At 47.8% G+C, this 118327-nt stretch overlaps 1 protein-coding gene across 1 annotated transcript; it reads left to right on the forward strand.

Moving 5' to 3' along the window:
- Positions 1 to 19641: 19641 nt before the first annotated feature.
- LOC137527480 (olfactory receptor 13C7-like) lies at positions 19642 to 91570 on the forward strand. The gene is made up of 3 exons (XM_068247995.1): positions 19642 to 19792; positions 55189 to 55252; positions 90622 to 91570. Exons 1-3 carry the CDS (start codon positions 19642 to 19644, stop codon positions 91568 to 91570), a joined length of 1164 nt encoding a protein of 387 aa, XP_068104096.1.
- Positions 91571 to 118327: the final 26757 nt, after the last annotated feature.

A 118327-nucleotide genomic window follows, 5' to 3' on the forward strand; every position in this document is an offset into this window, starting at 1 on the left:
GGATGTGAACACTAGGGGGACCTGCCAAATGTTTGCTGGGGAAAGGGGGCATAATTTATACAATAGTTACACACCTGGTTGTTGGTGCTTTTGGGAGGAATAGGTGACAAAAGCCTTAGAACCTTTCTTGGGCTATGCCACAGCACACGATGGAAAGGGGGGGGGGGGGGGGAGAGTAAACAGAGAAACTACAGTATTTTTCGGACTATAAGACTCACTTTTTCTCCTGCAAAAGTGGGGAAAAAAGTCACTGCATCTTATAGTCCAAATGCAGGGAGTTCCTGACTTCTGAACGCCTTGCCCGCCAATACAAGCCTCCAACCCGCTGCAATATCGGGGACTCCCTGTACTGTGCGGCTGTGCCCATGCAGAGAAGGACAGGGGGAAACAAGGGGCATAGAGGAGGACACAAAGGGGCATAGAGGAGGACACGGGGACATAAAGGGGCACAGAGGAGGACACAAGGAGGACAGAGGACACATGGGGACACAGGAGGACGCAATGGGGACAGAAGAGGACACAGGGAGACATGAGGTACAAGGGGGCATGAGGTACAAAGGCGGTATAATCTACAAGATGCTGATTCACCATGGATGTATCAGGTTTAGTATATATTTTTTGCCTGGTTTTTGTCCTCTAAACCTAGGTGCGTCTTATGGTCAGGAGCGTCTTCTAGGTTATAAGACGGTATGTGCTTAAAGTTGCCGGATCTCAGGGGGAACACTTGTATGCATGCTGGATTCTCAGCCAAAAGGGCACTGAATGGCAAGGACACTTCTAGAGTGTGGATCAAATGATAGGTATTCAACTGATTAACTGTGTAAACGTCCCCGGCTACACAATGATAGGTGCTATAGTGGTCTGAAGCCACTCTAGATAACTCAAACAATACTCCAACATAAAATGAATCCCTCTATACAACAAGCATGATAACAATACAACTCTCCTTAATAAACAATTAAAAGCAAAGTAAAACAATAAACATGGTTGATTAAAGATTATCCTTTGAATAGGCACAAGGTCTGATGCTGGGAATACACAGCTCGATTGTGAGCCATTTAGATGGCTCAATAGATAATTTCCGAAATGTCAGGTCTCCTGTCGTTTCGCCGCTCAATTCTGCATTGAAAACAATGCAAAAAGATAAGAAAAACGAGTGGAAGATAAGAGAATCACCTGCGGAATCGAGCAGGAGAACCGGGCGCCAAAAACAAGCTGTGTATGCCCAGCATGAGATTGGACTTCAAATCTTAAGGTTCGTACACACGCTCTATTTGCAGGAACGACGGGTCCATCAGACCCTCCCGCTGGGTGGGCGTTCAGAAACAGTCTTATCAGTCTGCCGACAGACTGTACACATGCCGGACTGTCTGCTGAAAACCCGCCCAGCGGGAGGGTCTGACGGACGGTCGTTCCTACAAATAGAGCGTGTGTACGAACCTTTAGGTAAACCATGGGTGTAAATCAGGCTTGGATTATAGTAGGCACAAGTGTTGTGTTGCATTTTATTGTCCCACCCATATCTCCATTATAGCGTTCCCTGCTAGTGCAGAGTGAAGAATTTTCTTGATTTTCCATCAAAATGCACAGCAACGAACATAGTGTAAACCCAATCTCAGTACGAGCATATAGAAAATATTGTAGGGCTGGAGGTTTTAAAGGTGCCCATACATCTCTCAACTTGGCGGTCGAATCGGAGGGAAACCAGTCAAACTAAGAGCATGCCCAATCGACGATGCGACCAATTTCAGGCCGATATTGGACGCATGTATCAATCGAAGGTGCTGCAAGATTGTGGGCTGCCATGGTCGATCCCGTGCGCGCTGTAACGGTGAGCAGGACAAGCTACAAATGCAACAAAACCCACATCGCTCTTCCCCCAGTGTATAAATGTAGCCTGTGTGTCCATTTATACATTATCTGTCCTGTGTCGCCGCCCCTGCAGTGCCCTTTCATCTTCTGAATCCCCCGCTCTTCCATTAGTCCAGGTCATGTATAAATATCGGCCTGATGTCACAAATGCGGCGCGGTGCGTATACCACTAATGGAAGAGTGAGGGGTCCCGGAGACGTATGGGCACCGCGACAGAGGACAGGTCATGTATACAGTAGGTTGCAAAAGTATTTGGCCCCCTTGAAGTTTTCCACATTTTGTCATATTACTGCCACAAACATGAATCAATTTTATTGGAATTCCACAAAAAAGACCAACACAAAGTGGTGTACACGTGAGAAGTGGAACGAAAATCATACATGATTCCAAACATTTTTTTACAAATAAATAACTGCAAAGTGTTTTGTGCATAATTATTCGGCCCCCTTTGATCTGAGTGCAGTCAGTTGGCTATAGACATTGCCTGATGAGTGCTAATGACTAAATAGAGTGCACCTGTGTGTAATCTTATGTCAGTACAAATACAGCTGCTCTGTGACGGCCTCAGAGGTTGTCTAAGAGAATATTGGGAGCAACAACACCATGAAGTCCAAAGAACACACCAGACAGGTCAGGGATAAAGTTATTGAGAAATTTAAAGCAGGCTTAGGCTACAAAAAGATTTCCAAAGCCTTGAACATCCCAAGGAGCACTGTTCAAGCAATCATTCACAAATGGAAGGAGTATGGCACAACTGTAAACCTACCAAGACAAGGCCATCCACCTAAACTCACAGGCCGAACAAGGAGAGCGCTGATCAGAAATGCAATCAAGAGGCCCATGGTGACTCTGGACGAGCTGCAGAGATCTACAGCTCAGGTAGGAGACTCTGTCCATAGGACAACTATCAGTCATGCACTGCACAAAGTTGGCCTTTATGGAAGAGTGGCAAGAAGAAAGGCATTGCTAGCAGAAAGCATAAGAAGTCCCGTTTGCAGTTTGCCACAAGCCATGTGGGGGACACAGCAACCATGTGGAAGAAGGTGCTCTGGTCAGATGAGACCAAAATTGAACTTTTTGGCCAAAATGCAAACCGCTCTGTGTGGCGGAAAACTAACACTGCACATCACTCTGAACACACCATCCCCACTGTCAAATATGGTGGTGGCAGCATCATGCTCGGGTGGTGCATCTATTCAGCAGGGACAGGGAAGCTGGTCAGAGTTGATGGGAAGATGGATGGAGCCAAATACAGGGCAAACTTGGAAGAAAACCTCTTGGAAACTGCAAAAGACTTGAGACTGGGGCGAAGGTTCACCTTCCAGCAGGACAATGACCCTAAACATAAAGCCAGGGCAACAATGGAATGGTTTAAAACAAAACATATCTATGTGTTAGAATGGCCCAGTCAAAGTCCAGATCTAAATCCAATCGAGAATCTGTGGCAAGATCTGAAAACTGCTGTTCACAAAAGCTGTCCATCTAATCTGACTGAGCTGGAGTTGTTTTGCAAAGAAGAATGGGCAAGGATTTCAGTCTCTAGATGTGCAAAGCTGGTAGAGACATACCCTAAAAGACTGGCAGCTGTAATTGCAGAAAAAGGTGGTTCTACAAAGTATTGACTCAGAGGGCCGAATAATTACGCACACCCCACTTTGCAGTTATTTATTTGTAAAAAAAATGTTTGTAATGATGTATGGTTTTCGATCCACTTCTCATGTGTACAACGCTTTGTATTGGTCTTTCACGTGGAATTCCAATAAAATTGATTCATGTTTGTGGCAGTAATGTGACAAAATGTGGAAAACTTCAAGGGGGCTGAATACTTTTGCAACCCTCTGTAAATGCACACACGGGGGTACATTTATACACTAGGAGGGCAGCAGCGAAGAGGCAGATAAGGCGGACTCGGATGATTCTCGAAAGATTTCCTGCTGAAATTGATCGGGAATCTACCTGCAGTGTATGGGCACCCGACAGACCTCTCTCTGATCAGATTCGATCATTCAAGATTTGTCTTTTGGTTGAATCTTCCCATCATCACTAGATGTATGGCTACCTTAAGATGGCCATACACTCTCAGACTTTAAACAGATAGGTGTTATGCTGGGTTTACACCATACAATTTTCTGGTATGCTGGGCATACACTATAAGTTCCTGCGGCTCGATTAGCCGCTGGATTGACTCCCGCCGCGTCCCTGCGCACGCCTGGATCGATTCCCGCTCGTCCCCGGGGACGCTTCCTTGCGTTAGTTTAGTTCCATTGTCCTGCCCGCGGGTATCGAGTGCGGAATCGATCTGGCGGGCAATCGGACATGTCGGAACTTATCAATCGGGCCATCAGCGGCTCGATTGATAAGAAAAAACGTATAGTGTATGCCCAGCATTAGATTTACCCGCCAGATAGATAAAGTTCAACATGTTGAATGCGCCGCGCCAAAAAATGGGCGTGGCCATGATATTGTATGGGCGGAGCTAGCATAATGATGTAACAGCGAGGCATAAGAAAGCAGTGTGTACGCCATGGAGGATTCGCATCATGGGTGTGCAGAAACTGTGTGATGCTATTTAATAGTATACCGTAACCCGCAAGCAGCAAACCGCCAACTATGACCATTAAATAATAAATGCAGCAACAGTTACCCCAGACACCAGAAAATAAACGTAATGTGGGCAACATGTCAGCACAAAATAAACGCAATGTGGGCAACATGCCAGCAGAAAATAAACGCAATGGGCAACATGTCAGCACAAAATAAACGCAATGGGCAACATATCAGCACAAAATAAACACAATGTTGTCAACATGTCAGCAGAAAATAAACGCAACGGGCAACATGTCAGCCCAAAATAAACGCAATGTGGGCAACATGTCAGCCCAAAATAAACGCAATGTGTGCAACATGTCAGCACAAAATAAATGCAATGTGAGCAACATTTCAGCACAAAATAAACGTAATGTGAGCAACATGTCAGCACAAAATAAACGCAATTTGAGCAACATGTCAGCACAAAATAAAAGCAATGTGAGCAACATTTCAGCACAAAATAAACGCAATGTGTGCAACATGTCAGCACAAAATAAATGCAATGTGAGCAACATTTCAGCACAAAATAAACGTAATGTGAGCAACATGTCAGCACAAAATAAACGCAATTTGAGCAACATGTCAGCACAAAATAAAAGCAATGTGAGCAACATTTCAGCACAAAATAAACGCAATGTGTGCAACATGTCAGCACAAAATAAACGCAATGTGAGCAACATTTCAGCACAAAATAAACGCAATGTGTGCAACATTTCAGCACAAAATAAACCCAATGGGCAACATGTCAGCACAAAATACACGCAATGTGAGCAACATTTCAGCACAAAATAAACGCAATGTGAGCAACATTTCAGCACAAAATAAACGCAATTTGAGCAACATTTCAGCACAAAATAAACGCAATGTGAGCAACATGTCAGCACAAAATGAACGCAATTTGAGCAACATGTCAGCACAAAATAAATGCAATGTGAGCAACATGTCAGCACAAAATAAACGCAATGTGAGCAACATTTTTAGCACAAAATAAACGCAGTGTGTGCAACATGTCAGCACAAAATAAATGCAATGTGAGCAACATGTCAGCACAAAATAAACGCAATGTTGGCAACATTTCAGCACAAAATAAACGCAATGTGTGCAACATGTCAGCACAAAGTAAATGCATTGTGGGCAACATGTCAGCACAAAATAAATGCAATGTGAGCAACATTTCAGCACAAAATAAATGCAACGTGAGCAACATTTCAGCAAAAAATAAACCCAATGGGCAACATGTCAGCACAAAATACACGCAATGTGAGCAACATTTCAGCACAAAATAAACGCAATGTGAGCAACAATTTAGCACAAAATAAACGCAATGTGAGCAACATTTAATCACAAAATAAAGGCAATTTGAGCAACATTTCAGCACAAAATAAACGCAATGTGAGCAACATGTCAGCACAAAATAAACGCAATGTGAGCAACATTTCAGCACAAAATAAACGCAATGTGAGCAACATGTCAGCACAAAATAAACGCAATGTGAGCAACATTTCAGCACAAAATAAATGCAATGTGAGAAACATGTCAGCACAAAATAAACGCAATGTGAGAAACATGTCAGCACAAAATAAACGCAATTTGGCCAGCATTTCATCTGGGAAAAAAAGCATTTACTAGAGATGGGACGACGAATCCGGCGAATCCACGAATCCCTCGAATATTGGGAAATATTCGAGATTCGTGGATTCGAATCCCGACGCCATTTTCCACTTTACGAATCCGCCGAATCCCGACGCTGCATCGCCGCGCATCCGCCGCTCGCACTCGTCCTCCTCCGACCCGCGCTTCCTCCGCCCGCCCCGCGCCTCCTCCGCCCGGCCGCCCGCATACTTTGTATCAACTCACCCGTCCAGTGGAGCGCAGACAGAGCGGCAGACCTCTCGCTGACTTCCTGGTTCCCTCTAGTGACGGCTTTTACAATGACGTCATCAGTAAAAGCCGGTCCGGCCACTAGAGGGAACCGAGAAGTAAGGACGAGGTCTGCCGCTCTGTCTGCGCTCCACTGGACGGGTGAGTTGATACTTATGCAGGGGTGAGCGAGGAGGCACGGGGGACGGAGGAGGCCATGGGGGTGAGTGGAGGAGGCACGGGGGGGAGCGACACCTACCTACCTACCACTTTACCTACCTACCTGCCACTATACCTACCTAAAGGCCCCCTATACGTACCTACCTACCTACCGGGCACTATACCTACCTACAGGCCCCTATACCTACCTAAAGGCCCCCTATACTACCTACCTACCTACCGGCCACTATACCTACCTACCTACAGGCCCCTATACCTACCTAAAGGCCCCCTATATGTACCTACCTACCTAAAGGCCCCTATACCTACCTACAGGCCTCTATACCTACCTACCTAAAGGCCCCCTATACATGCCTACCTACCTAAAGGCCCCTATACCTACCTACCTACATACCTACCTATACTTAAGGCCTTATACCCTGCTACCTATACTGAAGGTCCCTTTAACTACCTACCTACCTACAGGACACTATACCTACCTACCTACCGGCCACTATGCCTACCTACCTACCTACAGGCCACTATACCTACCTAAAGGCCCCCTATACGTACCTACCTACCTACCTACCTAAAGGCCCCTATACCTACCTACCTACATACCTACCTATACTTAAGGCCTTATACCCTGCTACCTATACTGAAGGTCCCTTTAACTACCTACCTACCTACAGGACACTATACCTACCTACCTACCGGCCACTATGCCTACCTACCTACCTACAGGCCACTATACCTACCTAAAGGCCCCCTATACGTACCTACCTACCTACCTACCTACCTAAAGGCCCCTATACCTACCTACAGGCCTCTATACCTACCTACCTACTTAAAGGCCCCCTATACGTGCCTACCTACCTAAAGGCCCCTATACCTACCTACCTAAAGGCCCCTATACCTACCTACCTACATACCTACCTATACTTAAGGCCCTATACCCTGCTACATATACTGAAGGTCCCTTTAACTACCTACCTACCTACAGGACACTATACCTACCTACCTACCGGCCACTATACTTACCTACCTACCTACAGGCCACTATACCTACCTAAAGGCCCCCTATACGTACCTACCTACCTACCTAAAGGCCCCTATACCTACCTACATACCTACCTATACTTAAGGCCCTATACCCTGCTACCTATACTGAAGGTCCCTTTACCTACCTAAAGGCCCCTATACCTACCTACATACCTACCTATACTTAAGGCCTCTATATACCCTGTTACCTATACTGCAGGCCCCTATACCTTGCTACCTATACTGAAAGCTACCAATATTGAAGGCACCCATACCTAGCTAGCTATACTGAAGGCACCTTTACCTCGCTACCTATACTGCGGGCAACTATACCACGGATCGCACAATTCGTATGTGCAGGATTCGTTAGATTCGGGATTCGAAAGGTTCGAGATATTCGAGAACCTTTTTAGATTCGGATTTGGATTCGAAGAAATTGTGGATTCGTCCCATCCCTAGCATTTACTCACCTGACAGAAGTCTCCTCTCGCTCCTGGCCGGCCTCTGGAGCGCTGCTCCCGGGACCATCTTGCTCCTCCTGCAGTCACCCGTGCTGACAGGCAGAGCAGGGCTACGGCAAGATGGCACCCGAAGCCCTGTACTGGAGACACAAATTGTCTCCAGTACAGGGCTTCAGCAGCCATCTTCCCGTAGCCCTGCTCTGCCTGCCGGAGACTATGCAGGATGGAGTGGGGCTGCGGGCAATGAACTGGCACGGTGTCTATAGACGCCGCAGCCAGTTCATACAGATACGGTGGCCAGAGTCCCGAAGCCGGGACGTCCCGCTGCTAAAAGCGGGATGTTTCCCGGGACCTCATGCAGCCTGGGACAGCGCCCCCGAAGGCGAGACCTGTCCCGGGTAAAGCGGGACGTATGGTCACCGTAGTTAAAAGGAAAAGAATATGGCAGCCTCCATATCGCTCTCACTTCAGGCATCCTTTAATATGTTGTTTTGGGTGCTTCCATAGCATATCTGAGATGGAATATGCATTAAACAGATCACCCAGTGGATTTGGGTACTGCAATGCATAAGTGGGAATCTAACAATGGGCAAATGCTAGCGTTCGTGATTTGTAATTTGTAGTGGGTCCCAGCCCAGAGGCCTCTTTTCCACGGACTGATGAGCTGCGTGCTGAGCAAGCAGTTATCAGGCAGCAGTGAGCAGTTACTAGGCAGCCAGGGGCGTAACTAGGAATCTCCGGGCCCCCTTACAGAAATTCTGACACCCCCCATGGGGCCCGCTTAGGGTCGTTTTGGGGCAGTATATTAGATAAGTAGGTGCCTGCAGTTTATTAGATAGGTAGGTGTCCGCTGTATAGGTTAGATAGGTAGGTGCCCGCTGTATATTTAATGGGTAGGTGTCCGCTGTATAGGTTAGATAGGTAGGTGCCTCGCAGTGGCGGTGGGTGCGGGCATAGTAATTATAACTCACCTTCCTCCCGCCAATCCCCCGCAGCCTCTATCTCCTTCATTTCCCGGTATCTGTTGCATCGGTAACAGCGCTCCATGTGATGAAATGCGGTCACGTCATCACAAGGGGGCGCTGTTACCAAGTGATGGACGTCAGACTGGGACAGGAAGAAGAAAGAGGCTGCGAGGGATCGGCGGCAGAAGGTCACTTATAACTACTGTGCCTGCTCCCCCTGCTGCTGCGCCACCCCCCCCTCCTGCCGCTCAATCCAGCGACCCGGGCGATTGCACACTCTGCACGCCCATAGAAACGGGGCTGACTTGGCACTCCACTCTACTGAAAGGCACAGGTCCTTTTGTTTTTAGGATTTTATTGCTGTCTTTGTACTAACTCTGTTATTACTGAAAAAAGGATATTTTTTAACCACTATTCTATTGCATTTTCTCCTACAGGAACCGATCCTGGAAATCGTTACAGTTTGTCGTTGATCCTATACGGTTGCAGGAAGCTTAATGATGCCAATACATTAGATGATAAGAGACAAATCTTTCTCTGATTGAATCTGATCAGAGAGAGATCTGTCTGCTGCCCATACACCGCAGGCCGATTCCTGATCGATTTCAGCATGAGATCTCTCGGGAATCGTCCGAGTCCGCTGCCTCGCTGCTGCCCCAGTGTATAAATGTGCCCAATGTGTGTGCATTTATATATTACCTGTCCTGTGTTGCCCACCGCACGGTGCACATCCATCTTTCGAATTCAAGTTGTAACCCCCCAAAAGAGGGTTACAAAGTGCTAATGTATTTTTATCTGTGTGGCGCCTTTAAGCCTCAGATGCCAGGTTTGTGGAACTAAAACGGCGCATGAGAAGGGAGTGTAAGAGTCCACATGGTCGCCTAGACAGTTGCTAGGCAACCGCAGTATGCAAAGTAGGGGAATTTGCTGGAACTTTCCAGAGCCCTGCAAGGCCTGTCAGAGAGACACAGCGCAGGCGCAGGGGGCAGAGCTTAGAGAGTGTAACCGGAGTGAACTGGTAGGAGCCAGAGCAGAGCGGGGGAGAGCGTGGAGGAGAGAAGACTAGCAGCCAGGAGCGAGCGGTGCGGAGCGGGGCAGGAGGCCCAAAGCAGCAAAGAGAAAGGCCGTAGAAGTCACCCGGAAGCTAGAGGGGGACCCGGCGGCCCTACAGAGAGAGACACAGTCGAGCAGTAAGGACAGCGGCAGAGGGTCAGACACTAACCTGAGGCCGGGGGCGGCAGACCCGGATCAACCCTGAGCCAAAGTCAGACGCAGTCAGAGTATAGGCCTGAGAGCCATCTACAAGCCACAAAGTGTGTACAGTTAGTAGCCAGTGTCCAGCGTAAGCTTGCTGATGATAGCAACTCAGAATCTGGAGAGGCCCAGACTCTGTTCATAAGTGATGTTACTAGAGACTGCTTGAGTGAGAAGGTTGTATAGACACAGAGACATTGGCCCATATGCAATTCCCTTTTTCACCTGAGTTTTCTCCTAGGAGATAATTTTTCATCTTCAATTTAAAATAACTTTCCAGCACTTTTCAACTTAAAAAGTACCAAAAAGTAGGTGAGAAAGTACTATTAAAATTATTTTGAGTATTTTCTTGCTTGCTGGTGGCTTAAAAGAAATTTTATTGGCAAGTTTAAAATTATCACCTAGGAGAAAACTCAGGTGAAAAAGTGAATTGCATATGGGTTAATATGTTAAGAATACAGTTGCTTATGCAGAAGAAAGCTGCTGATATAAAGTGAGAAAAGTTGCTGTTGATTAAAAGAAGCATATTGCAAAGTCAGGCCTTGCTGTTACTGAGAGACATTAATAGCCTCCATAAAGTACCCTGGTGAGCTGACACAGCCCCTGCTTGCATAAAGTCCTGCTAGATATTAAGAGACATTGTTCCTGTCAAGTCCATTTCAAGTCAGGAGCTAAAGTTATAAGTTACAAGTTGTTCAGTTGGTGTTTTTCTGCAGAATTACAGAGAGTTTAAGATTTAAAGAGAACTTAACAGTCTTGAAGAAGATAAGTGGAGTAGGAGTTACATTGCGTCTTGTGATACTAAAGTGTGCTGCAGAAACCAGGTAATACCTGATCGAAATACAAAGTCAACTAAGTTGGAGTACAAGTTTTGCATCAACTCTAAATTAGAGCTTATTCAGCCTTGACATCAAAGTGCACTTAAACAAAATTCTATTGTAAGAGGCGGATATTGGTGGTATAGAGGGGTGCATCAGTCACTTTATATTTTATTTTGTTTGCTTTTATTTTGCTTTAACCCTTTCTGATTGTTTGATTTATATTTTATTTTGTTTTTGTTATTTTGGGAGGCCCTATCCCAAGGGGAGGTGTTTGGAGTTAAAGTAAATTGAGTGTGACCATAAAAAGAGTAAAGAGCCTATCAGATCTGAGAACAAGTTAAACGTTCTATTCAGGACCAACCAGCATTGTGAGTTGTTTCAGTACCATCTCAAGAACTGTCACGAGTTCCCCCAAGGTTTTGCTGAGCAATATACTGTAGCTTGGACTTGGTTGAAAGGGACTGAGAACTGATTAGGTACTGGACTGAATTGCTCAGTAGACCAACCCCTTTCCCCAGCCCACGCCCAACAACGGTACTGTGTATTGTATATGTTGTAAAGTGGATTGTTGTACGAGAAGACCTTTGTAGCTCAAATACTTTGTGTGTAACTAACCTTTTTATTCCACAGCTTTTACCAGTGCACCGGCTGTGAAGACCAGAAGATTGTATTATTTGACCTTTGATGTGCAAGGAAAGGGTATTGTGACATTAAAGTGTATTTGGTGGATTCATTTCTACCGTGACCATCGTTAGGTCATGACTAAATCTTTTATCATTTCATCAGTGTCTGGTGGATTCCACTCAGCCGAGTGCCTGGTGCTAACGGATAAATTGGGTTACACCGGCTCTCCAATTAGTGCTATACATGCCGTCAGCTTATAGCGTATGAGGTCACACGCGAGTATATTGCTAATGGAAGAGCAGGGGTTTCCGAAGAAGGATAGGCACTGTGTGCTGGGTGACACAGGACAGGTAATGTGTAAATGCACACCGGGGGCACATTTATACACTGGGGGGAACAGCTCTGGGGGTTTTGACACATTTGTCGCTTGTCCCGATATCACTCGCTGTTACCGTCACGCACCCAATGGATCACGGCAACCTGACACCTTGCAGCATGTCTGACCAATACATGTTACCAATTTCACCCTGAAATTGATAGCATTGTCGATCGGGCAATGATTTTCAATCAATTCGATAATGATGATCTATTGGATGGTCGATTGGCCACCAAGTGTAGAGATGTATGGCCACATAACGTTCACTAGATTGTGTATAAATAATGCTGGGAATACACGTTACGTTTTTTGCGTTCGATTCACCGCACGATCTATTAGCCATTCGATTCTCTGCTCAATTCTCTTATCTTCCGCTCGTTTTTCTTATCTTTTTTCCATGCACTTCTATGAGAAATCGAGCGGAAAATCGGACATGTCGGAATTTTATTATCGAAGGCATCTTTCGGAACGATTCTTCGCAAAAAACGTAACGTGTATTCCCAGCATAAAATGTTATCAAGGTTTCTGCAGCCAGGAATAAGGCCATTGTCTTGGTCTCTGCAGGAGAGAGGTGAGATTTCCCTTCTTTCATTCAGGTCAAGGATGTCCCACATTCCTGCATGTTCTAGAACAACAGAGGCTTTTCTGATAACTGTGAATGCAACAGGCTTGTGTAGGAATTCTGAATATTCCACATCCTCTCAGAGCTTCATTTAAATATTACTGGATAAACTCAAGCAATTAAGTCACTTGCTGGGGCAGAACAATGAAGGGGGTAGAGTCCACTCCCACAGGGACGGTCACCTCTTTGTTATTTATATCAGTAGGTGTTGGAACAACAGGACAAACAAGGTTGGGTGTTGGGGACAACAGGCCAAACATGGCTTTATTTAGGCCTTGAAATGATGTACCAGTATACTCTACAGAGTTTATCCATATATTAGAAAATGATTATGGTCATGTCTAGGAGACCTCATGGAGAATATATCAGCTGATCAAACAGATCACATGTATCTCCATCAGACATTCTAGACATGACCATCACTACAAATTATGTTGTTACTGCAAGCTTGAGGTGAATCAGAACTAGTAGGTGTGTGTAAAGGGCTAAAAAAGGACCAAAACGCCCTCTTGTTGAAATACTATGCAAAACAGAAGTTTGCCTTTATTAAACAATTGCTCACTCGACCCTAAACGCAAATACCTTCTGTTTTCTAACTACTGAGGCACCTACCTATGCCTACCTACCTATACTGGGACTCCTACCTATGCCTACCTACCTATACTGGGACTCCTACCTATGCCTAGCTAACTACTGGGACACCTACCTATGCCTACCTACCTATACTGGGACTCCTACCTATGCCTACCTACCTATACTGGGACTCCTACCTATGCCTAGCTAACTACTGGGACACCTACCTATGCCTACCTACCTATACTGGGACTCCTACCTATGCCTACCTACCTATACTGGGACTCCTACCTATGCCTAGCTAACTACTGGGACACCTACCTATGCCTACCTACCTATACTGGGACTCCTACCTATGCCTACCTACCTATACTGGGACTCCTACCTATGCCTAGCTAACTACTGGGACACCTACCTATGCCTACCTACTACAAGAAGATAATAAGGTCGTTGCTTCATTGTGGACAGACCAAATTTGATCAGCTGGACAGTCACTGTTGTTCTATCATTGAGCTACCACCGCCCGGCGACCATATGGGCTTGAAAACCGCCACGGCCTACACTCTCGCCATGGTGCGCACCAGTCCAGCACGGCCGTCACTATGCAAACAGCTGTTTGCGGTGCGTTACACAGTGAGTTTGGTGCGTCAGTGTGAAGCAGAACTCTAATTACACTCCCTGATTGATGGGCAGCACGGTGGCGTAGTGGTTAGCTCTCTCGCCTTGCAACGCTGGGTCCCTGGTTCGAATTCCAGCCAGGGCACTATCTGCAAAGAGTTTGTATGTTCTCTCCGTGTCTGCGTGGGTTTCCTCCGGGCACTCCGGTTTCCTCCCATGTTCCAAAAACATACGGATAAGTTAATTGGCTCCCCCTAAAATTGTCCCTAGACTACAGTACTTACACTACATAATATAGACATACGGCAATGGTAGGGATTAGATTGTGAGCTCCTTTGAGGGACAGTTAGTGACAAGATATATATATACATTGTACAGCGCTGCGTAATATGTTGGCGCTATATAAATACTAAATAATAATAATAATACCCATGCAAGATGTTTGAAAGCACTTTAGGCCTGCAATTTAGCATTCAATGTGATTTCTGCCCTTAAAACGCTGCTTTGCGTCACATCCAGATTTTTTCCCCGGGACTTTTGGCATGTATCCCACTCCGCCATGCCCCCCTCCAGGTGTTAGACCCCTTGAAACAAGTTTTCCATCACTTTTGTGGCCTGCATAATTTTTTCTATTTTTCAAAGTTCGCATCCCCATTGAATTCTATTGCGGTTCGCGAACGTTTCCGTGAACCGAACCTTCCGCGAAGGTTCGCGAACCGAAAATCGGAGGTTCATGATATCTCTAAACATCACCCCGCGAGCGCTGTACATCTGGCCCGCTGATAGGCAGCTGGATTCCTCTCCTTCCCCCTTCCCTGCCTGCAGAGTCATGAGCGGGCGATATGCGGGGGTTAAAACTCATCTGCTCACCCATTTCAGCATCGCGTCTCCATGGCTACAGGGCATCACATGGCACAACGTCAGGATGTGTCATCGTATTACACGCCAGGTGAGTTTTAACCATGGCATATCGGCCGCTTGCAACTCTGCAGGGAGGGGGGAGGGAAAGAATTTTAGAAATGCGGCCCACAATCTGCAGCATGCGGCCAGGGCCACGTAACGTTTGCCCAGGTCTGGTCTAGATCGTTCCAGTATGTGTAAAAGCAGGACAATATTTATTAATGAAGGACAAAGTGAATACAGATACAGTAAAGTCCCCTATATCCGGCACAGTTGATGATTGCCTGATGCCGGAATACTTACCAAGCCCCCAAGCATGGTCTTTTAGCCTTCCTGTAGCTCCTAGCAGCTTTCTGGTGTGCTCTGTGTACGGCTCCCAGTGTGTCACCTGTCCTGCATCAGGTCACATGACACGCCGGGAGCCGTACTTGGAAGCTGTAGAGATGCGAAGTTCGGATCTTTTCAATGATTCGGATGATTCGAATCGGATCATTGAAAAGATCCGGATCTTTGATCCGAATCTCGGATCATTTTACTAGGGAAGCATTGGGGGGGGGGTTGAAATGACTAGCAGGACAGGACTTTCCCTGCAGTGGACAGACAGAGAAGGGGAGGGTGGACAGACGGACAGAGAAGGGGAGGGGGGTGGACAGATAGAGAAGGGGGGATGGTGGACAGAGACGGGCAGGGAGTGAATAGAAGGGAGGAGGTGAACGAAGAGGGGTTTGCAGAGAGCAGAAATTTTTTTTGCACACAATACCCACATGCTGCAATCATATGCTTTACATATATTTCACCTATATGTTCATCTATATACTCTGAATGCAAACGTCTCCCAGTGAAAGAAAGCATTCCCCTTTTCTCACCTCGAACACATCATAAATTTAGGGAGAAGATAAGTGCAGCTGTTTAGAGCAGTGCAGGAGGATCATATTGCACAGCAATCACAGTGCCTGTGTTCCAAGTAGTGTTGGGCGAACACCTGGATGTTCGGGTTCGGGCCGAACAGGCCGAACATGGGCCAGATGTTCGGCATGTTCGGCCCGAACGCCGAACTCAATGGGAGTCAATGGGACCCCCGAACATGCCCATTTTGGGGGCCCCATGGGGTCGCAGGCATAAGGGGGGAGCATGCCCCGGTCGCGGGGGGGGTCGGAAATTCCCCCCACCCCCTCCGCTAGCGCTCCCCCCTCTGCCCGCTTCCCCATACAAAAAGTTTGAAACAAGTTCAATAGTACCTGGGCTGGTGGCACTGGCTGGCAGTGGAGTGAGGAGGAGGAGGAGTCCGAGTAGCAGAGTGACGTTGAGGCCGGGCAGCGAGCGGTTCAGCGCTAGTACCCTTGTGGTACTTCCGCCCTTTCTCTGACCTCACGTCCTCTGCGTGATGACGCATACGAGGGTACGCGTGATGCGTACCCTCGTATGCAGAGGACGTGAGGTCAGAGAAAGGGCGGAAGTACCACAAGGGTACTAGCGCTGAACCGCCCGCTGCCCGGCCTCAACGTCACTCTGCTACTCGGACTCCTCCTCCTCCTCACTCCACTGCCAGCCAGTGCCACCAGCCCAGGTACTATTGAACTTGTTTCAAACTTTTTGTATGGGGAAGCGGGCAGAGGGGGGAGCGCTAGCGGAGGGGGGTGGGGGGAATTTCCGACCCCCCCCGCGATCGGGGCATGCTCCCCCCTTATGCCTGCGACCCCATGGGGGGCAGTATTCGGCCGAACAGGGCCCTGTTCGGCCGAACAGGGGCCCTGTTCGGCCATGCATTCAGTAGTTCGGCGAACCCCGAACAGTTTGGCCGAACACCACCAGGTGTTCGGCCGAACTCGAACATCACCCGAACAGGGTGATGTTCTGCAGAACCCGAACAGTGGCGAACACTGTTCGCCCAACACTAGTTCCAAGCTGTCTGCAGAGTTACTGAGCTGTGCTTCTCAGCCAAAAGTTTCCCATTTGTTCACAACTACAACAGCCAGCCTATAATCAGCAGCACATTGCAGCCAGTAGTGTGCTCCACACATATCTGGCAGTGGCACCCATGTCCCCTCTCCCAACTACCTGTCCCTGCAAGGCTGGCTCCCCTCCAACTGAGAGATCCATCTCCGCTCTGCTTCCAGGACCCCGGTGCCCGCTGAGAGAGGGGGGCGTGCCGCTCCTGGCTCCACCCCTTTTGATCCGAATCTGTTCATTTTGATGATCCGGATGATTCGACTCACAAAAGAGATTCGGATCAAGGATCCGAATCGTTCATGATCCGGACAACACTAGGAAGCTGGAGGCTGAAGGGCGCTGCAGGAAGGGTAGGAGACTGGTCCGTGCCCTATAATTCCCTGCAAACCCTTCAAAGCACTGTCCTAATTATCCTCCTCAGGCATGCCGGTTTGTTGAGACATCCAGTTGCCTCAGTTCTGGATAACTGGGACTTTACTGTATTCACATTGCAGGCCCTGTGCAACAGGGACCCAGCATAAGTGAAACACTTATCATGCACATAGAAGCGTTCAATACATTGTCATGGTGCACAGATATGATGTGCACTCTCCAGTTTCCGACTGGTTTTGGCTTTGCACTATTGTCTGTGTGTGGGAATCAGGGCCGGATTTGTACTTTTCACCGCCCAAGGCCAACTATACCGTCTGTTTGGTTGTTATCTCTGTGTGCCCCAATGAGAATTCTACCTACTTTCCCTCATTGGATGTCAGTTGTCACAGTTGACTATTTTAGTAATATGCGTATAGATTCTAAGTTATGTTTTCCTTAAGAACTTTTATGTTATGTTTGTTATCTCATTAATGATGGAACCATTGTGTCACCATGAGAGCTAGGCTGAAGTGTACCTGCAGGATAGAGCTTACATGTCTTGCAGGGACGACACAAGTACATGACAGGGAGTTTGAAGGCTAAATCTGTTGTTGTAGATATGGATGGCTGCATAGAATAGCTTTACTGCCCCTCACTGAGCCGCCCCTAAATTTCTGGTGCCCTAGGCCATGGCCTATGTGGCCTTGCCAGAAATCCGGCCCTGGTGGGAATACACTTATATAGATCTGTCCTTCAGACTGAAGACCCTCAGATGACCCCAATAAACCTGAGGTCATCAGGGCCAAGTGCTTAGAGCAGCCTGATGGATGAAGTTTATAGCTGAATAGCTGTCAGTCCAGCTTCCTGTGTCCTCCCTCCAGTTTCCTGTCACATGTGCCTTGGAGCTGTTTGCGCTACACACAGGATCTGGCCTGATACTCTTTCTTTCAAGCTTGTGGGGGTGTTAAAAGTCATTGTCAAATGCACCATCCCCCCATTCTATCCATGCTGGGCTTGTGTTAGCCACATACTAAACCTACAGAGAGTATGGATACACAACTATAGATCGGTGGCATCCCTCAGCCAAATCAACACAGGGGACTCATATATGTTGCAATTTAGTGTCCCGATCGACCATCCAATTCAAAAAGTTAGTAAATCAGATGCAAATTGGTGGTGAAACAAGCATGCCCAATCATTGATTCGATTGATTTTTTTGCCAGAATTGGTCTAATGTATAAATTGAGCATGCTGGAGAATCTTGGTCCAACATGGTCGATTGGATGCTTGGTGGTTACGGCGTTTAATGTCGTGATGAAGGACATACGCGACGGATCCCTGGCTGCCGATCCCCAAGTGAAAAATGTTCCCCCACCCAAGGACACCCGTGCAGTGTCAATTCTCACCTGTCTGCTGGCGTGAGTTCTGACCTCCTTCACCTTCACCCCTGTGTGGCACCAGGCATGTGTGTGTGACGTCACATATGTACCACATGGTGCATGCCCCACGTTATACACACACCACATAGTGGCGCTCGCGGTAAAGGCAGGTACTGGGGTAACAGTGGAGGAGGCTGGGAAACACGCCCGAGGGACAGATGAGATTGTACATGATATGGGCACCGGGGAGATATTTTATATTTGGGAAATGGCCAGGCAGGTGGTGTAGGCAACATCGATAGGCTGATTCCAGATAGATTTCGCCGGGCGGATCGCTCAAAACCAGTCTTATCACCCGAACGATAGTCTGTACACACGCCCGATTTGGCGTGCGAACGACTGAACGGTGGGACGTTCAAACGACCCGTCGTTCGCAAAAATCAGACGTGTGTATGGGCCTTTACACAGCAAATCTAGCTGCAAACAGCTTTAATAGAATATGATTATTTATTTCTGTGATACAATGACAGCAGCCATGTTGTTTGTAAACATTACATAGAGGCAGGCTTATCTGTATCTTGAGCCATCAGCCTAATCCCCTCTCCTCCTCCCTTTTGCCTCTGCCTCTGAAATCAATGGCTAGTAACACATCCCCCTCCTCCTGCCCAGACTGAACTCCCATGAGCCCTTGCTACTGCCAAGGCTCTCTGAAAACCTGTGGGTGTGGCTTGTTTAGTTTATAGGGAATTAGAGTATTAAAACAAAAACAAAGCAGTATTTGGCTTGAGGAATGCCCTATAAACAATAGGAAAGGAACACAATTATGCAATGGGTAAAAGTTCACCTCGGATCCACTTTAATTTTCTTAACTTTTTTGCTCTGGGTTTTTAATGATCTTCACTTCTTATCTTAGGGCCAATCTCCACCAGCCTGCGTACATCTTGCAGGACCGACACTCAGTGGCATAGCTAGAGATCAAGGGGCCCTCAGATGTAGGCGCTCTTCAAGGTATCATCAGCCAAATTACCTGAAACCCCATTTACTTACCTGGTGCTTCCTCCAGCCCTTTGCAGCTGACATGTCCCATGCTGCAGCTCCGCTCTCCACCGCCGGCCCGGGGTCCCCGCACGGTGTCTTGCCAGACGTCTTGTACTGCGCCTGCGCGAGCGCCGCTTTCAATCAAGGCCACGTTGTCCATGGCTTACTGTGCCTGCGCCGTGCACAACATGGGCTTGATTAACAGCAGCGCTTCACGCAGGCGCAGTAAGGACGACCTCGAGGTTGTCCTGTGCACCGTTAGGGGACCCCGGGCCGGCGGCTGCGAACAGAGTTTTCAGTGTGGGAAAGTCGGCTGCAAGGGGCTGGAGAAAGCCCCAGGTAAGTACATGGCTTTTCAGGTAATTTGGCTGATAATTCCTTTAAGCAATGCCTCCGGCCCTACCCTATGGTTATGAGTTAATTGGGCAATTTACATTCTCGTGCAATCTACACTGCCCTGCACATAGTTCATGGGCAATGAGACAAAGTCAGAGGGTGGAGAAACTGAAGAAAGTTAATGGTGATATGAATACATCAAGTACCACCTGGACCCCTATCCATACCTCCCAACTTTTTAAAATGAGAAAGAGGGACACTTAAGCCACACCCCTGCCACACCCCTGATCACGCCCCATCACACCCCTAGTCACGCATACCATAAGGATTTCATAAGAAAAATATGTTGTTTTATAATTCAAACCACACTAGTCCTTTCTATCCTGGTTCATTTTCCTTCATATTTACATTTTAAAATTAGTAATATATCAATTCAAAGGATGGGAATAAAGTAAATCAAACACATTTTTAGTAGAGGAATAGAAATATTTACATAGAAAGAGGGACAAAGTCCTGAAAGAGGGACAGAGGGACAGGGCTTCCAAAGAGGAGACTGTTCCTCCAAAAAAGGAACAATTGTGAGCTATGCCTATGCTCTAGGGTCCCATAGCAGCTGCTATGGCTATTTCTACGCCCTGTGGCACACTGTCACTTGTATGGATGCAAGTAACTAGAAATGGCCTTGAACACCCTTTTCCCCCTCCCCCTTGGTGACCTTACAGCCCGGGGCCCATCTGCCAGAGATCACATGACAAGCGTGGACATCATGATTTCCCCCACCCCTAACAAGGGGTGCGCTGGAGGTGTGGCCATATATTTAGGGTAAGTTGTTTGGCGTTCCCCACAGCCCTACTTTCCGCTTAGTAGTTTGGAATTGGTTTATCTTATGTATCCAAATAAAAATGTATAAACAGCTGAAATAAAGTCATATTGTTGTGTCTTTTTTTTTTGTATCAACAATTTATTTTACAGTTATTGCTGCGTGTGTAAACATAAAAAAATATTCCTCCTTATGTTCAACCACTATCTATCAAAGCAGAGCCAGATCAACAGAGGCAATGTATGTGGCTGCCTAGGGCCTGGTAGGTGTGTAGGGGCACCATATAAAAAATGTACAGTTGGAGGCCACCTTGCCTAGCGCCCCATTTCACGTTAACCCAACTCTGCTTAAAGAGGCCCTGTAGCGACATATAGTAGAATGCTGTAAATTATTCAGGATACCCACTTTTATGGTCACTTTCCTGGTTTCAGCAACTCAAACACTTACTATAGCAATACATTGTTGTATATTGGTATGTAACCCAGAGGGAGTCCTAGTGATGTTTAACCTAGGCTGATTAGATATGCTGAATTCTCCCCCAAAGCATTCTGGGACACCAGGTATATTTTCTACTGGCTTTAGAACTCTCAGTAAACAAACATTCCCCAGAGCTGCACCTGACAGGACTAAAGATGTTGTTGCCAGTGATAAATTTCAGAATGTAAATCAGGATAGGGAAAGATTTCACAATGGACAAACACTGACTGAATCCTTTATAAATTAATATTAAAAAAAAAAACAATTTTATTCATGAAGTTATTTTCACCAGAGGCGGCCTTAGAGTAGGCGGGGCCTTGGACAAGAGTCATATGCGGGCCTAGAGCCATAAGTGTAGGCCATATACCGTACCACCAAGCTTGTCTACTTCTAATGCAGTACACCTTATTGTTTGAAAACAATTAAGTTTTTTAAAGGCCACTAAGCCAACCAATAAACTGGAGACGGGTACTAAACTGGCTCGGGAACTACGGATGGGTACCAGGCTGGCTGGATTGGTAGAGGCTGGCTGGGGAGCTTGGGATAGATAAAGGCTGGCGGGGGACTTAAGGGTGTGAACCAGACTGGCTGGGAATAGGTGCTAGGCTGAATGGGAAGCTGGGGAGCTCCACATGCCTTTTTTGCACCACCACTAGGGGGGAAGGTTGATATGTGTTGTAGTTGTTGGCCGACCAGGAAGAACAAGGCTCTCAGTGCGAGTGCAGTGGGCATGACTGCGGGGCCCCCTTCAGGTGCGGGGCCTAGGGCGATCGCCCCACTTGCCACCCCCTAAGGCCGCCTCTGATTTTCATGACAGTTCCTCTTTAACCTCCCTGGCGGTACGCAGTTTCTGAGGCTGCGTCCGCAATAGGGATTTTTTGAATTAAACTTTTTGTAAAGCTTGTAGCTAGGCTAGCCACCATTGTGCCCCAAGTCCCCCCGCACCCTTCTGATCCCCCCCCCCCCCCCGATCGCCGCCGCTATACGTTACCTAGCCTCGATCCCGTGAGAGCCGCTGCTGCCTCCCCAATGAGCTTCAGTCGTCGCTATGGCGACGATCGGACATGACATCTGACGTCATTGACGTCATGCGCAATCCCAATACTCCCCATAGCGAAGCCTGGAGCTGATTGGAGAGGCTGCGCCATTGTGGGATCCCTGGGGGTACGTATAACGGTGGGGATCGGAGGAACTTGGGTGACAATGGTAGCTAGCGAAGTGCTTGCTACAAGCTTTACAACAAGTTTTAACCAGAAAATCCCTCCCGGGGCAGAGAAATCCTCTGCGGGGGCTACCCCGAGTGTAGGTCGGGGTTACCGCCAGGAGGGATAAGACCCTTACACACCAAATGCATCATGTTACAGCAGAGGTAAAAAAAAGTCGCATCACTATGGCAAAAAATTCTCATTTAATTAGTGAGGTCGTTTTCAAATTCCAATGCGATTTAACACTATTTGACGCATTCGGTGGGTAAGGGCCCTTAAAGAAACCCACCATCTAAGGGCTGGTTCAGACGGACGCTTGCGGAGCGTTTACCGCAAGCGTTCGGAACATCGCGGTATGGGAGCGTTTACACCGAGCTTTTGCGCGCGTTTACACGAACGCGCCGTTCACTAGCGTTCGAGCTGCCCCTGGAAGCGACATGTAGCTTCCAGGGGGCGGCCAACCGCGACGGCTAATGTTCCCCTAGGGGAAGAAAAAACGTGACCGCATCGGAACCCGACGCAAACGCTACTGAAAGCCTCACCGTGCAGCCGCCGCAATGCCCCCAAACGCGACACCACGCAGGCGTCCGTCTGAACCAGCCCTTATGTCCTCATCCTAGGGGCAGTTTGGAGGTTCCATTTATTTTGCCTTTGGTAAGGTAAAAACTGGGAAGTGTAAAAAAAAACAACCCCAAACGAACAGTCATTTGCAAAACATATTAATAAAAACGAATCAAAAATTCACTCATTTTTATTTGTTTTTTACTAATACTTTTTGCACATGGGATTATTTTTTGAATCCTATGTGGATCCACTTATTCATTTATTTAACATTGCACCTAATATTTTACTACCTCAAATTGAATATATTAGGATGATGAATTATTCCTATGTTTTAAATGTTTGATATATTGCACCAATCATAGGGCCTAGTTCACAGTGCTCAGTTTCATTGCAGAATAATTCTGCTTGCTGCCCATACAATTCTATGGGCCTGTTCACAGTATTGTGTTGTACCTGATCACATTATTCTAACTCACCGCATGCAGGCTTTGTATTAAACTCTATGTCCAGTCTCCATTGCAGTTCACACTCATGGCTCAGTTCCATTTTCAGCAGTGCGCCTGCGAGGCTCTGGCCGCACACTTCCTCGATTACGTTCCCGTCCATGTGGCTGTCTTGCACCTGCGCAGTACGCGTACTACGTACGTACGTGTAGCACTATATACATACATGTACTGCGCAAGCGCAAGACGGCCACAGGGACAGGAGCGTGATCGCGGAAGTGCGCGGACAGAGCCTTGCAGGCGCACTGCTGAAAATAAAACTGAGCCATGGCGAGAGACCAGATGATCGGCAAGTGACGGCGCGGGCCCAGGACGCCTGCAGGGGGCTGGGGGAAGCCCTAGGTAAGTGAAACTTTTTTTTCAGGCTCAGTTGAAGTTCCCTTGTAGGGCTGGTGCACACCAGAGCAGTTCTGGAGCGTTTTTAAAAACGCTAGCTGTTTGAAAACCGATTGGCTAATGTATTTCAATGGGCTGGTGCAAACCAGAGCGGTTCATTTTTTCCACAAACGCAAACTCGGGGGCAGCAGCATTTTTGCTGATTTCTGAGGCATTTCTGCCTCAATGTTAAAGTATAGGAAAGTGGAAAAACGCTCTGAAAAACGCCAGATCAGAGAGGTTTACTGGAACAATATATGAAATCTGCTACACAAAAACGCTCCAAAAACTAGAGGCATGTTTAGAAAACCTCTCTAAACATGCCTAGAATCACTCTGAAATCTGCTTCAAAAACCTCTTGCTTTTTGCGGATCTGCTAGAGGTTTTTGGTGTGCACTGGCCCCAGGGCCGCCACCAGAAATTTTGGGGGCCCTCACACATCCTCATGCCTGGGGCCCCACCCTCTTAGGGCCCACCCACTGGTTGCTGTGCCCACCCACTAGCTACCTCACCCCCATGTCAAGTGCGCTGCGGTGAAAAATGTGCATGGCTCCGACACTGAAGAAAGTGGCATGCACAGCGTGATGCGGCATAAAGTGGCATGTTGTGGGTAGAGCCAAAATACAGGTAGTCCCTGGTTAACAAATGAGATAGGAACTTTTAGGTCCATTTTTATCCTTTCTCCGCTTTCTTTTGTCCCCCTCTTTTCTTCCTGTGCCTCTTTTGTCCCCCTCTGTCTCACCTCAGTTTGTGCCTCTTTTGTGTCCCTCTGTGTGACCCCATGTTCCCGTCTCATCTCTTTTCTCCCTGTGCCACTTTTGTCTGCCTCTGTTCCCCCTGTGTCTCTTTTATCCCCCTGTGTTACCTCTTGTCCCCTTCTGTCTCAGCTCGTCCCTCTGCCCTAGCCAGGTATAGGTGCCCCCAGTATAGGTATCCTGGCATAAGTGCCCCCAGTATCAGTAGCCAGGTATAGGTTCCCCCAGTATAAGTAGCCAGCTATAGGTTGTGCCCCAGTATAGGTAGCCTGGTGTAGATGCCCCCAGTATAGGTAGCCTGGTTATAGCTGGTGCCCCAGTATAGGCTAGCAAGATACAGGTGCTCCAGTAGAGGTATTCAACTATAGGTGGTGCCCCGGTATAGGTAGCCTGGTATAGTTGCCCCCAGTATAGGTAGCCAGGTATGGGTGGTGCACCAGTATAGGTTAGCCAGGTACAGGTGCCCCCAGTATAGGTAGCAAGCTTTAGCCGCCCCAATATAAGTAGCCAAGTATAGGTGGTGTCCCAGTATAGGTAGCCAGGTATAGGTGGTGCCCTCAGTAAAGGTAACCAAGTATAGGTGGTGCCCCAGTACAGGTAGCCAGGTATAGGTGGTTTCCGCACCAATATAGGTAGCCAGGTATAAGTGGTGCCCTCAGTAAAGGTAACCAAGTATAGGTGGTGCCCCAGTACAGGTAGCCAGGTATAGGTGGTTCCCGCACCAGTATAGGTAGCCAGGTATAGGTTATGGCCCAGTATAGGCATCCTGTAGCCAGATATAGGTGGTGCCCCAGTATAGAAAGTCCGCTGTAGCTGGCTCACTCATCTGCTCCCCACGTGCTGGAACGCGGTGTGCTGGTTAGTGAACCACAGGCCCGCAGCCTGCACATGTGGTCCTTCCAGCGCTTTGTGGAGAGCCCAGGGCCCCCAGAAGCCCTGGGGCCCTCACTGCAGTGTCAGTGCCCCCCCCCCCCCCCCGATAGCTGCCCTGACTGGCCCTAAGAGTGGTGCTTTCAGCCTCTAGATCAGGCATGGGCAAACTTGGCCCTCCAGCTGTTAAAGAACTACAAGTCCCACAATGCATTGCAGGAGTCTGACAGCCACAGTCATGACTCATAAAGGCAAATGCATTAATGGACTTGTAGTTCCTCAACAGCTGGAGGGCCACGTTTGCCCATGCCTGCTCTAGCTGATGGTTGATAAAGCAGCTGGCACACAAACATTTTCATAGTTAAAAAATTTCCAACATGTCCGATCTGCTTCCGATCGACAAAGGGATCAATTTTGTGCAGTACTGGTATCAAAATGGATCCCTTTCTCGACCAGAAGCAGAATGGACATGCTGGAAGTTATCGAATGACGGGCAATTTCCAGTTGTAAATTGCATGATGTGTGCCAGGCGTAAACTGAACAGAAGCTGCTGGCTCTGATGAGACAAAGTAGAGGGTGAACGGTCACCCTGGAATGAAAAAACACAGAGACACCGGGAGCGCAAATGGTGTCGTACGTCACAAATGATAGAAGAAACAAAAAAATTAACAGAGGGTATTCAAAAAGGGAGGTTGCAAAGGGGCAACCAACCACTGAAGGCAGGTGGAGATCAACAAACCCGACTCCATGTAGACTACAATACATACACTACACAATATAGACATATGACTATGGTAGGAACTAGATTGTGAGCCCCTCTGAGGGACAGTTAGTGACAAGATTATATATGTTCTGTACTGCGCTGTGGCAGATGTTGGCGCTATATAAATACTAAATAATAATAATAATAAAATCGATTTAGAAAATTATGTGAAATTACGTTTGTGTAATGCACAAACTCTTTTTTTATTTTACATAAATAGCATAAAATGTCTACTAAGCATGTTTGGGGGAGCCTGACAGTGAAAATTCTAAGTGAAATGGTAACCCATTGTGAACATATTTTTTTCGTTAAATTCGCACAAACCATAAGATTTGTAGGTAGTGTGAAATCCTATTTGCAATAAATTACGATTCCACAATTTGGCAATATGAATTTATTCAGACTTCCATGCAAAATTTTCAAATTTCAGCAGATTTTTAATTTGGATTAATCTGGTTCAGATTTAGAATTCTGAGCATCCCTAGACAGAATATGCAAATTCATCTGGATTTTTCATGAATACCCCCCCAGTGCACCAAGCCAGTACTAAATCAGCACCGGCTGAAAAAGGATAGGCAAGCACCAGCCCAGGAAGGTTAGGCAAGCAACAGGGCCACAGCCCAGAAAAAGCAGGCCAGACATTTAAATGGAGCAGTATCAGCGGGTTCAGCAGTTCCATTGAAATTGTTTTTCAAACAACGGTACCGGCTTTTCCCGTTGTTCACATAAACACCATGGTAGATCCCGCTGTCAGGATCAGCTATGTTCAGTTGTTGTTCCATTTACCTCTAAGGGGGTCAAAACAGGAGGATGAAGCACCAGGAACCACTGCCAAAGGGTGCCAAATGCTTTTTCTGCTTGGTAGCACAAAAGCATTTGACAAAGCCACCAATGGCTTCATTTCTGGAAAGACCACATAGGCTCGGGCCTTGGGCACCAGCTGGCCAGGGGGCGGCTGGACATGGAAGAGGGATTGCTGCATATGGAAGAAGAGGCTGCAAATGGAATACTAAGGTAGCAAATAAAATAAGGAGCAACACAGGGAAATAGGGAGTAGCTGCCTAAGCTTTAAAAAAAAAAAAAAAAAAAAAAAAAAAGCTTTTGGCTACACCACGCACCCTTTGTAGCCGAATTTTGCACATGGGCTACACCAAGTACCCTTTGTAACTGAATTTGGCATATGGGCAACACCAGACGCCCTTTGTAGCCGAATTTGGAATATAGGCTATACCGGGCGCCCTTTGTAGCTGATTTTTACATTTCGCCTACACCAGGCGCCCTTTGTAGCCGTATTTGGCATATGGGCTACACCAGGTGCCCTTTGTAGCCGTATTTGGCATATGGGCTACACCAGGTGCACTTTGTAGCCGAATTTGGCATATGGGCTACACCAGGCACCCTTTGTACCCGAATTTTGCATATGGGCTAAACCAGGTGCCCTTTGTAGCCAAATTTTGTATATGGGCTACACCAGGCGCCCTTTGTAGTCGAATTTTGCATATGGGCTACACCAGGCGCCCTTTGTAGCTGAATCTGGCTTTTTTCATCTATATCAGGAGCCCCTTTTTTCCAGGAGCCCTTTTCAAATGTATGCGGACTGTATACCCATGCATGGGAAAAAGCAGCGATGCATAAACACTACCACAAAACCGTGCATGGGCGACCTCGGAGCCCTCAAAAGAAGGACCCTTTCATTTTCCCAATCCCACCGAGCTAAGCTCAAGGGTTGGCAGGGAATGTTCCCCAGGGGTGCGAGGGGTCCTCCGACACCTGAAGAATTGGAGGCCCCCAGCATGTCATGTGGTTGCCCGCATGCCAGGCGAGCCTCCCCTGACCCCGAACTTGTGGCTGGAGTGATAGAAAATGATACAGCCAGAAGGCTGTGGAGGTGCAGAAGTGAGGCTAAGCACCCTACTCATCCACAGGGTTCCCCAGTCCCCATGTCTTTTGGTCACTACTCCAGGGGCAGCAGGGCCGGGCCGAGGCAGAGGCGAAAGAGGCCCCAGCCTCAGGGCACAGTGCAGGAGGGGGCGCACAACTCACTCGGCTATCATTTCCCTATTGTGTTTGAAGCAGAGAGAAATAAGAGAGGGTGGATACATGGCAGTGACTGTAAGCCAGATAACTAGAGATTAAGGTGTTGGGGGGGGGGGGGGGGGGTTGGGAGGACAGTGCCTCCTAGCCTAATAGCAATCAGTGTGTCTCAGCCTTGGGTGCTGAAGGACTTCGTCCCAGTTCTGAGGGGCAGTACACCTGAGCAAAGTCAACCAGCCCTTCCGCTGCAATCATGGTAGATCCATTTGTGCAGTCACAGTCTAGGGAATGTATAAATGAATGAATGAATGAATGAATGAATGAATGAATGAATGAATGAATGAATGAATGAATGAATGAATGAATGAATGAATGAATGAATGAATTGAATGAATGAATGAATGAATGAATGAATGAATGGATGAATCAATGTCTTTTCCCCAACAGTTCCCTTTTTTGGGATGCCACCCCAGCTATTCGCACTGGTGCTGTCAGAGCATACTAGGCCGAGAAAGGAAAATTGAACATTGTATATTTTTGACCTCTTCTTCAGTAACATGTGCCCTGTGCAGAGGAATAGAACTTGAGATGTTCTCACAGCAGGAGATATTCTCAGGCACTTGGTAGCATCCCTGGGGCCCTTCTGCTGCTCAAGTCTAATCCACTTTTTCCATTAACACCTTTTCTACTAAAGTCTTTTAAGTTGTAAATCACCCCTGGGGAAAATATTGTATGTGTGAATGAGATCTCACCCCCAACATCCCTCCCCAGATTCATCTCCTGATTAAGTGGCTCCAAGGGACTGCCATGCGCATACAGTCCACTCATGTAAGTCAATAGTGACTTTGTGCATTCCACTTGAAGCCAATACACACCTGGACTTGAAAGTCACCTGACTGGTTTTTACAGGTCTTATTTATTTAAAAAAAAAAAATCTGTGCACGGATTGCTATTTTATAAATACACAACAACAATAAAAATTTTACATTACTTTTGAAATATTGTTTTATCAATTTTTTTTTATGGAATAGAGAATAGGTATTTTTGAGCTGTAACTTGATTAAAAAAAAATCCACTGAGATGATTTTGAAGCGACCAAAAAGATCTGCTAAAAACCAAACATGGCAAGATGAAATATATTATTATTAAGTATTTATAAAGCGCCGACATCTTCCGCAGCGATGTACAGAGTATATTGTCTTGTCACTTAATAAAAATAATAATAATAATTATCCGAACATTTGTATAGCGCTTTTGTTCTGTTGGATTCAAAACGCTCAAGAGCTGGGCACGCTCAGGGAACACCCTGCAGTATAAAGGCCAATCTACACGATATGATTCTTTATACGATTCGAGTACGATTCTATTTACGATCCGATTAAATCCAACATGTCCGATCAGGATTCGATTCGATTCAATTCGATTTGCCATTGCAAAAGAGTTGAATCGAATCCGGATCGGTCATGACGGATTTAATCGGATTGTAAATAGAATCGTAATCGAATCGTATAAAGAATCATATCGTGTAGATTGGGCTTTAGGGAGTATTGCCAGGGACTCACCTCACTCTTGTCAGCATCAGTGCAATGCCTGTCTAATGTCTGGGGCCAGACAGGGTGGTGATTGCAGCTTGTCCAATCAAATTCAAAAGGAAGTGAATTTGATTGCACCAACCAAACTCCAAAGAATTTGTATGCTAACCATAATTATTATCATCTCATTGACCATCTGTACTTATGCACAATATGTAACGATCGGTGTCAGCACACAGAGAGAATCTGATTATTGGTGATCTGCAGTATCACCAATAATACAAGTATGACTAACCTCTGGACACTTAATGAAGTGTAAGTGTTTGGTGCAACTGTAGGCTATCTCCCGTGGGGCGGGAGACACAGATAACATTGGCCAGAGACCACCTGAGGAGCAGGTGGCCCTCGGCTGTGCAGGGACTATCTCCTTAAGAGAGGGGATAGAGATAATCTGGCAGCCAGTGATTCCCTGGTAAACTGGTAATCAGACTGTACTGCAGCCAAGGGACTCCTATGGGATAGAGGCCACTGGCTGCACTGAGGAGGAGGAGCAAGAGGTCCTTGCAGCTAACTGACACTTGGTGGAATAGTGTCACGGGTAGTACAGACAGACTGAACACTCGAGGGATGAGTGACAGCCAGAAGGGTCGGGCAGGCCAGGTCGGCAACACACGAGCAGATAAGGTACAAAGACAGGAGGCTTATTCGGTAACCGGGTACAGGCAAGGTTGGCAACTGGTAGGCAGATAGGCAGAGGTACCGAATCAGAAAGCAAGAGAGGTCAACAGAGCAAATGTCCATAACAGATATAAAGCACAATCCTAGTCTGAGGTGTGAGGTCCTTGGTCTCGAAACCCAGGAACTAGTCTAAGGAATAACACAGTATCCTATGCTTGGGTGTGAGGTCCTTGGTCTCAACACCCCGGAACTGGTCTAAAGTATAACACAGCAATGACACAGTAATCCTAAGCTTGGGTGGGAGGTCCTTGGTCTCAACACCCTGGAACTGGTCTAAAGTATAACACAGTAAATAACAAGAGCGTAAAGTGTGAATTCCCAGGTCCACCTGGTTCTAACACACTGTAGGATCTGACTGAGGTCTGAGTGCTCACACATAAGTATTCGCAAGGGCAGACAACCAGCAACTGACCAGCAAGATCTATATATACTACAGCGCTCCTCAGCGCCGCCCCCAGCCATTCAGCCAATCAGGAGTTCCGCTGGAATCAGCTGATCGTCCTGATCAGCTGATACCTCTCCTGCTGGCATAAAGGTCCTGTCTTCTGGCGCGCGCGTAGCTCTCCATCTGTGTGCACTAGAAGGCCCAGGCAAACCAGATTCATGCTGCTGTGCGGAAACCGCCGGTCTGAACGCGGAGACAGCCGCCCCGCCGCCAGACCGCGCGGCGGCATCTCCGCTATTCATTACACAATACAGTTTAAATCCATAAGGCTCGTACACAAGCTTAATTAAAATTGGCTGAGGTAGCCAATAATGACCACCCCAGCCGATAATCAAGCGTGTGTGCAGTGGCCCCCGACCGCCACTATGCAAGTAATCCGTTCGGTGGATCAACTTGGCTCAGTGATGGATAACTCCTTTGTGTACACCACTCCCACACCTGTCACCTACACGCCGCTCCGCCCCCCCCCCCCCCCCCCTCCTGCATAGCAAGAGAACGCATTGTCAGCTACACGGGTCTGTACAGGCCGACCCAGCGATGTCGCCCAAGAGGGTCGGGTCCTGATCCCTGATGCAGGGGCAAACCCAGGATTTTCAAGAAGGGGATTCCTGAAAGGTCTCCCTCAGCCATGCACAGTATAATAATATGATAGGACATCATGCTGGGTACACATAATGCAATTTCCCCTCAAACTGACAGGATCTGACAATTATTTCCTAAATGTCCGCTATGCTCCCGATCAATAACGGGATCAATCAGGAGCAGATAATAATGAGGACAGCTGACGTTGGTAAGGAAGGGGAAAGTGAAGCATTCACACAGCAGGGCACAGGGCTGTGCTCATACCTGACTCTGTTAGGTTCCCCAGAGCTGCTCCTTGCTCTGTACACACGCTGCTGCTCTATCCAAAGTCAACTGTATCAGAAAAAGAAAGGGAGCAGTGCTGTGAGCTGCAGGATGCCTGCAGATTTTCTGGTGTCTCAACTTTTGCCTGTCCCCAGACACAGTACCCGCCCTGGTCTGAGGGGGGATTCTGGGCAGCTGTAATCCCCCCCCCCCCCCCCCTGCGTTTGCCTATGTGACAGGTGACGTAAGTCAAAGGTGTACCAACCAAACAGATTCAAAACCCTTTTGTTTGAGCCAGATACTGGTGTGATCCCAAAGCCTCATGCAGATATTAGAGTTGAGGGTCATTTTGGTCAATACTCTGCACGTGGTCCTGGTGACTAGAGTTGGTGTCTGATTTGGGGTTATTGAAATTCTGAACCCAAAATTCACCCATTACCACACTTCAGTACCCAGAAATTACTCACGCAACCTTGTCCATATGTTTGTGTGCTGAATTGTGGTGATGGACTTGTCTGGTTTCCAAATTTCAGTAACCTGAATCTGAAAACTAACACCACTGCTGATCCACTGCTGATCCAAGGCCTCAGCCAAGGCAAAGGCAAAAGAGAACCACCAGGCTTGGATTCAGCAGTGGGAAGAAATTAGGAGAGTGCATTTGCAACCATGGCTGCCATTCTGCAGAGATGGATTAAGATGTAATGGAGCCCTAGGCAAGGTAGTAGATTCTGGGCCCCCTTGTCATCCTCTTGGTAAGCTGAAGTGGAGAGAGGTCAAAGAAGGTGGCAGATGGGCCCTTTGACACTGACTAGGCCCCAGGCACTCTGCAAATGCGCAGCAAAGACAAGTGTTCTCACCCCCTGCGGTAAGTGTGCAGACTGAGGCTGGCAGGCGGCATCTGTGCCAGGTCATCTCTATACAAGTGGTACTGTCTAAAGTGCTGGGTTCAGTATCAGTATCATTGAACAAGTGTCTGATCTAAAAGGGGGCACCTCGTATTGCGTACATTTGAGACCAGGGATATCTGAAAGTAGAATGGCGGTAGTTTACCAATGTAAGTGATTCATTCTACCAGGGGCGTACCTAGAAATCCCCGGGCCCCCCTGCAAAAAAAAATCCGGGCCCCCCCTCCCTAGCTCCCGCTCAGGGACTTTTGTGGGGCAGGAGGGGTCACAGCATAAGAGGAGAGCGTGGCCGCAGATCGATGTGGAGGGGGGACATTCCCCCCCCTCCCTTACCTTGGGCTCTCCTCTCAGCGCTCCCCTTGTGTAATCATTGGTGGCAGCATAGCCGGCCTTTGACCTGAGCGACCGGAGCGGTCGCTCAGGGCGCCGGCTTCCAAGGGTGCGCCTATAGCTGGTTACCTATACTGAGGGCACCTACACCTATTTTCCTATACTGGGGGCACCTATAGCTGGCTACCTTTACTGAGAGCACTAACACCTGGCTACCTATACTGGAGGCACCTATGCCTGGCTAACCTATGGGGGCGATGGAGACTTTCAACTGGCTTTTCTATACTGGGGGAACCTATGCTTGGCAACCTTTATTGAGGGCACCTACACATGAGATACCTACCTATAATGAGTCTGAGGGCGTTTTTTTGGGGGGTGCACACTGTGGCTATAACGCGTGGTACAAATTGTCAGTGCTGTGCTATTATTCTAAATGGGAGGGGCGGGGGGCGGCTAACTGTCCCACTGATTGACTTTATTAATATTCCTGAAAGGTTCTAGCCTTCATATTTAATTATATTCAGGATAATGCACTCTTTCCATCCATTCGTGGTTATTAATAGTATTTTTTCCATTATACATACGTGACGTGTCACTGAGATCTGAGCATTTGGCGTGATGTGTCTCGACTTCAAAAAGGTTGGGAACCACTGTCCTAGGAGAAGATATCTCAGGAGAAAAGGTGAATTGCATATGGGCCTGTGGGTGTGTGTGTGTGTATATGCACGCGCGAAGAGGATGAAGAAGTGGGGGGGGGGGGCACAAAAATCAGGTTTCGCTCAGGGCGCTGTGAAACCTAAGGCTGGCCCTGGGTGGCAGCTGGTAGCGGCGGCGGCAGGCTGAACACATACCTCCTTAGCGCCGGAGGTCTCCGATCACTAAGTGCTTCATGTTACTTCCTGTTTACAAAGGAAGTTACATGAAGCTCTTACAGATCGGAAGACCTCCGGCGCTAAGGAGGTATGTGTTCAGCCTGCCGGCGCCGCTGCCCGCTGCCACCAATGATTGCAGGAGGGAAAGCGCTGAGAGGAGAGCCCGAGGTGATGGAGGGGGGGGGGGAATGTCCCCCCTCCACGCCGATCTGCGGCCACGCTCTCCACTTATGCTGCGACCCCTCATGCTTCACAAAAGTCCCTGAGCGGGCCCTAGGGGGGCCCCGGGCCCTCCCCCCACGGCGGCAGGGATTGCATCCCCTTTTATTACGCCAGTGCATTCTACTATGATAGCGAGTAATTCCGATAGTAAAATATCAGTAATCTTTATTGATAATTTACTTTTGCCTAACACCCAACTTTCTCTCACATGGGCCTTCCCTCTCGATACCTAAACCCTAAGGACCTCCCAGTCAATGCCTAGCCCTAAGGACCCCTGATGATGCTTAGCCCTAAAGATAACCCACATACCGATTGTCTAACCTTAACCCTCCCCCCATCGGTGCTTAAAGGTACATACACACATCCAACTTTGTTGACCAACTTGCTGGCAGACTTGTCGTTTGAATGACAAGTTAGACGTGTGTACGCGATGTAGAGCAACTGATAATAGCCGGTTTTCCCAATCCGCCCAGCAGATCCATTGGACCAACTGTCCTTAGGTCCATACATGTGTACAAAAGACTTCTAGTCATTTGTTCAACTAATCCATGTTCAAACACAAGTCAGCCATTTAAGCCAGTCCATTGTTCTATCCAGTCCATTGTCCATTATCAAGTTGGTTAAACAACATGTAAATTAGGTAAATTAGCATATAAGACACTTTGTTGGTCAGTGTGTCCATGAGGTCTGAACGACTTGTTGTTTGCACTTCAAGTTGTTCAAACGACCAGTTTAAACGACAATCTGGAGTACAGTTGGACATGTGTATGCACCTTAACCCTGTCAGCCAGATAATATGGGCATAGCCAACAGATTTTGCATTCTATGAACAGTTAAGGCCCATACACACGTCGGATTTCCGCGAACGACGGGTCGTTTGCACGCCCCGTTGTTCCGTTGTTCGCCCGCTAAATCGGGCGTGTGTACAGACTGTCGTTCGCTTGATAAGGGTGAGTTTGAGCGATCCGCCCGGTTCAGCTGATGTGCAATTTGATTGACATGCTTGATAAAACTTTCTGCCATTAATTAAAAATAAATCAATCTTTAATGATCCACTGCATTTGTCTTGGCTGTATGTTTACCTGATTGTTCCTTTCCTTTTGCTGACCGATATTATAGAAATAGGTAATATGTGGGCTTCTTTTTTATATGAGTTGTAATATTAAAATAAATCGGTCACAGTTTCACACTAGGCAACTTATCACGGTGGCATAGTGGTTAGCGCTCTCGCCTTGCAGCACTGGGTCCCCGGTTTGAATCCCAGCCAGGGCACTATCTGCAAGGAGTTAGTATGTTCTCCCTGTGTCTGTGTGGGTTTCCTCCGGGCACTCCGTTTTCCTCCCACATCCCAAAAACATACAGATAAGTCAATTGGCTTCCCCCTAAATTGGCCCTAGACTTCGATACATACACTACTACATAATACATACTTAGAAATATGACTATGATAGGGATTGGATTGTGAGCCCCTCTGTGGGCCAGATAAGGTACAAGACAATATACTCTGTACAGCGCTGCGGAAGATGTTGGTGCTATAAATACAACCAGAGGAACAGGAGAAAAGCTCATGGAAGCTGTACATCGGTTTCCATGCTTCAAAGTCTAATGCTGGGCATACACGGCTTGATACTTCTTAACAATCGAGCCGCTGATGGCTCGATTGATCATTTCCGACAGGTCCGATTGCTGCCGGATCGATTCCGTGCTCGATACCGGCGAGCAGTACAATAGAAAAAAGAAGCGCTGATTAGGAAGCGCCCACGGGGCCGAGCGGGAATCGATCGAGCAGTGAAGCCGCTGGCTCGATACCGGCGCAAAAACGAGCCGTGTATGCCCAGCATAATTGAACTAGAATCCATGAATAGGTTACATATTTGTACAATCAACAGAGGTTATCCAATATAGGCAACTGAGGTTCTTTTGCTTTTAAACATTATGTTGCTCACTTGTGTCTGGTCAAATGAAACAATTAGTGGTCATTTAGATGAAACGACTGCACTGACTGATCAATCAAATGGAAAAATCATCCTGTGAAGGCCAGCTTAAAGTGGACCTGAACTCTTGCACCGGACAGAAGGAAAACAGAGAGAAATACACCCTGTATGTATTTAGAGAGTTTAGCCTGTCTAATTCACCCCTCATCTGGGACTAGTCACAGGTGTAATTTGACCTCTCAGCTGTGCCAGCTGGCTGCCTCGGCAGAGCAGGTAGTTTGTAAACGCAGGATGTTAACCCTATGTCTGCTTCCACGAAAGCAGGAAGTAGGCACACTGCAGATGTACTGCAGGATTCGTATCGGCTGTAAGAAGGAAATGTTTCTCTTTAAAGGTTATTATGCTGTTGCTTATCTTTGAGAGCAGAGAGGAAGTTTCTGAGTTCAGGTCTGCTTTAACACCGAGCAAAGGTCGGTCTCTGAAAAAGCTCCCACAGGCAATACTTTATTATTATTGATGATGATTTATATCGAACCACCATCTTCTGTGGCGTTGTAAAAAGGAAGAAACAAACAGGGGTACATAATACACAGACACTGGTGTATGAGACGATACAGATATTGGTAAATAACATAGATGTGCTAGACAGTATAATAAGTTATGCTGGGAATACACGTTTCGTTTTTGCCTTCGTTTTAGCCTTCGATTCGTTCGGTAAACGAATGGAGTGTTGAAAACGTATGTGAAAATAGTCATAATCTCATTATAGTTTCGATTAATAGACCCCAAAAACGAACGACTAGTGATCGAACATGTTTGATATTATCTCTCTTTATCCATCTAATCGAGCCATTGGTAGGCTTGACGGCTGTTCAGATCGATTATATATTCTTTTATGCCGTCCGTCCCTGTACTACGTTTCGTTTCTTTGCAGCCTTCGATCATTGGAAAAACGAAACCATCAGAATCGAAAAAAAAAAACGAAACCGTGGGTGGTGATATTAACCATACGATCGATTATTTCGGGATCGAAAAGGACAAAAGGCACAATCGAAACGAAGGTTTAAACGAAGGCAAAAACGAAACGTTTATTTCCAGCATTACAGTGACAATTATATGTTGGTTAACAACAATACAGTCAGACCCCCATTATTTGCCACCAACAGGGATTGGCCGATGATAAGTGTAGTTTCTGGTTGCTTGAGAGTCAATGTGAAAAATAGGCCTAGCTAAAAAACAGCACTATACCCCACACTGTATACTCACCATAAACTTTGTATTCATGTTGAAATACAGTAATTAAAAACAAATTAAAACACAGGGAAGACTTAACTTAAATGGAATGTCCGAGGTAGTTTAAAAAACAAAAATATTCTTACCTGGGGTTTCCTCCAGCCCCAGGCAGCTGTCCTGTGCCCTCGTCCCAGCCGGTGGGGGGGTCCTCTCCGGTGCAAATGTCGACCTCGCCAGGTCAGCATCTACTGCGCAGTACACTCCAGATGACGTCAGCGTGATCGCGAGTGGCCCCTGTTCAGGCGCAACAGATGCCGATCTGGAAAGGTCGACATCTGCACCAGAGAGGACCCCCGAGCCACCAGCTGGGAGCGGTGCTGCGGTGAGGGCACTCGACGGTGGCCAGGGGCTGGAGGAATGACACAGTAATCCTAAGCTTGGGTGGGAGGTCCTTGGTCTCAACACCCCGGAACTGGTCTAAGGTATAACACAGCAATGACTCAGTAATCCTAAGCTTGGGTGTGAGGTCCTTGGTCTCAACACCCTGGAACTGGTCTGAGGAATAACACAGCAATGACACAGTAATCCTAAGCTTGGGTGTGAGGTCCTTGGTCTCAACACCCTGGAACTGGTCTAAAGTATAACACAGTAAATAACAAGAGCGTAATCTGGCTAAGTGTGAATTCCCAGGTCCACCTGGTTCTAACACACTGTAGGATCTGACTGAGGTCTGAGAGCTCACATGTAAGTATTCGCAACGGCAGACAACCAGCAACTGACCAGCAAGATCTATATATACTACAGCGCTCCTCAGCGCCGCCCCCAGCCATTCAGCCAATCAGGAGTTCCGCTGGAATCAGCTGATCGTCCTGATCAGCTGATACCTCTCCTGCTGGCATAAAGGTCCTGTCTTCTAGTGCGCGCACGCGTAGCTCTCCATCTGTGTGCACTAGAAGGCCCAGGCAAACCAGACGCTTGCTGCTGTGCGGAAACCGCCGGTCTGAACGCGGAGACAGCCGCCCCGCCGCCAGACCGTGCGGCAGCATCTCCGCTATTCATTACACAATACAGTTTAAATCCATAAGGCTCGTACACAAGCTTGATTAAAATTGGCTGAGGTAGCCAATAATGACCACCCCAGCTGATAATCAAGCGTGTGTACAGTGGCCCCCGACCGCCACTACGCAAATAATCCGTTCGATGGATCAACTTGGCTGAGTGATGGCCAACTCCTTTGTGTACACCACTCCCGCACCTGTCACCTACACGCCGCTCCGTCGTCCCCTCCCCCCTCCTGCATAGCAAGAGAACGCATTGTCAGCTACACGGGTCTGTACAGGCCGACCCAGCGATGTCGCCCAAGAGGGTCGGGTCCTGATCCCTGACGCAGGGGCAAACCCAGAATTTTCAAGAAGGGGATTCCTGAAAGGTCTCCCTCAGCCATGCACAGTATAATAATATGATAGGACATCATGCTGGGTACACATAATGCGATTTCCCCTCAAACTGACAGGATCTGACAATTATTTCCTAAATGTCCGCTATGCTCCCGATCAATAACGGGATCAATCAGGAGCAGTTTGGATGCAGATAATAATGAGGACAGCTGACGTTGGTAAGGAAGGGGAAAGTGAATCACCCAGCAGGAGAACATGGCTGTGCTCATACCTGACTCTAAGTTCCCCAGAGATGCACCGTGCTCTGTACACACGCTGCTGCTCTATCCAAAGTCAACTGTATCAGAAAAAGAAAGGGAGCAGTGCTGTGAGCTGCAGGATGCCTGCAGATTTTCTGGTGTCTCAACTTTTGCCTGTCCCCAGACACAGTACCCGCCCTGGTCTGAGGGGGGATTCTGGGCAGCTGTAATCCCCCCCCCCCCCCCCTGCGTTTGCCTATGTGACAGGTGACGTAAGTCAAAGGTGTACCAACCAAAAAGATTCAAAACCCTTTTGTTTGAGCCAGATACTGGTGTGATCCCAAAGCCTCATACAGATATTAGAGTTGAGGGTCATTTTGGTCAATACTCTGCACGTGGTCCTGGTGACTAGAGTTGGTGTCTGATTTGGGGTTATTGAAATTCTGAACCCAAAATTCACCCATTACCACACTTCAGTACCCAGAAATTACTCACGTGAAGCGCAAGTGAACTCTCCCGACCTTGTCCATACGTTTGTGTGCTGAATTGTGGTGATGGACTTGTCTGGTTTCCAAATTTCAGTAACCTGAATCTGAACACTAACACCACTGCTGATCCACTGCTGATCCAAGGCCTCAGCCAAGGCAAAGGCAAAAGAGAACCACCAGGCTTGGATTCAGCAGTGGGAAGAGATTAGGAGAGTGCATTTGCAACCATGGCTGCCATTCTGCAGAGATGGATTAAGATGTAATGGGGCCCTAGGCAAGGTAGTAGATTCTGGGCCCCCTTGTCATCCTCTTGGTAAGCTGAAGTGGAGAGAGGTCAAAGAAGGTGGCAGATGGGCCCTTTGACACTGACTAGGCCCCAGGCACTCGGCAAATGCGCAGCAAAGACAAGTGTTCTTACCCCCTGCGGTAAGTGTGCAGACTGAGGCTGGCAGGCGGCATCTGTGCCAGGTCATCTCTATACAAGTGGTACTGTCTAAAGTGCTGGGTTCAGTATCAGTATCATTGAACAAGTGTCTGATCTAAAAGGGGGCACCTCGTATTGCGTACCTTTGAGACCAGGGATATCTGAAAGTAGAATGGCGGTAGTTTACCAATATTCTACTATGAAAGTGATTCATTCTACCAGGGGCGTACCTAGAAATCCCCAGGCCCCCATGCAAACCCCCCCCCCCCCTCCCTAGCTCCCGCTCAGGGACTTTTGTGGGGCAGGAGGGGTCACAGCATAAGAGGAGAGCGTGGCCGCAGATCGGTGTGGAGGGGGGACATTCCCCCCCCCTCCCTCACCTTGGGCTCTCCTCTCAGCGCTCCCCTTGTGTAATCATTGGTGGCGGCATAGTCGGCCTTTGACCTGAGCGACCGGAGCAGTCGCTCAGGGCGCCGGCTTTCAAGGGTGCGCCTATAGCTTTTTACCTATACTGAGGGCACCTACACCTATTTTCCTATACTGGGGGCACCTATAGCTGGCTACCTTTACTGAGAGCACTAACACCTGGCTACCTATACTGGAGGCACCTATGCCTGGCTACCTATGGGGGCGATGGAGACTTTCAACTGGCTTTTCTATACTGGGGGAACCTTTGCTTGGCAACCTTTATTGAGGGCACCTACACATGAGATACCTACCTATAATGAGTCTGAGGGCGTTTTTTTGGGGGGTGCACACTGTGGCTATAACGCGTGGTACAAATTGTCAGTGCTGTGCTATCATTCTAAATGGGTGGGGCGGGGGGCGGCTAACTGTCCCACTGACTGTCTTTATTAATATTCCTGAAAGGTTCTAGCCTTCATATTTAATTATATTCAGGATAATGCACTCTTTCCATCCATTCGTGGTTATTAATAGTATTTTTTCTATTATACATACGTGACGTGTCACGGAGATCTGAGCATTTGGCGTGATGTGTCTCGACTTTAAAAAGGTTGGGAACCACTGTCCTAGGAGAAGATATCTCAGGAGAAAAGGTGAATTGCATATGGGCCTGTGGGTGTGTGTGTGTATATGCACGCGCGAAGAGGATGAAGAAGTGGGGGGGGGGGGGCACAAAAATCAGGTTTCGCTCAGGGCGCTGTGAAACCTACGGCCGGCCCTGGGTGGCAGCGGGTAGCGGCGGCGGCAGGCTGAACACATACCTCCTTAGCGCCGGAGGTCTCCGATCACTAAGTGCTTCATGTTACTTCCTGTTTACAAAGGAAGTTACATGAAGCTCTTACAGATCGGAAGACCTCCGGCGCTAAGGAGGTATGTGTTCAGCCTGCCGCCGCCGCTACCCGCTGCCACCAATGATTGCAGGAGGGAAAGCGCTGAGAGGAGAGCCCGGGGTGATGGAGGGGGGGGGGGAATGTCCCCCCTCCACGCCGATCTGCGGCCACGCTCTCCACTTATGCTGCGACCCCTCATGCTTCACAAAAGTCCCTGAGCGGGCCCCCCCCACGGCGGCAGGTCGCATCCCCTTTTATTACGCCAGTGCATTCTACTATGATAGCGAGTAATTCCGATAGTAAAATATCAGTAATCTTTATTGATAATTTACTTTTGCCTAACACCCAACTTTCTCTCACATGGGCCTTCCCTCTCGATGCCTAAACCCTAAGGACCTCCCAGTCAATGCCTAGCCCTAAGGACCCCTGATGATGCTTAGCCCTAAAGATAACCCACACACCGATTGTCTACCCTTAACCCTCCCCCCATCGGTGCCTAAAGGTACATACACACATCCAACTTTGTTGACCAACTTGCTGGCAGACTTGTCATTTGAATGACAAGTTAGACGTGTGTACGCAATGTAGAGCATCTGATAATAGCCGGTTTTCCCAATCCGCCCAGTAGATCCATTGGACCAACTGTCCTTAGGTCCATACATGTGTACAAAAGACTTCTAGTCATTTGTTCAACTAATCCATGTTCAAACACAAGTCGTTTGATCAGCCATTTAAGCCAGTCCATTGTTCTATCCAGTCCATTGTCCATTATCAAGTTGGTTAAACATCATGTAAATTAGGTAAGTTAGCATATAAGCCACTTTGTTGGTCAGTGTGTACATGAGGTCTGACCGACTTGTTGTTTGCACTTCAAGTTGTTCAAACGACCAGTTTAAACGACAATCTGGAGTACAGTTGGACATGTGTACGCACCTTAACCCTGTCAGCCAGATAATATGGGCATAGCCAACAGATTTTGCATTCTATGAACAGTTAAGGCCCATACACACGTCGGATTTCCGCGAACGACGGGTCGTTTGCACGCCCCGTTGTTCCGTTGTTCGCCCGCTAAATCGGGCGTGTGTACAGACTGTCGTTCGCGTGATAAGAGTGAGTTTGAGCGATCCGCCCGGTTCAGCTGATGTGCAATTTGATTAACATGTTTGATAAAACTTTCTGCCATTAATTAAAAATAAATCAATCTTTAATGATCCACTGCATTTGTCTTGGCTGTATGTTTACCTGATTGTTCCTTTCCTTTTGCTGACCGATATTATAGAAATAGGTAATATGTGGGCTTCTTTTTTATATGAGTTGTAATATTAAAATAAATCGGTCATAGTTTCACACTTGGCAACTTATCACGGTGGCGTAGAGGTTAGCGCTCTCGCCTTGCAGCACTGGGTCCCCGGTTTGAATCCCAGCCAGGGCACTATCTGCAAGGAGTTAGTATGTTCTCCCTGTGTCTGTGTGGGTTTCCTCCGGGCACTCCGTTTTCCTCCCACATACCAAAAACATACAGATAAGTCAATTGGCTTCCCCCTAAATTGGCCCTAGACTACGATACATACACTACTACATAATACATACATACTTAGAAATATGACTATGGTAGGGATTGGATTGTGAGCCCCTCTGTGGGCCAGATAAGGTACAAGACAATATACTCTGTACAGCGCTGCGGAAGATGTTGGTGCTATAAATACAACCAGAGGAACAGGAGAAAAGCTCATGGAAGCTGTACATTGGTTCCCATGCTTCAAAGTCTAATGCTGGGCATACACGGCTTGATACTTCTTAACAATCGAGCCGCTGATGGCTCGATTGATCATTTCCGACAGGTCCGATTGCTGCCGGATCGATTCCGTGCTCGATACCGGCGAGCAGTACAATAGAAAAAAGAAGCGCTGATTAGGAAGCGCCCACGGGGCCGAGCGGGAATCGATCGAGCAGTGAAGCCGCTGGCTCGATACCGGCGCAAAAACGAGCTGTGTATGCCCAGCATAATTGAACTAGAATCCATGAATAGGTTACATATTTGTACAATCAACAGAGGTTATCCAATATAGGCAACTGAGGTTCTTTTGCTTTTAAACATTATGTTGCTCACTTGTGTCTGGTCAAATGAAACAATTAGTGGTCATTTAGATGAAACGACTGCACTGACTGATCAATCAAATGGAAAAATCATCCTGTGAAGGCCAGCTTAAAGTGGACCTGAACTCTTGCACCGGACAGAAGGAAAACAGAGAGAAATACACCCTGTATGTATTTAGAGAGTTTAGCCTGTCTAATTCACCCCTCATCTGGGACTAGTCACAGGTGTAATTTGACCTCTCAGCTGTGCCAGCTGGCTGCCTCGGCAGAGCAGGTAGTTTGTAAACGCAGGATGTTAACCCTATGTCTGCTTCCACGAAAGCAGGAAGTAGGCACACTGCAGATGTACTGCAGGATTCGTATCGGCTGTAAGAAGGAAATGTTTCTCTTTAAAGGTTATTATGCTGTTGCTTATCTTTGAGAGCAGAGAGGAAGTTTCTGAGTTCAGGTCCGCTTTAACACCGAGCAAAGGTCGGTCTCTGAAAAAGCTCCCACAGGCAATACTTTATTATTATTGATGATGATTTATATCGAACAACCATCTTCTGTGGCGTTGTAAAAAGGAAGAAACAAACAGGGGTACATAATACACAGACACTGGTGTATGAGACGATACAGATATTGGTAAATAACATAGATGTGCTAGACAGTATAATAAGTTATGCTGGGAATACACGTTTCGTTTTTGCCTTCGTTTTAGCCTTCGATTCGTTCGGTAAACGAATCGAGTGTTGAAAACGTATGTGAAAATAGTCATAATCTCATTATAGTTTCGATTAATAGACCCCAAAAACGAACGACTAGTGATCGAACATGTTTGATATTATCTCTCTTTATCCATCTAATCGAGCCATTGGTAGGCTTGACGGCTGTTTAGATCGATTATATATTCTTTTATGCCGTCCGTCCCTGTACTACGTTTCGTTTCTTTGCAGCCTTCGATCATTGGAAAAACGAAACCATCAGAATCGAAAAAAAAAAACGAAACCGTGGGTGGTGATATTAACCATACGATCGATTATTTCGGGATCGAAAAGGACAAAAGGCACAATCGAAACGAAGGTTTAAACGAAGGCAAAAACGAAACGTTTATTTCCAGCATTACAGTGACAATTATATGTTGGTTAACAACAATACAGTCAGACCCCCATTATTTGCCACCAACAGGGATTGGCCGATGATAAGTGTAGTTTCTGGTTGCTTGAGAGTCAATGTGAAAAATAGGCCTAGCTAAAAAACAGCACTATACCCCACACTGTATACTCACCATAAACTTTGTATTCATGTTGAAATACAGTAATTAAAAACAAATTAAAACACAGGGAAGACTTAACTTAAATGGAATGTCCGAGGTAGTTTAAAAAACAAAAATATTCTTACCTGGGGTTTCCTCCAGCCCCAGGCAGCTGTCCTGTGCCCTCGTCCCAGCCGGTGGGGGGGGGTCCTCTCCGGTGCAAATGTCGACCTCGCCAGGTCAGCATCTACTGCGCAGTACACTCCAGATGACGTCAGCGTGATCGCGAGTGGCCCCTGTTCAGGCGCAACAGATGCCGATCTGGAAAGGTCGACATCTGCACCAGAGAGGACCCCCGAGCCACCAGCTGGGAGCGGTGCTGCGGTGAGGGCACTCGACGGTGGCCAGGGGCTGGAGGAAGCCCCGGGTAAGTATATTTTTGTTTTTTTAAAATACCTCCGACATTCCCTTAACCTCCTTGCCGGTCTAAAAAATCCGGCAAGGAGGCAGCGCCGCACATTTTTTTTTTTTTTCTTTAAATCATGTAGCGAGCCAAGGGCTCGCTACATGATAGCCGCTAAGCGGCGGCATTCCCCCACCCACTCCGATCGCCTTCGGCGATCAGAGTATGCAGGGAATCCCGTTGAGAACGGGATTTCCTGCAGGGCTTCCTCGGTCGCCATGGCGACGGGGCGGGATGACGTGGGACGTCATAGGGAATCCCGATCCGCCCCTCAACGCTGCCTGGCACTGATTGGCCAGGCAGCGCAGGGCTCTGGGGCGGGGGGGAGCGACTCGGCGCGGCGGATTGCGGCGGATCGGCGGCGAGCGGCGGCGATCGGAAGTTACAAGCAGCTAGCAAAGTGCTAGCTGCTTGTAACAAAAAAAAAATTATGCAAATCGGCCCAGCGGGGCCTGAGATATCCTCCTGCGCAGGTTACCCCGAGCTGAGCTCGGGATAACCGGCAAGGAGGTTAAGGGAAAAAAGAGACATTAAATGTAGCAGCTTTTATACTTACCTGGGGCTTCCTCAACCCCATTCCGGCTGTGGGCTCCATTGCCGTTCTTCTGGGCCCCTCTGTTCCTCTGCTGTGTCCCCGGTATACTTTCCAGCCGTGGCCAGCCATCCTTCACCGGACATGCGTGGCCTGGGTGCATGCCCCCGTCGTGCTCCCGTGGCCCAGGCCGTTCTCTGCCTGTGCAGCACTAAGTGTGCAGGCGCAGTTTAAGCACGACTGGGCCATGCATGTGTGTTGAAGCACCACTTGCCGCGACCGGGAAATATACCAGGGGACACAGAAGAGGAACGGAAAGTCCCAGGAGGACAGCAATGGAGTCCACGGCCGTAATGGTGCTGGAGGAAGCCCCAGCTGAGTATAGAAGCTGCTACATTGAATGTCTCTGGTACACTTTAATGTAACAGAGGTTTATTACTGTATAAAGAAGTGTTAAAGTAGATTTATGCATCCTGCAAGGCCAGGATTTTCCTTCCAGTTGCCTAATAATTCTGGTTAACACAGTACACGATTGGACACTTCGAACATATACATTGTACAATTGTGGCCGGTGAGCAGTGATGAGCGAAATCGTCGCTGGAAGGCTCATGAGAATTTCGTTGAATCCCTGGCAAGATCACGAGAATCTTGCCAATCAGTTTCACGAGACTGGCATTAAAATGGCTCCAATGCGTTTGAATTGCTTCATTGTGAGCACAGTGTGGTATAGCGGGGTAGTGTAATTTTTTTTCTCTCTCCCCCCCCCCCCCCCCAACCACCATCATATATAACATCCAGATTTGATACAAAAAGCATTTAAGGTTCATACACACACTAGATTAAACTCGCCTGAGGTTACATAGTTACATAGTTATTTTGGTTGAAAAAAGACATACGTCCATCGAGTTCAAAGAGTACAAAGTACAACTCCAGCCTGCCCCCTCACATATCCCTGTTGAGGTAACTTTGTGGGGTGAGCATCTAGTGTGTGTACAGCGGCACCGGTTCCGGCTCACATGAGTACAGTCCAATGCGATTGTTCTTCCTCCTTGCCCTGCCCACCCATCATGCACCACTTGTTATCCCTTAGCCCACTCCATAGTAACAGGATGCATTGCTAGCCCGCAAGCTAGGGACACATTTGTACAGCCTCGGCCACAAATTGTTGCCTGAGGGATCGAGTGCCGATTCCTGCTGGGGAAAGTAATCTAAAGTGTGTGAGAGGCTTTATTATGGTATACTATACATGTGTATATTTTCTTTGCATTTACTGGTCATGCTTGTGTTATATTACGTGTAAGACTCGGTTTATACCAGTACGAGGATATATTAAGGAAATATTGAAGAAACTCCAAAAAGTTTGTATGCAAAAAGTACGAAAAGTCTTTATATAAGACAAAAGTGGGCAAAATGTTGATATGAAATATTATTCAGACAGCCTATTCCATAGCAGAGAATGGCGAACAACATGCAGCAGTGATTAACATCAAGATTAGTGCTGTGGTTAAAGGAGAACTGAAGAGAGAGGTATATGGAAGCTGCCATATTTATTTCCTTTTAAGCAATACCAGTTACCTTGCAGGCAGCCCTGCTGAGCTATCTGCCTGCAGAATCACACCAGAAACAAGCATGCAGCTAATCTAGTCAGATCTGACAATAATGCCAGAAACACCTGATCTGCTGCATGCTTGTTCAGGGTCTGTGGCTGAAAGTATTAGAGGCAGAGGCTCAGCAGAGCTGCCAGACAACTGGTATTGCTTATAAGGAAATCAATATGGCAGCCTCTATATACCTCTCACTACAGTTCTCCTTTAACATCGCACCCTCGAGGGTAGTCTCGATATTAACCACTGCGCTAATCTTGATGTTGTTAATCACTGCTGCATGTTCGCCATTTTCTGCTTTGGAATAGGCTGTCTGAAGGATATTTTATATGAACATTTTTCACCCTTTTTGTGCTTTTTGCATACAAAATTTTTGGAGTCTCTTCAATATTTCCGCAATATATCCTTGTACTGGTATAAAGGTTATGTAGGTGTTGTGGCACACCTATAAGGATATTATGTACCCTCTTTTTTCTCCCTGTAAATAAATCACCATAAGACTCGGTTCCCACCATATCAGATTCGTGCCATGTACGTAAACACTGGATGCACCTGAATGTCCACAGCGTGGAACTACCGAAGCCCGAGTTTCCGGTGTGCCCCTTGCATTGGACAAGTCATACACAGCATTGCTATTATTTCATGTACGACTTTCGTCTGGTGTCCAAGAAAGATTGCGCAGTCCCTACCCATGTGTTCAGTTCATTGGAACGTTGGCAGCAGATCATTTATTCCCATAGATAACATAGGATCCTTCAACATGTCCATTTATCATGTGGGAATAGGGCCTTATATGTTTTACATGGTGTTTTACCACGTGGTCACTTTGGCGCAGGGTAAGCGGGTGGCGTTAATTACTATTCCCTCTCCGAGTTGTAGCAGGCCGGTGTGGGGTCTGGCGATCGCCGACCCCAGGATTACACCGCTGTGCAGCCATATCCATAAACAAATGTTATGTCTATGGCGGTGCCCAGGTCAGGCACAGCACGAGGCAGAGGCATGCCGAAATGACCTACCTCGGTTAAGATTGCCACCCAATGTGGCAAACAGATCAATCACTCTATGATTTGAACCTGATTAGAGATTGATGAATGCCCCCCGTACATTGCGCACAGATTTTCAATAGATTTCACCATTAAATCTATTGAAAATCTATCAAGTGATACAGTGCAACAAGTGATACAGTGCAACACTCTGGGACGTCCATCTACCGCCACTCCTGCGCCGTGTCCAATCGATTGAAATTTACTCTTCCATTCTATCATAATTACGATCCATTTTTGCTGTAAATTGATCAAAATTATAATCGATGCAGCTTGTTGCATCATAGATAACTGGCAGATCCAATCCGAGCGTGTTTGGCTACACTGTACCTTGCACTGTATTCATTGTTCAAAAGTTCACATAAAACTTTAGTTCTCTCTAAAATGTAATAAACATTTTAGTGAAAAAAGCTGTATTGATTTTATCTTATTTTAAGGATATTCATATATATATATATATATATATATATATATATATATATATATATATATATATATATATATATATATATATATATATATATATATATATATATATATATATGCCATTTCTGTGAATCTACCCTTGGTCTCATTCATGGGACATGTTCAAGTCCAAAGTCATCTGCATTTCAACCCCAACTATTCATATTTACTTCTATCTCTAGTTTCTGTTTTCCTGGACTGTCCAGCTAAGTTAATTAGAGAGCACAGGACAATAGCTATGGGAGCAGATCAGTCTATTCAGCTTTGAGGAAGTAAACATTCCCTATTGTCTTTGCAAGTCTTCTTTAGTATACATGTGTCCAGTCTCAATAGACTCTAAATTTAAATTTAAATGAAACATTTGACTCAGAAAGGTTCCTTCAATGCCATCTCTCCATTGCTTCTCTGTTCTCAGCCAAACAATAGTCTCACCAATTATATTCAAAGCAGTGAATTATCTCATCTGACTTGAACTTGATTGGACAGTGGCCTTCTAAAGAGGACTATAAAAGGCTGATGGACCAGGTAGAGTGTACAGAAGACTTTACCAGGTAAGCTGAAGACATCTCTTACAACTTCTCTAGCTTTCTCAAGTCTCCTAAATGCTTGTATTGGTAGTAGATATCTCTTGCTAGAGGCCCCTTCTGAGATAAGGAACCACCTTTTCAAATTTGTTTTATGGCTAGGATTCAACAGCTCTGCATGTACACGGAAATATATTTTGTTTTGTTTTTCCATTGGAAATATAGGATTTATTTTTTAGCTAATTATAAAGTCCTATATAGTCCCAAAGCCTTTACTTGAGTCTTAAAAAATCCTCAGTCATTTTTAGACTCAAGGTCACTCTTTTTGGTTGGGTGAAACTTTGCATATAGCTTAGCGCTTACCAATTTCCATTAATTTTACCAAATTCATTAAGCCATTTTTTTTAGGTAAATAATGAATTTAAGTTTACTTTTGTTGCCTTATTGTATCCTTCCTAATAGATTTAAATGTGCTGATTAATTTATATGATTTTTTCCCCCTCTAGGCTTTTGAGCCAGTGGTTTAACTATATTCTGAGATTCTATCCTGACCACCAACATAAATGAGTCTACCCTAAATGGTAAGTTTGTATGCTGTGAAAATTGCATTTTTAATTCAGGTGTATTGGATGTTATTGCGTTAAGTAGAGGTTAGCACAAATGTTCACTATTTTCATAGCAAAATGTGCCGATTTGCACTTTCTCGCAATTTTCACAAAAAAACATTCCAAGATACACATTTTTGTGAAAATAAGATTTTTTTGAAAATGTGCTTTCTCACGCCCATATATGTATCCAAACATGCTTCTTCCGTGTGAAAATTTCCTTTGTGGAACATTTTTGTGGAAATTGTAGCGAAAACAAAAATGGCCATAGTTGTTCATCACTATGTTTAACAAATTACTATTGTTAGAATGCATATACACATATTGAATTTTCATTGGCCAATCACTTGCCAATTTTACCAACTCCATGTTGAATGAAAGCTTACCTACAAAATCTGTTCATAGTATTCAAAATCGGTACTTCATGGAAGTTGTATAATTGGATGTGTACCAGGCTTTACTTGAAACGTCCCCTCAGAGGCATTTGTGTTGCATATCTTAAAGGGACACTTAAGTCAAACAAAAAAATGAGTTTTACTCACCTAGGGCTTCCAATAGCCCCCTGCAGCTGTCCGGTGCCCTCGCCGTCTCCCTCCGATCCTCCTGGCCACATCAGCAGCCACTTCCTGTTTCGGTGACAGGAGCTGACAGGCTGGGGACGCGAGTGATTCTTCGCGTTCCCAGCCACAATAGCACCCTCTATGCTGCTATATGGTATATGATATATGCTATAGCAGCATAGATGGCGCTATTGTGGCCAGGAACGCGAAGAATCACTCGCGTCCCCAGCCTGTCAGCTCCTGTCACCGAAACAGAAAGTGGCTGCCGGCGGGGCCAGGAGGATCAGAGGGAGATGGCGAGGGCACCGGACAGCTGCAGCGGGCTATTGGAAGCCCCAGGTGAGTAAAACTCATTTTTTTTGTTTGACTTAAGTGTCCCTTTAAGCTTGGTACACACATCCAATGTTGATTGGCCAATCACTGCCCAATTTTACCATCTCCATGTAGTATGAACGTTACCCACGCAATTAGTCGTAATTTTCAAAATCTGTGGGTCCTCATACTACATCGAGGTGGTGAAATTGGCTAATCAAAATTGAAGGTGTGTACCAGACTATACAGTAAATCTAGACCACCTATCCACTTCACTATGTACAAGTGATTTACCATCACTTGTACATAGTGAAGTGGATAGGTGGTCTAGATTTACTGTATAGTCTGGTACACACCTTCAATTTTGATTAGCCAATTTCACCACCTCGATGTAGTATGAGGACCCACAGATTTTGAAAATTACGACTAATTGCGTGGGTAACGTTCATACTACATGGAGATGGTAAAATTGGGCAGTGATTGGCCAATCAACATTGGATGTGTGTACCAAGCTTAAAGGGACACTAAAGTCAAACAAAAAAAATGAGTTTTACTCACCTGGGGCTTCTCGCCTAGTTTGCTCCTGTAAAAATCATTATATTTGCTTAAACCTGAGTTGTTTTTGTTTGCACATCAGCCAAACTTTGGCCTCTTTCTCATTACTTGTTATGAGCAGGTGCAAATAGTTTGGTTCATGAGTGGGCAAATAAAGCAGCCAATGAAGAGTGACATTGGAAGTCCACAAGAGGGCCTCTGTGTTTTTTTGTCTTGCTTCACATTTGTGAAATTTGTATGTTTTCTGCTAGATTTTCCTCCAACACATCAGGTTAATTTGTCTGCAGAACACCAAAGAGGAAGACTACTCCTGTGTCACTTGGAATAGCCTTCCTGCTTTGGTCCTTTTGTGGGCAACATGTCAACATATAGCTGAATAGGGTACCTGTTATACACAGATGCTCCTAATTCTATTAGTGTGTGGGTAAAAGCAGCAACAAGTCCATCAGAAGTGGTCAATAAGGTTTTCAAGATAGCCTTGTTGAGGTTTATTTGTCTGCTGAATACCAAAGAGGAAGACTACTCCTGTGTTTTATAAGTGGTATAGCCTTTCTGCTTTGGTCTTTTTGTGGGCAACATGTCAACATGTATGTAACAGAATATGCCAATTATACTCTAGTGCTTCTAATTCTGTTAGCCTTGAAGTTTATTTGTCTGCAGAAAGCCAAAGAGAAAGACTACTCCTGTGTTTTATAAGCGGAATAGCCTTCCTGCTTTGGTCCTTTTGTGGGCAGCATGTCAACATGTAATGCTCCTAATTCTGTTAGTATTTGGGTAACAAAAGCAATCAGTCCATCAGAAGTGGTCAATAAGGTTTTCAAGATAGCCTTGTTGAGGTTTATTTGTCTGCAGAATACCAAAGAGAAAGTCTACTCCTGTGTCATAAGTGGAATAGCCTTTCTGCTTTGGTCTTTTTGTGGGCAACATGTTAACGTGTATGTAAAAGAATAGGCCAGCGATTAATAATAGTGCTCCTAATTCTGTTAGTGGCTGTGTAAAAGCAGCAACCAGTCCATCAGAAGTGGTCAATATGGTTTCCAAGATAGCTTTGTATGCAGAACACCACAGAGGAAGACTACTCCTGTGTCAATTGGAATAGCCTTTCTGCTTTGGTCTTTTTGTGGGCAACATGTCAACATATAATAGAATCAAGCACCTATTATACAATAGTGCTTCTGAATACATTAGTGGGTGGGTGACAAGATCAACCAGTCCATCAGAAGTGGTCAATACAGGTTTCAAGATAGCCTGCTGAGGTTTATTTGTCTGCAGAACACCAAAGAGGAAGACTATTCTGTGTTTTATAAGTGGTATAGCCTTTCTGCTTTGGTCCTTTTGTGGGCAACATGTCAACATATAACAGAATGTGTTTTCAGTCATTGTGGCTTCTAGTCCATACTGTTTGATTTGCTTAGAATGATGTTTTTCTTCCGCTTTGTCCAACATGTCTCTTCTTTTTCCTGTCTCCCATAAGTGGAAAGGCATTTTTGCCTTTTGTGGGCAACATGTCCACACCAACTAAAACATTTTTTTTTACTGTTTGGCTTTAATGCCCTCCATATTTTCTGGGTTCTCCTCAATCACTTAGTTCCTTATTTCTTGCTGTTTGTGCTAAATGGGAAAAAGAAATGACTGATTCATCAAAGGTAGTTGACAAATCCTTAAGCTTGACTTGTCTGCAGAGCACCCCAAACAGAACACCATGCTGTCTCATTTCTGGCAGGTGTTTCCTTCCAGTTCGGGGCATTTTGTGGGTAACTCGTCAACTTACAATAACTCTCGAAGATGTGTTATTCTCATTTTCTGCTAAGCATATATAGTATTTGATGGTGGATGATCAAACAAAGCAATCAATCCCTCAATGTAGTCTACAAAACCACAGTTGTCAGGTATGCCTGTCTATCCACCCCAAAGGAAGCATTATCATTTCTCAGAAATGGTAAATGTTTCCTTTATGGGCATTTTGTGGACAGCAAGTCTGTAGACAATTGTCAAAAGACAATTGCTTCTGTATCGAGATGCAACCGATTCCCTAGTGATATGCTATTTGTGTTCCAGCCTCGTTTTCGTGACTTTAACGCTGATTGTATTTCTGTTTTACTGTAAAGGTTATCTTTGATTAAAAAAAATTTTATCTGACTTTTTTTCTTTTTTTTTTATAGTATTCAAAGTCAACAGTCTTGCAGAAAAAAGATGAGAAGAATATATGTGAGTATCTGATATTTGCAGTTCTGGAAATCATTTTGCCTATACTTTTTTGGCTACTGGAACTTTATAGGCCTTTTTGTCACTAAGAACATAAAGTGAACTTGGTCCATAAGCTGAGCAAACCAAAGCACTTGCCTTAAACTGCAGTTAAAGTTTTAAACACATGACAGATGGTTCTTGTCTGACATGGCTATTTAGGGCCTCCTCTGCCAAGGATCTAGAACCCCCCCATGAGTAAGTTTGGAAAGTAATCTGCTAAATATTGTCTGCGTTGACCTTCTTGAGGCTCCTACAGCTCATTTTCCCTGACACTGAAACTCTGTTCATGATTTGGTGAAACAAGGCACTTCCTTATCATATCTAATAAGTAAGTGCTTTCTTGTTTGCCAGATTTGTAAACAAGGATGTCTCCAGCTATTCCTTCTCATGAATAAGGATATCTTCAACTGTTCCTCAGTTCAGATATTAACAAAGTGCAGAAGAAAGTCGAATGACAAACAGTTAGTTACGGGAATAGTGTGCTAAATATTAGAAGTATGGAATCTATGTTGTCTGCTTGAATTTCTTACAGCCACGTTCCTTTTAGCCTTTTCTCTACCACAAGGACACAACATGAAATTCTGTCCATGAGTCAGGTGAACGGGAGGGCACTTCCTTGTCTTATCCAATAAATAAGTGCTTTTTTGTTCGCCTGATTTGTGAATGAAGATTTCTTCAACTCCTTCGCTGCATAGACATAGATTAACTGTAGAAGAGCATAGAAATGCAAAAAGTTAGTAATGTGCTATATATGTTCGGTAATGTCCTATGTACTGCAACTGTAGAATTAATTGCGTTTGTGCATGAACCTTTCTTTCTTTCCACCTCAAAAACTTGGAGAAGATCTGTCCATTGGTCGGGTGAATGAGGGCACTTATTTGTGTTATCCAGTAAGTAAGTGCTGCTTCATTCGCCCGATTTGTGGATGAGGATATCTTCGGTTGTCCCTTTACGTGGAACTGTTAGGGAAGTAGTGGGCAATTACCAAATCCATTTTGTCTTTGCTTGAATTTCTCATTGCCATGTTCTTGTAGCAGCTTTTCATCACCTTGAGGAAACAACGTAAAAATCTGTTCAGGAGTCGGGTAAACAAGAGCACTTCCTTGTCTTATCCAATAAGCAAGTGCTACCTTGTTTACCCGATTTGTGGATGAGGATATCTTCTTCCATGTGGCCATCAACAAATTATAGAGGAGTGTAGAGTTTTATGTGGTGTGCTAAATAGTGCAAAATATTGCAATAATAAACTGCATTTTGTCTGAATTTCTCATGGCCATATTCTTGTCTGGGGTCAGGCAAAATTGCAGAAGGTGGTAGAGATGGGAAAAGTTAATGACAAGTGTTGTGCCAAGTTTGCTATAAATAATCTATTTTGTCTGCGACAATGGCATGGCAGCCTTGTTCTCCACGTGAAAATCTGTCCATGAATTGGGCCGAACAAAAGCACTTATTTGTGTTACCCAGTAAATAAGTGCTTTTTTGTTCGCCCGATTCGTGAATCAGGATATCTTCTACTCATCTCTACGTGGACACCATCAAATTGTATATGGAGCAGTATGTTAAGTATCGTAATTTCATTTTGTATGTGCTTGAATTTCTTTAGGCAGTGTTCTTGTAACCCTTTTCTCCCTAAAACACGCAGCATGGAACTCTTCATGAATTGGGCGAACGAGGGCACTTTCTTGTATGATTAACTAAGAAAGTGCTCTTTTGTTCGTCCGATTTATGAATGAGGATATCTTCAACTGTACCTAAATGTAAATATCTACAAATTGTAGACGAGAATAGAGCTGTTAAGAGAATAGTGTGTTAAATAATTTATTTAGAAAATCCTTTTTGTTTGTGCTTGAATCTCTTGTGTATATGTTCTAACCGTTTTTTCTCCATATCAGACACAACAGAAAACTTTGTACATGAGCCGGGCGAACAAATGCACTTCCTTGTGTTATCGACTAAGTAAGTGCTTATTTGTTCACCCGATTTGTGAGCAAGAACGTCTTCATCTCTTCTTCTAGACACCATTGCAGAGTTGAGTTTAGAATCATTAGGGGAGGCGTGTGCAATTACCAAATCAATTTTTTCTGTGTTTGAATGTCTCCTGGGCATGTTCTTTTAACCCTTTTCCTCCACCTTAGAGACAATAAGAACATTTGTACATGAATCGGGTGAACAAGAGCACTTCCTTATCTTATCCAATAAGCAAGTGCTACCTTGTTTGCCCGATTTGTGAATGAAGATATCGTCAACTCTTGTCGACATCAGAAAATTGCAACTATTTGGGGAGTAGTGTACAATTACAAAGTCTTTTTTTTCTGTGCTTGAATTTCCTATAAACGTGATTTTGACCATTTTCTCCACCTCAGAACGGGAACATTTGTGCATGAATCGGGTGAATAGGTGCACTTCCTTGTCTTACCCAATAAGCAAGTGCTGCCTTATTTGCCCGATTTGTGAACGAGAATACCTTCAGCGCTTCCTGTGGATGATAGCAAGTTGCAGAAGAGTTCAGAACTGTTGGGGAAGTAGTCTGTAATTACTAATTTCATTTTTTCTGTACTTGAATTTCCTCTGGAAATGTTCTTGTGATCTTATTACTCCACCTCAGATACAACCTAAACTTTGTACACGAGTCAGGCTGAACAAGCACTCTTCCTTGTCTTGTCTAATAAACAAGTGCTGCCTTGTTTGCCCGATTTGTGAATAAGAATATTCAACAAACTGCAAGTGTTTAGAACCGTGAGGTGAGTAGTGCGCTATATCGAGTCCCTTTGCAGTGCTTCAATTTCATCTGGACATGTTCTTGTAATTTTTTCCTCTATCTCAGAAACGGTAGGAAACTTTGTACATGAATCGGGTGAACAAGAGCACTTTCTTGTCTTATCCAATAAGCAAGTGCTACCTTGTTTGCCCGATTTGTGAATGAGTATATCTTCAACCTTTCTTGGGAATGTCAGCAAATTACAGAAAAATGTAAAACTGTCAGGGGAGGAGTGTACAATCACCAAGTCCTTTTTTTCTATACTTGAATTCTCTCTGGACATACTTTTGTGCCCCTTTTGCTCAACCTCAGAGACAATGACTGGGAAACTTTGTACATGAATCAGGCTGAACAAGCACACTTCCTTGGGTTATCTAATGAGTAAGTGCTGCCTTGTTTGCCCGATTTGTGAATGGAAATATCTTCAGGTCTCTCTTATTTTGGACATCAGCAAATAGCACAAATTGCAGAGTATAGACCTATTAGAGAAGCAGTGTGCAATTTTGTTTGAATTTCTTGTAGAAATGTTCTTGTGGTCCTATTACTCCACCTCGGACACAACAGGAAGTTTTGTACATGAATCAGGTGAATAAGTGCACTTCCTGTTCTTATCCAATAAGTAAGTGCTACTTATTTGCCCGATTTATGGACGGGAATATCTTCAGCACTTCTTGTGGATATCAGCAATTTGCAGAAGAGTTCTGAACCGTGATGTAAGTAGTGTGCTATTCCACTTCCATTTTCTGTGGTTACCTTTCTTCTGGACATGTTCTTGTAATGTTCCTCTCTACCAGGGACAGTTGGAAACTTTGTACATGAATTGGGTGAACAAGAGCACTTTCTTGTCTTATCCAATAAGCAAGTGCTACCTTGTTTGCCCGATTTTTGAATGAGTATATCATCAACCTTTCTCGGGAATGTCAGCAAATTACAGAAAAATTTAAAACTGTCAGGGGAGGAGTGTACAATCACCAAGTCCTTTTTTTTCTGTACTTGAATTTCCTCTGGACATACTCTTGTGCCCCTTTTGCTCAACCTCAGAGACAATGGCTGGGAAACTTTGTACCTTTCTTCTGGACATGTTCTTGTAATCTTCCTCTCTATCAGGGACAGTTGGAAACTTTGTACATGAATCGGGTGAACAAGAGCACTTTCTTGTCTTATCTAATAAGCAAGTGCTACCTTGTTTACCCGATTTGTGAACAAGAATATCGTCAGATCTTTGCTGTCAGCAGATTGCAGAGTTAAGAGCTGTGAGGGCAGTGGCGTGCTATACCAAGCCCATTGTTTCTGTGTTTGAATGGCTTGTGAACATCATCTCTTGTAACCGTTTTCCTCCACCTTAGACACAATAGGAAACTTTGTACATGAATCAGGTGAACAAGCGCACTTCCTTGTCTTATGTAATAAGTAAGTGCTGCCTTGTTTGCCCGATTTGTGAACGAGAATATCTCCAGCGTCAGCAAAATGCAGTAGGGTTAAGAACTGTAGTGTGCATTTACTCTCCACTTTTTCTGTGTTTGAATATCTTCTGTACATGCTCTTGTAACTTTTTTTACTCCAACTCAGATATCATACAACTGGAATCTTTGTGCATGAGTCAGGCTGAACAAGCGCACTTCCTTTTATTATTCAGTGAAGAAGTGCTACCTTGTTTGCCCGATTTGTGAACGAGTAAATCTTCAGCTGCTAACTTTTCGGGACATTTGCGGATTTGGCAGTGGTGTGCAATCACCAAGTCCATGTTGTTTGTGCTTGAATTTCTTCTAACCCTTTTTCTCCACCTCAGACGCAGTGCAAAAATCTCTCCATGAGTCAGGCGAATGAGGGCACTTTCTTGTCTAATCCAATAAGCAAGTGCTAACTTATTCGCCCGATTTGTGAGTGAGGATATCTTCAGTTGCTCCAGTTTGTGTACATTCCCATTTGTAGAAGAATATATACCAGTGACGTGAGTTGTGTGCAATTACAAAATCCATTTAGTCTCTGCTTGAATTTCTCATGGCCATGTTCTTGTATCTCTGTTCTGCGCCTCGAAGAAACAACGTAAAAATCTTTGCATGGACTGGGCGAACCATGGCACTTTCTTGTCTTATTCAATAAGCAAGTGCTTACTTGTTCACCCAAAGGAAATTGTCAACTGTTCCTCTGACCAGACATCAACAATTTGCAGAAGAACGTAAAGCTGTGGACAATAATATATTATATTGCTACTGTGTAATGCATTGTCTGCCGGAATTTCTTGTGGCTATGTCATTGTATGTCCTTGTATGTTCCCTTTTCTCCTCCCTTTAAACAACATGAATCTTTCTGTTGAAAGATGAGTAAAAAGGTAAGTAAGCTTACATGTCTGTTTTGAGCACAAGGCTATCTTCGTCGTTTCCTCCATGCAAATCTTGAGACAAACTGATGAGGAAAGAATCTAAAGCGGTCACAGCTCACATTTGACCTGCTTTCTTAATGATGGTTTGATATTTGATTTCCATTGCATTAACAAAAAAAAGGCAAACCATAATAAAAAAAAAGTTAATTTGAATGTTTTGACTTCTTGTCTTTTGTTTTTGTATAGTTTTAAAACTAGTTACATTCGGAAGTAGAAGGGTGTAGAGTTGCAACAGTTTAGGTGATAGTGATGGTCAGGTTAGGTGCGAGTTTTTGGGTATGACCTCTTTCTTTTTGTAAAAATCTAGAATGTGACTTTAATCTCCCTAGCGATATGATTATTCCCAGATTTTAGGGTCAATTTTTTTTACATGCTTTTAGACCCTAAAACCAGGAAAAAGTCATACCGTATCCCTTGGATCCAGTGCTGCAACTCTCCCTCTAGTCTTTTGGGTGGCGCGCTACCCCTACGTTCAGATCACCCTCTGTGGTTATGTGACAAACGGCAATCTCACCTTAGGGATCGAGTCTCCGAGGAGCAGAAGAAGAATGGTTGCCAGCGTCTGGATCCCATAGGCGTGTGTTCTCCTTATACCTGAGTTAGGCTCGGGATTACCGCTCCTGGCTTCTTCTTTCCACCCCAAGCTTGGGGTTACCGCTAAGGAGGTTAAGTGCACAAGAGTGAAAACTCCAGAAAATGTTAACTCTGTTTGAGTTCTATTTGTAGAGATTTCGCTTCACTTTCAGTCCCATTAACAGCATGACAAAGTATGGCCAATGAGGTGAAATCTTTTCAATAATGGCACAAACAGAAATTAACATCATTTTAGCCATCTTGAAAAAATGAGCACATCTGAGGTTATGGCCCATAGCTTATTAACTTGCTCCTGAGTTTTCTCCCAAGGATATATTTTCAGACCTTACCAATAAAATACCTCCCAAGTAAGAAATCACTAATTACTTTTTAACATACTTTTCAGTTGGCAAGTTTTGGAAAGTTAGATAAGATGAGAGAACCCATGCAGGTGCCCATTCAAACACCGATTTTTCCATTAGATTCCCTGCAGTTTCAATCCATCAATTTCTTCAAAGGAACCCGTGGTGAGAGGGATATGGAGCTGACATGGTTAATTCCTTTTCAAAAATGCACAATTCCTGGCTGTCCTGCTGACCCTCTGCCGCAAATACTTTAAACCATAGACCCAGAACAAGCATGCAGATCAGATGTCTATGACAAATCTGACAAGATTAGCTGCATGCTTGTTTAAGGTGTGTGGATTAGATCCTACAGACCAGAATGATCAGCAGCACTGCCAGGCAACTGGTATTGTTTAAAAGGAAATAAATTTGTCGGCTTCCATAGGCCTCACACCTCGGGTTCCTTAAAGCAGTGTTTCTCAACACGCGGTTCGCGTACCCCAGGGGGTACGCGAGACCATAGCTGGGGGTACGCAGCCAGGAGGGGATGCAGCGCAAAACGGGGGAGCATGCCCACACATAGCGGCGGGGAGGGGGGTCCACTCCCCCCCACCCTCACCTTGGACTCCGTCAGCGCTTCCCCCTCCGACACGCATTAATAGCAGCAGCGGCGGCGGCATGGTAAAAGGAACGCGGACTTACTTCCGCGTTCCACGCCAGAGGTCCTTCTCTCTCAGCGATGACGCTACTTCCTGTTTATCAGGAAGTAGTGTCAGGCTCAGAGAAGATCGGACCTCCGGCATGGAACGCAGAAGTAAGTGTGCGTTCCTTTTACCATGCCGCCGCCGCTGCTATTAATATGTGTCGGAGGGGGAAGCACTGACGGGGGAGTCCAAGGTGAGGGAGGGGGGGAGTGGACCCCCCTCCCCGCCGCTATGTGTGGGCATGCTCCCCCGTTTTGCGCTGCATCCCCTCCTGGCTATACTTTGGGCACACATGCCTAACTAAACTGTAGGCACCCATGCCTAGCTATCCTGGGGGCATCCATGCCAGGCTGTACTAAGGGCACCCATGACTGGCTATACTGGGGGTACTTATACCTTACTATACTGGGGGCACTTATACCTGGCTATACTGGGGGCATCCATGCCAGGCTATACTGTGGGGCACCCATGCCTGGCTATACTGGGTGACACCCAATCCTGGCTGTACAGGGGGCACCCATGCCTGGCTATACTGGGGGCACCCATGCCTAGCTAGGAGGACACCTATACCTATATATACTGTGGGCACCAACCCATGCCTGGCTATACTGGGGGCACCTAGACCTAGCTATACTGAGGGCACCTATACTGGGGGCGGGCACCTATACCTGGCTATCTATCTATACTGGGGGCACCTATACCTGCGGTGCGGTATATATGCGGTATAAGTGTGCGTGTGTGTGCGCGCGCGCGTGCGTGTATGTGTATGTACATGTGTATATCTATATCTCTCTCTCTCTCTCTCTCTCTCTCTCTCTCTCTCTCTCTATATATATATATATATATATATATATATATATATTATACACGTGGGGGGGTACTTGGCTGGAACCGAATTGCGGTAGGGGGTACTTGGGCCGAAAAAGTTGAGAAACACTGCCTTAAAGGACACCGGAAGCGAAAATAAACTAATGAAATAAACTATTGTATCTATCTTCCTTCTCCTAAAAATGACTTTTTAAGATACTCCACAGTTTTATTTTATGTTTAAATCTCCTTTTAAGTTTTAACTGTTTTATTGTTTTTGCTCAATGACACATTCATTGAAGTATGCCAGAGCTAAAATCTACAAACTTTTTACCCTTTTCATCTCTATTCTGCACTCAGAAGCCATTTTCTGCTAGAAAAGTGTTTTCTAGTTGGAATTTCTTATCAGTGAGGGTCACACTGTAGCCACTTCCTGTTTGAGTCAGGACTGAGCCAGCCACTTACATACCTGATATTTAAAGTGACTCCGAGCTCATAAAAAAGATGAAAGTTGTACTCACCTGGGGCTTTCTCCAGCACAGTGCTGGTCGGGAGGTCCCACGACGGCGTCCTGGCTCTTCTCCTTCTCCCCGCTCCAGAATGGCTGACAGGCCGCAGCCCGGGCGACACTCGCCCGAGTGTCGGGCTGCTCCTTCCGCGTATGACGCGGATTACGTCACACGCCGGCCGCCTCGCGTCATCACGGCGGCCGGCGTGAAAGTAATGCGCATGCGCGATTAAAGCGCGCATGCGCCGTACTGCCACGCCGGCCGCCGTGATGACGCGAGGCGGCCGCCGTGTGACGTAATCCGCGTCATACGCGGAAGGAGCAGCCCGACACTCGGGAGAGTGTCGCCCGGGCTGCGGCCTGTCAGCCATTCCGGAGCGGGGAGAAGGAGAAGAGCCAGGACGCCGGCGTGGGACCTCCCGACCAGCACTGGGCTGGAGAAAGCCCCAGGTGAGTACAACTTTCATTTTTTTATGAGCTCGGAGTCCCTTTAACTCTTTCAGGCAGAGAGAGAAAAAAAAGAACACAACATAGTTATTAGTGTGCTAGGCACTGTATATACACATGTCTATCTCATTATGTCACACGTCACTTCGGGGACTCTTTAAAGACAAGACACAGAACATTTAGATTATGCTTTTCCCCTGGTGGACTCAAAGTGCTGGAGCTGCAGCCACTAGGGTGCGCTCAGTAGGCAGTAGAGGTGTTGGGGAGTCGTGCCCAAGGTCTCCTTACTGAGCAGGAAGAACTGAGCTTCAAACCCTGGTCTCCTGTGTTAGAGGCAGGACCACTATCCAGCCACTATGATGATTGATTTGATCGTTGATCTGATGGGAAGTTGCACCACGTGTATCTGATATTAAATACAATACATTCAAAGAAAACAATTCCAATGATATGCTAATAATACAAATGGTATTGGCAAGCAGATATCAATGATATGCATATTACCAAATGACAGACAGAGGCAGATTCCATTGATATCCACATAATATGAACAGACAGCAATGCCAGTCAAATATTAAATAACAGCCAAGACTCTACCCACCTGCCAAACAATATTAGGCAGAGTGTTCCCCCATCACAAGAGTATGTAATGAGTGATTCAATACAGCAATATGTAGAGCATACATGAAATAAAGGCACCAGGAAAAAAGGGCACGTGGATTGGCGCTAGTAAAATATCGCTAAGGCTATCGATATTGTACCAGTGAATTTAGATAGCAAAACATCGATAATATTTACCGATATTTCACTTAACTAAACCTAACCCTACTCTCACACAGAACCCTCCCCTGGTGGTGCATAACCTTAAGGTGGCCATACACTCGTTAGATTAGCAGCAGATAGATTTCTGATCTATCTGATGTGTTTAGGAACATTTTTTACTAGGAACAGATTTCCAATAGATTTCAGTTTTTTTTTTCCATTAGGGCCAATGCAAAGTGATAAGCATTCTCAACAGATCGACCTAGATTTTCCAGCCTGCCAGATCGATTGAAATCGATCAAAATCGGCCGCAAATCGATTGACCAATCAATTGATTTGCAGCCGATTTTGATTGATTTGCAATCGTTCAATTTTGATCGATCGATCAAACAAAAATCGGCTGAGTGTATGGGCCCCTTTAAAGGTGCATACACATGTTTAACTTTACGCCTGATTGTCATTTAAACTGGTCGTCTGAACGACTTGAAGTGCAGACAATTACTACAAATAATTTACATGTCGTTCAACTAACTTGATAATGGACAATGGACTGGATAGAACAATGGACTAGATTAAACGACTGGTCAAACGACTTTATGTTTGAACATCTATTAGTCGGACAAAAAAACTAGAAGTCATTTGTACACATGTACAGACTTAAAGGCCCATACACACGTCGGATTTTTTAAAACGACGAGTCGTTTGGACGTCCCGTCGCTCAGTCGTCCGAATGTCAAATCGGGCGTGTGTACAGTCTGTCGTTCAGCTAATAAGACTGGTCTTGAGCGATCCACCAGGCGGAAATGACGGACTGTACACACGCCCGATTTGATGTTCGGGCAACTGAACGACGGGATGTCCAAACGACCGAAGTGTCTGAAGAGAGCAGAGGAAATGTAACTAATTGTCACAGCTTTTTCATACTGTTTTTGCTTTCAGAGTTTGATATGTTTGATATTTGCTTTCTGTAGTCTGATATGCAACTCTGGCTGTGCATTGAAGCAGTCACCCCTTCTGCAATTGAATTGTCCCAATAAAGCTAAATCCTACCCTCAATAATTTACAGTTTTTGCCTCTGATATTTAACATGAAAAGTAGGAAAATGTTTACACAGCTACTTAGACATTATTTGTACATTGTCATTTTAGAACACTTGGGTAAGATAGTATTCCTTTAACATATAATCAGCCCTCTTTACTTCCCATGAGACCAACTAAACCCATGTTCCCTTCCTAATGTTCCCCAAATGCCCCACATTGACCCCAAAGCAAAATAACTTCCTCAAAGACATCATGAGGACTAGAAGTATCACCCAGTATATGTAGCCAGTGGTGACCCCTACTAGTATTAGGTAACCAAATATGCCCCCAGTATTATGATGCCACCAGTACTGGAAGCCAGAGGTGATTCCACCAGTACCCCCATCATTTGATAACTAGTGGTAGCCCCCAGTAGTAGCCAGTGCTGCTTCCCAGGGTAGCTAGAGGTGACCCCCCTCTTTACGTGTTATGTAGCCAGACGTAGTAACCCCAGTTGATAGGAAGCTAGAGGTGCCCCCTTGTTTGGTAACCAGTGGTGCCATGTTAGGTAGCTTGAGAAGCCATCCAGTATTAGTAAGACCAAAGCTTAGGTAGCCAGGGGTACTCCCCAGTATTAGGAAACCCCCAGTATAGAAGACTAGCATTAGGTAGCCAAAGGAGAGCCCCCACTCACCTCCCAAGTAATAGGTAGTGCCCCCAGTTATTAAGTAGTGGTGCCCTTCAGTATTAAATAGCTAAAGATAGGTCCCTTCTCAGTTTAGGTTTAGGTGGACTTTAGGTGCAAATCATGAACCCAAAATGAACCATTCAAAGTACAGTAATAAGCAAACACACTGTTGTCTCTAAGGGTCGGTTCACATGGGCTTCTGTGGGCGGCACGTTTAGCCAATGCCAAGTACTTTTCTGCACTTACGCAGTAAAGCATTTGGCATTAATTTCCTTTTGTTGCATCACATTTTGAGCCCCATGGGGGGGGCACAAAACTAGCACAACTGCCATGGGATGCTGCACTGTGTCCGAAAAATTTAGATCAACTGCAAAGTCTGCGCAACTGCGACAGCAAATGCATTAAGATTTACAATCCCATTCATCTCAATGTGGGCATCGGACGGTCAATCCTGGCGGTAAACGTCATCCCTGAACATTGGCAAGTCTTAAAACTAACCTGAACTGAAAATTGAAAGTCTCGTCAATCTCTTTCTCCTCTCCTGTGTCCTGTTTGTCTACTGTGATTGATGGAATTCTCCATCCTCCATTTTGAACATTTCCATTACTCCATTACAGCTTCCTAGTCAGCACACCGTTAAACTGTAACATCGCCCACTTGAGCCTTAGGGAAACAAGGATATTACCTTGCTCATCGGTTGTCCTTCCTGTTATAACTGACAGCAATTGATATATAACTGACAGCAACTTCTATATTTCAGTTCTGGCAAAATCTAGACAGAACTGGAAGGGATCGTTGTAAAAAGAATATGGTGAGCTTCTGAGAGGAACTGACAGCGAGGTAAGTATGTAATATTCATTTGCAGGTACATCATGTGTTTATTTAAAATAATTTTACTCGGCTCAGGTTCCCTTAAAGGCTTGGACCAGATGGCTAACTGCCGGCATTTGAGGATGTTGTTAACCGCCGAGATCGACTGAAGCCCGCATTGAGATGAATGGGAGTGTTCATCTCAATGCATTTACTGTTGTTTGCAGGCAATTGTGCAAACGTTGTGGTCAATCCAAAATTTTCAGACGCTGCATGTTGTGGTCTGTGGTGGTTGCATGGTGTTCAAAATGTGACACAACGACAGAACGAACAGAACCAATGCCAAACGCTCTCTGCTTGGTTGCACAAATGCTTTTAGCATCAACAAAATGCGCCGCTCGCAGAAGCCCATGTGACAATTTTCTCCCAACAAGCGATTGTTTTTGTGATATCACATAACAATATTTAAGAAAGATTCATTGAACGATGTTTGATTATGTGTGACCACCCGCGGCATTCGTATTGAACTACCATCATGATGGATGAGCAACCATTCAGACTGTCATTGCCGCGTTCGTTAAAATGGTCATTCAGGCCGCAAACGTTCATTCCTCATTTATGAGAATGCGGAAGATGCACCAGGGACTGAAAGTTTATCGCCACTGATCCTGAAGTGTTCCTCCAAACGGTCCTCTTGTTCCACCGATGTGATGAAGACTGCTCACTTCAAACGCAGGAGGCCTTCAAGAAGTCTTCGGGAGCCCAAGTGCTCCTGAAGATGGGTAGCTCCATAGTGCACATGCGTGAGTGCGCTCTCTTGTACACTCATGCATGCGCAGTACAGAGCCACCCGTGAAGACTTCTGAAGCACTGGAACGAGGGGACCAGGAGAGGAACGGGAAGGCTCTATAGGACCCAGAGCCTTCGACTTGTTTAGGTAAGTATCTGTTTTTAATTTAATTAGTCTTCAGGTTCACTTTAAGGCTTCTTTCCCACCACGTTTTAGGGGTTGTTATAGGTCGCATAACGTGCCCCTAACGCAACGCCTGGTGGTGCTGGACGAGGACACTACCTAGAGCTGCATTATGCAGCTCTTGGTGCGTCTTTTTTGTGCAATGTGATGCGGAAACCACGTGATCCGCATCACGTGGTCCCGCCGGCCAATCGCCGCACAGAGCGGCTGCTCCAGGAAGTGCAGTGAATATTAATTAGCCATGTGGCTGGCCGCGGAGGAGGAGGGGAGACCTCCTCCTCCAACATCACTGAGCGCGTGCAAACAGTCTAACGTGGCTTAGCCGCGTATAATGCACAGCATGCAGCACTTTCTTTTAACTTGCTGCGTTACAATGTAACGCAGCGTGGGCACTGTGAACAGCCCATTGATTTTTCATTGATGTGCGGTGGGCTGCGTTACAGATTTGTAATGTCTTACTTTGTAAGCAGCCTTAGAGATGTTTGTCAACTTTTTACACACCATACCATACTGTATATGACTAAGTGTTAACTACGTAACAAAGAGCCTAGACCCCCTGTCTGCAGGAAGGTATTCTCCCATGCTGGATGGGGAACTTTTGATGCCTGCTAGAATGCTTACACTTCCCAGCAAACCTCTGGGAAGCTAATTAAAGTAGTGGTCAAAATTTCTGAGTAAATATCCCCTCATTGATCTCTGAAAGTTTAATTTGCATGCGCATCTCACAACCTGAAAAGATTGGGATCTGCATTTTAAGCTAGCATTTGGTGGGAAGAAAGCTTGCTCTCACCTAAGGCTGCTTGCTTCTCTCCCACCATTTGCTTGAATGCCAAATACCTTTTTCCCACTGTTATGTTAAACAATAAACTGCTGGGAACCTAATGAGGCTGGAACAGCGACCAGTCAATGTATTTTGATCAATAATATGTAAAACTTTTGACCAGAAATTATCAAGAGAGGTCCATGTCCCGTGTGAATTTTTCCCAAACTCATTTTCACATCACAATTGCTATTTCTGATATCAAGGAAATACATTTTTTTTGCAATATGATCAAAGAAAACTAATTTTTCTTTCCATGTGAAAATTTGCAAAAATCGCAAAAAAAATCTGTAATTTTACCATGAAAAATTTGCAAACAAAAAACACAGAAATCGTTTATTTTAATGTGAAAAAAAAAATCACAAACATATTACAAAATGATTTTTAATGGAATGTTCACTCGAAAGTCTACTTTTACATTATTTTCGCAAAAATTATAATAATAGTAATACGAAAAATTGTATAGTGCTTGTCTCCTATCAGACTCAAAGTGCTCAAGTGAAGAGCTGCAGCCACTGGGACGCGCTCAAGAGGCCACCCTGCAGTAATAGGGCTGGTGCACACCAAGAGCGGTTCTAAGCGTTTTTTAAAACGCTTGCGGGGTGAAAACCGCTTGGCTATTGTAATGCAATGGGATGGTGCACACCAGAGCGGTTCATTTTTTCCCAAACCGCAAACTCGGGTCCTGCAGCATTTTTGCTGATTTCTGAGGCGTTTCTGTCTCAATGTTAGTATAGGAAAGTATAGGAAAGAGGAAAACTGATCTGAAAAACACTAGATCAGAGCGGTTTTTCAAGCGTTTTTGTTACAGAAGCTGTTTAGTTACAGCTTTACTGTAACAAGATATAAAATCTGCTACACAAAAACGCTCCAAAAAACGCTAGGCATGTTTAGAAAATCCCTCTAAACATGCCTAGCATCGCTCTGAAAAACAGCTTCAAAAACCGCTAGCATTTGCGGATCCGCTAGCGGTTTTTGGTGTGCACTGGCCCTTAGAGAGTTTTGTCTTGAACGCCTAATTGAATAGGTATTGACCCTAGTCTCCCATGTCAAAGCCAGTACCCTTAACTAGTACACTATCCAGCTATTAATGCAAAACAGACCTCTGCATTTTCGCTCATCACTTAAAGAGGTGCCAATTTTTATTGATAGTGTGATAATCATAACAAAAAAAAAACAAAACAGAATCAATAATAGCATGGTAATAAAAAAGCAACAGTGACAATGTCTATCGTACAACAGGCTAATAAACTGGTAGAAGAGCACTTATTGTTTTGTTTTTAAATGTAAAATTGAGATTTACATCTACTGTATATCTAATTTCAATCAATCATCAAATTATTTGAAAATTTATGGTGCTGCAGTTTATTAGAAGGGAACATGCATACAAATGATTTTTCATATTTACATTTAACTGAACCAAGGTAAATGTTTTTAATTACCTGAACCAAGGAAAATATAAACTGTAAAAGTAAAATATTTCATTACCTGAACCAAGTAAAATTATTTAAAATAAACAGATGATGAAGATGTTATGGGGTAATGGCCATTTTCAAAATTCAGGACGGAGAATTCAATTGATCACAGTGGGCAAACAGGACGCAGGAAATGAGAAAGAGATTGATGAGTAAACTAGAGGTAGTAGAGTAGAGGTAAGTATGACCTCTGTATGTTTATTTTGACTTTTCATTTTCAGATCATGTTAGCTTTAAAGGGAACCTTAATTGAACGGGGGGTAAAGAGTTTCACTTACCTGGGGCTATTAGCGCTGTTACAAAAATATGCGTTGCTGCATTCCGCACGCGTAGATATGCGGCAACGTGTATTTTTGTACTCGTTGCGTTCCGCAACAGCGCTAATTGCAGTAGGGAATGCGTCCAATAATACGCATGCCGGCCGGCTGACTGGTGAGTCGTCCAATAACGTAACTAAGTGACAGCAGGGGACCAGAGGATTCTAGAGCGGCTCCGAGGGCACAGGACTGCTGCAGGGGGCTGGTAATAGCCCCAGGTAAGTGAAACTGTTTACCCCTCGTTCAGTTAAGGTTCCCTTTAAATAAAGGATTGTATTTTAACAAAACCCTTGGAGAGACAATCTTCAGATCTGGATCTGTTCCCAGTGGAAGCAGTAGATACAATTAACTATCTTGGAACCTGAGGGATAGAAGGAGAGTTGGATATATAGAGCCCGTAACAGTAGGAAAATTATTATTATTGTGAACAGAGACCTCTGGTAACTTCAGGATTTTATTATACATGTATTATGCCAGATCTCTGCCAGCTTATGTCAAGACTATGCCCAGCTCTCAGTTGTTTTACCAAAGCTTTCTTATATTAGCCAAAAAAAACACAGATACACAGATTTTTCGGGTCACAGACAAAAAGGCTCTCCAGGGTTGGATTCTAACTGATATTTTTCTTTTTTTTTGTGCTGTTGTATTTTTATTTTATTGTTTTGTTTTTTAAGCTTTATTTTATTTTATGTTATTTATCTCTGTTACCTGAGCATTTCTTCCATTTTCCATACAATGTACTGCTCCAAATCCAATATAGAGGGCCTGTTAGATGACAGCTCTAACCCTCCACCCTACAATCCTGTGTACCTGCTGCTCTCCTCCTTCCTCCACCCCACAATCCTGTGTACCTGCTGCTCTCCTCCCTCCTCCACCCTACAATCCTGTGTACCTGCTGCTCTCCTCCCTCCTCCACCCCACAATCCTGTGTACCTGCTGCTCTCCTCCCTCCTCCACCCTACAATCCTGTGTACCTGCTGCTCTCCTCCCTCCTCCACCCCACAATCCTGTGTACCTGCTGCTCTCCTCCCTCCTCCACCCTACAATCCTGTGTACCTGCTGCTCTCCTCCACCCCACAATCCTGTGTACCTGCTGCTCTCCTCCACCCTACAATCCTGTGTACCTGCTGCTCTCCTCCCTCCTCCACCCCACAATCCTGTGTACCTGCTGCTCTCCTCCACCCCACAATCCTGTGTACCTGCTGCTCTCCTCAATCCCACAATCCTGTGTACCTGCTGCTCTCCTCCCTCCTCAACCCCACAATCCTGTGTACCTGCTGCTCTCCTCCACCCTACAATCCTGTGTACCTGCTGCTCTCCTCCCTCCTCAACCCCACAATCCTGTGTACCTGCTGCTCTCCTCCACCCCACAATCCTGTGTACCTGCTGCTCTCCTCAATCCCACAATCCTGTGTACCTGCTACTCTCCTCCACCCCAAAATCTGAGTACCTGCTGCTCTCCTCCACCCTCCACCCCACAATCCTGTGTACTTGCTGCTCTCCTCCATCCTCCACACAACAATGCTGTGTACCTGCTGCTCTCCTCCATCCTCCACCCCACAATCCTGTGTACCTGCTGCTCTTCTCTACCCCACAATCCTGTGTACCTGCTGCTCTCCTCCACCCTCCACCCCACAATCCTGTGTACCTGCTGCCAGGGCCGGATTTCTGGCAAGGCCACATAAGCCATGGCCTAGGGCACCAGAAGTTTAGGGGCGGCTCAGTGAGTGGCAGTAGAGCTGTTCTATGCAGCCATCTTTATCTACAAGGACAGCTTTAACCTTTGAACTCACTGTCCTGTACTTGTGATGTCTCTGCAAGATATGTAAGCTCTATCCTGCAGGTACACATCAGCCTAACTCTCATGGTGACAAATTGGGTCCATCATTAAGGAGATGGCAAGCATACCATAAAAGTTCAAAACATAACATATAATCTATACGCATATTACTAAGATAGCTATTGTCTGTGACGCCAATGATGGAAAGTAAGGAGAATTCTCGTTGGGGCACACAGAGCTAACAACCATACAGACGATATAGTTGGCCTTGGGCGGTAAAAAGTACAAATCCGGCCCTGCCTGCTGCTCTCCTCCACCCTCCACCCCACAATCCTGTGTACCTGCTGCTCTCCTCCACCCTCCACCCCACAATCCTGTGTACCTGCTGCTCTCCTCCACCCTCCACCCCACAATCCTGTGTACCTGCTGCTCTCCTCCACCCTCCACTCCACAATCCTGTGTACCTGCTGCTCTCCTCCACCCCACAATCTGTGTACCTGCTGCTCTCCTCCATCCTCCACCCCACAATGCTGTGTACCTGCTGCTCTCCTCCATCCTCCACCCCACAATCCTGTGTACCTGCTGCTCTCCTCCATCCTCCACCCCACAATCCTGTGTACCTGCTACTCTCCTCCATCCTCCACCCCACAATCCTGTGTACCTGCTGCTCTCCTCCACCCTCCACCCCACAATCTGTGTACCTGCTGCTCTCCTCCATCCTCCACCCCACAATGCTGTGTACCTGCTGCTCTCCTCCATCCTCCACCCCACAATCCTGTGTACCTGCTGCTCTCCTCCCTCCTCCACCCCACAATCCTGTGTACCTGCTGCTCTCCTCCATCCTCCACCCCACAATCCTGTGTACCTGCTGCTCTCCTCCATCCTCCACCCCACAATCCTGTGTACCTGATGCTCTCCTCCACCCCACAATCCTGTGTATCTGCTATTCTCCTCCATCCTCCACCCGACAATCCTGTGTACCTGCTGCTCTCCTCCCTCCTCCACCCCACAATGCTGTGTACCTGCTGCTCTCCTCCACCCTCCACCCCACAATCCTGTGTACCTGCTGCTCTCCTCCACCCTCCACGACACAATCCTGTGTACCTGCTGCTCTCCTCCACCCTCCACCCCACAATTTGTGTACCTGCTGCTCTCCTCCATCCTCCACCCCACAATGCTGTGTACCTGCTGCTCTCCTCCATCCTCCACCCCACAATCCTGTGCACCTGCTGCTCTCCTCCATCCTCCACCCCACAATCCTGTATACCTGCTACTCTCCTCCATCCTCCACCCCACAATCCTGTGTACCTGCTGCTCTCCTCCACCCTCCACCCCACAATCTGTGTACCTGCTGCTCTCCTCCATCCTCCACCCCACAATGCTGTGTACCTGCTGCTCTCCTCCATCCTCCACCCCACAATCCTGTGTACCTGCTGCTCTCCTCCCTCCTCCACCCCACAATTCTGTGTACCTGCTGCTCTCCTCCATCCTCCACCCCACAATCCTGTGTACCTGCTGCTCTCCTCCATCCTCCACCCCACAATCCTGTGTACCTGATGCTCTCCTCCACCCCACAATCCTGTGTACCTGCTATTCTCCTCCATCCTCCACCCCACAATCCTGTGTACCTGCTGCTCTCCTCCCTCCTCCACCCCACAATGCTGTGTACCTGCTGCTCTCCTCCCTCCTCCAACCCACAATGCTGTGTACCTGCTGCTCTCCTCCCTCTTCCAACCCACAGTGCTGTGTACCTGCTGCTCTCCTCCAACCTCCACCCCACAATCCTGTGTACCTGCTGCTCTCCTTCATCCTCCACCCCACAATCGTGTGTACCTGCTGCTCTCCTCCATTCCCCACCCCACAATCCTGTGTACCTGCTGCTCTCCTCCATCCTCCACCCCATAATCCTGTGCACCTGCTGCTCTCCCCCATCCTCCACCCCACAATGCTGTGTACCTGCTGCTCTCCTCCCTCCTCCAACCCACAATCCTGTGTACCTGCTGCTCTCCTCCATCCTCCACCCCACAATCCTGTGTACCTGCTGCTCTCCTCCATTCCCCACCCCACAATCCTGTGTACCTGCTGCTCTCCTCCCTCCTCCACCCCACAATCCTGTGTACCTGCTGCTCTCCTCCCTCCTCCACCCCACAATGCTGTGTACCTGCTGCTCTCCTCCATCCTTCACCCCCAATCCTGTGTACCTGCTGCTCTCCTCCATCCTCCACCCCACAATCTGTGTACCTGCTGCTCTTCTCTACCCCACAATCCTGTGTACCTACTGCACTCCTCCATCCTCCACCCCACAATCCTGTGTACCTGCTGCTTTCCTCCATCCTCCACCCCACAATGCTGTGTACCTGCTGCTCTCCTCCATCCTTTACCCCCCAATCCTGTGTACCTGCTGCACTCCTCGATCCTCCACCCCACAATCCTGTATACCTGCTGGTCTCCTCCATCCTCCACTCCACAATCCTGTGTACCTGCTGCTCTCCTCCATCCTCCACCCCACAATCCTGTGTACCTGCTGCTCTCCTCCACCCCACAATGCTGTCTACCTGCTGCTCTCCTCCATCCTCCACCCCACAATCCTGTGTACCTGCTGCTCTCCTCCACCCAACAATCCTGTGTACCTGCTGCTCTCCTCCACCCCACAATCCTGTGTACCTGCTGCTCTCCTCCACCCTCCACCACACAATCCTGTGTACCTGCTGCTCTCCTCCACCCTCCACCCCACAATCCTGTGTACCTGCTGCTCTCCTCCATCCTCCACCCCACAATCCTGTGTACCTGCTGCTCTCCTCCATCCTCCATCCCACAATACTGTGTACCTGCTGCTCTCCTCCATCCTCCACCCACAATTCTGTGTACCTGCTGCTCTCCTCCATCCTCCACCCACAATTCTGTGTACCTGCTGCTCTCCTCCACCCTCCACCCCACAATCCTGTGTACCTGCTGCTCTCCTCCATCCTCCACCCCACAATGCTGTGTACCTGCTGCTCTCCTCCATCCTCCACCCCACAATGCTGTGTACCTGCTGCTCTCCTCCATCCTCCACCCCACAATTCTGTGTACCTGCTGCTCTCCTCCACCCTCCACCCCACAATCCTGTGTACCTGCTGCTCTCCTCCATTCTCCAACCCACAATCCTGTGTACCTGCTGCTCTCCTCCATCTTCGACCCCACGATCCTGTGTACCTGCTGCTCTCCTCCACCCCACAATCCTGTGTACCTGCTGCTCTCCTCCACCCCACAATCCTGTGTACCCGCTGCTCTCCTCCACCCTCCACTCCACAATCCCGTGTACCTGCTGCTCTCCTCCACCCCACAATCCTGTGTACCTGCTGCTCTCCTCCACCCTCAACCCCAAAATCTGTGTACCTGCTGCTCTCCTCCACCCCACAATCCTGTGTACCTGCTTCTCCCCTCCATCCCGTACCCCACAATCCTGTGTACCTGCTGCTCTCCTCCATCCTCCACCCCACAATGCTGTGTACCTGCTGCTCTCCTCTACCCCACAATCCTATGTACCTGCTGCTCCCCTCCATCCCCTACCCCACAATCCTGTGTACCTGCTGCTCTCCTCCCTCCTCCACCCCACAATCCTGTGTACCTGCTGCTCTCCTCCACCCCACAATCCTGTGTACCTGCTGCTCCCCTCCATCCCCTACCCAACAATCCTGTGTACCTGCTGCTCTCCTCCACCCTTCACTCCACAATCCTATGTACCTCCTGCTTTCATCCACCCTTCATCACACAATACTGTGTACCTGCTGCTTTCCTCCAACCTTCACCCCACAATCCTGTGTACCTGCTGCTCTCCTCCATCCTCCACCCCACAATCAGAGGCGTATCTAGAGGGGTGCAGGCATGGCTTGTGCCATGGGCGCCACAGCACCATGGGCGCAATGTTTGCTCCTGTGCTGCATCACCATGCCTGCCTCCATGCCTCCTTTTCATTCAGACCTCAGATCAGACTAATGCAATTATCTGGGAAACATGCTACTTAACTTAGGTATATAGGGCACACTTGGCTAAGTGTTAGAAAAGAGGACATAGAGTGAATAAAAAGAGCCATTTCCAAAAAAGTAACCTCAGCAATATCCCGATCTAAAAAAACACAGGCAATCATAACAAAATGAGAAAATATGCTGTTTTTAGGGGGGAAGGGAGCTCTGACTGATCGAGGGGGGGCGCAATTTCAGTGTTTGCCATAGGCGCTATATTACCCAGATACGCCCCTGCCCACAATGCTGTGTACCTGCTGCTTTCCTCCATCCTCCACCCCACAATCCTGTGTACCTGCTGCTCTCCTCCATCCTCCACCCCACAATCCTGTGTACCTGCTGCTCTCCTCCATCCTCCACCCCACAATTCTGTGTACCTGCTGCTTTCCTCCACCCTCCACTCCACAATCCTGTGTACCTGCTGCTCTCCTCCTCCCTCCACTCCACAATCCTGTGTACCTGCTGCTCTCCTCCACCCTCCACCCCACAATCCTGTGTACCTGCTGCTCTCCTCCACCCTCCACCCCACAATCCTGTGTACCTGCTGCTCTCCTCCATCCTCCACCCCACAATGCTGTGTACCTGCTGCTTTCCTCCATCTTCCACCCCACAATCCTGTGTACCTGCTGCTCTCCTCCATCCTCCACCCCACAATCCTGTGTACCTGCTGCTCTCCTCCATCCTCCACCCCACAATCCTGTGTACCTGATGCTCTCCTCCACCCCACAATCCTGTGTATCTGCTATTCTCCTCCATCCTCCACCCGACAATCCTGTGTACCTGCTGCTCTCCTCCCTCCTCCACCCCACAATGCTGTGTACCTGCTGCTCTCCTCCACCCTCCACCCCACAATCCTGTGTACCTGCTGCTCTCCTCCACCCTCCACGACACAATCCTGTGTACCTGCTGCTCTCCTCCACCCTCCACCCCACAATTTGTGTACCTGCTGCTCTCCTCCATCCTCCACCCCACAATGCTGTGTACCTGCTGCTCTCCTCCATCCTCCACCCCACAATCCTGTGCACCTGCTGCTCTCCTCCATCCTCCACCCCACAATCCTGTGTACCTGCTACTCTCCTCCATCCTCCACCCCACAATCCTGTGTACCTGCTGCTCTCCTCCACCCTCCACCCCACAATCTGTGTACCTGCTGCTCTCCTCCATCCTCCACCCCACAATGCTGTGCACCTGCTGCTCTCCTCCATCCTCCACCCCACAATCCTGTGTACCTGCTGCTCTCCTCCCTCCTCCACCCCACAATTCTGTGTACCTGCTGCTCTCCTCCATCCTCCACCCCACAATCCTGTGTACCTGCTGCTCTCCTCCATCCTCCACCCCACAATCCTGTGTACCTGATGCTCTCCTCCACCCCACAATCCTGTGTACCTGCTATTCTCCTCCATCCTCCACCCGACAATCCTGTGTACCTGCTGCTCTCCTCCCTCCTCCACCCCACAATGCTGTGTACCTGCTGCTCTCCTCCCTCCTCCAACCCACAATGCTGTGTACCTGCTGCTCTCCTCCCTCTTCCAACCCACAGTGCTGTGTACCTGCTGCTCTCCTCCAACCTCCACCCCACAATCCTGTGTACCTGCTGCTCTCCTTCATCCTCCACCCCACAATCGTGTGTACCTGCTGCTCTCCTCCATTCCCCACCCCACAATCCTGTGTACCTGCTGCTCTCCTCCATCCTCCACCCCATAATCCTGTGCACCTGCTGCTCTCCCCCATCCTCCACCCCACAATGCTGTGTACCTGCTGCTCTCCTCCCTCCTCCAACCCACAATCCTGTGTACCTGCTGCTCTCCTCCATCCTCCACCCCACAATCCTGTGTACCTGCTGCTCTCCTCCATTCCCCACCCCACAATCCTGTGTACCTGCTGCTCTCCTCCCTCATCCACCCCACAATCCTGTGTACCTGCTGCTCTCCTCCCTCCTCCACCCCACAATGCTGTGTACCTGCTGCTCTCCTCCATCCTTCACCCCCAATCCTGTGTACCTGCTGCTCTCCTCCATCCTCCACCCCACAATCTGTGTACCTGCTGCTCTTCTCTACCCCACAATCCTGTGTACCTACTGCACTCCTCCATCCTCCACCCCACAATCCTGTGTACCTGCTGCTTTCCTCCATCCTCCACCCCACAATGCTGTGTACCTGCTGCTCTCCTCCATCCTTTACCCCCCAATCCTGTGTACCTGCTGCACTCCTCGATCCTCCACCCCACAATCCTGTATACCTGCTGGTCTCCTCCATCCTCCACTCCACAATCCTGTGTACCTGCTGCTCTCCTCCATCCTCCACCCCACAATCCTGTGTACCTGCTGCTCTCCTCCACCCCACAATCCTGTCTACCTGCTGCTCTCCTCCATCCTCCACCCCACAATCCTGTGTACCTGCTGCTCTCCTCCACCCAACAATCCTGTGTACCTGCTGCTCTCCTCCACCCCACAATCCTGTGTACCTGCTGCTCTCCTCCACCCTCCACCACACAATCCTGTGTACCTGCTGCTCTCCTCCACCCTCCACCCCACAATCCTGTGTACCTGCTGCTCTCCTCCATCCTCCACCCCACAATCCTGTGTACCTGCTGCTCTCCTCCATCCTCCATCCCACAATACTGTGTACCTGCTGCTCTCCTCCATCCTCCACCCACAATTCTGTGTACCTGCTGCTCTCCTCCATCCTCCACCCACAATTCTGTGTACCTGCTGCTCTCCTCCACCCTCCACCCCACAATCCTGTGTACCTGCTGCTCTCCTCCATCCTCCACCCCACAATGCTGTGTACCTGCTGCTCTCCTCCATCCTCCACCCCACAATGCTGTGTACCTGCTGCTCTCCTCCATCCTCCACCCCACAATTCTGTGTACCTGCTGCTCTCCTCCACCCTCCACCCCACAATCCTGTGTACCTGCTGCTCTCCTCCATTCTCCAACCCACAATCCTGTGTACCTGCTGCTCTCCTCCATCTTCGACCCCACGATCCTGTGTACCTGCTGCTCTCCTCCACCCCACAATCCTGTGTACCTGCTGCTCTCCTCCACCCCACAATCCTGTGTACCCGCTGCTCTCCTCCACCCTCCACTCCACAATCCCGTGTACCTGCTGCTCTCCTCCACCCCACAATCCTGTGTACCTGCTGCTCTCCTCCACCCTCAACCCCAAAATCTGTGTACCTGCTGCTCTCCTCCACCCCACAATCCTGTGTACCTGCTTCTCCCCTCCATCCCGTACCCCACAATCCTGTGTACCTGCTGCTCTCCTCCATCCTCCACCCCACAATGCTGTGTACCTGCTGCTCTCCTCTACCCCACAATCCTATGTACCTGCTGCTCCCCTCCATCCCCTACCCCACAATCCTGTGTACCTGCTGCTCTCCTCCCTCCTCCACCCCACAATCCTGTGTACCTGCTGCTCTCCTCCACCCCACAATCCTGTGTACCTGCTGCTCCCCTCCATCCCCTACCCAACAATCCTGTGTACCTGCTGCTCTCCTCCACCCTTCACTCCACAATCCTATGTACCTCCTGCTTTCATCCACCCTTCATCACACAATACTGTGTACCTGCTGCTTTCCTCCAACCTTCACCCCACAATCCTGTGTACCTGCTGCTCTCCTCCATCCTCCACCCCACAATGCTGTGTACCTGCTGCTTTCCTCCATCCTCCACCCCACAATCCTGTGTACCTGCTGCTCTCCTCCATCCTCCACCCCACAATCCTGTGTACCTGCTGCTCTCCTCCATCCTCCACCCCACAATTCTGTGTACCTGCTGCTTTCCTCCACCCTCCACTCCACAATCCTGTGTACCTGCTGCTCTCCTCCTCCCTCCACTCCACAATCCTGTGTACCTGCTGCTCTCCTCCACCCTCCACCCCACAATCCTGTGTACCTGCTGCTCTCCTCCACCCTCCACCCCACAATCCTGTGTACCTGCTGCTCTCCTCCATCCTCCACCCCACAATGCTGTGTACCTGCTGCTTTCCTCCATCTTCCACCCCACAATCCTGTGTACCTGCTGCTCTCCTCCATCCTCCACCCCACAATGCTGTGTACCTGCTGCTATCCTCCATCCCCCCCCCCAATCCTGTGTACCTGCTGCTCTCCTCCATCCTCCACCCCACAATGCTGTGTACCTGCTGCACTCCTCCATCCTCCACCCCACAATCCTGTGTACCTGCTGCTCTCATCCACCCTTCACCCCACAATCCTGTGTACCTGCTGCTCTCCTCCATCCTCCACCCCACAATGCTGTGTACCTGATGCTTTCCTCCATCCTCCACCCCACAATCCTGTGTACCTGCTGCTCTCCTCCATCCTCCACCCCACAATGCTGTGTACCTGCTGCTCTCCTCCATCCTCCACCCCACAATCCTGTGTACCTGCTGCTCTCCTCCATCCTCCACCCCACAATCCTGTGTACCTGCTGCTCTCCTCCACCCTCCACCCCACAATCCAGTGTACCTGCTGCTCTCCTCCACCCTCCACCCCACAATCCTGTGTACCTGCTGCTCTCCTCCATCCTCCACCCCACAATGCTGTGTACCTGCTGCTTTCCTCCATCCTCCACCCCACATTCCTGTGTACCTGCTGCTCTCCTCCATCCTCCACCCCACAATGCTGTGTACCTGCTGCTATCCTCCACCCCCCCCCCCCCCACAATTCTGTGTACCTGCTGCCCACCTCCCTCCTCCACCCCACAATCCTATGTACCTGCTGCTCTCCTCCCTCCTCCACCCCACAATCCTGTGTACCTGCTGCACTTCTCCATCCTCCACCCCACAATCATGTGTACCTACTGCACTCCTCCATCCTCCACCCCACAATCCTGTGTACCTGCTGGTCTCTTCCATCCTCCACCCCACAATGCTGTGTACCTGCTGCTCTCCTCCATCCTCCACCCCACAATCCTGTGTACCTGCTGCTCTCTTCCATCCTCCACCCCACAATCTGTGTACCTGCTGCTCTTCTCTACCCCACAATCCTGTGTACCTGCTGCACTCCTCCATCCTCCACCCCACAATCCTGTGTACCTGCTGCTCTCCTCCATCCTCCACCCCACAATCCTGTGTACCTGCTGCTTTCCTCCATCCTCCACCCCACAATGCTGTGTACCTGCTGCTCTCCTCCATCCTTCACCCCCCAATCCTGTGTACCTGCTGCACTCCTCGATCCTCCACCCCACAATCCTGTATACCTGCTGCTCTCCTCCATCCTTCACTTCACAATCCTGTGTACCTGCTGCTCTCCTCCATCCTCCACCCCACAATCCTGTGTACCTGCTGCTCTCCTCCATCCTCCACCCCACAATGCTGTATACCTGCTGCTCTCCTCCCTCCTCCGCCCCACAATCCTGTGTACCTGCTGCTTTCCTCCATCCTCCACCCCACAATCCTGTGTACCTGCTGCTCTCCTCCACCCTCCACCCCACAATCTGTGTACCTGCTGCTCTCCTCCATCCTCCACCCCACAATGCTGTGTACCTGCTGCTCTCCTCCATCCTCCACCCCACAATCCTGTGTACCTGCTGCTCTCCTCCCTCCTCCACCCCACAATTCTGTGTACCTGCTGCTCTCCTCCATCCTCCACCCCACAATCCTGTGTACCTGCTGCTCTCCTCCATCCTTCACTCCACAATCCTGTGTACCTGATGCTCTCCTCCACCCCACAATCCTGTGTACCTGCTATTCTCCTCCATCCTCCACCCGACAATCCTGTGTACCTGCTGCTCTCCTCCCTCCTCCACCCCACAATGCTGTGTACCTGCTGCTCTCCTCCCTCCTCCAACCCACAATGCTGTGTACCTGCTTCTCTCCTCCCTCTTCCAACCCACAGTGCTGTGTACCTGCTGCTCTCCTCCACCCTCCACCCCACAATCCTGTGTACCTGCTGCTCTCCTTCATCCTCCACCCCACAATCGTGTGTACCTGCTGCTCTCCTCCATTCCCCACCCCACAATCCTGTGTACCTGCTGCTCTCTTCCATCCTCCACCCCATAATCCTGTGCACCTGCTGCTCTCCCCCATCCTCCACCCCACAATGCTGTGTACCTGCTGCTCTCCTCCCTCCTCCAACCCACAATCCTGTGTACCTGCTGCTCTCCTCCATCCTCCACCCCACAATCCTGTGTACCTGCTGCTCTCCTCCATCCTCCACCCCACAATGCTGTGTACCTGCTGCTCTCCTCCACCCTGCACCCCACAATCCTGTGTACCTGCTGCTCTCCTCCATCCTTCACCCCACAATCCTGTGTACCTGCTGCTCTCCTCCATCCTCCACCCCACAATCCTGTGTACCTGCTGCTCTCCTCCATTCCCCACCCCACAATCCTGTGTACCTGCTGCTCTCCTCCCTCCTCCACCCCACAATCCTGTGTACCTGCTGCTCTCCTCCATCCTCCACCCCACAATGCTGTGTACCTGCTGCTCTCCTCCATCCTCCACCCCACAATCCTGTGTACCTGCTGCTCTCATCCACCCTTCACCCCACAATCCTGTGTACCTGCTGCTCTCCTCCATCCTCCACCCCACAATGCTGTGTACCTGATGCTTTCCTCCATCCTCCACCCCACAATCCTGTGTACCTGCTGCTCTCCTCCATCCTCCACCCCACAATGCTGTGTACCTGCTGCTCTCCTCCATCCTCCACCCCACAATCCTGTGTACCTGCTGCTCTCCTCCATCCTCCACCCCACAATCCTGTGTACCTGCTGCTCTCCTCCACCCTCCACCCCACAATCCTGTGTACCTGCTGCTCTCCTCCACCCTCCACCCCACAATCCTGTGTACCTGCTGCTCTCCTCCATCCTCCACCCCACAATGCTGTGTACCTGCTGCTTTCCTCCATCCTCCACCCCACATTCCTGTGTACCTGCTGCTCTCCTCCATCCTCCACCCCACAATGCTGTGTACCTGCTGCTCTCCTCCATCCTCCACCCCACAATCCTGTGTACCTGCTGCTCTCCTCCATCCTCCACCCCACAATCTGTGTACCTGCTGCTCTTCTCTACCCCACAATCCTGTGTACCTGCTGCACTCCTCCATCCTCCACCCCACAATCCTGTGTACCTGCTGCTCTCCTCCATCCTCCACCCCACAATCCTGTGTACCTGCTGCTTTCCTCCATCCTCCACCCCACAATGCTGTGTACCTGCTGCTCTCCTCCATCCTTCACCCCCCAATCCTGTGTACCTGCTGCACTCCTCGATCCTCCACCCCACAATCCTGTATACCTGCTGCTCTCCTCCATCCTCCACTTCACAATCCTGTGTACCTGCTGCTCTCCTCCATCCTCCACCCCACAATCCTGTGTACCTGCTGCTCTCCTCCATCCTCCACCCCACAATGCTGTATACCTGCTGCTCTCCTCCCTCCTCCGCCCCACAATCCTGTGTACCTGCTGCACTCTTCCATCCTCCACCCCACAATCCTGTGTACCTGCTACTCTCCTCCATCCTCCACCCCACAATCCTGTGTACCTGCTGCTCTCCTCCATCCTCCACCCCACAATCCTGTGTACCTGCTGCTCTCCTCCCTCCTCCACCCCACAATCCTGTGTACCTGCTGCTCTCCTCCCTCCTACACCCCACAATCCTGTGTACCTGCTGCTGTCCTCCATTCTCCACCTCACAATCTGTGTACCTGCTGCTCTCCTCCATCCTCCACCGCACAATCCTGTGTACATGCTGCTCTCCTCCACCCTCCACCCCACAATCCTGTGTACCTGCTGCTCTCCTCCCTCCTCTACCCCACAATCCTGTGTATCTGCTGCTCTCCTCCACCCTCCACCCCACAATCCTGTGTACCTGCTGCTCTACTCCATCCTCCACCCCACAATCCTATGTACCTGCTGCTCTCCTCCCTCCTCTGCCACACAATCCTGTGTACCTGCTGCTCTACTCCATCCTCCGCCCCACAATCCTGTGTATCTGCTGCTCTACTCCATCCTCTACCCCACAATCCTGTGTACCTGCTGCTCTTCTCCACCCTCCACCCCACAATCTTGTGTACCTGCTGCTCTCCTCCCCCCACCACCCCACAATCCCGTGTACCTGCTGCTCTCCTCCAACCTCCACCCCACAATCTGTGTACCTGCTGCTCTCTTCCCTCCTCCACCCTACAATCCTGTGTACCTGCTGCTCTCCTCCGCCCTCCACCCCACAATGCTGTGTACCTGCTGCTCTCCTCCCTCCTCCACCCCACAATCCTGTGTACCTGCTGCTCTCCTCCATCCTCCACCCCACAATCCTGTGTACCTGCTGCTCTCCTCCACCCTCCACCCCACAATCCTGTGTACCTGCTGCTCTCCTCCCTCCTCCGCCCCACAATCCTGTGTACCTGCTGCTCTCCTCCATCCTCCACCCCACAATCCTGTGTACCTGCTGCTCTCCTCCCTCCTCCACCCCACAATCCTGTGTACCTGCCAGTGGCGTACCTAGGGCATTTGACACCCGGTGCTGGGTATTAAAAGACACCCCCCGCCCAAAAAAAATGGGCGTGGCTATAGCCTGCGGCGAAAAATGGGCATGGCCATGACCAGATGAGGGCGGAGCTAACTAATTTAAAGTGAACCCGGGATGAGAGTGATATGGAGGCTGTACCCCCAGGAGGGGGAAGCAGGGCTAGATGGAGGGGCTGTGGAGGCAGTGGTGGGGAGGGGGGACATATCCCCCCCTCCCTCACCTGGGACCCCTTCTTCTGCCTCTCTCTTACCCCTCCAGAATAGCGGCCCCAGTATAGCTAGTATAGTTGCCCCCAATATAGCTAGTATAGTTGCCCTTAGTGTAGGTAATATAGTTGCCCCCAGTATAGCTGCCCCCAGTATAGCTAGTACAGTTGCCCCCAGTGTAGCTAGTATAGTTGCCCCCAGTGAAGCTAGTTGCCCCAGTATAGTTAGTATAGTTGCCCCAGTATAGCTAGTATGGTCGCCCCAGCCAGTATAGTTGCCCCCAGACAGTATAGCTAGTATAGTTGCCCCCAGCCAGTACAGCTAGTATAGTTGCCCCCAGCCAGTACAGCTAGTATAGTTGCCCCAGCCAGTATAGCTAGTATAGTTGCCCCCAGCCAGAATAGCTGCCCCAGCCAGTATAGCTAGTATAGTTGCCCCAGCCAGTATAGCTAGTATAGTTGCCCCAGCCAGTATAGTTGCCCCCAGTATAGCTAGTATAGTTTAGTTGCCCCCAGTATAGCTAGTATAGTTTAGTTGCCCCCAGTATAGCTAGTATAGTTTAGTTGCCCCCAGTATAGCTAATATAGTTGCCCCCAGTAAGCTAGTATAGTTGCCCCCAGTATGGCTAGTATAGTTGCCCCCAGTATGGCTAGTATAGTTGCCCCCAGTATGGCTGGTATAGTTGCCCCCAGTATGGCTGGTATAGGTTCCCCCAGTATGGCTGGTATAGTTGCCCCCAGTAAGCTAGTATAGTTGCCCCCAGTATGGCTAGTATAGTTGCCCCCAGCATAGCTGGTATAGTTGCCCCCAGTATGGCTAGTATAGTTGCCCCCAGTATGGCTAGTATAGTTGCCCCCAGTATGGCTAGTATAGTTGCCCCCAGTAAGCTAGTATAGTTGCCCCCACTATGGCTAGTATAGTTGCCCCCAGTAAGCTAGTATAGTTGCCCCCAGTATGGCTAGTATAGTTGCCCCCACTATGGCTAGTATAGTTGCCCCCAGTAAGCTAGTATAGTTGCCCCCAGTGTAGGTGCCCCAGGAGGGAGAAGCAGGGCTAGATGGAGGGGCTGTGGAGGCAGCAGTGGGGAGGGGGGAAATATCCCCCCCCCCTCCCTCACCTGGGACCCCTCCTTCTGCCTCTCTCTTCCCCCTCCAGAATAGCGGCGACAAGTGTGGGGCGGCCGGAGGCGCATGGACAATTACTTACCTGATTCCCGCGTTCCAAGCGTGGAGCGCAGCGTCATGACGTTACAGGTCTCCGCCTCCAATGCCGCCCACTGTGCTTCCTGATTAGCGGAAGCACAGTGGGCGGCATTGGAGGCGGAGACCTGTAACGTCATGACGCTGCGCTCCACGCTTGGAACGCGGAAATTAGGTAAGTAATTGACCATGCGCCTCCGGCCGCCCCGCACTTGTCGCCGCTATTCTGGAGGGGGAAGAGAGAGGCAGAAGGAGGGGTCCCAGGTGGGGAGGGGGCGATATTTCCCCCCTCCCCACCGCTGCCTCCACAGCCCCTCCATCTAGCCCTGCTTCTCCCTCCTGCTGTGCTGCTGTGGGGGGCCGTGGCGACACCCCCCTGGGTGTCTGACACCTGGTGCGCCACGCCCCCCTGCGCCCTATTATAGAGACGCCACTGGTACCTGCTGCTCTCCTCCCTCCTCCACCCCACAATCCTGTGTACCTGCTGCTCTCCTCCCTCCTCCACCCCACAATCCTGTGTACTTGCTGCTCTGCTCCATCCTCCACCCCACAATCCCGTGTACCTGCTGCTCTCCTCCCTCCTCCACCCCACAATCCTGTGTACTTGCTGCTCTGCTCCCTCCTCCACCCCACAATCCTGTGTACCTGCTGCTCTCCTCCATCCTCCACCCCACAATCCTGTGTACCTGCTGTTCTCCTCCACCCTCCACCCCACAATCCTGTGTACCTGCTGTTCTCCTCCACCCTCCACCCCACAATCCTGTGTACTTGCTGCTCTGCTCCATCCTCCACCCCACAATCCCGTGTACCTGCTGCTCTCCTCCCTCCTCCACCCCACAATCCTGTGTACTTGCTGCTCTGCTCCCTCCTCCACCCCACAATCCTGTGTACCTGCTGCTCTCCTCCATCCTCCACCCCACAATCCTGTGTACCTGCTGTTCTCCTCCACCCTCCACCCCACAATCCTGTGTACCTGCTGTTCTCCTCCACCCTCCACCCCACAATCCTGTGTACTTGCTGCTCTGCTCCATCCTCCACCCCACAATCCCGTGTACCTGCTGCTCTCCTCCCTCCTCCACCCCACAATCCTGTGTACTTGCTGCTCTGCTCCCTCCTCCACCCCACAATCCTGTGTACCTGCTGCTCTCCTCCATCCTCCACCCCACAATCCTGTGTACCTGCTGTTCTCCTTCACCCTCCACCCCACAATCCTGTGTACCTGCTGCTCTCCTCCACCCCACAATCCTATGTACCTGCTGCTCTCCTCCATCCTCCACCCCACAATGCTGTGTACCTGCTTCTCTCCTCCACCCCACAATGCTGTGTACCTGCTGCTGCCACAATCATGTGTAGTGTTCATAGTAAGGAGTAATTTCGGTATTATTTGCGCATAATTTGATTTTGAACGCAATTATGATTTCTTGGCTAATCTTGATTTTGCGTAACTTTGTGTAATTTTCACATAAATGCACTGAAGTCTATGAGGCATAAGAAAACGAATTTTTGCATGTTTGAAAATGCATTTTTTCATAAATGCAATACGGGCACAAGAAATCCAAATAGTTTTTCCAGACATTATTCTAAACCTTCTAATGCCCTCTAGTGGCTGTATGTGATAATTCAGCTGCATATTTCTACACATCTCAATATTACAGTGACAGTCCTCAAACCTCACAATATAATTAATTGTATGTGTAGTACGGATAGTTGATAGAACATTAGTAGCAAAGAAAATAGTTTCATATTTTTATTTTCAGGTATCAGCTGACCAGGGGATCACATGGTCAGACTCCATCCACGCTGAGCTGAGCAGCATCGCGCTCCTGGATATCGGGATTACAGCAAGATTGTTGTTGCACAGAGAGAGGTACTAACAACCACCCGCACGGCTGGAAGAGGTACTGTATTGCTCCTTTTACATATTTTTTTTTAAACTTTATTTTTATTATTTTCCAAAACAAATAACAAAAGTACAGCATTGTTCAATATACAATGATAATATCTTAGATTGATACCCCATAAGAAGATGACAGCAGTATATCCAGTGCAACTGTGGGGGCATCAAAGCCTTGTAGGGGAATTATAAAGAAATTGCCAATTCACTAGAACAATGCAGGATTCTGCAGAGAGTAACAATTAAGCTAAAAATGGCTCCTTTTACATATTTTATCGGCTGGCCTGGCTCGCTGAGGCGGCGGCACACTTGCAGGAAAAGCCATCCTTTTTGTCCGTTGGTGCGCTGAGGCATTACTGTCTTTTATCTCTACGTTTGGGGCTTGGGACTCGCCCCCACCTCTTAGCTGCATACCACTCTCACAATTTTGCGCTGCGTCCTATTGTCACAATTTCATATTTTTATTTTCAGGTATATAGCTTTTGTTTTTATAACATTGCACCGTTCTCTAATAATTGCAGTTTCCACAATACTCTCATGATTTCTGAGCAAAGCCAGACTGAATGCTCAGTGGGGGATTTTATCAGGGCTGATAACAAGCAGGCTGAGCAGTGAAGAATGAAACAGAGAGCAGGGTAGGTGTTTTCTCTAATGTTCCCACTGATCTATATGGTAAAATACATGAGGGTGCTTCCTCTTCACTTTAAAGGAGTTATCAGGCTATTATAATGAAAATAAGTGCTACTTACCCGGGGGCTTCGTCCAGCCCGAAGCTCCCAGCATGTCCCTCCACCATCAGCCACTGCCTCCCGGTCCCCGGCGATGACGTCAGGCCGACCTGGAGGTCAGCCTGTACTGCGCCTGTGCAATCGGCGCTGTCAATCACCGCCACGTGGTTCGGAGCGTACTGCGCAAGTGCAGTACTTCTGCACCTGCGCAGTACACTCCAGTCCACTGGGCGGTGATTGACAGCGCCGCTCGTGCAGGCGCAATACAGGCCGACCTCCAGGTCGACCTGACGTCATCGCCGAGACCAGGAGGCAGCGGCAGGGAACGGCTGACGGCGGAGATGCAGCGAGGGAAATGCTGGGAGCTTGGGGCTGGACAAAGCCCCCGGGTAGGTAGCACTTATCATGGCCGTTTTTACCACCGTGCGGGCCGTGCGACAGCACTGAGCGCAGGCCAGCAGGTGAAGGAAGGAGGGCGCAGGATGGAGACATTGTGACTGCTAGAGGGAGCCTGACGAGTGGTGCAGGCTGATAGTACAGAGCGCAGCACCGATAGGAGTCCTGGCTTTCTTTTCCTGCTGATGTGCACGTCACATGGCCGCATGCTACTCCACACTATTTCCCTTAATAGAAGTCGGCAGTCGGGCGGCTGTTCATGTCACACACTCTCACTGCAGCCTGTCTTTCTCTTCCTCTTATCCGTGTCAGACTCAGTCAACTGTTCTGTAGCTTCGCCCCTCCCCTCAGCTACACGGAGGTATTGAGAGCAGAGCAGATGTGAGCTGAATACTCGGGAGGAAAAAGAAGGAAGCCAGAAGCACCAACAAGTAATTAAAGTAGGGAATGTAAACTGCAGCTCCGCACATCAGGGGAGAGGGGTCATATAACGCCAATGCCAAACTTGTGTACTGGCATCTACTTGTAAAAAGTAAAAGCATGGAAGACTTTGCAGACAGCATGTGCTCTGTTGGAATACCAGGCACTGTGATTGCCTGGTTGACAGTCTATCAGTGCAATCCTCCCTACTCTGCTCTTCCTGTGATCAAGCTGCACATCTCCCTGAATAGATGAGGATGGTGACAAAAGGACACAGTGGGGGGATGCAGGCTTTGATTGTTTTTCACAATGAGTCAATAGGAGGGCAGTAGCCCAATTATATTATTGCATTGGAATAGATATATGGAGATAAAATGTGTGTACATTTAAGTTTAGTACTTAGCTGCATATGATTGTACTTTATATAATTTCATATGGCTATAGCCCTTTCTTTTTTTCTACTCACCCTTTCCCATCACCTACTCTGTCCGCCCTCTCCATAGTGTGCCCTGTCCGCCCTCTCCGTAGTGTGCCCTGTCCGCCCTCTCCGTAGTGTGTCCTGTCCGCCCTCTCCGTAGTGTGCCCTGTCCGCCCTCTCCGTAGTGTGCCCTGTCCGCCCTCTCCGTAGTGTGCCCTGTCCGCCCTCTCCGTAGTGTGCCCTGTCCGCCCTCTCCGTAGTGTGCCCTGTCCGCCCTCTCCGTAGTGTGTCCTGTCCGCCCTCTCCGTAGTGTGCCCTGTCCGCCCTCTCCGTAGTGTGCCCTGTCCGCCCTCTCCGTAGTGTGCCCTGTCCGCCCTCTCCGTAGTGTGCCCTGTCCGCCCTCTCCGTAGTGTGCCCTGTCCGACCTCTCCGTAGTGTGCCCTGTCCGCCCTCTCCGTAGTGTGCCCTGTCCGCCCTCTCCGTAGTGTGCCCTGTCCGCCCTTTCCGTAGTGTGGCCTGTCCGCCCTCTCCGTAGTGTGGCCTGTCCGCCCTCTCCATAGTGTGCCCTGTTTGAATATTATGTATTTATAAAGCACTAATATATTCTGCAGCACTTTACAGAGTACTGACTGTCCTCAGGAGCTAACAATCTAATCCTACCATAGTCATAGTCTACTGTCCTCCCATATTAATATGTATTTATATAGCAATGACATCTTCTGCAGCACATTACAGCATACGTACTGTAGTCGTGTCACTGACTGTCCTCATAGGACCTCACAATCTAATCCCTGCCATAGTTACGTCTATGTATTTAGTGAAGTATTTGTATTGTAATCTCGTAGGAGGAAGCCAATTAACTTATGTGTATGTTTTTGAGATATTGGTGGAAACTGGAGTGCCCAGAGGAAACCCACACAGACACAGGGAGAGCATTCAAATAGTGCCCTGGCTGGGATTCGAACCGGGCGGGGGTAAAGGGGGTGGGGGGGGGGGGGGCGTATTTTTTGACACTCGCCCTGGGAGAAATTTCACCTAGAAACTGCACTGGCACTTATTTTCGTTATAATTGCCTGATAACTCCTTTAAGCCCCGGGAATGAGCAAATGATATGAGGGGTGGACATCATAGACTGTGGTTGAAGCAAAAACAATGGGTTGGGGAGTATCTCTAGACAAGATCCAAGCTGTATGGTGGGTAGGTATGGTGGATGGATTTTTATGCCAGACAGAGCAGTTTAAATGTAATACTGAGGGGGACAGGGAGCCAGTGAAGGGGCTTGCAAAGAGGGGCAGCTGAAAAGGAACGGTGGAAGTGGAAGAGAATGATAATGGCAGCTGCATTAATAATAGATTGCAGGGGGTGGAGTCTGATCTTGGAAGGTCCAGAAAGGAGGGCATTGCAGTAGTCCAGACGGGAGATGACCAGAGCATGGACCAGGAGTTTGGTGGTGTCGGGGGCTAGGTAGGGGCAAATTTTGAGGATGCTGCTGAGATACCTGGAGGGGAAAGGGGGTGACAGGTATTACTTACTTTCAGGGGGCTGCTTGCTAACCTCCAGTCTTTGCCCTGGTATCCATCTTCTCCAGGCAGACCCTGTGTGCAGCATTCCCAGCCACTGCAATGCATGCTGGGAGATGTAATCCTTCGACATGAGTATATCGCCTGGCCGAAGATACAGCTACAGTTACTCAGATCCAGTTTGTACAAATCACATCACTCACTGTCCTTCATATAATATCTCCACCACAGTTCAGGGGCAATTTAGGAAGAAGCCACTTAAAGAAAACCTGAACTGAAAATTAAAAGTCAAAATAAGCATACACAAGTCATACTTACCTTCCATGTAATCTACTCCTCAATCTTTCTCCTGTCCCGCGTCCTGTTTGTTCACTGTGATCAAGGGAATTTTCCGTCCTCCATTTTGAAAATGGTCATTACCCATAACAGCTTTCTGGTAAGCACACAGTTAAACTGTAACATCGCCCACTTGAGCCATAGGGAAACATGGACATTACCTGGTACATCGGTTTTCCTCTCAGCTATAACTGACAGGAACTGATATTTTACTGACAGCAACTGCTATATTTCAGATCTGACAAAATATTGTCAGAACTGGAAGAGATTGTTGTCAGAAGAAAATGGTGAGTTTCTGAGAGGAACTGATGACAAGGTAACTATTTAATGTTCATTTGAAGTTACCTCATGTGTTTATTTTAAATATTTTTACTCAATACAGGTTCTCTTTAAAGTAGCAGTATGTTTTAAGATGTGGGAGGAAACTAGACCTGGAGGAAAACCACAGAGACAGGCGCTGAACATACAACACTCTATGGATTCTAGATAGACCTTCAACCCAAAAGCACTATCCTCCATATTGACCACAAAATGTGTCATTGTCTCATGTCATGTTTGATATTGTTCTTGCAGGTGTGTGCTTATGGCAATCATCAGTTCTCCCAACTCAACCACCATTTTTGTTCTTCTAGGACTTCCCAGTGCTCCTCAGCATCGCTATGCTTCCATGGTGGTCTTCCTGAGTATATATCTGATGACTATAGTTGGCAATACAGTTGTCTTGACAGCTACAATATCTGACAATCATCTTCATACACCTATGTATTTTTTTCTGGCCAACCTTTCCATTCTAGAAATGTGCTACACTACCGTGACAATCCCCAACATCCTCAACAACATTGTAACCCAAAGAGACATCATTTCCTTCTGGGGATGTATTTGCCAAGTCTATGTCTTCACCTTGTGTGCCACTACAGAATGTGTCCTCCTGGCCATCATGGCTTATGACCGCTATGTTGCCATTTGTTTGCCCTTGCGATATAGGGTTATCATAAACCAAGCCTTATGTCTTCAGTTTTCATCAACCGCATGGACCAGCGGTATCGTGAACTCCATCATCCAGTCCCTTCCCACCTCTCTACTCTCATTCTGTGGACTGAACAAGGTGGACCGCTTGTATTGCGAGGTACAACCACTGCTACAGTTGTCTTGCACTGATGCATACATCAACAAGATTTTGACATCCGTCTCCGCCATGGTGTTCGGGGCTGGGTTCATGACCTTTATCTTTGTCACTTATGTTTTTATTGTTGCAGCCATTCTCCGAATCCCATCATTATCAGGGAGGCAGAAAGCTTTTTCCACTTGTAGCTCCCACATGACAGTGGTCATCATGTATTACGGGGGCCTTATCTTCATGTACATGAGGCCAACATCCACCGATACAGGCAAAATGGACAGCGTTGTGTCTGCCTTCTACTGCATGGTCATCCCGGTCCTAAATCCCATTATATACAGTCTGAGGAACAGGGAGGTGAAACAGGCCATACAAAAAATCTTCCTCTTTAAACTCTGCAACTGAACTTACAAGGAAAATGTCATCACTTAAAATGGGGTGAAACGCCATATTAACTGAAAAGATAAAATGAGATTCATCCAATGAGAAATTACTTATTTAGCCCACCTATCCTGTTGTTTTAGTGTTCACTGTCAGCTTTCAAACTTTACCCAAATGACAACCCGTGGTTCTCCAACAGACTAAGGCAACTGCGGAGGAGCAAGGAAGCGGCACACAAGTCTGGCAACCAGGAGGACTACAGGAGAGCCAAAAACATCCTAAACAGGGAACATAGGGTCGCCAAAAAGAACTTTGCAGAAAAATTAGAACAGAACCTCGCCTCTAAGGACTCACGGGCAGTGTGGAAGAGGCTAAAGGCCGCCATTAAATACAAGCCACCCCTTCAGCACGCGACCCCAGCATCGAGTTCACTGAAAGCCTCAGTGACTTCTACTGCAGATTCGAGAACCAGAGGGCACCCGCACATCCTCCAGAGCCCCCTGCTCCCACTTCTGCTCTTGCTGCTCCACAACCAAGCCCACTGCCTCTAGCTGTGAATGAAGGCGACGTTCTGCGGCACCTGATAAGACTAAATTCTAGGAAAGCCTCTGGTCCAGACGGTGTGTCACCGGCCTGCCTGAAAACTTGTGCACGACAGCTTACTCCCATCCTCTCCTCTATCTTCACCAAATCCCTTCTGGAAGGGGGAGTCCCCAGACTCCCCACGTGCTTCAAGAGGTCCACTATCATTCCTGTCCCCAAAAAACAGGGTGTCTCCTACCTCAACAACTACAGGCCTGTGGCACTCACATCTGTCATCATGAAAACTTTTGATAGTATGGTTCTGCCCCTCCTGAAACTTTCCACAGAGGCCCGACTGGACACGCTCCAGTTTGCACACAGAGCAAACAGGTCCACCTATAATGCCATAAACACCTGCCTGGAGTCTGTCTATGACCATCTAGATAGGCCGGGCTCATATGCCAGGGTCCTCCTACTAGACTTCAGCTCAGCGTTTAACACTATCAGCCCCCAAATACTCCAGGAGAATCTTACTGCACTCGAGGTCCACCCTACCCTACGCCTGTGGATCACAGACTTCCTCACAAACAGATCCCAGGTTGTGAAGCTAGGAACTATACTCTCACAACCAAGGACCACCAACGCAGGGGCCCCCACAAGGATGTGTGCTGTCGCCATTCCCATTCTCACTATACACAAAAAACTGCAGATCCATGGCAAGCTCTGTCAAAGTGATCAAATTTGCCGAAGACACCACCATTGTGGGTCTCATCACCAAAAATGATGAGCGGGAGTACCGTCACCAGGTAGACAGGATCTGCCACTGGTGCAGGGAGAACGGCCTGGTCCTCAACACAGCAAAAACTGTTGAGGTGGTCGTTGACTTTAGGAAGCACGCCACCCCCCTACCTCCAATGTGCATCGACAACACAGAATTTGAAAGAGTCCCTTGTGCACGACTTCTGGGCACTACCATCTCTAAAGACCTAACTTGGAGAACAAACACTACCTCCATCCAGAGGAAAGCCCAACAGAGACTATTCTTCCTCTGCCAACTGAAGAAGTTTTGTAGGTCCCAAAAAATCCTGGCGAGTTTCTACTCTGCCGCAATCGAATCTGTCCTCTGCATCTCCATCCTGGTCTGGTATGCCGGTTCCTCTTCCAGCGACAGGCACAAACTACAGAGGGTCGTAAGATCAGCAGAGAGAATTGTTGGCAAACCACTCCCCCCTCTGTACCTCCTCTACAACTCCAGACTGCGATCCAGGGTGGTGAAGATTGCCAATGATCCCTCACATCCAGGTTACTGCTTCTTCAGTCGGCTCCCTTTGGGCAGGAGAATCCGGTCTATCGCCACCAAGACCTCAAGGCACCGGAACAGCTTCTTCCCCTCAGCCGTCAACTCACTGAACTCTATGTACTCTAACCCCATACGCTGATCACTTTCATTCTCATTCTCCCCCTACATGCTGGCCCTACCTGTACAAGTCTGTCCATGATAGAAACTGTTACCTGTAGAAGCCTGTCCAAGATAGAAACTGTTGCACTGTGCACTTTGTACTGTCTGTAATTGAACTCTGTGTGTAACCCTTCTCGGGTAAATGGTGTTTGTTGAAATTGTTGTATTTTTGTGTATTGCTACACTCAGCACTGTATGCCAAGCCCAATTCCGGGCACGACCCAGTCGTGCTTGGCGATATAAAATTTTCTGATACTGATTTTGATTCACGAGGAATGTAATATGAAAAAAAGAAAATAATATTTCTGCTCGTTTCCATCCTTACTGTTTCTCTGTGATGCCAAAAGTGATATCACTTGTGCCCTTTTTTTTCAACCCATCTCAGTGTTAATTTTCCCTCCCTAGTGCTACAGCTTATTATGTACCTCCCATGGCAAACATCACCTAACAAGCAGGCTTACATCTCTGTGTTAACTCTTGAAAAGGTTGGAGGGCATTCGAATACCTTCTTCTAGCCATAATGTCCTTATCTTAACTGTAGGAAAAGTTTTGTTATTTGCATGCTTAGATAAGCTTGATATGTAGCCATAGCCGGCCTTTGACCTGAGCGACCCGAGCGGTCGCTCAGGGCGCCGGCTTGCAAGGGGGGCACCTAGAGCTGGCTATCTAACCGAGGGAGGGCCTCCTACTCCTGGCTACCTATACTGGAGGCACTGATGCCTTGCTACCTATACTGGAGGCACTGATGCCTGACTATCTATGGGGGGGGGAAGACCTTACAATTGACTTCCTGTGCTTGGGCACCTATGCTTGGCTACCTATACTGGAGGCACTGCGGCCTTGCTACCTATACTGGAGGCACCGACGCCTGGCTACCTATGGGGGAGACCTACACCTGACTTCCTGTACTGGGGCACCTATGCTTGGCTACCTATATTGAGGGCACCTACACATGAGCTCCTATACTGGAGACACCTATACCTGGCTACCTACCTATACTGAGTCTGAGGGCATTTTTTTTTGGGGGGGGGGGGGGGCGACTGTTGCTATAACGTGTGGTGAAACTTGTCAGTGCTCTGCTATCATTCTAAATGGGGGGCGGGGGGAGGGGGGGGGCACCAACTGTCCAGCTGATTTTATTAATATTCCTGAAAGTTTCTAGCCTTCATTTTTAAGTGTATTCGGGATAATGCACTCTATCCATTTTGTGGTTATTGGTATTTTTCTATTATACATATGTGATGTGTCACAGAAATCTGAGCGTTTGGTGTGATGTATCACAATGTCGAAAAGGTTTGGAACCACTGTCCTAGGAGGTAACTCAGGAGAAAAGGTGAATTGCATAAGGGTGTGTGTTTGTGTGTGCGCGCATGTGCAAAGAGGATGAGGGGGGGGGGGGGCACAAAAATCAGGTTTCGCTCAGGGCACTGTGAAACCTAAGGCCGGCCCTGTATGTAGCTAGAAAGAGAAAAACTTTCCCCAATCCAGCTGGCACTTTACAGTTCCTGAAAGTTAGGCAAAGGCACCCAGATCAAGTAAAAAGAGAAATAAATTGGGGTACACATCCATATCGGCAACCACCCAATCTAAAACAGTTGATTGTCAGGAGTTCTTTGAATAGGCCACAACAAAATGGACCATCACCCTGCCGACAAAAAAGATGTGGGACCTGCAGACACATTTACTCCACTGACAGGGTAACGATACCAGGTTCGCAACAGGAGTACAGAGTACAGGGTAAATTTTCCTGGGGTTCCACCAATCTGGTATATCTGATCATGTGTGCTAGATGCCCCAATGTTATGTACGTGGGAGAAACTGGACAAACTCTGCGCAAACATATGAATGGACACAGGCACACTATTAACAATCCAGAATCTGGACTCCCAGTTGCTACACACTTTTGTTCCAGCGGACACAGCATGGATGATCTTCGTGTCACTGCCCTGAAGGGTGGCTTCAAAACGTCAAAAGATAGATTAATAACAGAAACAAAATTTATAAATTGGTTCAAAGCTGTGGACAAAGGCTTGAATAAGGACGACAACTTTTTATACTCGTATGAGGTTTATGATATTTAGTGCCATAACTCTTTCTCAGCCTATATAGCTAAACTTGTGAACTCAGAATTTACGATGCCTCCGAGTCCCAATTCTGTGAGTATTGTGTAAACAAGAAGTCTTATCTCAGCTACCAACCTCTAAAACCCCTTTTAGATGTTCTGTTTCACTTAAAGCGGAATATAACCCTGCATTTCAACTTTGCTCCAAAACATTATTTACAGTATATTACCGTATATGCAACCAGCATTTTTTTTTTACTAGACCAGCATTGGAAGGGTTACACAGGGCTTTAAAGTTCCTGGAAATTTCTGCAGATGCATCCGAAGCTGAAATAGATACATTGTGTTTACATAAATGTATCTAAGTGTTGAATGTGACTCATCTCTCTGACTGAGAAGGAGCTTGGAGGACAGCCAAAGAGTGTGTAATGTTTATCAATAGATACATCTAACTAAATAGAATGTATCTATCTGAACTTCTGCATATCTCTCCACGGAACTTGAAACCTCTGTGTTTAACCCTTCCAATGCTGGTTTAGTAAAAAAAAATGCTTTTTGCATATAATATGCTGTAAATAATGTTTTAGAGCAAAGTTGAAATGCAGGGTTATATTCCGCTTTAAGTCATCTTAATGACATGTATTTATGCTTGAAAAAAATCTATGTATCCCCTTTTGATGTTGCATGTATATAGATGTCTGTTCCAACATCTTGGACTTGATTCATCAAGCTGCGCTGCTTTAGCCTATTGTGAGCAAACAGGATTGAAGCCCGATGAAGGCTATACAGCCGAAAGCTTGCTTACTCTTATTCTTTTAAGTTAGCCAATAAATGGTATCATCCTGATTCAAAACTTCTTGATTTTAGAAAAAGGTTTACGTATTCTGTATATTTGGAGCACAAACTAATTTTTGGCAATGTTTTATTTTGGATGTTACAACCCCCTTTAAGAACAAAATAAATCCATCATTAAAAATCTATCTAAATGCCATAATTTAGAAGGAAACTGAAACTGTCATGTGACTGACACTGGTCTTTGTTATTCCCCAAAGTCAAGCAAATGCCTATCTACACTACGAGAGCGTGCCGTACAAGCTCCAACCCCCTTCCCCATCCGCCCCTGGCTGTAACAACCGCCTCCATACAAATAGAAACCAAAGAGACAGGCCCGGATTTACATCACCGGAGCCTTTAGGCACAGATGACCTGGCATCCTAGTCTTCGCCCTCCAGGAACCTACAAACCCCCACCGAACTGCACCACAAGTGTGCTGGCTGGCCCAGCTGTCACCTCTCCTTTACTTCCCTTGCCCATCATAGGTAGATACAGGTGTCCCTTAATATTAGGTAGTCAGAGGTAGCCTCAGTATTAAGTAGTTAGAGGTGCCCCTGACTGAAGGGAGATCTCATCAGCGGAATGCCAGGAGCAGGGTGAGTAGCCTCTCATTTACGCTGTGCTCAGGACAGTGTGCCGCCTTTCCATCACCAGGCGCCTGTAGGTACGTGCCTACAGTGCCTTGTGGTAAATCCAGCCCTGTGAAGAGGGGTTGAGATACGTGATGGCCACATACCTCTCCCTTGTCCTGTTTGGGAGGGGCTCAGTCATGTCTCACTTCCCAGAAGTCAGAAGAAGGTGACAGTCAGATTAGTGCTGGGCGTAATGGAAAAAACTACGCTTACGGATCATTACGCGTAATTTTACGCTATTACGCATTACGGAATTACGCTTACGGCGTAGACATTTATCTACGGTTCATGTCTGTAATTACGCATGGCCCTTACGCAATTACGCGTCAGAATACCGTAATGCAGGTTGTTACGTTACTGCCTTACGCATAATTTCCTACTAGCAATTAATGCGTAAGGCAATGCTCCCAAGCGGAAAAGTTGACGCATGGATCAATGGTAGGTAGCCGCCGACTTTAAGGGTTAATAGCAACGCCCCCTTAATTGCTGAGAGCCTCACATTTGGAGAATATATTAAGGAGATCAGAAGGAATAAGAGGAAATTTTTTTTTTTCAAAAAGACCTTATAGTTTTTGAGAAAATCGATGTTAAAGTTTCAAAGGAAAATATATACATTTAAAAACCCGCCGACTTTAACGGTTAATAGCAAAGCCTGCTTAAAATTTAAGAACACCAAATTCCCAGGGTATATTAAGGGGATCAGTGGGAATAAGAGGAAATTATTTTTTTTTCAAAAAGACCTTATAGTTTTTGAGAAAATCGATTTTTAAGTTTCAAGGGCAAAAATGTCTTTTAAATGCGGAAAATGTCAGTTTTTTTTGCACAGGTAACAATAGTGTATTATTTTCATAGATTCCCCCAAGTGGGAAGAGTTTTACTTACTTCGTTCTGAGTGTGGGAAATATAAAAATCCAAGGAAAAGGGGCTCTTCTCCACCTCCGATGGGCGGTGGAGGTGGAGGCCTTCTGATTTGAAGGAACCCCATTGGTCTGCTAAGGACCAATGGGGCTCCTTGGAGCCCAAATTCAAAGATGCTTAGAGAGCTCTGAGCTATATAGCTCAGAGCTCTGTCGGGTCCGTGCAGGACGCTAAGTCCCCGCCAGCTCCCGCTGCCCTCCCCGCCTCTCCCACATGTCACCCACATGTGGGTAACAGATGTGGGCGGGGTGGACAGCGGGAGCCGGCGGGGACTTAGCGTCCTGCAAGGACGCGTTGTATGCGGCGGCTGAGCGGCGAGTGACGTCGGGTGCGGCGTAGTTACAATGTAACAAAGTTGTTACATTGTAATAACTTTGTTACATTGCAACTGATAGAACATTTCCGAGGCTATTGCGAGGGATCATTTATTTAAAGGGACAGGTAAGTATTAATGGTTAATTAAGAATATTAAAGGACTTTTTTCGTGGTTATGTTTTTTGTTCAATTAAAATACTTTTTCTAAGTGTTTGTGTGTTTATTTACTTTTAACTCTTAAAGGAAATGGGTAAGAGGTACAAGTACCCCTATACTCATTTCTCCTGGGAGGGGGGGTGGGCATCTGGGGGACCCCTTTTTAAAGGGGACTCCCAGATGCCACCATGAACCCCCCCAGGAAATCGCGGCCTCCACCTTCACCGCCCATCGGAGGTGGAGAAGAGCCCCTTGTCCTTGGATTGGACAAGGGCTCGGATGGGGAGGGGAAAGCTTGGCTGCCCCTCCCCTTCCAAGACCCCCCAATCCATGGACCATGCGGGCTGGTATAGTCAGGGTGCTGAGCCCCACGCGGCCGGTGCTCCGCATTCTGGCTATCCCAGCCTGCATGGGGGACAAGGGGTTAAAGAGGTCTGGGAGGGGGGACCCCACGTCGTTTTTTTTTTATATTTCCCACACTCAGAACGAAGTAAGTAAAACTCTTCCCACTTGGGGGAATCTATGAAAATAATACACTATTGTTACCTGTGCCAAAAAAACGGACATTTTCCGCATTTAAAAGACATTTTTGCCCTTGAAACTTAAAAATAGATTTTCTCAAAAACTATAAAGTCTTTTTGAAAAAATGTTTCCCTCTTATTCCTTCTGATCTCCTTAATATATTCTCCAAATTTGAGGCTCTTAGCACTTAAGGGGGCTTTGCTATTAACCCTTAAAGTCGGCGGCTTTTTTATATTATACGGGAGCGTAATATTACGCGATTACGGCAGACTGTGTAATTTCAATAGGAGTTTACTGTCTTACGCGTAATTAATTACGCGTAATAACGTAACCTACGGTCTACGCGTAATTAATTACGTGTAATACCGTAACCTTACACGTAACGCTTACGGTGCATTTGTAGTGAATTACGATGCGTAATTACGCTAATGCGTAATTTCAGCCCAGCACTGAGTCAGATCCTCTAAAGCATACGAGAGCCGGCTATCCGAGATCTGACTTCTGAGTGGAGCTATGACTGAGCAAACGTTCACAAGGGCAAGCGATGGTAAACAAGGGCCACTGGTGGTTGGGTGCTCCCATTTTTCCCTTCTGAAGTAATATATTATTTAGTCACATTTTAACCTCCTGAGCGTTACGCCGCTCAGGAGGTTATGTAACTTTGTGCCCCACGCTGAATAAAAGTGCAGAAATAGCTGAAAAACCTTCTGCTAGCACTAGGCTAGCTAGTATCAGAATCAGAATCAGAATCTTTATTATCGCCAAGCATGACTGGGTCGTGCCCGGAATTGGTCTTGGCACGTACAGGGTACTGATACAGGATATAGGTACAGATACAGGACAAGTCAAACAGTCAGAAAGGAACAGAACATAATACCAGATGCAGAGAAAGACAATGTAGCATAAGTTATAACACAAAGAAACACCCCAAAAAACACCCAAAAGAGTCAGCTTGAGCTAGGGCATCGTCTATCCACGTGCAGAGTGCCTCAGTGCAGACATGGTGTTGTGGTGTGGGGATGGGCAGTTACGTGGAGAGAGTTCAGAAGGTTGACAGCCGAGGGAAAAAAACTGTTTTTATGCCTTGAGGTCTTGGTGAAGATGGACCGGAACCGGAGCCGCCGGCTCGAGGGGAGCTGACTAAAGAAGCAGTGGGTGTGAGGGAGCGTTGGTAATCTTTAAAGCTCTGGAGTGCAGCCTGGAGTGGTAAAGGAGGTCCAGTGAGGGAAGGGATCTCCCGATGATCCTCTCCGCTGATCTGATGACCCTCTGCAGTTTGAGTCTTTCGCTGGCAGAGGAGCTGGCGTACCAAACCAGGATGGAAGAGCATAGGACAGATTCGATTGTAGCGGAGTAGAAGTTTGTCAGAAGTTTTTGGGCCATACCAAACTTTTTTAGTTGGCGGAGAAAGAAAAGTCTCTGTTGGCCTTTCCTCTGTGTGGAGACCGTGTAGGCCTTCCACCTTCCACCTGGTAAATGTGTCCGGCACCCCCCCCTTCCCCGATCCCCCCAGTTTATACTTTTTCCCCGATCCCTCCAGTTTATACTTTACCCAACCTGGCTCCAGCGATTGGCGCAGCCTCTCTGGACAGCTTCAGTTTTCAGTATGGGGAGGATCGCACATGACGTCACCGACTTCATGACGTCATGCGCAAACCTGATCCTCCCCATAGAGCAGGGGTCTCAAACTCAATTTACCTGGGGGCCGCAGGAGGCAAAGTCAGGATGAGGCTGGGCCGCATAAGGGATTTCACAAAAAAAGTAAATCAGCAGCAACCGCCACCCCCCCCAACTGACCCAAATCAAATTTACACTGAAGCAAACTATTTTGCCTATTTTACCTTATAGTTCGCTTCAGTGCTCCCATTACAAGTAATCCGCCATGTCCCCACCAAAAAACGAGGGCTGCAGAGCCCCCAAATCGCCCGGGGGGCAATCCACCGGCATTTCCTGGAAGGGGCAGAGCTTTCAGCTTCAGCTCTGCCCCTCCTGACGTAAATCGCAGCACGGATCGCCGCCTCTCCCCGCTCCTCTCTGTGAAGGAAGAGTGAGAGGGGCGGGCAGAGGTGGCGATGCGCCGCGATTGACGTCAGGAGGGGCAGAGCTGAAGCTGAAAGCTCTGCCCCTTCCAGGAAATGCCGGCAGATTGCCCCCCGAGCGATTTGGGGGCTCACAGCCCTCGTTTAGCATCGGGGATGCGGCGGATTACTTGGGAGCACTGAAGTGAACTATAAGGAAGCTTTTGCCGGTGCGGGCCACAAAATATTGTATTGAGGGGGAGTAATGTATAAATGGGGGGATTGCAGGGGATCCATGGGTGCTGGACACTCTTACTAGCTAGCGTAGTGCTAGCAGAAGGTTTTTCAGCTATTTCTGCATATTTATTCAGCGTGGGGCACTCCTGAGGACAGACGGCGGTATGCCCGACACAGTGTGGGACACACCGCTAAGGAGGTTAATCACTTGCTCATAGCTGATCTGCTGATGTGTCTAAAGGTGGAGAGAGAGGGGTTAGTTTAACAAATATTTCTAGGCTAAATTGCACCCAGGGCGAGGGCGTAAAATGCGCCCCCAATGTGGAGACAGATATAGGTTAGATAGGTAGGTGCCCCCGTATAGGTTAGATAGGTAGGTGCCCCATATAGGTTAGATAGGTAGGTGCCTCCAATATAGGTAGCCAGCATAGTTGCCCCCAGTATAGGTTAGCTAGAATAGTTGCCCCCAGCATAGGTTAGATAGGTAGATGCCCCCAGTATAGGCAGGAGGGGGGAGCGGGCAGAGAGAAGTTTTCACATAAACAAACACAGAACAAAACACAGAACATATATATCGTGCTTTTCTCCTGGCAGACTCAAAGCGCCAGAGCTGCAGCCACTAGGACGCGCTCTATAAGCAGCAGCAGTGTTAGGGAGTCTTGCCCAAGGTCTCCTACTGAATAGGTGCTGGCTTACTGAACAGGAAGAGCCGAGATTCGAACCCAGGTCTCCTGTGTCAGAGGCAGATCCCTTAACTATTACCTGCCTCGATCCTGCACACTGCTTCTATCTTCATTCCGTCGCTTTGGTAAGAGCTCCCCCTGTGATGACATGCGGTTACATCATCACAGAGGGCGCTGTTACCATAACCACAGACGCTGGAACAGGATAAAGATAGAAGCTGTGTGCAGGATCGAGGCAGGTAAGTGGAAACTTCTCTCTGCCCGTTCCCCCCCTCCGCTATGCCCACCCTCCTGCCGCACCATCTGCAGAGCCCGCCGCCAGCAGCAGAGCAAGGCCCCCCGCAGTGTGAGGCCCCAAGCGGGGGCGTGGCTTGCCTGTATGCTTACCACATACACTGTAGAGCCATATTTATCCATGCTATGCTCTGATGAGGATCAACCAATCCGAAACAGTCTGTATGCATGTTGGATTAGTGTGGCTCTGTAATATTATCAAGCTGACACATCATTGCATTCCAGCGGTTCTCGAGGTGTGGCTAGCTCACAGGGACAACAAAGGATGATTTGTGTATTCAGCAGTGATGCATTGTGGGAGACATCCTATGCTCACTCCAACCTGAATAACCGCAAATACCTTTTTTTAAGAAGGCAATCTTTTGTTTTGCATAACATTTTAGTAAGAGGGCTTTTTGGTCTTTTGTAGCCCCTTACACACTCCTAGGAGTTCTGGTTCACCATGAGCTTTCTGGGTAATCTGTAATCAGGGCCGGATTAACCATAAGGCAATGTAGGCACGTGCCTACAGGCGCTTGATGATAGAAAGGCAGCTCACTCCCCTCCCCTAGTGCCTCCCACCTTTCTTCCCAATGCTATTCCACTGACAAGACCTCCCTTCACCTGGAGACACCTCTAGCTACCTAATACTTGGGGCACCTCTAGCTACTTAATTACGGAGGGTACTTCTATCTACCTAATACTAAGGGGCACCTGTAGCTACCAAGCAAGGGAAGTAAGGGAGAAGTGACAGCTGGGACAGCGAGCACACTTGTGGTGCGGTTCGGCGGGGTTTGTAGGCTCATGGAGGGTGGAGTCTAGGGTGCCAGGACATCTGTGCTACAGGCTCCTGTGAGGTGCATTCCAGACCTGTCTATAATATTAACAAGCTGACGCATCATTGCATTCCAGCGGTTTTGGAGGTGTGTTTAGCTATCAGGGACAACAAAGAGATGATTTGCATATTCAGCAAGGATGCATTGTGGGACACCTCAGAGCTCACTCCACCTAGATATTCGCAAATATTTTCTGTTTTAAGAAGCATGGCAAAACATTAGTGCATGATGGTGATAGATACATTTAACTTAATTTCTTTCTGCTGCTCTCCGTTTCCATTTTAGGGATTTATGAGTGGCCTCTGTGATTCATTGGGGAATAAAATATATTATACAGAATTAATGCTATAAATAGCTTGTAATTATTTAGCACACATGCTTGTAACATTAAACTATTTCCCATCCACAGGTTTTTTCCCCCTAAAAACCAGAGCAATTTTCACATCACATTCCTCCCATTCATTCACCAATAACTTTTTTGATACTTATCACACCAAAATGATCTATATGTTTTTTTTTTTGTGGAACAAACTAGGCTGTCTGTAACGATTGATGTAACACAGAGAGAATCTGATTATCGGTGATCTGCAGTATCACCGAGAATGCAGATATATACCAGATTATCGATGATCTGCAGTATCACCGACAATCAGATATATCTTCTAACCTCTGGACACCTGAGTGGCAAGGAGTGTTTTGGTGCAACAGTAATACTTTGAGTAGCACACCCTGATGGCGGGTGCAAAAGCAGATAGGAATCCTGCTAGGCAACTGGTTCCTTCCGTAGACTGAACTCTCCCGGGGGAGGAGTCAGACAGCGAGTGGGAAGGACAGAACGTGAGTGACACCAAGGAGGGTGTCACTGACAGGTCTGTGAACTATCTCCTAACAAGAGAGATAGTTCTCGAGGTCGGACAAGCCAGGTCGTTAACACACGGACAGATAAAGTACAGAGACAGTAGGCAGATACAGAATCCAGGGACTAGCCGAGTAAAGTTTTGGCAACAGGGAATCAGAAAGACAAAGGTACAAAATCAGAGATCAGGAGAATGGTCAGGAATGCAGAAAGTCATAACAGATAATCAAGAATGCCTAGACTTGAGTGTGAGCTCCAAGATTCTCACACTCCAGGAACTAGACTAGATAATATGAACAATACAGATGGTACAGAATTCCTAGACTAAGGTGTGAGATCCCTGGCCATCAACACCTTTGGAAACTGGACTTAAAGAGAATCTGTATTGTTAAAATCGCTCAAAAGTAAACATACCAGTGCGTTAGGGGACATCTCCTATTACCCTCTGTCACAATTTCACCGCTCCTCGCCGCATTAAAAGTGGTTAAAAACAGTTTTAAAAAGTTTGTTTGTAAACAAACAAAATGGCCACCAAAACAGGAAGTAGGTTGATGTACAGTATGTCCACACATAGAAAATACATCCATACATAAGCAGGCTGTATACAGCATTCCTTTTGAATCTCAAGAGATCATTTGTGTGTTTCTTTCCCCCATGCACTGAAGTTTCAGGCTGCTCTTTTCTTCTTGCAAACAGCTTTGCCCTTGTTTGTAATTCCTCAGTATGTGAAAGCCCAGCCAGCTCAGAGGACGATTTATCCAGCTGATTAGAGCAGCTTCTCTCTTCTCTCTTATCTAAATAACACACAGGCAGTGTGCATAGAGGGGCCAGAAAGGGTGAGTTCATAGCAGAACCACAACACTGAAGAACTTGGCAGCCTTCCAGACACAGGCCGACAAGTCTGACAGGGGAAAGATACATTGATTTATTACAGAGACTGTCATAGTAGAAAGTGCTGCAGTTAGCCAGAACACATTAGAATAGCTTTTGGAACATGTAGGATGATAAAAAACAGGATGCAATTTTTGTTACGGAGTCTCTTTAAATAACAATACAGATACAGACAAGGTCTGAGTGCTACCACGTAGTGATCGCAACGGCAGACAACCAGCAAATGCCCAGCCACCAGTATATATAGTTCAGCGCTCTCCAGCGCCTCCCCCAAGTGCTGGACCAATGGAAACTGTTTCTGGCGTCAGCTGACCAGCCTGGTCAGCTGATCCCCCACTGACTGGCATAAAGCTCTTCCTCTCAGCGCGCGCGCGCGTCCACCTAAACCTATGTGGACTACAGCTCCCAGCCACACCAGACCCCTGCTGTGAAATGCCCGCTGTGCTGCACGCGGAATCCGCCGCCATGCCGCTGGCGCATGCGGCGGTTCCTCCGCGTTCGGGCAGACGCAAAGAAGAGTGAACACACACATCAGTAGCCACGCTGGACGCAGAATCCGCCGCCTTGCCAGAAGTACATGCGGCCGTGCTTCCGCGTTTTCTCACACTGTCTTTGGGTGATACTTTTTGTCTAAAATTATTTTATTTTATATGCATTTCAAAGGAAATTATAAGGAAAAAATGTAAAGAAAATAATTTTCTCAGTTTTCAGGCATTATAGTTTTAAAATAAAATGTGCTATTGTAGATAAAATTAACATGTTTAATTTGCCCATTTGTCCTAGTTATTACAACATTTTAATTAAGTCCCTAGTTCAATGTATGACGAGTCGACAATATTTTAATTGGAAAAAGGTGTATTCGTCCCGTTTTGTGTTACTTTATACTATATCAATAGTTAGAAGCCCTTATTTGCAAAAATAACAGTAATATACCCTCATGACATATATATGAACTACTTTCGGACCACAATGATTGAAATCTATGCCCTGTTTTGGTGGCTACCTGGCTGGCAGGGTCGAAGATTTCAATCAACTGATGCCACTTTCGTCGCTGTTTCCCCACCGCAGCTCACTCGTTCTGCTGTCTCTATAACGGCAGAGCCCTGTGAGCCGATCAGGAGCCGATTTCATTGGCTCCTGACCCTGTCTATCAACGTAAGCCGCTCCCATTGGCTTACATTGATAGGCAGGGTCAGGAGCCAATGAAAGCGGCTCCTGACCGGCTCACAGGAACTCTGCCGTCATAGAGGGGTCATAGAGTGGGTGGCCCAGGTTCCTAACGTGCGGTGGGTATGTCCAGCAATTCGCCGCTATCCGTCGGGATTCCGCTGTTTCTGGTACCAACGGTCTCTGGTCCTTAAGGGGCAGAGACTGCTGGTACTTAAGTGGTTAAAAGCATCCCTAAGGTAATTATTTATGTATTTATTTATTTATTTTTTTTAACTATGGGTCAGGGGTGGAAAGGGTTAATTACTAATTAAAAAAATCTTTATTATTAAATATTATAGTGTATGTGGGTGTATTTTTAATGTTTTGGCCACAAGATGTCATCACACTTTATTCCTGTGTACTATGAACAGTACACAGGAAGTTTTGTTTTACACTTCACTTGGACAATTACTTTCACTTGGACAATGAATGCCGGCATCTAGATTATGCCGGCTTTCATTCATTACAGACACTTTGATCAGCTTTGGGAACAGCTGTTCCCATTCACCGAATATGAACCGGCGGGTTTGCGATGAAGGCACACGGGAGGACCCCTGAGTTTGCGATCGGGAAGGTAACTAAACAGGCACGCATATCTATGTCCCTGGTTGTTAAGTGAAATTTTCAGGGGCGTAGATATGCATAACACCAGTTGGGAACTGTTTTTTTAGCATAGGAAAATAAAACATGTGACTTACCCCAAAACAACAATACCTGCAACACCATCGGCCAGAAATGATATATTCCAGGGTCTGAAGGAGTGAGAATGGAAATGTTGCCTGAACTTGGGAGTTTTGCTAGGTAACCACATTATAGTTGGGAGACAAAATACTCTGTAAATTGTTTATGCAGGAAGGTAGCTTCTATTTGCTTTTACTTGCTTACACTCTTATTCACGGATCCAACAATTTTTTATCCTCAAAATGTCCATGAACTTGAACCGAGTAAAATCATTTTAAATAAACACATGATGTACCTGCAAATAAATATTACATACTTACCTCGCTGTCAGTTCCTCTCAGAAGCTCACCATTTTCTTCTTACAACTATTTCTTCCAGTTCTGACAAGATTTTGACAGAACTGAAATATATCAGTTGCTGTCAGTTATAACTGAAAGGACAACTGATGTGCATAGTAATGTCCATGTTTCCCAATGGCTCAAGTGGGCGGTATTACAGTTTAACAGTGTGCTGACCAGGAAGCTGTTATGGGGTAATGACAGGGCCGGATTTAGGCCTAGGCCACCAAGGCCATGGCCTAGGGCACCACAGGAGCAAGGGCACCAAAGCAGCAGGCTAAACTGGTGCAGCATTTGCAAGCTTGCAAATGCTGCAATGCAGGGAGATCAGGTGAGCGCCTGACCGTGGTACTCTTCTGCCAACTGTCTGTGCAGCAGACACTTTGCTCTCTGTGCATGCTTGCATTGTGGCCAGCGGCTATGGACTTGGGTAGCATTGGAGACAGAAAGGAAGAGGAAGCTTCTGCACTGGAGACGAGCAGAGACATGAGTGACACAGATGGCTACTGCGGTGTGGAGGCGAGCTGCCTACCTTTACAGAAAGGTGGTGGGAAAAGGGAGTCATCTGGCTATCTATACTGGAGGGAAAGAGGGAGGAGTCATCTGGCTACCTATACTGGAGGCAAGGGGAGGGGTCATCTGGCTACCTATATTGGAGGCAATGGGAGGGGTCATCTGGCTACCTTTACTGGAGGGAAAGGGGGGAGGAGTCGTCTGGCTACCTATACTGGGGGGAGGGGTCATCAGGCTACCTATACTAGAAGGAAGGGGGAGGGGTCATCTTGCTACCTACTGAAGGGGGCGGCTGGTGACAGTGGCCTAGGGCGGTAAAGAGTACAAATCCGGCCCTGGGTAATGGACATTTTCAAAATGGAGGATGGATCATTCCATCGATCACAGTGGACAAACAGGAAGCAAGGAAGGAGGAAGAGATTGATGAGTAGACTACACATGGGGCTTGATTCACAAAGCGGTGCTAACTGTTAGCACGCTTGTAAAAAACACCCTCTATCAAGCCTAAAGTCAGTTAGGCTGTGATAATCAGCGCTTGTGCGCAAAGTCCCACGCGCAAAGGCCGGTGCGCACGAAACGAAAACGGTGCACCCGATGTGTCTATAACGGCGCATTGGATGCGATCATAAAATCGCACCAATTGTTAAGGTCGCATCCAATGCGCCGTTATTGACGCCTCGGGTGCGCCGCGGTGCGCCAGTTTGCGTGCACCGGCCTTTGCGCACGGGACCTTGCGAGCGAGCTGATTTTCAAAACCGTGCTAACCTAGTTAGCACCCTACTTAACACGCCCAAAGTCTTTAGCCGTGCTAACTAGGTTAGCACCGTTTTGTGAATCAAGCCCATGAGGTACAGTAACTATAAAAGTGGGAAAAAAGGGAAAAAAAAATTTTCAATGGCACTTGGCTTGAGTTTCCCTTTATGTTAATACGTAATGATACGTTTTTCAGCATGTCACAGTCTGTTAGTCACTGGGTTTGCGGCCTCACAATGTTGTCTATGCAGCACACTAATGTTTCATTCGCCGTAACGAGGCGATCCTCCCCCTCCTTCACATTCATTGGCCCAACAGGGAACAGCCCCTACTGTCATTCACGCCACATGACGTGGCCAGTCCCCTCCTCCTCAGCCCAACCACTATCACATCACAGTTCCAAGGGCCAATGGCGAGCGTGATGGGCGGGGCTTCCTTTCTACATTACGGAAGTCCGTACACGCCGCCATTGCCCAAGGACACACGCACGCGAGCAAGCGCCATACCGGCGCGAAACGGCTGTTGTGCCGTCCTCTCACCCCCTGGTCACACCTCCGCACGCGTCCGGAATACAGGTCAGATCCTTCAGCTTCTTTTATGCTGTGAACCTGTATACCATGATGCTTATACCTGCTGGTAACAACCTGAAATAAATTATGTGATTGAAGGACGCAGTGCACGGACTGTCTTATATGTACTACAAATCTTCAATTGCCTATGCTAGCCTTGATGCACGCCTCCACACATGCCACTGAGCAGGGAATCATAACGGACGGAGTCATCATTTAAAGGTGCAGGGACCCAATTCCACCCCCATCACTGAGTGCCAGGCATATCTACTCCTTCTGTGTACCTTATTGTATCTGCAGCCTTGAGCACCAGTTGCATTCATGAATGCTGAAGGGGGTACACCGGATGTGGAACTTCAACTACCGGAGTCAGGGAGTGACAGTGACTCCTCCCTGGACTATCCACTCATCAGTCAAGGTGTTTCGGAAGGTCGCGCCGGAGCGAGCACTATATTTGATCACAACGCTTGTCCTGCACCAGCCAATCGGGAGGTTGTGACCAGGGTGCTGGAACCGAGGTTGGGAGGCCTCTGTGAGAAGGAGACAAAACTCTTCTGGACTGCCACCACTCTTAATAAATACAAGGAGGCAGGATACATCGCACGGGGTTTCAGATCCTACAGGGAACCCTCGGAGTATCGCGAGGACAAACAGTTCTTAGAGAAGTGGGAGACGGCCCATTTGGACTACTGCAGAACCCTGCAGGAGATAGTGAGAGAACGCACCATTGCTGAGCACAACAAAGTGTCTGGAGAGCTACAGGAGACCAGAGAACAGCTGCAGGAGGCAACGACAGAGAATAATTTTGAGGCAAACATTGCCAAAATAGAGAAGAAGATCCTTCCTATACAAAACGAACTTAAAGCTAGGAAGTTAAAGAAATTTCATCGGGATCAGGACGACTTCAGAAAGGGCAGAGTCTTCTATTGGGGCCAGGGAGGCACCCCGAACAAGGGAGCTCCCCCCAGGAAAGGGAAGGGTTATTGGACAACCGACTCCGGGTCTGACACGGAGGACGAGAAAAGCACCAGACATCCGAAACCAAAGCAGTTTAGGAGGAGGAGGCAAGGGGGTAACCCAGCTCCCAAACCCAAACAACCAACCCCTAAACCATGTGCCTAGACCCCTTTAGAAAACGAATCCGCCGAGGAGGTAGAGGGCGGAACAAGTCTGGGAAGGACTGTAACCTGGGACTCTCCAGTGGTGGTCAGGAATGCCAATGGGAACACCGGCACAAAGAAGAGGTGAACCAGGGAGTAGCTGCGGGGGGGGGGGGGGGGGGGGGAGGGAGGAGGTGGGGAAGATGAACTGCAGGTGGTCAACTTAACCGGGGAACCAATCCCTGAGGCATGCCTCACTCTACTCAAAAAGGGCCTGGGCTTTTCTCCCACCAGAGACTTTGATTATGTGGACTTTTTTGTCGATCTATACAAAACAACGAGAAAGATGATGCTTAGCCAACTATATTGGGATGGAAATGGGGAGCTCCAAGGACAGGGTGAAGGAGGCCCCACTACAACGGCAACCCCAGAGCCTACTTTAGGGTTCAGTCCCGTGGTAGACTGGGATGAGGCCAAGATGGAGGCACTCCGGATGCTAGAGGAGCTTTGGGAGGAGGGTGGAGATTGTTCAATGGAGATGGAGAATATGTCCAGCTTACATCTTGGCTTGGGTAACCCTGGAGCCTTCAGGGCATGCAGGTCCGTTCAGGCAGTACCGGTTCCCCCCGGTTCCCCGATAGATCAATTTTTCCACCAGGTCGCGGACGACATGAGGGCCCTATGCTATGACAAAGCACCGGACAACCTAAGTGGCACAGAGAGGAGAGCCATTAGATGGCTCAGGCTACGCCGCGACTTGGTGGTAAAACATGCGGATAAGGGGGGAAACGTGGTCATTATGACCGGGGAGACCTACACACGAGAGGCCTATAGGCAGCTGGACAATCGGGAATTCTACAAACGTTTGGATGGCAATCCAACCGTAAAATATCAGTCGGCCCTCCGTACACTCTTGAGGCGAGGGGTTGAACAGGGGTACATGCCACAGAGGTTGGCCACTGACCTCTTACCCGTTTCCCCCCGGTACCCTGTGTGGTACCATCTTCCCAAGCTGCACAAATCTATGGAGAATCCCCCGGGGAGACCCATAGTCTCCGGGTGTGGGTCCCTCACGGAGCGGCTCTCCCGCTTCCTGGACCATCTGTTGCGCCCCCTCCTCGTGGGGGTTCCAACCTATCTGGCGGACACGTTGGATGCAATTAAGGTTGCCGAAAACGTGGTGTGGCAACCTGGATACAGATTGGCCACAATTGACGTGGAAAGCTTGTACAGCCGGATACCCCACGAGGAGGGGATCAAGGCAGTCCGCAGGTTCCTAGACAGGACCAATAAGGACACGGGCTATAAGGACTACCTGTGTGAGTGTCTCAGGTTTTTCCTAACACATAACGCGTTCATGTTCGACGGAAGATGGTACCCCCAAACTTCCGGGACGGCCATGGGGACCTCTGTGGCATGTACCTATGCCGGGCTCTTTTTGGGAGCTTGGGAGGAGGATTATGTGTTTAGTCCATCCAACCCCTTTCGAAGGAACATTAAAGCATGGTCACGTTATGTGGACGACGTGCTGGTTGTGTGGCAGGGAGGCCTTCAGGAATTTGGGGAGTTCATAGAGCACCTCAATGTGAACAGGATCAATATGCGCTTCACGTCGGAAATAAACGATGGGGGGGCATGCTTTCTGGATTTGACAATCAAACCAGATGGGACCAAATTGATCTGTGAGGGCTACAGGAAATCTACGGCCGTCAATGCATTACTGCATAGAAGCAGTTACCATCCTGAACATGTGAAGGCGTCCCTGCCATACGGCCAGTATCTGCGTCTTAGGCGGAACAACACCGATCTGGGTTCATTTGAAAAGCAGGCAGGGGAACTCACCACACGCCTACGGGCCAGGAACTATGATGTTGTTGCCCTTGAAATGGGAAGGGGTAAAGCCAGAGATAAGGACAGGTCTACTCTCCTAACTAGGCAGCCCAAACCCGATAAAGGAGGCTCCTTCACCTGCACATTTGACTATACCCCCATGAGCAAAAGGCTATCCCAGGTGATAAAGAAAAATTGGTCACTTGTAACTAGGGATCCTGTACTGCACAAGATCTTCCCCGATCCCCCTCGGGTGGTCTATAGAAGAGCCCCAACCCTGGGTGACATCTTGACACGGAGCGAATATCGCTCGGCTGCGCCATCGAACTGGCTAAGTAGTAGACGCCCCAAGGGTAACCACAAATGCGGTAGATGTAAATACTGCCCACGGATGATGGAGGGTACCAACCTAAGAATGGGGGGCGTACAGTGGGAAGTAAGAGCCTTTATAACATGCCAGACTAGGTTTGTTTCCTACGTCATCTTCTGTCCCTGTCAATTTTTTTATGTGGGCAAAACCACCAGGCCCCTCAAGGAGAGAGTGGGGGAGCACTTCAAATCCATAAAATCAGGGAAGGGGTGCCCACGCCTAATTGATCACGTCAGAGAGGCCCATGGAGGTAGGGCGAACGGTTTGAGTTTCGCAGGCCTTTTGCATGTCACTAATCCTAGGAGGGGAGGCAATAGAGACCAAGAGCTTACCAGACGAGAATCCCGGGGGATTCTACGTACGGGGGCAATGGGGCCTTTGGGCCTCAATGACAGACTGGAGTTGTCCTGTTTTTGGACCCCTAGGGCACAGGGCGGTCCCACATTGGGGACTGTGTGTGCCCTGGTAGGGGAACTTGTGCTTACGTTCCCCCCCCCCCTTCCCCTCCTCCTACTGGGTATCTTTTCTTCCTTCTTTTTTCTGCTCTTCCCCACCTGCCTCTCCACTATTTGATCCTGCCTATTCAATCTTTTGACCTAGACAGGGGTGCCCCTTTAAGCCCTGCCCTATTCCCCTCCTGCCTGTCCCTCCTCCTTTCTCATCTCCTCGTTCCCCCACACAGGCTGCTCTCTTTCCCAGATCTCCACTCTTCTCATATCACAGCTGCTCCCGTCTTGGGTTTGTGCTCGAGGGTGGCGCCCCGCGATACACGGGCACCCATCCAGGGGACTTGGACCGAATGGAGGTAATTTGAGCGGCAGGTGCAGTATATGGACGAGATAGGTGGACAGAATTTGCCACCAACATTTTGGTGGCAACGCCACTTTTTCCTGCACAGAGGGAGGGAGAGACATCACGGAGGGGAAATGGAATTGCCCTGGTGATTGTCCCCCCCGATGCATGAACTCCTCCTTGCATGCACTGCCGTACTCGATGCACCCCTGTCCTACCCCTGGGGGACCCTATGTGGGTCGCTGGGTGCCACCAATTCCTGAGGACCCTGTGGTCTTCTTATCCTCCCTTTTACGTATAATGCTCCCAGCTTGCTCCTTTTAGCGAGCATTGGGGGAGCACATCTCCTGCCATCCTGGCCCCCAACCCTGACATCCCGGGAAGAGGAAATGCATGGGTGGGAGCTAGGACAGCCCCTGATAGGGTTTGTGGGACAGTTAGGGTTGAATGCAGCCCTTTAATTCCAGGGGTTTCACCCATGTATTTTGTGTCCTTCTCCACATGCCTTCCTCCATCAGCATGTTGATTTTAGATTGGGAAATGAGGTGGTTTCTTCTTTTTAAACAAACAATATTGAATAAAGGCGAAGAAAAGGAAATTTCTTTATGTTAGCGAACAGAAAGGAACTCATGGGGTATAGACATGATCATAAGAATGTATACAGAATGGAGCGGAATGCACCTTTTCACTAAGAAAAATTTTTTTTCAATGGCACTTGGGTTGAGTTTCCCTTTATGTTAATACGTAATGATACGTTTTTCAGCATGTCACAGTCTGTTAGTCACTGGGTTTGCGGCCTCACAATGTTGTCTATGCAGCACACTAATGTTTCATTCGCCGTAACGAGGCGATCCTCCCCCTCCTTCACATTCATTGGCCCAACAGGGAACAGCCCCTACTGTCATTCACGCCACATGACGTGGCCAGTCCCCTCCTCCTCAGCCCAACCACTATCACATCACAGTTCCAAGGGCCAATGGCGAGCGTGATGGGCGGGGCTTCCTGTCTACATTACGGAAGTCCGTACACGCCGCCATTGCCCAAGGACACACGCACGCGAGCAAGCGCCATACCGGCGCGAAACGGCTGTTGTGCCGTCCTCTCACCTCCTGGTCACACCTCCGCACCCGTCCGGAATACAGGTCAGATCCTTCCGCTTCTTTTATGCTGTGAACCTGTATACCATGATGCTTATACCTGCTGGTAACAACCTGAAATAAATTATGTGATTGAAGGACGCAGTGCACGGACTGTCTTATATGTACTACAAATCTTCAATTGCCTATGCTAGCCTTGATGCACGCCTCCACACATGCCACTGAGCAGGGAATCATAACGGACGGAGTCATCATTTAAAGGTGCAGGGACCCAATTCCACCCCCATCACTGAGTGCCAGGCATATCTACTCCTTCTGTGTACCTTACTATAAAAGTGTATGCTTATTTTGACTTTTCATTTTCAGTTCAGGTTTGCTTTTAACCACGGGTGCTCAATAGGTCGATCGCGATCTACCGGTAGATCGCGACCGCCTGATCGGTAGATCGCGTCCTCTTGGCCGCATCCCATTGAATTTAGCAGCCAGCAGCTGTAGAACGTGGTTTCTGCTGTTGGCCGCTGATCGCGAAGCCTATCTGCCTGGAGGAGAGAGCCTGGCCAATCAGGGGAGGAGAGGTGCGCAGCCAATTAGGGGAGGAGAGGTGCGCAGCCAATCAGGGGAGGAGAGGCGCGCAGCCAATCAGGGGAGGAGAGAAGGAAAACTTCCGAGTTCCGACTCCACTCACGCTGCCCACCGGAGTCTCCCTCAGCCGCGGCTGAGGGAGTGAAGACCTGAACGCCACCGCGGGAAGACACCGGCCCTATACCCAGGTAACCTATACTGAAGGGACCTATACCCGGCTAACCTATACTGAAGGGACCTATACCCGGCTAACCTATACTGAAGGGACCTATACCCGGCTAACCTATACTGAAGGGACCTACTGTATACCCAGCTAACCTATACTGAAGGGACCTATACCTGGCTAACCTATACTGAAGGGACCTATACCCAGCTAACCTATACTGAAGGGACCTATACCCAGCTAACCTATACTGAAGGGACCTATACCCAGGTGACCTATACTGAAGGGACCTATACCCAGCTAACCTATACTGAAGGGACCTATACCCAGCTAACCTATACTGAAGGGACCTAAACCCAGCTAACCTATACTGAAGGGACCTACATAGCTCCCATCTGTCCCTCTTTCGGAGGGACAGTCCCTCTTTGGGAGCCCTGTCCCTCTGTCCCCCTTTCCTCTTCATTTGTCCCTCTTTCAGGACTTTGTCCCTCTTTCTATGTAAATCTACATATTCCTCTACTAAAAAATGTGTTTGATTGACTCTAAATTTTATTCCCAACCTTTTAAATTGATATATTACTAATTTCCAAATGTTAATATGAAGGAAAATGAACCAGGATAGAAAGGACCAGTATGGTTTGAATTATAAAACAACATATTTTTCTTATGAAATCTTTATGGTATGCATGACTAGGGGTGTGACAGGGGCGGGATCAGGGGTGTGGCAGGGGTGTGGCTTAAGTGTCCCTCTTTCTCATCTCAAAAAGTTGGGAGGTATGGACCTATACCCAGGTAACCTATACTAAAGGGACCTATACCCGGCTAACCTATACCCGGCTAACCTATACTGAAGGGACCTACTGTATACCCAGCTAACCTATACTGAAGGGACCTATACCCGGCTAACCTATACTAAAGGGACCTATACCCGGCTAACCTATACTGAAGGGACCTACTGTATACCCAGCTAACCTATACTGAAGGGACCTATACCCTGCTAACCCTTACTGAAGGGACCTATACCTAACTACATTTCCGGAGGGAGACTGCATTTGAAACATCGGTAGATCTCCTGGCCTCGGCGAATTTTAAAGTAGCTCGCGAGCCAAAAAAGTGTGGGCACCCCTGCTTTAAACATACACAGTGCTTATTGCAAGCTCCAAAACTGAACATAAATTAAATATCTTTATGATATGACATTTTAATGTATAAAAAAAATCAATCATCCCAAGGTTGCCTCAGGTCTGGTATCCTTTCAAGCAGAGTTCCCCAACCCTGTCCTCAAGGCCCACCAACAGTACATTTTGCAGAAAACCACACACATGCACAGGTGGAGTAATTAGTGTCTCAGCAGAGATGATTAACTACCTGTGTGGATTTCCACAAAACATGCACTGTTGGTTGGCCTTGAGGACAGGATTGGGGAACACGATTTTAAAGTGTACCTGAGATGCCTATGCTGTATTTATACTTACCTGGGGCTTCCTCCAGCCCTATGAGGTGCGTGGGGTCCCCCGCCATGTTCTGCCATGTGCTCACACTCTTGAGCCCAGCAGGCGCAGAACAGCTGCGGGAGCACAGTGGAGGGCCGAGCCGCACATGCGCAGAAGAGCGCAACTGGCCAAATTACCGCAGGAGATAGCAGCAGGAGGGAGGGGCCAAAGAGGATGGCGAGGGACCCCACGCACGTCGTGGGGCTAGAGGGAGACCTAGGTAGGTATAAATACAGCATAGACATTCATCTCAGGTTCCTGTAACGATTGGTGTCAGCAACACAGATTTTTCTGATTATGTGGTGATCTGCAGTATCACCAATAATACAGATGCTATACCTGATTATGTGGTGATCTGCAGAACCACCAATAATACTAGTATAGCTAGACACAGGACACCCAATGTGGTATTGTGTTTGGTGCAACAGTAATCAGAGACGTTATCTCCCGAGAAGCGGGAGACACAGACACTACTGCAGCCAAGGATTCCCTGAGGAGCATGGAATCAGACTGCACTGCAGCCAGTGGACCCCTGAGGGGCCGGGACCACTGACTGGGCTGCAAATGAGGTAACAGATGGAATGAGTGATTATGATTGAACTGCAGCCGAGGATTCCCTGAGGGAATCAGATTGTACAGCAGCCAAAGATTCCCTGAGGGGCAGGGAATCAGACTGTCCTGCAGCCAGTGGACCCCTGAGGGGCAGGGACCACTGACTGTGCTGCAAGATGGTCTCCTGAGGAGCAGGCGACCATAAGCCTGTGCTTGCAACTAATGAACACCTGAAGAGCAAGTGTCACAGACAGTACAGTAAGGCTGATCACCTAAAGGTTAGGTGACAGCCAGAAAGGTCAGACAAGCCAGGTCAGCAACATACGGACAGATAAAGTACAGAGACGGAAGACTGATTCGGTATCCGGGAACAGGCAAGATCGGCAACAGTTTATCAGGTGGGCGGAAGTACCGAATCAGTAAGCAGGAGAGTGGTCAGGAAAGCCAGAGATCATAACAGGTAAACAGAAATATATAACAGTCCTAATCTAGGTGTGAAGTCCTTGGTTTCAACACCTGTGAACTGGTCTAGCAATATCCTAGTCTTAGGTGTGAAGTCCTTGGTTTCAAAACCTGGGAACTAGTCTAACACATAAACAGTAGCAATGTAGCAATATCCTAGTCTAAGGTGTGAAGTCCTTGATTTCAACACCTGGGAACTAGTCTAACACATAAACAGGAGCAATGTAGCAATATCCTAGTCTTAGGTGTGAAGTCCTTGGTTTCAACACCTGGGAACAAGTCTACAGAATGGTACAGAAATCACAATACAATAGAGTAATAGGCTATTAACGGAATCTGACTAAGTGTGAATTCCCAGCTCCGGCTGGTTCTAACACACTGTAAGATCTGACTATGGTCTGAGTACTCGCTTGTAAGCTTTCGCAACAGCAGACAACTTGCAACTGACAGGCAAGTCCTATATATACCCAGAGCGCTCCACAGCGCCGCCCCAGTCACTCAGCCAATCCGGAGCATAGCTGGATCATAGCCGATCAGCTGACTCCCCTTCTACTAGCATAAAGGTTCTGTCGCCTGGCGCGCGCGCGTAGCTCTCAATCTGTGTGCACTAGAAGGACCAGGCAAACCAGCAGCATGTTGCTGCGCGGGAGAAGCCGCCGGCTGGAACGCGGAGATAGCAGCCATGCCGCTTGCCCGTGCGGCAGCATCTCCACTGTTCATTACAGTTCCCTTTAAAGTGACCCTGAGACTGGGACCCCCCAAAAAAATATACATACCTGGGGCTTCCTCCAGCCCCCTTCAGCCTGATTGCTCCCACTGCGTTTTTTTCTCCCTCCCCGTTCTTCCTCAATTGGCCCGGAAAGTCCTCCGGTTTGGGGCCAACTGCGCATGTGCGGGCCTGCCGTGCACGCTCCCGCTGCGTTCATGTTGCCAGGAGTGTTCTGCATTTGCGCAGTACTACGGCTCAGGCGTAGAACGCTCCCGTCAACAGGAGCAAGACAGCGCATGCGCAAACTGGCCCTGACTGATGTTTTTTTATCTGGGGTCAGTACCGGAGGAATGG

This window comes from Hyperolius riggenbachi, chromosome 8, assembly GCF_040937935.1.
Source record: "Hyperolius riggenbachi isolate aHypRig1 chromosome 8, aHypRig1.pri, whole genome shotgun sequence".
Lineage (NCBI taxonomy): Eukaryota > Metazoa > Chordata > Amphibia > Anura > Hyperoliidae > Hyperolius > Hyperolius riggenbachi.

Excerpts from the sequence above, each read along its gene's own strand:
- LOC137527480 (XM_068247995.1), top strand. The coding sequence starts at position 19,642 with ATGGGCTTGATTAACAGCAGCGCTTCACGCAGGCGCAGTAAGGACGAC. Across the intron at positions 19,793-55,188 it reads GGGGCTGGAGAAAGCCCCAG|ACACAACAGAAAACTTTGTA; the intron begins GTAAGTACATGG and ends TCTCCATATCAG. Across the intron at positions 55,253-90,621 it reads TTCCTTGTGTTATCGACTAA|GTGTGTGCTTATGGCAATCA; the intron begins GTAAGTGCTTAT and ends TTGTTCTTGCAG.